We start from the raw sequence: 144179 nt of genomic DNA on the forward strand, positions 1-144179 counted from the left end.
CTCAAGGAATCCAGTGATTCCTGAAGAGTTTGAAGTCCTGCACCAGTCTCATTAACAATGTTTGATGTCCATGAGTCAATTGCCAATTGTGGTGGGCACAATCAGGGATGGAACCACCTGATGTTTCTTGAGTCTTCTCCTTCGTTTCAAGAGTTTACTCAGTCTCTCTCCAATGGACAAGGCAAATACAACTCATTGGCACCCATCTTATTCCTTCTCCATCTGTAGAGATACAAGCAAACCTTCTCCCCCAAGCAGTTAACCTATCTGGTCCCTTTCATTCACCACTTTCTGGATGTCTCCACATCACCCAGTGATTGTATAAAGAGCTCCCTCTTTTTTTTTGTTTTTGGAGGAGTGTCTTGATGTCTTTGTTTCTCCTCTCTACTATTGCCTGTCCTTGAGGATTAAAGGGTATGCCAATGGTGTTAAAATCTTATACTGTGCACAAAAGTGTACAAAATGTTTAGAAGTATATGCAGGTCCATTATCTGTTTTATTGCTTGTGGCATTCTCATAATTGCAAATGCTTGTATAAGGAATTCAGTAATCACTCAGACTGTCTCTTTTGCTGCTGGTATTGCAAAAGTAAATCCTGAAAAGGTGTCTACTACAACATGAATAAAAACAGATGACCAAAAGATTTATAATGAGTCACATCCAGTTGCCAAATATTATTGGGTCTCAAACCACGAGTGTTCTTCCCTGGAGGGACCGTAGGAGTGTGAAAAGAAAGGCAAGCTGTACAGGCTTTTACTATGCTCCTAGCTTCCTCTCTTGTTATTCCAAATTGCAAATGTAAAGCTCTAGCAGCCTGATGATATTTAGAATGAGATTCTTGGGCTTCTTGAAATAAAGGAGTATTGGCCAACATAATTAGAAGGCTATATGCCTTTGAATTGAAAAATAGGACCTGGAAATCCACTATGAGAGTGGACATGCAAGATATAAATCTTACCTGGATGCTTTCTCACTTGCTCTTGAAGTTCCTTAAAGAGTTGATATATATTGGAAGCTACAAATTTTATTTGGGCTATAGCAATTCTTTGTACCACACCCACTTAATAGGCTGAATCAGATATCATATTTATGTCTCCTGGATAACAAGTAAGAGCTAGAATGATTTATGCAATTCATTCTGCTGAGTGGACTGAAAAGGAGTTCTGACTACTCTATAGTTAATTCACCAGAGTATACAGCACAAATGTTATGTTTGGATGCATCTGTAAAGATAGTTGGTCCTTTAAGAGGAACTTTAGAAACCTTTTCTTCAAGAATCCATTGACAATAATATAATAGCCGGGTTATCTTTAGTGGAGACCCATGTGTAAAATTTGGAGCCGTGGCCAGTAAAATTGCCACTCTGAGATGGTTTCACAGCATACATTAATTTGTGCATTGATATAAAAGGTGTATATCTTGTCAGGTCTTATCCCAGATAATTGTGCTGCTTGCTTAATGACCTTTAATAAAATTCTAGCCACAAGCGCTGGATAAGGAGTAAAGCTTTGTTATGGTTGTGCTGGGAGGTTCACCCACTCTATCACATGACAGTCCTTGATGAAGGACTGCTGTGGGTGCTTCTTTTGCAGCAAAAACTGATATTTCCAAGGGTTTTTGAGTGACTCTTTCAACCACATTGGATAAAACCAGTTCAACTTATTTTGGCTGCTCTGTTTTTCTCTCACCTGGGCATTTCAAAAGGAAAAGATGAGGGCAGGGGACAGGTGAGTGAACCAAACCACACACAGGTTACCACAATAATAAAAAACTTGACAAATGTCTAATGCTTTAGTAAATGCCAAGTATTTTCTTCACAATTATCCAGTGAGACAGGAAGCACCATTGTATGAATAAGGGGAAGGGAAGAGAAGGAAATAAATATTTATATAGTTTGTACTATGTGCTAAGCATGCTAAGAGCTTTAATTCAATTATTGTCTCCTTTGATCCTTATTAAAAAACCTGTGAGATAGGTGTTATTTTATCCCCATTTTCCAGCTGAAGAAACAGGGTCAAACAAAGGTTAAATAACTTGCCCAGTGTCTCAGTTTAGATTTGAACTCAGGTCTTCTAGTTGCCTTTATGAATAAGAAAAATAAGACTCAAAGAGGCTAAGTAATTTTTCCAGTGTCACACAGCAAGCATTAGGGCCAGAATTCTAAAATAGATCTCTCCTGAAATAAGGTTAAATGCTTTAAAAAAATATATGTGTATATATGTATATATATGGGGAGGAACCAAGATGGCAGAGTCTACACACATTTCTCTCTGACCTTCTTTACAACCCTCATAAGAACTTCGAAATCCAGCCTCTGAATTAGTTCTGGATGGCCAGAACCCACAAATATTGGGAGTGCAACAAATTATCAGCAGAAGATAATTTCAAAAATCATCAAAAAAGGTCTGCTTCAATTGGAAATGGGAGGGAGATAGCCAGGGCAACCAGTACAAACACCAGTACAGATAATTCAGTGTTCTGGGGCTAAGAATTTGCGGAAGGAAACAGACCAGAAACGATCTGTTTCAATCAGAAACAGGGAGAGAGGCACCGAAGTACAAACAGCATCATAAACCCCAAGGCACACAGAGCAGGGTCCCAGGGCAAAACAGTCTCGGTGTGGTGGTGCGACTTCTACCAGGCAGAAGCAGACCAGAGAATCAGAAGTGGGAGAGAGACAGCGAGGCCTAGGCAGCTAACCACAAAGGCCAGAGCAGATAGTTCAGTGTCCCAGAGAAGTGCAGTCTCAGGGTGCCTGAACAGACTCCAACCACAAACACTAGGCAGATAAGACAGAGCCCTGGGCATTGCTAACAACTCCACTTGGCAAAGCCAGCACCAGGAGTGAATCACAGCTGCAGTTGCTTGGAAAATCTCTCCCCCCTTAAAGGCAGACCTTAACTTAACTTTAAAAAAAAAAAAAAAAAAAAGGAGTAAAAAAATAAAAAGAACTCTAACAATTGACAGTTTTTATGGTGAAAGAGAAGAACAGATTTCAAACCCTCAGGAGAATAAAGATAGATTGTCTCTAAATGAAGCTCCAAGGGGTAAAATAACCTGGTTCCCATCACACAAGGCTCTCCTAGAAGAACTTAGAAACAATTAAAAGAGAGCTAGAGGAAAAATGGGAAAAGGTAATGAAAGCCTTGCAAGAGAGTCTGGAAAAGGTAACACAAAATAGACATAGTGATATGGAAAAAGCGTATAACTCATTAAAAGATAGATTTGATAAACTGGAAAAAACAAACCCAATTCACAGAAAAACTGAATTTGTGAAACAGCAAAAGAAAATAACTTCTTAAAAAATGAAATTTGTGAAATGCAAAAAGAAAATAACTCCCTAAAAAACAGAATTTGTGAAATGGAAAAAAAAATTCCATATAAGTCTCCTTCTTTCTTCTTCTCTCCTTTCCTTCTTTCCCTCCCTCCTCCTTTTTTCCTTCCCTCTCTCCCTCTCTTTCCTAATTCTCCTTAATCTCAATGCTTTTCTTCTGAGATTATCTTCAATTTATCCTGTATTTATTTAAGGTGTTTACACCTTGCATTTCCCATTAGACTGGAATTTCCTTGTGTTGTTGTTGTTGGGGTTTTTTTTTCCTTTCTATCTCTAGTACTTGACACAATGTCTGGCATGTGGTAAGTGCTTAATAAATGCTTGTTGACTTGACTTAAGCCCACCTTAAAAAGTTTGTTTAGCAGTGCCCTAGACAAGTCTCCAAAACATAAATTACAGAACAGCTGTTTTTTAAGTCCTCAAAAGAAACTTTTCTGAAATATTTGTTTGGGGACTAAGAACACAACCATATTTCCCAAAAGAAAGAAATATATTAAAATGGAAATCAAGCAATGTTATTGTGCTCTTGTTCTGCAAGTGTTTCTATAGAGACATATGAATTAGGAACTAACTGAGCAGTTTCTATTCGATTCACCAATTTGATATGGGAATTTTTTTGTTTGTTAGACTTCTATGAAGAAAATAGAGTAAGATTTTCTGTTTTTCAACACCACATGAGATAGGTCTTCCTACTCTTTGGTCTCCTGTACAATAGGACTTTTGTAGTTGATACTTTGGATATCAGAAAATGTGTGCTAAGAGTGGCAGCAATTGAAATAGCTAGTTGTATGTTGGTATAATCAGTCTCTTACATGAAGCCTCTGAGACCTTCCTACTCCATCCCTAGCCAGGGATTGTACTCTGTTAACTATCTAAGCTACTGATTCCTGGTCAACCCAAAGAGAGGGTGAAGTTAAGGGGGGAAAAAACTAATTTTGTTACTTGACTCAGACAGCTTAAGCAGATTTCCTTATTTTTTCCAATAGTTTTATTTTCAGGTCCAAAATCTCTCTCTTGACTTCCTTTCTTTCATTCAGAAAGCAAGAAAAAGAAACCTTTACAAAAACATATATTCAAGCAAAACAAATTCTGGTATTGAACAATATTCCCCAAACTCAAAAGCAAAAGCAAAAACTTAAAAATCTGCATTCTGAATCTGTCATCTTTCTATTTAGAGATAGGTAATTCATTATGAGTCCTTTGTACTTAGGTTGATCATTGTGTTCATCAGAGTTTCTATGTCTTTTAAAAAATTTATTTTGAACTTAAAAAAATAAAACAAGCATTTTTTAACAAGATAGAAAAAAGAGAATTACATATGAAACTGCACATTTATTAAGTACAACTTGCTATTCATTATAAATATATAATAAAGTTACTGTGTAACTTTATTTTCCCCCTCTCCCCACATCCCCTTGAGATGGCTACCATTAGGCACAAATATGTAGATGATAGATGTGACTCCAGACTACATTTACTTCTATTTGTCAGTTCTTTCTTTGGATATAAATAGCATTTTCCTTCATATGTCCTGTGTAGTTAATTTGGGTATTTATAATAGTCAAAATAACATGGTTGCTGAAAGTTGTTCTTAAAACAACATTGCTGTTATTGAAAATACAATGTTCTTTTACTTTGGCTCAATTCACTCTTTGTTTTTTCATGTAAGCCTTTCCATGTTTTTCTAAAATCAACCTGCTCATTATTTCTTATAGCACAATAGTGTTCCATCACAATCAAATAGCACAACTTGTTCAGACATTCCTCAATTGGTGGGCATCCTTTCATTTTCCAGTTATTTGCCACCACAAAGAGAGCAACTATAAATATTTTAGAAAATATAGGTTTTTTTTCTCTTGATTGCCTTGGGAAACAGATCTAATAGTGCTATTGTAGGGTCAAAGGATATAAGGCAATTTTATAAATCTTTGGTTTAATTTAAAATGGTTGAATCATAGTTCCATCATTTTAGTGTCCCAGTTTTTCCATATCCCTTCTAACATTTGTCACTTGTCTTCAATCTGATAATTGTAATATAATATTTCAAGGTTCTTCTAATTTGCATTTTTCTAATCAATAATGATTCAGTGCACTTTTTCACATGACAATAAATTGTTTTGATTTCTCCACTAGAAAACTGCTTGTTCATATCCTTTGACCATTATCAATTGTGGAATGACTCATATTCTTATACATTTGACAAAGCTCTTTATATATTTGAGATACGAAACTTTCATCTGACAAATTGTTTATAAATTTTTCTTCAATTTTCTGCTTTCCTTCTGATCTTGGCTAAATTGGTTTTATTTGTATAAAACTGTTTTGATCTAATGTAATTGAAATTATCCATTTTATAAATCAAACTGCTCTCTTTCTTATTTATTCATAGAGTTCATAGAGTTCATGTTATTCAAATTTTCTAGTAATATTTCCCTTTATATCTAGACCACGTATCCATTTTGACCTTATTTTGGTAAATGGTGTAAGAAATTGGTGTATTCCCAATTTCTGCTATATTGTTTTTCTGTTTTCCCAACAATTTCCCAACAATTTTTACCAAGTAATGAATTTTTAACCCCAAAACTTAAGGTTTTAAAACACAAGATTATTATAATCATTTGCTGTTATAGATTGTATGTCAATTTTAATTCACTCAGACCTCATCAAACATTGCCTGTGGTTAGAGATAAATGTATGCTGTTATAATCAGAACATATTTTATATACTCTGGATTTTTTCTATATATCTTGCCATATCAAGTCACTAGTGTTATGCCACAGTTTCCTTTAATTGTTCTGCCTCAGTTTCCCCAAATTGTGCTGCCTCAGTTTCCTTAAATTGCTCTACTTCAGTTTCCCTCAATTGTTCTGCCTCAGTCCCCCTGGCTACAACCCTTCCTTCCTGACCATTAGGACTGATATAACTCAGGGCTGGCTACTCTAGGGTCATAAACTATAAATGTTTAATTTCAGATAAGGGGGAGATCTTCTATTACAGACATCCTGGCTTCTAGGTCCTCCTAAGTTATCAGAAATTTATGGTCCTTTTCCCCAATCTGGCAGAAATAAATTAATGGTCCTCTCACCAGTGCTTTACCACCACCCCCCTCTGCCCTTGTCTCTCCTGATTGCTGGAGCTCTATAAAAAATTCCTGGAATTCTTCACTCGCTGCTGAATGCTTTGAGATTAGAATCCAATTCAGCCCTGGAGTCAACATGGACCCTGTTTTGACCCCAGACAATCTCTCCCTCTCAAATAAAATAATTAAAAATATTAAATTAAAATATTAAAAACTCTCTAATCTCTATCTTGCCTCAGTTTATCTGGCATTACACTTTTTCTTTCCTATATGGACATATAATTAAGACCCATCTCTAAGCATCTACTCTATCAGGAGAACAGGATGCAAAGAATAGTGTTTTTTTTTTAATAACTTTTTATTGATAGAACCCATGCCAGGTTAATTTTTTACAGCATTATCCCTTGCACTCACTTCTGTTCCAATTTTTCCCCTCCCTCCTTCCACCCCCTCCCCCAGATGGCAAGCAGTCCTTTACATGTTGAATAGGTTACAGTATATCCTAGATACAATATATGTGTGCAGAACCGAACAGTTCTCTTGTTGCAAAGGGAGAATTGGATTCAGAAAGTAAAAATAACCTGGGAAGAAAAAACAAAAATGCAAGCAGTTTATATTCATTTCCCAGTGTTCTTTCTTTGGGTGTAGCTACTACTGTCCATCCTTGAGCAATTGAAACTGAATTAGCACTCTTTATCGAAGAGATCCACTTCCATCAGAATACATCTTCAAACAGTATCGTTGTTGAGGTATATAATGATCTCCTGGTTCTGCTCATTTCACTTAGTATCAGTTCATGTAAGTCTTACCAGTCTTCTCTGTATTCATCCTGCTGGTCATTCCTTACAGAACAATAATAAAGAATAGCATTTTAAGACAAGGGTTGTGAACCTGGAATCTAGATGGCATGGGGAAAAAAAACTATGGAAAAGAAAAAACAAAACAAAAAAAGTGAAAATATTATGCCTCAGTCCATATTCAGTCTGGATATGAATGGCATTTTCCATTCCAAATCTATTGGGGTTGCCTTCAATCACACATTATTGAGAAGAGCCAAATCTATCAAATTTGATCATCACATAATCTTGTTACTGTGTACAATAATTTCTTGGTTCTACTCACTTCACAGCATCAGTTCATAAAGTCTTTCCAGGCTTTTCTAAAATCAGCCTGTTCATCATTTCTTATAGAAAAAGAATGTTTCACTACATTCATATACCATAATTTATTTAACCATTCCTCAACTGATGGGCATCCATCAGTTCCAATTCTTTTCCAGCTCAAAAAGGGCTTCTATATACATGGGTCTTTTCCCCTCTATTATGATCTCTTTGGGATACAGAACCAAATAGTGACACTGCTGGATTAAAGGGTGTCCACAGTTTGATAGGCATAGGGACATTTTTCTCTACTCCAGATCCTTTGGCAATCTGGTGAAGTCCATTGACCCCTTTTCACACACACACACACACACACACACACACACACACACATCTACATATACATACATGTGTTTGTTTATTTATTATTTTTGCTGAGGAAATTGGGGTTAAGTGACTTGCCCAGGGTCACACAGCTAGGAAGTGTAAAGGGTTATTCTAAAACTGCAATTTTTAAAACAGTTGTTTCATTTCAGAATGCTATATGCCAATATCCAAGAAGAGTCACAAAATGATTATGTTCTTTAGCTCGGTGATTGTACTGATAGGATTTTAGTCTAAATATATCATTTTTAAAAAGAAGGAACATTAAGGATCTCTCTATACAGTAAAAATAACAATACATATCAGTAATAGTGTTAAAATGCTTATAAAGCATTTTATTTATATCAACACTGCAAGCATTGTTATCTTTATTCTGTAAATGATGAAACTGAAGCTTTGAGAAATTAGGTGACTTGTACAAAAACACATCTAAGGTGAGTTTCAAATCCAGCTCTCCTTTTTCCGATTCTAACATTCTTTCCACTTTACCAGGATCTCCCTAAAATATTAATAATTATTTTATTTATAATAAACAACTACAGGAAACAACTTAAAGGTCAAACTAGTTGAAAATGGCTAAATAAATTGCATCATTAATGTAATGAAATATTGTTGTGCTATAGTAGGAGGAATAGAAGAGAAAAATGCAAGGACTTAGTTGATTCTAAAAGGTAATTGTATATATAAAATAAAACAAAATCAAAAGCAATGGAAATTCAGAGAAATTGGGAGGTAACACACACACAAATGCGATTTTTTGATTGCTTTCTATCAGGGCACTGAGTTGGAATCAAAAGATCTGAGTTTGAATTCTACCTCAGATACCTAAATTAGTAACCCCAGGAAACTAATTTGATCTCAGCCTCAGTTTGTTTACCTATAAAATAGAGCTAAACACTGAATAGGCAAAGAGAAACGAGTTCATAGCCAAGAGTCTCTCGAGGACCTTTAGGTTAGAAGAGACAAAAAAAGCAAGTTTGATGTCAATGAAAAACACCCTAAGTCTACAAAGTTTTAGGGAGGATCAAATGAAATAGCATTTTTAAACACATTATAAACTTTAGAGTGCTATATAAGAAATAGCAACATCATCATTAAATGCAAAGAATTCGGGTCAATCTTTAGCTTTTATTTTGTATATTTTTATGGTTGTTGAATTAAATAATAAATTTATAATAATTTGTTTAAAAGTCACTTTATTGGTAAAATCTTAGATATCTTTAATTTACCTTTCAAACCTAATATTCTTTGATTGCACATACTTGTAATATTAAAAAAAGGCTTGAAATACAGCAAACAATATTCTCTTCTTTAGGAATATTTGAACCATTTAAGGGAATAAGTTGAAGCAGCCTGAATTTCTAGTGAATTTGGGTTATACATGTTATACTTGCTCTGCAAAGGAGCTTGGTGTATAAATCTGGTTCCAAATCTGTAATGGGCTGAGGCTTGAGTTGATGCACTGAGGTCCCAAGCATGTGAGGCTAAATAGTAATTGGACCATACTCTACTAATATATATATGCTTGGAGAAAGAATGGCCCCTGCCCACTCTTTGTGCAAGTCCTGATGTGTTGTATAGGAAATGACATTTTTGGTGGATGGAGGCAAGGGAGTGGGAAGGGAAGCAGAAGGAGAGACTGCTGGCTGGTGTCTTGACACAGCTGCTCACATTGCCATTGCAATGGCCCTTCATCTCCAATCCCCCTCTGCTAGCTGGCTTCCTGTCACAGCTGCCCATATTGCTATCGCAATCTTTCTTGCCCATATTGCTATCGCAATCCTTTTTCACTTCTTCACTTCAATAAAGATTGAAGGTTTTTCTCTTAACCTGAATTCCTGACGTGGTCATCACACAAATCTGGGGTATTTGCATAATACTTTCCTTGAAAAGACATGTAATGTTGAGTCAACATTCTTCACCAATGGGTAGGAAAAATGTGAAGGAATGTAACCCTGTTTACATTTAAGCCTAAGACTCTTCATCGATGAAGAGAATAATGACACAATATTGCATGATTACATTAAGGAGAATCCCATTCAGGGACTCCAAGTTTCAATCCCATGTTATTATAGGATATAGAAAGTTAGTGGATGGCTGAAAAAGAAGTAATTTAATTGAAAAAGGAGTATACACAGGGCATCTATATCTGATCAAGACACTAGTAAAAACATCCAAATAAATATGATATCTAGTCAAATGGTCCCTAGAGAGTCTTAATTATTCAATTAATCAAGAAGCATATATAATGCCAATATTAAATCAAAATGCTATCCTTGAACAAAAGATGATGAAATCTATCAAAAGACAGCATTAGCCAAATAACTCTCTAGAGAATATACTTCAGATACTTTTAAACAGGCCAAAGAAAAACTAGTTCATAGCAAGGAGAGTGTCTCTAGAATCTTTAAGTTAGAATCTTCTAGAAATGACAAAAAAGCCAAGTTGAAAGGAAATAAAGTCAATAAAAGACAATAAAGTATTGTTAGTTTGTATTCTAAAAACTGGACTATCTTTGGTTAATATTAAGACAATGAAAAATCTGTGTTCAACGAAGCTTTTCTGGTTTGTGGCTCTATTTCCTCTTGTTCTATTTTTTAAAAATTATTTTACCTTAGTTTCTTAGGAAAATGATCTTTTCTTTAGTTCAAGTTTGTCAGGGGGAAGGAGTAGGGGATTTCTGATTTAGATTTTTCAATATAGAGACTTGATCAGAGTGCCCCCAGAGCCCAGGATGATGATAGTACTGACCAATTAGAGATCTTGGGAACAAAGGATGAGTGAGAATGTAAGGAGATGGAACAACCAGTCATGGAGATATGCCCTTCCAAAGAACAGGAATCACCTTAATAGAATTAATGATGCTAAAAATTTGCTTTATATTTCCAGAGGAAATGCCTGAATGTTTGAATTCCATCCTGGGCCTTGAATTCTACCCAAAGAACATTCAAGTAAGTTATCAATTTACCTCTTCCTTGGGAAGGAAGGAAAAACAAAACTAAGAGATGAAAGAATTGTTTCATCTTGTAGGTCAATTATAAAACTATGGTTCATCTGGACATGAGCAGCTTCAGATGACCTGCCAATAACATCCACTTCCCATCTAGAACAAATAGCCACAGTAAAGCATTTTCTCCAATCTCAGAAGATTTTATTTGTATCAAATGTCATTTCTTTTCTTTTTTAAAGACAATCCAATTCTTAATAGCAAGTGGGGAAAAACATAATCATATGAGGCACATTCTTCTGTAAAAGGCCATAGGAAAAAGCTCTTAAGTGTTGTTTAATCAAATGATTGTTTTCATTGATTATATTTTACTAGAAGTTGGAACTATTATTTTTTGTGGTTAAATGTCTATTTTCTTTTTCTATTATTATAGCTTTTTATTTACAAAACATATGCATAGGTAATTTTTCAACACAGATCCTTGTTCCAACTTTTCTGTTCCAACTTTTTCCCTCCTTCCCCTACCTCCTCCCTTAGATGGCAGGCAGTCTAATATATGTTAAATACTTTGAAGTATATGAAACTATTCTTAATAGCTTAAAGTCAATGTCACTTTTCCCCCTCCTATTCCTGACCAAAGGCTACTTAGATCCTTGATTCAAAGTATTGTACCAGGCCATCCATGTACACTATTCTAGACTGCCAGGACCATACATACCAGCCTTCGGAATACCCTCGGATATACATGAAGACGAGCCAATCTTAAGGTGCAAAACAGTCTTTCTTCATTAGTAATCTCCGCAGGGTTTAGCAGGAAGCAAGAGCAAGAGAGTGCAAGAGCAAGTGTATGTGTGTATGCCTATGTTTCTCTTTCTCTCTGCATCTCCCTTTATGGACTCAAAGCTAGTTATTTATATTTATTCTTCTCTGAGATTACCCCATGCCTAGCCCACTGCATAGGTGGATCTACAAGGGAGACACCTGGAGTTAGTGTTGTGTCCTAGGTGGAGATAGAGCAAGAGGGCACACCCCCATAACCTCAAGGAATCTATTAGTGGTTCATTTACCTGCAAGACACAACTTCCTGCCGGAGAGACCAAACCCCTTTCTGCCTTCTGGGCCCACCCTATCAGCTGACATGCCATACATGGCAATTCTCAGAGAAGGAAAAACATCCCTAACAAGGTACCAGTTCAGTGCTCTATTTCATAGAAAAATCCCTCTTCAGTAGAGTAGTAGGTAAATAGAATATGTTAGAATCACAAGACAAAATAGTCAATAACTATTAAGTAATCTCGTATTTGACAAACCCAAAGACTCCAGCTTTGATAAGATAAGAATTCACAATTTATCAAAAACTTCCAGGAAAATTAGAAACTAGTATGGAAGAAATTAGGAATTGACTCACATAAGCAAGTTAGAAGACCGTAGGATTGTTTATCTCTCAGATCTCTGGAGAAGGAAAGAATTTGTGTCCAGAAAAGAAGTGGAACTCATAATTGAATACCAGATATATAATTTTGATTATATTAAAAAGGTTTTATACAAACAAAACTAATGCAGTAAAGATCAGAAAGGAAGCAATAAATTGGGAAATCATTTTTACATTTAAGGGTTCTAACAAAGGCCTCATTTCTAAAATATAAAGAGAATTTACTCAAATTTATAAGAATTCAAACTATTCTCCAATTGATAAATGGTCAAAGTATATGAATAATTTTCAGATGAAGAAATTAAAACCATTTCTAATCAGATGAGAAGGTGCTCTAAATCACTATTGATCAGAGAAATGCAAATTAAGATAATCTGAGATATCACTACATACTTTTCAGATTGGCTAAAATGACAGGAAAAGATATGACAAATGTTGGATGGGATGTGGGAAAACTGGGACACTAATACATTGTTGGTGAAACTGTGAGAGGATCCAGCCTTTTTGGAGAGCAATTTGGAACTATATCCAAAAAGTTGATCCAACTGTGCATACCCTTTGACCCAGCAGTGTTTCTACTGGGCTTGTATACCAAAGAGATCTTAAAGGAAGGAAAGGGATCCACATGTGCAAAAATGTTTGTGGTAACTCTTTTTGTATTGGCAAGAAACTGGAAACAGAGTGGATGCCCTTCAGCTAGAGAATGGCTAAATAAGTTATGGTATAGGAATGTTATGGAATATTATTATTCTGTAAGAATGATCAATAGGATGATTTTAGAGAGGCCTGGAGAGACTTATATGAACTTATGCTAAGTGAAATGAGCAGAACCAGGAGATCATTATACATGGCAACAACAAGACTATATGATGATCAATTCTGATAGGCTTAGCCCTTTTCAACAATGAGATGATTCAAAACAGTTCCAATTGTTCAGTGATGAAGAGAGCCTTGTACACCCAGAGAAAGGACTGTGGGAACTGAATGTGGATCACAACATAACATTCTCACTCTTTTTGTTGTTGTTCGTTTGCATTTTGTTTTCTTCTTTACTTTCTTTTTTTGATCTGATTTTTCTTGTGCAGCAAGAAAATTATATAAATATGTTTATACATATTGGATTTAACATATACTTTAACATGTTTGACATATATTAGATTGCTTGCCATCTAGGGGAGGGGATAGGGGAAAAGAGGAGAAAATCTGAAATACAAGGCCTTGTAAAGGTCAATTTTGTCAAATTGTCTGTGCATATGTTTTGAAAATAAAAAGCTTTAAAAAAAAAAAAAAAAACCTCTTCTTGGATTCAGCTATTTAACAACTCATTAGATATCCCATTTACAAATTAAAGAAAAAATAGTTAAATTAAAATAACTAATTACCAAGCAATCTTGAGAAGAATCAAACAACAAATAATAGAACTCAGAATCATTCACTTTATTTCAATTCCAAAACACTTCTCTAACTCAATCCTTAACAAAATGCATCTCTCCAATCCTCCATCCTTAGGTTATAGGCTAATCTATTTCATCATGCTGCTTACATAACGAGAAAGGGAAAATGTGATAATCACACATATGAGTGGTTTTGACAATTTAATGTTGGGTTTTAAGATGTGTTGATCGTCATTCTACAAGTAATTTGATCAACAAGATGGTATTTTCCTGATCCTAACGGTACTTGAAACTTATAAAAAAAAAAAAAAAAAAAAAAGATAAAGCTATCTCCATGGTTTAGGACACTAAGAACCTTGAAGGAACCTTCAATAATGAAGGGTATTGGGATGAATACCCAAGACAAGTACACCTCAGATAGAGCTGTACTAACTAATCCACAATAAGAGGAAACAGGATTCTGTAACAGAACTCAACTTTCATACACACACACACACACACACACACACACACACACACACACACAAAATGTCCTCCTCCCACTACCAAGGGAAACCAAAAAGCAAAAGCTTATCTTGACTGAAAAAGCAGCTTGCATGTACTCTGTACTACAAGAAAACTTAGCCAGAGAACTGAAGAATAAAGAGAAATAAGGCAGGTCATATGGATGTGGCTGTATGGCACTAAAAATGAAGAAGCTGCCTATCCACTTGAGGCCCGTTCTGTCCACTCAAAAGTCACATGGGGCAGAAGCTAAGACTGATAAAACATGAATTTGCACATCATGGAAGGAAATTGAGGCAGTTTTAAGGTCTAACTCCTAGGAACTACTATCAAAGAAAGGGGCAGAAAGTGAACAATAGAGGAACATAAAGAATTATATATATATATATATATTTAAGCTTTTTATTTACAAAACATATACATGTGTAATTTTTCAACATTGACCTCTTGCAAAGCCTTCTGTTCTAAATTATCCCCTCCTTCCCCTCCTCTTCCCTTGATGGCAATACATGTTAAATATGTTAAAATATGTGTTAAATCGAATATGTGTACACATATTTATACAATTATCTTGCTGCACACACAAAAAAAAAAAATCAGATCAAGAAGGAAAAAAGAAAAAAAAACTGGAAAAGGAAACAAAATGCAAGCAAACAACAACAAAAAGAGTGAGAATGCTTGCATTCCTCAGTGTGCAGACTATGCTGTGGGGGGAAAATAACAGTAAAAAACAAAAAACAGAGAATTGTTAAGGGACAGATCAAATCTCCAAGAGCCTCCACAGCTGTGGATCATAGCATCTAAAGGAGTTGCAAGGCAGCCTTTGGTGACACAGGTATTGTGCACTGGGAATGAGATAAATTGAAGGAAGAGGGAAAAGGAGAGAAGTCAGAAACACAATGGCCTCTCAGTCAGAGAGGTCTGAGAATAGCAACTACCTCTTAGTCTCCTTGTAGAATTCTCTCACAAAAGGAGATCCATTCTGAGTTGGATCTCCAGCAGCCACTGTCAGTTGGCTCCCATGTATTCCAACAATGGGGGGGGAAAGTTGAAAAAAAAAAAAAACTATACTGGAAATTTACCACTTATAGCAACCACTTGAAAGTACCACCCAGATAAATCCAGGGCTTCATTCATCTGGGTCTTTTCAGCCAAGAGAGCTGTTTTAGCTTTAGCAAATTTATACTAGCCATATAAGAAGAAGAGATAACAAGCTTTATTACAATGAGAACTTATGGAAAGCAGGGACTGTTTTTGCCTTTCTTAATTTCCCCAGACCTTGGCTCAGTGCCTGGTATATAGTAAATTCTTTTTTTGTTTGTTTTGTTTTAATTTTCTTTTTTTGCTTCTTTTAAAAATAGTATTATAGGTACAGCTAGATGGCACAGTGAATAGAGCACCACCCCTAAGTCAGGAGGACCTAAGTTCAAATCTGTCTCAGACACTTAACAATTCCTGGCTGTGTAACCCTGGGCAAGTCACTTAACCCCAATTGTCCTAGCCAAAAAAAAAAATAAATAAAATAAAAAGTATTACATATTTTTCAAATGCATGCAAAGACAGTTTTCAACATTCATCATCTTTGCAAAACCTTGTGTTCCAGTTTTTTCTCCCTCTCTCCCTTCCCAACCCTTCCCCAAAACAGCAAGTGATCCAATATAGGTTAAACATATGTAATTCTTCTAAACATATTTCCATATATGTCAGACACCACAAGAAAAATCAGATCAAAAAGGAAAAAAAAAAAAAAAACATGAGAAAGAAAGAAAAAAAAAACAAGCAAACAAAAACAAATAGCAGCAACAAGAAAGGTAAATACTATGTTTTGATCCATATTCAGTCTTCATAGTTCTCTCTCCAGATGCAGATGGCACTTTCCATCATAAGTCTATTGGAATCGCCTTGAATTACCTCATTGCTGGAAAGAGCCAAATCCATCACAGTTTATCATCACATAGTCTTGTTACTATGTACAATGTTCTCTTGGTTCTGCTCACTTCACTTAGCATCTGTTCATGTGAGTCTTTCCAGGTTTTTCTGAAATAAGCCTGCTCCTCATTTCTTATAGAACTCATGTTATATATATCTATATATACATTATGTGTAATATATATAAGAATATATATATATATATTCTATAACATTCATATACCATAACTTATTGAGCCATTCCTGAACTGATGGGCATACACTCAATTTTCAGTTCCTTGCCACCACAAAAAAGGCTGCTATAAACATTTTTTGTACATGTGGGTCCCTTTCCCTCTTATGTTCTATATAGTAGATTCTTAATAAATTCTTGTTGACTTGATTTTATTTAAAACCTATGCCATCCAGAAAGACCTAGGAATGAAGGAATTACAAGTGAAGAATTTCAATATTTTAACAAAATATTAGTAAGTTACCCATCTTTGTAAATACCTACTGCTTAATCACTCTCACATTCTTCTGACAGCATTTCTTGACCATTTTTGTGTTTTATATCCTTCCTAGAGTGATCCCACACATCTCTCTTCTTTGTAATGATATCACTCAATCCTGACTCATTCCCAGGAAACAGCTGATCTATTCAGTATAGTAGAGGCCTTCTAAATTATCTAGCTTCAGTCTCTGGCTTTACAGAGGTTGGAAGGTGACAGTTATTTATCCAAGCCCAAGGAAAATGTATCCCCTTAAAATATATCTTTTTAAATGCTTTGCTTTTTTAAATGTTTTGTTTTTTGGGTATTTATATACCTGCTTTGGTCATCTGGAGAAGCCTGAGAAGACCCCTTCTCAGAAAAATGTTTTCAAATGCATAAAATAAAATACATTGAATTGCTAAAGAAATCAATTATGTTGAAATACAATTGTAAGAATTATTTTTAAAAAACAGATTCATAGATGAAGAATTTCTGCTATAAAGGGACTTCACAGGATACTTGTTAGACATAGATGAAGCAACTGACACCCAGAAAAGTTAAGGTTCTTTTTTGTTTGGGGCTGGACCTGATTCATTCCATTGAGATGGTTTTGACTTGGAATTATAATGAAATGAGACACTCATTGAACAACTAGTTTTTAACCAAAAAAGAAGTTTATTGATTTAGACAATCACAGCACCCTTATTTTCCTTAAGGAAGCATAGCCAGTCAGGGGGTAGGGCACGTAGGAGATAAGTGATACATGGCACCATAAAGTCTTAGCAGTCCCCATTCATTTTGAGTTGGGCATCTACCCATAGACAATGCAGAAGCTTATATTAAGAGTAAAATTTTAGTTTCCTGGACAGTTAACTCATGGTCATGAATTTTATTTCACTTTGCAAATCATTTTAGTCTCTACCTCAATCTTCCCAATGTTTCATACCCATCCCATTATCCCAGTCTAGAATTTGGTCTCCCTCATTTGCCATGCTATTTATTTACCATAGAAGGGAAAAAGAGAGAAAAAAGGAAGAAAGAAAATAACCTACTCTGGCACTGTCCTAAATAAGCTCTTTACAAATATCTCATTTTATCTTCACAACCTTGCCAGGCAGGTGCTATTATTATTATTATTATTAACATTTTGCTGCTGAAGAAACCAAGGTAGACAGAGGTTAAGTGATTCGCCCAGGATCACACAGCTAAGAATTATTTAAGGCTGGATTTGAATTCAGATCTTCCTAACTCCAATTCCAGTCTATCTGCTGTGCCACATAGCTGTGTCTAGTGAGATAATCACACGAGTTCTTTCTTATTTGTTTTGTGATTTGATTTATCTAAATCTGAGAGTGCAAGATTGAGATCTCCCACTATTATAGTTTTGCTGTTTATTTCTTCTCGCAACTCTCTTAACTTCTCTTTAAGGAAGTTAGATGCTATACCACTTGGTGCATATATGTTTAATACTGATATTGCTTCATTGTCTATAGTACCCTTAAGCAAGATATAGTTTCCTTCCTTATCTCTTTTAATTAGATCAATCTTTGCTTTTGTTTGATCTGAGATAAGGATAGCTACCCCTGCTTTTTTTACTTTATCTGAAGCATAATAGATTCTGCTCCAGCCTTTTACATTTACTCTGTATGTATCTCCCTGTTTTAAATGTGTTTCCTGTAAACAACAGATTGTAGGGTTCTGACTTTTGATCCAGTCTGCTATCTGCCTCCTCTTTATGGGAGAGTTCATCCCATTCACATTTATGGTTTAAATAACCAATTCTGTATTTCCTGCCATCCCAATATCCCCAGATTATATTTTTCTTTTTCTTGCCCTCCTTCCCTTCTTCCCTAGTATTAAACTTATTGGTCCCACTAACGTCACGCAGCTCTCCCTCGTTAGTATCCCTCTCTCCTCCCTTTGAATCCCTTCCCCTTTCTTGTACCCTTCGCTTATTACTCTTTTTGCTTCTCCCTTTTCCTCTCCCACTTTTTAATGAAGTGAGAGAAGAATCTCTGTAAAACAAATATGTCAATTATTTCCTCTTTGAGCCAACTCTGATGAGAGTAGGATTCACACAATGTTCCTCCCCCTCTCTAAGTTTCCTCATACATGATAGGTTTCCTTTGCCTCATCATCGCATGTAGTTTCCCTCTTTTTATCTCCCCTCTTTCCTTTTTCTGACACTATCCCCTTTCCATTTCTACTTCCCTTTTTTATGTTATATCGGTAAAATCAAATTACACATATGGTTTTTATGTATATCCACAACAGAAATACAGTTCTCAAGAGTTCCTTTTACCTTTTTCTACTTCTCTTGATTGCTGTTGTTGGAGATCAAATTTTTTGTTTAAGTCTGTTTTTTTTTCCTTAGAAACAGATAGAATTCTTCTGTTTCATTAAATGTCCATCTTCTTCCATGGAAAAAAATACTCAGCTTAGCTGGGTAGTTTATTCTTTGCTGCATTCCAAGTTCTTTTGCCTTTCGGAATATCTGATTCCAGGCCCTTTGATCCTTTAATGTTGAAGCAGCCAGATCTTGTGTGACCCTTATCGTGGCATCTCGGTATTTGAACTGTTTTTTCCTGGCTGCTTGTAAACTTTTTTCTTTAGTCTGAAAATTCTGAAGTTTGGCCACAATATTCCTCAGAGTCTTTATTTTAGGGTCTTTTTCAGAAGGTGTTCAATGAATTCTTTCAACACCTATTTTCCCTTCCGGTTCTATTACTTCTGGGCAGTTCTCTTTGATGATTTCCTGTCAAATAGTTATCTAGGCTCTTTTTTTCATCATAATTTTCTGGTAGTCCGATGATCCTCAGGTTATCTCTCCTAGATCTATTTTCCAGGTATGTTGTTTTTCCAAGTAAACATTTGACATTTTTTTCCAATCTTTCATTTTTTTGGTTTTGCTTGACTGGTTCTTGATGTCTCAATGAATCAGTCATTTCTATTTGTTCGGTTCTGATTTTTAGTGAGTTATTTTCTTCATTAGCTTTTTTAATTTCTTTTTGTATATGTCCAATTGAGTTGTTTTGCTCTATGGAATTTTTTTCCATTTCACTAAATTTTTTTTTTTTTTAGTGAGTTATTTTCTTTTTCCAATAAACAAATTCTGTTTCCCTGCACTTCTTGGAAGTTTTTTTATCTTTTCCAATTCACATTTTAGGAAGTTGTTGCTCTCTTGCATAGTTTCTCTTTCTTTTCCCCATTTCTCTTCTAGTTCTCTTTTAAGGTTTTTAATAGTCTCTTCTAGGAGAACCTTTTGTATTGGAGACCAACGATTGTCTGGAGACTGTCTGCTATTAGTCTCTTCAGGGTTGAAAAGCTGTTCTCTTTCTCTATAGAAACTATCAATCGTTCTTTTGATTATTTTACTCATTTTGTTAAAGCCTATAGGGTCTGCCTTCAGAGCCAGCAGGTTACCAGCTTCCTCTGCAGAGCAGTGAAAGGTATGTGGATGGGTAGCTGTCCTGCCAGCCGGCTACAAAAAGCAGGGAGGTACTGGAGTGCTCTGGGAAAGAGTTCCCCACCTGAAAGTAACTCAGGTCTGCAGGGCAGGGCTGGGAAAGTGCCCTTCAAAGAACCCCAGCTGTGTGAGATAACGACTGCCCTGGAGCTAGACGCTGAGCTGTAGGTGTTTCACTACTCCAAGCCAAAGACTGCCCTGGGGCTGTGGGTATTAGCAGCTGAGCAGTGAATGGATTTGCAGGGACTGGAAGTATCTGCCAGGGAAGCACAGTCAGCTGGGGAGGTTCTATTGCCCCAGGCCGAGCACCCCACTGTGCTGATTAGAGGCTGCCTAGGCTGTGCCCCCCTGCCATGCAGATTAGTAACTGCCCCTGCAAAAGCCCCGAACTGCGGGATGTGGCTGCAGGGCTGCGGTAAAGTCTGCCTGAGTCACTTCCGGGTTCAAGTGGTTACAGCCAGATCTCATTAGGTTCTGGCATTTTTTAGAGTATCTTCTGTTCTAGACTCTAATTTCTCTGCCAGTTTACTGCTTTGTAATCAAGGCAGAGCAGTTAGCCTGTAGCAGAGTGGTCCCTATAACTTCTCTAGCCACAGAGATCACCCCCGCCCCTGGTCTGCTCAGGACGCTAGCCTCTCGCTGCCTGTGCTGGTCTGTTCCTGGCCCCTCAAGACAAACCTTTCCGGGCGATCTTCCGGATTGACTTTGGCTGGTAAATTGTAGTGCTTCTAATCTTCATGAATTTAGGCAGTGAAAAGTTATTTTTGAGACTGGATTAAATAGTTGGTTATGAGGGTAATGAGAGGAGCTTAGAGAGTCGTGTGTGCCTGCTCCACCATCTTGGCTCCGCCCCCACATGAGTTCTTGAAGACTGTTTCATTGTTGTGTTGAAGTCTAGCTTATATGACATGAATTTTCTAGTCTGAATAGATGTTGTAAAACTCATCTTGCTTCTATAGAGCGGGCTCTTAGAAAATTTTGCTGCTATCATGATGTACAATGCCAGTGAGTGGAACTCCTTTTTTCCTGATTCTTATTCCAGTGAATATTCCATTCCACAATGTTGCATCTACATTTACATGAATTTCTTTCAGATTGAAAGCCCACAGAAGGACCTCACTAATCTGGTGGCTAAACTTATCTTCAATTTTGTCAGCAATATTACTTTGTTCTGGGTATTTCTCATTCAAAAAAATCTGCTTTCTTGGCAAGCAGGCTTTAATTAGTGCTTCCTACATTCCTTTGCAGCAGGTGGTTGATATTTTTTAAACCAAAACATAGAGTAAGTTCCCTATGGTCACATTGCCAGTCAGCAGAGCTATGCATAGTTGTAACTGGGATGAATTCAAATGATTGCAGAGAGGGATGGCACAGAGAACAGTCCCAACATAGGTGCAGTGCAGTTTGACAAAAAGAGGGAGGGCTTTGTCTCCTAGAGAGTAGAGCTTTCATCCTCACAGCTATTTTAGGGAAATATGGCTCTAGAAGAGGGGTATCATAAGACCTGGATAAGCTAATGTTCAAGGATTGTATTAATAATACAATTTATACATGTATCAATTGTGTATATGTATGTGTGTATATGGGTGTGTATACAATGAAAGGTGTTGATTAAAGGTGTAAAACAAAAAATATGGGGGCCACTATTTTGTAAAAAGGATCCCTGTGAGTCATATGTTGACTTAGAAAACCATATGTGTATGTATGTATACATTTGTTTTTATAAGCATTTATCTCTCTGTTCCATTGTCTTCCCCCAACTGAATTATAAAAATGAATAAATAAAACCTTTATAATAAGAATGCATGTCTCAGTAAAACAAATTCCTGCATTGGCTATGTTCCAAAATGTATATTTTATCCTGTACTTTTAAGTCCATCACCTCTTTGGCAAGAAAAGTTTCTATTTCCTCTAGACTCATGGTTTATTGCATTGATCAGGATTTGAAAGAGATTTCATTTCTTTAAAATTGAGACTGATAATCAGTCATTCATTTCTCAGATTGGCTGACTTTATTTTTCCTTTGACACCCAGGGCTTGCAAATTATGTGGCTCTCCATCTCAGGAAAGCTTGCCTCCAGGAGTCCCTCTCCCCAAGAATCTTCGGTCTGCTTTATTTTTTAGCTCTCTCACCAAGGATATTGTATAACTCATCAGAGCAGCTGCAACTAGGCAGCTGTGTGTTACTTATAGGTGGGATGAATAGCAAGGAAAAGCTGCTAGGCATCTTGAGGAGTGTAGCTCCAGGAAACAAGAAGGCATCATTCTCTCCATCCTCATGGTAAGTCTTTTCCCATCACAGTCATTTAGAGTTTTCTTGGAAAAGATACTGGATTAGTTTGCCCAGCCCTCTCGAGCAAGAATGAAAATCTCTCTTGGAAAGAAGAGACTCTAGAGGTATCATTAGTTATCTCTAAGTGAGGAGGTAAAATATACTTTCTTGCAAGTCATATCTGCACAGACCCATATAGAGACACATACATAATCTACATGGAAAAAGCAAGTTATTAGCCCTGTGGTTAAGCTTTTATTGAAATAAAATTAAATCACTTAAGTGTTAGAAAACAACATAGTGTTAATGCAACAGAATTAGAGTAGGAGAAAAGAAGCCTTAACTTTGATCCAATCTCTGCCACAAGCTGGAGTTAATGACTTTGAACAAGGTTCATCATCCATCTAAGTTTTAGTTTTCTCAGCAATAAAATGAGAGGTTTGAATGAAGAGATTTGTAAAGGTTCTTCCAGGTCTAAAATTCTTTTATTCTATGGTTCATGTCTGTTAAGTCCAAGCTAACTCCCTGGAGGCCTCAGGATCAGCCAGAGTCAGGATAACTAAATGTCCTTGGTCTTTAGGGGAACAGGCAAATGCCAGTTTTGCCAAAAATCTCTTCTCAATTCTGGAGTCCAGAATCTCCAGCTTTTTCTTCCTCATCCTGCCACCAAGTGAGGTCTGCCTTGTCTCACTCCATGCTCTAATCCTTGCTTATGATTATCTTTATACACCAAATAGTGAGTAAGCACCAAACAGTGAGAAGAGCCATTTTTCCAAACATATGCTAATGGAGTCACTGTCTTATAGCAAATAGATAATTAGCCTTAAGTGCTCAGTTGTCTGATTCTAGCACACCTTTTCATAGTTTCAGCCCTTCACACATTTCTATAAGCTGTTATTTTCCTTTTCTGCAATGTGAGCCAATTTGATAGATGTGAGATTGTACCTCAGTTGTTTTAATGTGTATTTCTCTAATCAATAGTGATTTAGGACATTTTTATATGATTATAGAAAACTTTAATCTCTTCATCTGAAAATTGCCTTTTTTTCCTTTGACCATTGTCCAATTGGAGAATAATGCATATTCTTAAACATTTGATTCAATTCTCTATACATTTTTAGCAATCGGGCCTTTACCAGAAATACTGGAAGTAAAAATTGTTTTCCAACTTTCTGCTTTACTTTTAATCTTGGTTGTATTGGCTCTATTTGTGAAAAACTTTTTTAATTTAATGTAATAAAAAATTCTCATTTTGCATTTTATAATGCCCTCTATCTCTTGTTTGATTATAAATTCTTTCCTTTTCCATAAATCTGACAAGTAAACTATTCCTTGTTTTCCTAATGTGCTTATGGTATCATTCTTTTTTGTCTAAATCATTTACCCATTTTTGATCTTTATCTTGGTGAAGGTTATAAGATGTTGGTTTATGCCTAGTTTCTGCCATGCTATTTATTTTCCAGTTTTCCAGAAGTTTTTGGTCAAATAATGAATTCTTATCCCAGAGGCTGGTGTCTTTGCTTTTATCAAACAGTAGATTATTATAGTCATTGAGTACTGTTTCTTGTGTACCTAACTTATTCCATTGATCTACCTTTCTATTTCTTAGCCAGTACTAAAAAGGTTTGATGATTTCTATTTTAAAATATAGCTTAGATTGGATATGGCTAGGCAGTCTTTTTTTGCTTTTTTTCTAATCATTTCCTTTGATATTCTTGGATGTTTTTTTAGATGAGTTTTGTTATTGTATTTTCTAGCTTTCTATGATGTTTTGATTGTCATGGCACTATTAATTTAGGTGGAATTGTCATTTTATTATATTAATTTTGCCTATCCAAGAGCAATTGATATTTTTCCAATTATTTATTTGTGTGAAAAGTGTTTTGTAATTATGTTTACATAGTTCCTGGGTTTGTCTTGGCAGAGAGACTCCCAAATATTTTATACTGTCTACAATTATGTTTAATAGAATTTCTCTATCTTTTATTGCTGGGTTTTGTTAGTAATATATAGAAATGCTGACAATTTATGATAGTTTATCCTGCAACATTGCTGAAGTTAATTATTTCAAGTAATTTTTAGGATTCTCTAAGTATACCATCATATCATTTGCAAAGAGTGATAATTATATCCTCATTGATTATTCTAATTCTTTCAATTTCTTTTTCTTTTCTTATTGCTAATGCTAACATTTTTGGTACTGTTTTGAACAATAGTGATGATGATGAGCACCCTTGCTTCACCTCTGATCTTATTAGGAAGGGTTCTAGCTTATCTCCATTACATATAATGCTTGCTGATGGTTTTAGATAGATACTACTTATCATTTCAAGGAAAACTCTATTCGAATGCTTTCTAGTGTTTTTTTTTTTTTTTTTAAACAGTAATGGATTTCTATTTTGTTGAAAGCTTTTTTCTGTCTCTATTGAAATAATCACCTTATTTCTGTTAGTTTTATCATTGGTATAGTCAATTATCCTGATGAATTTCCTAATATTAAATCAGCCCTGCATTCCTAGTATAAATTCTACCTGATCATAGTATTTTATCCTAGTGATAAATTATTGTAATCACTTAGCTAATGTTTTAATTTTCTTGCATCAATATTAATTAGGGAGAATGGTTTGTATTTTTTCTTTCTATTGGCTCTTTCTAATTTAGGTAATAGTAGCCTATTTGTGTCATAAAAAGCATTTAATAGAACTTCACCTTTTTTTTCAAATAGTTTATATAGTATCAAAATTAATTGTTCTTTAAATGTTTGGTAAAATTTTGTAGAAAAATATTTTATTTACTCTTTGGTAAATCTGGACAATTTATATTTTTAGTAGATATTTATCCATTTCACCTAGATTATCAGATTTATTGACATACAGTTGGGCAAAATAGCTTCTAATTATTGTTTTAATTTCCTCTTCAATTGTGGTGAATTCTTTTTTGATGCTGGTAATTTGTTTTTTTCTCTCTTTCTCTCTCTCTCTCTCTCTCTCTCTCTCTCTTTTGAAAATCAAATTAACTAAAGGTTTATCTACTTTAGTGGGGTTTTTTTTTTTTCATAAAACTAGCTCTTAGTTTTATTTATTAGTTAATAGTTTTATTATGTACAATTTTATTAAACTCTCCTTTGGTTTTCAAAATTTCTAATTTGGTACTTAATTGGGGATTTTTAATTTGTTCTTTTTCTAGCTTTTTTACTTACATGCCCAATTCTTTGAATCCCTCTATCTCTCTTTTTTTTATAGAAGCACTTGGAGATATAAAATTTCTCCTATGAATAGTTTTAGCTGCATCTCGTAAGTTTTGGTATGTTATCTCATTATTGTCATTCTCTGATAAAATTGTTTCTAAGCTGTTGACTCTCTTGCATACTTTTTGAGCCTTTTCCTAATTTTTTTCTATCTCTTTTATTTGACTTTTAAAATCCTTTTTGAGCTCTTCTAAGAAAGTTTTTGGGGTATAAGACCAATTTATGTGCCCCTTTGAGTTTTTGCATGTGTATATTTTGATAATGTTGTCTTCTGGATTTGTATTTTGATCTTTCCTATCACCATACTACCTTTCTGTGGTCAAAATTGTTTTTTTGTTTCTTGCTCAACATTTTGCCTATTTTATGGCTTTTTAAAGTTGAGCTTTGTTTCTGGGGCACAGAAGACACTATCCCAAGCTTTATGTGATGGAGTCATCTCCCTGATGCACTGAGGTTTAAGGTATTGGAAGTTTGCTTCCTACATTGCAGTGTCCCAACCTAGTCCCACCTATTATTGCCTTATTTTTTGGAGCTGGCAATTTGCCAGTTGCTCTGGGCCTGGCGGGCTCATAGCTGGCCTGTTGAATCACTGGCTTGTTGAGCCAAGACTAAGGGTTCTCAGTTGTTGATCTGTGCTATTACTAAGAGTCTCCTACTGGCTTGTCTCTGTGGGTCTTCACTGAGGTACGCTCTCCTTTTATTCAAGTGAAACAGAGATTTCCTGAAGCTTGTAAGTTATCTTAAGCTATAAATTGCTTTACTCTATTTTTTTGTAGATTCTGTAGATTTTGTAGATTATTTTGTAGATACAAAATCACTCCAGAAACTTGATAAGCATCTCTTAAATTTCAACTAGGGAGAGCTCAAACAACTTCCTAACTTCTCTCTACCATATTGGCTCTGCCCCTGGCAAATACCTTTAATAAAAAAAAAAAAATTCTCTATTTTATGCTTCATCTACTTTCAGATGGTCACTGAACATGGCTTTCTTGTTGTTGTTACATCTTCCAAAGAATCTGAAATGATCTTAATGTGTGAATGGGAAACACTTCATTGTAAGAGTCTATGAAGCAAAGTCTTGTTCTTTGAATAAATGTTTTATCTTGATAATCAATAAATAATAATCACCATGAGATCTTAATATTCTCTTTATCTTTTAGTTAACTGCAAATTGGGAAAAATATGTTGGATTTTACTTGTGAAAGTCCAAGTATTTCCTCTTTTACAGCAAACATTCTCTATCCATACATCAGAGTGTGTTCAATTCATGTACAGATATATTTCAGAGATATTGCAGGTTTGGTTCCAGACCACTGTAATGAAGTAAATATTGTAAGAGTTATGTGAATTTTTTGATTTCTCAGTGCGTATAAAAATTATGTTTAAATTTTGTCTATTATGTATGTAATTGTATTATATCTAAAAAACCAAACATACCTATCTTAATTAAAAAATATTTCATCACTAAATATTACTAATCATCATCTGAGCCTTCTGTGACTCATTATATCCTTGCTAGTGAAGGGTCTTTTCCTTTTTTTTTTTTTAAAGCTTTTAATTTTCAAAACATGCACAGAGTTTTTAACATTAACCCTTGTAAAATCTTGTGTTGCAATTTTTTTCTCCCTCCCTTCCCCCTTTCCCTTTCCTAGATGGCAAGTAATCCAGTATGTGATAAGCATGTGCAGTTTTTATATATGTATTTCCACAATTATCATACTGCACAAAAAAATCAGATCAAAAAGGAAAAAAATGAGAAAGAAAACAAAATACAAGCAACCAACAACAAAAAAGTGAAAATACTATGTTGTGATACACACTAAGTTCCCACAGTCCTCTCTCTGGGTGCAGATAGCACTCTCCATCACAAGATCATTGGAATTGACCTGAATCACCTCATTGTTGAAAAGAGCCAAGTCCATCAGAATTGATCATCACATAATCTTGTTATTTCTGTATACAATGTTCTCTTGGTTCTACTTCAATTATTTTGCATCAGTTCATGTTAAGTCTCTCCAGGCCTTTCTGAAATCATCCTGCTGATTATTACAGAGCAATAATATTCCATAACATTCATATATTATGTCTTATTCAGCTATTCTCTAGCTGATGGGCATCCACTCAGTCTCCATTTCCTTGCCACTACACAAAGGGCTGCCTCAAACATTTCTGCACATGTGGGTCTCTTTCCCGCCTTTATGATCTCTTTAAGATACAAGGGCAGTGGAAACACTGCTGTGTCAAAGGGTATGCCCAGTTTGATAGCCCTTTGGACATAGTTTCAAATTGCTCTCCAGAATAGTTGGATCAATTCACAACTCCACAAATAATGGATTAGTGTCTCAGTTTTCCCATCCCTTCCAACATTCATCATTATTTTTTCCTATCATCTTAATCAATTTAAGAGGTGTCTTAATTTGCATTTCTCTGATTAATAATGATTTCGAGGATTTTTTCATATGACTAAAAATGGTTTTAATTTCTTCATCTGAAGATTATCTATTCATATCCTTTAACCATTTATCAATTGAAGAATGGCTTGTATTCTTGTAAATTTGAGTCAATTCTTTATATATTTTAGAAATGAGGCCTTTGTCAGAACCTTTGAATGTAAAAATGTTTTCCCAGTTTACTGCTTCCTGAAGGGTCTTTTTCAATGTTCATAACCACTAACAAGGTAGAGTGGTGGTTACTGAAGGCTGAGGTGGCAAGTTCTTAAAATAAGACAAAAATGAAGTTTGATACATTCTTCCTTCAACTTGAAAACTTAGAGGCCATTGTACAGTTGCTAAGTAGTCTGATTTTAATATTGTTGTATCTTAGGGAATAAAGAGGCCTGAGCAGAGGAATGGCTAGTCTGTGGATTAGTCAGAACACATATAATATTTATCAATTAAATTCACCATTTTATATAGGTTATGGTTCATGGCTCCCCCAAACAATTACAATTTCAAATATAAAAGATCACTAATCATAGATCATCATATCAGACATAATGATAATAAGTTTGAAATATTAGGAAAATTATCAAAATATTATGCCGGGACATAGGCTATTGGGAAAAAATCATACCAATAGACTTATTCAGTGCAGGATAAGAATATCTGTGAGATACAATAATATGAGGTGTGTGTTATATAGATGACTCTTACAAAAAATATTATAAAGAGAATAAGTATATTGGTCAATAGTTATTGATATTCTTTCAGTAACATTTTTTATTTTAATAAGATTCAAGATTTTTTATATGCTGTTGGGGGCCATTCCTTCCCTCAGATACCTTCTATATTGCTCTTTCCATGACTTCACAATTGTATCACTTTAAGCATTTATCTTCCCTCTGTGTTTTCTTTGTACAATTCACCTACTTTTTTCAACTTCATTTATTCTGTAGTTCCAGTCATACCTCCTTTATGAACACATTTGCAGCTGTGATGGTAATGTCCAAGTCTGATGTTTTTACCATTCTTGGTGGGGGAGGGGAAAAGGAAAGCTCATTAGAATATTTTTTTGAGGGTGGAGAAGGCACATATGACTTTCTGAGCTTCTTTCATATCCTCATTACTAATTATTAAAATTAGCTTCAAAAATAGCCCTTGAATGGTAAAATTTATGAACATTGGAAGTACCGTGTTTCCCCGATAATAAGACCTATCCCAAAAATAAGCCCTCCCCTTACTGTGTAAGATTCCTCTAAAATAGCCCTCCCCCAAAAATAAGCCCTATTGAGATTGCTACTGTAGTGAAGGTGATCCCCTGAGAAACACGCTACATTACGGTACCCTCTGTATGCACCATCTTCCCCCTCCCCCTCCCCGGGTGAAATGCACACCGCACTCCAAGATGCATTCAATCAGAGCTGCAGCAGTGAGCGCGTCATCCTGTTCTTCCCCAGTGATTTGCTTGCTGGCACCATTGAGAGCAGTGCCGCAGAGGAGAGTTGAGGCAGGACAACATAAAAACCCAGTATGTAAGTGGGAGTGAGAGGGCATGATGGAGGATAAAAGAAGAACTCAGGGGCATGATGGAGGATAAAAGAAGAACTCAGCCAGCACTCACCGCCTATCTCTAGACCCTTGATATTGCAATAAACAAGCCATTCAAGGACCATTTGCGCATGGAAGTCAATGACTACATTGAAAATAGAATGGAAAGAAATCAGCGTGGAAACTTTGTGAAGCCCTGTCTGCAAGAAGTCGGGACTTGGGTGAAAAAGTCATAGGATAAAATTACTGACAGCTGTGTCGCCAAGGCACTACAAGCAGGTTACCTGGACAAGACATGTTCATTTAAAGAGAGCTATATTGCTGGACATGACAGATTGGGTCCACTTCTTCTGAAGGAAATAGAGGCGCGAGAGATCCAGGACGGAATTCAGGGTATGGACACTTATGACGATGTTGTTGAAGAAGATGACATGATCATTATTGAATAAAGGTACTTTTTTTTGTTCACATTTACCTGTTTATTAAAATTGCTGTCAATGTTCATTAAAATAAGCCCTCCCCTGAAAATAAGCCCTCTGGAGTTTTTCTGTCCAAAAAAATTAATAAGACAGTGTCTTATTATTGGGGAAATACGGTACAACAACTTACCAGCTGAAGATAATCTAGAAGATTGCGAGAAAAGGTTTGTCCTGAGCGGGTGGGAGCAGATCAGTGCAAGCTGGGATAGAACCAGAGGCTAGCATCTGGAGTGGACCAGGGGCAAGGGTGGCTCCATGGTTGGAAAATTTACAAAGAGCACTCTATCATAAATTGGGCTGTTCTGCTTTGATTACAAAGCAGTAGACCAGCAGAAAAATTAAAGCCTAAGGTAGAGGGTACTCTAAAAAATTCCAGAACCTAACAGGGTCTGGCTATACCCACCCATAACCGAAAGTGAATGAACTAGCACAGGCCACAACACAGCTGTGCAGCGGCATTCTGCAACAGGGGCTTTCGAGGGGCAGTCACAAATTCGCATGGCAGGAGGGCACAGCCCAGGGCAGCCTCTAATCTGCACAGTGAGGGGCTCAGCCTGGGGCAATAGAATTTCCGCTGCATGACTGTGCTCCCCAGGCAGAGACACTTCCAGTGCTGTGTGGGGTAGGGCAACTGCTAATACCCAAAGCAGGCTTTTTTTTTTTTTTTGGGGGGGGGGTGAGGGGGAAAGTGACACTTTCACTGCTCAGCCTTTAGCCCCAAGGCAATCACTAATCCTCACAGTAGGGCTCCTTGCAGGGCATTTCCACAGCTCAGCCCATGGGACCCAGGCCTGAGTCACTTCTGGTGTAGAGCTTTTCCCAGAGCACTCCTGCAGCTCGGCCGCTCTTTGCAGCCCATTGGCAGGATAGCTACTGTCCATCTACCTATCCCTGCTCTGTAGAGAAAGCTGGTAACCTCCTTGCCCTGAAGGCAAGACCCTACAGGCTTTAAAGAAAATGAGTAAAAAAATCAAAAGGATGATCGATAGCTTCTATACAGAAAGACAGCAGGTTTTCAATCTTGAGGAGACTAACAGCAGACAGTCTCCAAACAATACCCTAAAGGGGAACGTAATCTAGTCCCCATCACACAAGACTCTCCTAGAAGAAACTATAAAAAATCTTAAAAGAAAGCTAGAAGAAAAATGGGGAAAGGAAAGAGAAGCTATGCAAGAGAATAATAATTTCCTGAAATGTGAATTGGAAAAGGTAAAGAACTCCCAGGAAGTGCAGGGAAACAGAATTTGTGAATTGGAAAAGGTAAAGAACTACCAGGAAAGTAGGATTTCTGAATTGGAAAAGATAAAGAACTCCCAAGAAAATAGGATTTGTGAATTGGAACAGATAAAGAACTCCCAAGAAAGTAAGATTTGTGAAATGGAAAAGATAAAGAACTCCCAAGAAAGTAGGACTTTTGAATTGAAAAAAGAAAATAACTCAGTAAAAAAATAAAATAAAATAAAATAAAATTAGTGGAATGGGAAAATAAAGTCCATACAGCAAAACAACTCATTTAAAAATTCAATTGGACATATACAAAAAGAAGTAAAAAAAGCTAATGAAGAAAATCACTCATTAAAAATCAGAACTGAACAAATAAAAGTGAATGATTCATTGAGACATCAAGGATCAGTCAAGTAAAACCAAAAAAAAAGAAAAATTAGGAAAAGATGTTAAATATCTACTTGGAAAAAACAACAGACTTGGAAAATAAATCTAGGAGAGATAATCTGAGGATTATTGGGCTTCCCAAAAATTATGATGAAAAAAAGAGCCTAGATATTATTTTACAGGAAATCATCAAAGAAAATTCCCCAGTTATAATAGAATCAGAAGGTAAAATAGGCATTGAAAAAATTCATCAAACACCTTCTGAAAAAGACCCTAAAATAAAAACTCCACGGAATATTGTAGCTAAATTTCGGAACTATCAGACTAAGGAAAAAATATTACAAGCAGCCACAAAAAAAAAAAAAAAAAAAGACAAAACCAATTCAAATATTGAGGTGCCACAATAAGAATCACTCGAGATCTAGTTGCTTCCACATTAAAAGATTGAAGGGCCTGGATTCTGATAATTTTGAAAGGCAAAAGAATTTGGAATGCAGCCAAGAATAAACTACCCAGCTAAACTGAGCATTTTCTTCCATGGAAAAAGATGGACATTTAATGAAACAGATGAATTCCATTTGTTTCTAAGGAAAAAACCAGAACTAAACAAAAAATTTGATCTCCAACCATAGGACTCAAGAGAAGCAGAAAAAAGTAAAAAGAATTCTTGAGAATTGTATTTCTGTTGTGGATATACATAAAGCATACATGTATAATTTGATTTTACTGATATAACATAAAAAAAGGAAAATAGAAATAGAAAGAGGATAATGTCAGAAAAAGGGAAAAGGGGAGATAAAAAGAGGGAAACTACATCCCACAAAAAGGCAAAGGAAACCTATCATATCTGAAGGAATTTAGAGAGGGGGAGGAACATTGTGTGAATCTTACTCTCATCAGAATTGGCTCAAAGAGAAAATAATTGATATATTTGGTTTACAGAGAAACTTCTCTCACCTCAGTAAAAAGTAGGAGAGGAAAAGGGAAAAGGGAAAGAGTAATAAGAGAAGGGTACAAGAAAGGGGACGGGATTCAAAGGGGGTGGGAGTGATCCTAAAGAGGGAGAACTGCATGACGCAAGTGATGCCCATAAGTTTAATACTATGAAAGAGGATAAGGGGAGGGGAGAGGGGGAGAAAGAAAAAGAACAGCATAATCTGGGGATAATAAGATGACAGAAAATACAGAATTGGTCATTTTAACCATAAATGTGAATGGGATGAACTCTCCCATAAAGCAAAGGCAGATAGCAGACTGGATCAAAAGTCAGATGCCTACAATTTATTGTTTACAGGAAACTCATTTAAAAGAGGGAGATATATACAGAGTAAAGATAAAAGGCTGGAGCAGAATCAATTATGCTTCAGGTGAAGTAAAAAAAAGCAGGGATAGCCATCCTTATCTCAGATCAAGCAAAAGCAAAAACTGATCTAATTAAAAGAGATAAGAAAGAAAACTATATCTTGCTAAAGGGTAGCATAGACAATGAAGCAATAACAATACTAAACATATATGCACCAAGTGGTATAGCATCCACATTCCTAAAGGAGAAGTTAAGAGAGTTGCAAGAAGAAATAGACAGCAAAAATATAATAGTGAGAGATCTCAATCTTGCACTCTCAGAATCAAACCACAAAACAAATAAAAAAGAAATTAAAGAGGTAAATAGAATATTAGAAAATTAGGTATGATAAATCTTTGGAGAAAATTGAATGGTGACAGAAAGGAGTATACTTTCTTTTCAGCAGTTCATGGAACCTAATAAAATTGACCATATATTAGGACATAAAGACTTCAAAATTAAATGCAGGAAGTCAGAAATAGTAAATGTTTTCTTTTCAGACCACAATACAATAAAAACTACATTCAATAAAAAGTTAGGGGTAAATAAACCAAAAAGTAATTGGAAATTAAGCAATCTCATCTTAAAGAATGATTGGGTGAAACAGCAAATTATAGACACAATAATTTCAACTCAAGATAATGACAACAATGAGTCATCATAACAAAATTTGTGGGATGTAGCCAAAACGGTAATCAGGGGAAATTTTATATCTTTAGAGGCTTACTTGAATAAAATAGAGAAAGAGAAGATCAATGAATTGGGCTTGCAACTTAAAAAGCTAGAAAAAGACCAAATTAAAAAACCCCAATCAAATACTAAACTTGAAATTCTAAAATTAAAAGAAATTAATAATATTGAAAGTAAAAAAAAAAAAAACTATTGAATTAATAAATACAACTAAGAGTTGGTGTTATGAAAAAAACAATAAAATAGATAAACCTTTGGTAAATCTGATTAGAAAAAGGAAAAACGAAAATCAAATTGTTTTAAAAATGAAAAGGGAGAACTTTCCACCAATGAAGAGGAAATTAAAGCAATAATAAGGTGTGGTATTCGCTTCTTTTGTAGAATATATGATGGTTCTCTGGGAGCAGGTTTCTTGGGAAGGTTTTCTGAAGGCAGCCTTAGTTTCGGTTCAAAGTAATAATCACTTCAAATTCAGCCAAATGATAAAATCCAAACGTTGATTTTCTCCTTCCAAGTCTTATCCCTTTCCTTGGGCCTGGTTAGCTTTCTTAGAGGCCTCTCTTCTTCCTTGGTTCCAAGAGCTCTTGCAGCTTGTCTTTTAGCTCTTCCACTTTCTACCTCTAGCTCAACTCCAACTCATGGCTTTTCAATCTCCAACTGACACTCTTCCATTCTGAATCTTTTCACTGAAGCTCTAAGAGCTTCTTTATATATGATCTCTTAAAGGTGTGAACCCAAAGGTTACTCCTCCTTTGAGAGAGTGGAATTGTGGGTTTCTGACTTATGAATCTCCCAAACTTATGAACTCTAATGTGTGAGCTAATGTGTGAACTCTCAAAGGTGTTAACTTAAGCATTGTTTCTATCAATACTAGTGACTTTTTACTAGTGACCTTGTAAGGATTTGCTCTAATGTGTGAACCAATAAGCATTGTATCAATTCCACTGAGTTCACACTAGTATTCTAACAAAAAGGAGTTACTTTGCCCAACTTTATGCCAATAAATTTAATAACCTAAGTGAAATGGAGGAATACCTACAAAAATATAGGCTTCCCAGATTAACAGAGGAGGAGGTTAATTGCTTAAATAGTCCCATTTCAGAAAAAGAAATACAACAAGCTATTAATCAACTCCCTTAAAAAAAAATCCCCAGGACTAGATGGATTTACATGTGAATTCTACCAAACATTTAAACAATAATTAGCCTCAAAGCTATATGAACTATTTGAAAAAAATAGGGAATGAAGGAGTCCTACCAAATTCCTTTTATGACACAGACATGGTACTGATACCTAAACCAGGTAGGTTGAAAACAGAGAAAGAAAAGTATAGACCAATATCCCTAATGAATATTGATGCTAAAATCTTAAATAAGATATTAGCAAAAAGACTACAGAAAAGCATCCCCAGGATAATTCACCATGATCAAATAGGATTTATACCAGGAATGCAGGGCTGGTTCAATATTAGGAAAACTATTAATATAATTGACCATATTAATAACCAAAATAACAAAAACCATATAATCATCTCAATAGATGCAGAAAAAGCATCTGATAAAATTCAACATCCATTCCTATTAAAAACACTTGAGAGTATAGAAATAAATGGACTTTTCCTTAAAATAATCAGTAGCATCTATTTAAAACCATCAGTAAGCATAATATGTAATAGGGATAAACTGGAACTATTCCCAATAACATCAGAGTGAAACAAGGTTGCCCACTATCACCATTACTATTCAATATTGTGTTAGAAATGCTAGCTTTGGCGATAAGAGTTGAGAAAGAGATTAAAGGAATTAGAGTAGGTAATGAGGAAACCAAATTATCACTCTTTGCTGATGATATGATGGTATACTTAGAGAACCCCAGAGATTCTACTATATAAAGTTATATAAATAATCCACACCTTTAGCAAAGTTGCAAGACACAAAATAAACCTACATAAGTCATCGGCATTCTTATATATCATATCACTAACAAAATCCAACAGTTAGAGTTACAAAGAGAAATTTTATTTAAAGTAACTACCCATAGTATAAAATATTTAGGAATCAATCTGCCAAGGGAAAATCAGGAACTATATGAGCAAAACTACAAAACACTTTCCACACAAATAAAGTCAGATCTAACTGACTGGGAAAATATTAAATGCTCTTGGATAGGGTGAGCAAATAAAATAAAGATGACAATACTACCTAAACTAATCTATTTGTATAGCGTTATAGCAATTAGACTCCCAAAAAACTATTTTAATGACCTAGAAAAATAACAAAGCTCATATGGAAAAACAAAAGGTCAAGAATTTCAAGGGAACTAATGGAAAAAAAAAATCAAATGAAGAGGGCCTAGCTGTACCAGATCTAAAAGTATATTATAAAGCACCAGTTACCAAAACCATTTGGTATTGGCTAAGAAATAGACTAGTTAATCAGTAGAATAGGTTAGGTTCAAAGGACAAAACAGTCAATAATTTTAATAATCTAGTGTTGGAATCTTTACAAATTGTTATGTCATTAGAGTTGATAGAGATGATAATTATCTAATTTAGCATGGTTCAGTATCACTGATCTGATCTTACAAGGAGATGTTTTGGGCCAGAACCTGAAACAAGGTATTAAATAGAACTAATTGATACAATGCTTGTGTTCACACCAGTACTCATTGGAGTTCACAAGTGTGGGAGATTCACAAAGCAAACTTTGTAACTTTGTGAATTCACACCTCCCTTAGGTGTGCCTCCAGAAGGAGGAGTCAACCTTTGGAAAATGATATATAAGAAGCGGACTCAGTCGAGAGTTCAGCTGAATTATATTGGAGAGGAGCACTCTGGGACAGACTCAGAGCACTCTGGGAGATTTTGAGAGCCAGAGACAAGAGAGATCCATTTCATTTTCCACTTGGCTGGCTAGAGGCTGAAGGACAAACCTTTGGATCTGGAGACATTCGGAGGGAGCTCTTGGAACCAAGCAGAGAGATAGGCCTCAACTAACCGGGCTATTTTGGAAGGAGAAAATAAACATTTGCTTTTTTACCAGCTGGCTGCATTTTGGGTGATTATTACTCTTAACTGAAACTAAGGCTGCCTCCAGAAAACCTCCCCGAGAAACCTTCTCCCAGAGAGAACCTTTCTATTATTTTAAAAGAAGAAAATCACCACAATCTAGTGTTTGACAAACCCAAAGACCCTAGATTTTGGGATAAGAACTCATTGTTTGACAAAAACTGCTGGGAAAATTGGAAATTAGTACAGCAGAAATTAGGCATTGATTCATACTTAACAATGTACACCAAGATAAGGTCAAAATGGGTTCATGACCTAGGCATAAAGAATGAGATTATAAATAAATGAGAAGAACCTAGGATACTTTAATTCTCAGACCTGTGGAAGAGGAAGGAATTTATGACCAAAGAAGAACTAGAGATCATTATTGATCACAAAATAGAAAATTTCGATTATATCAAATTGAAAAGTTTTTGTACAAACGAAACTAATGCAGACAAGATTAGAAGGGAAGCAATAAACTGGGAAAACATTTTTTTACAGTCAAAGGTTCTGATCAAGGCCTCATTTCCAAAATATATAGAGAATTGACTCTAATTTATAAGAAATAAAGCCATTCTCCAATTGATAAACTTCTAGCCATATGAAAAGGTGCTCCAAGTCATTATTTCTTAGAGAAATGCAAATTAAGACAACTCTGAGATGTTACTACACACCTGTCAGATTGGCTAGAATGACAGGGAAAGAATGATGAATGTTGGAGGGGATGTGGGAAAACTGGGACACTGATGCATTGTTGGTGGAATTGTGAATATATCCAGCCATTCTGGAGAGCAATTTGGAACTATGCTCAAAAAGTTAGCAAACTGTGCATACCCTTTGATCCAGCAGTGTTATTACTGGGCTTATATCCCAAGGAAATATTAAAAAAGGGAAAGGGACCTGTATGCGCAAGAATGTTTGTGGCAGCCCTCTTTGTAGTGGTCAGAAACTGGAAACTGAGTGGATGCCCATCAATTGGAGAATGGCTGAATAAATTGTGGTATATGAATATTATGGAATATTATTGTTCTGTAAGAAATGACCAACAGGATGATTTCAGAAAGGCCTGGAAAGAATTACATGAACTGAAGCTGAGTGAAATGAGTAAGACCAGGAAATCATTATATATTTCAACAACAGTACTATATGATGATCAATTCTGATGGATGTGGCTCTCTTCAACAATGTGATGAACCAAATCAGTTCCAATAGAGCAGTAATGAATTGAACCAGCTATACCCAGTGAAAGAACTCTGGGAGATGACTATGAACCACTACATAGAATTCCCAATCCCTCTATTTTTGTCCACATGAATTTTTGATTTCCTTCGCAGGTTAATTGTACGCTATTTAAAAGTAAAATTCTTTTTGTACAGCAAATAACTGTATGGACATGTATACATATATTGTATTTAACTTATACTTTAACATATTTTACATGTATTGGTCAACCTGCCATCTGGGGGAGGGGTGGGGAGAAGGAGGGGAAAAATTGGAGCAAAAGGTTTTGCAGTTATCAATGAAAATTTTACTGAAAAATTACTCATGCATATATCTTATAAATAAAAAGCTATAAAAAAGAATAGTTTTTTGCAATTATTTCTCTTTTTTTTTTTTCTATTTGTTATCCTCTTCCATCTTCATTCTTGAATGTCCTTGGGATGTCTTTACTTATATCTTTCCAAGCTTTATAAAAACTGGTTTTAATTCTCATTGTTAATACTAAACTAATATTGCTCATAATCATTCATCATCTTTCTCTATTTGTTACCAAATAATTAAACATTTATTAAATGCTTACTATGCCAGACACTGTCCTAAATCCTGGGGATACCAAGAAAGGCAGAAAATGTTCCTGCCTTTAACAAATTCACAATAAGGGAACCGACTTGAAAATAGCAATGTACAGACAAAATATATACAGGATAACTTGGATGTAATCTTAGAGGGTGGGCACCAACATTGAGGGGGATTAGAAACAAGAAGGGAGATTATTTCAGGCCTGAGGGAGAGCAGGTGAAAATGAACAGCAAACTAATGTCCCTGGATCAAAGGATTCATGGAGGGAAATAAAGTGCAAGAAGCCCAAAAAGTTTGAAAGGGATCAGTGATAAAGATCTATAAAGTCTTTAAAAAAAAAAAAATTATGCTTGATTTTGATCCTGGAGTTAATTTTTAAAAAATAGTATCTTTTTGATTGGGGTGGGGTGAAGGGTTAATGGGGGGAACCCTGAAACTCTGCTCTCTGACTTTAATGGGGAAGCCATGGGTGTGAACTCTTGAGAAACTCTTCTTGAACTCTTGAGAAACTCTCCTCTGGGAGAGGCCTGCCTTAGGTAATCAAAATAAAGTGGCTTCATTCTGTTATCTTGGTGAGACTAGGTACAACTCCTTTGAGTAGTTTCCTTTGTGTCCATATTTTTCCACTTGGCAAATTTGGCAAATGTTGACATTTTCAGGATTCTTTGACCTCCTTGTTGCAATAATTAATTTATATTGGTTAAACTTTTGGATGAAATTCTTCTTGGTGCTGTCAGTGTCCTTTATGACATTGGATACCAAAGAGAGCACAAGTTCAGTCCCATTTTGTGTCCCATTTTCAAAAAGCACTTTAATTTTAGCAGAGTGCTTTGTATACATTATGAATAAGACTGGGAGATTCCAACACAATAATTGTCAGAAAGGGGAATCAAACCCAGGCTCCTTGCTTACAAGTCCAGAACCCTTTTTACTATATTATTCATTATATTAATGATTCATAGTTGACATCAACATTATTATTTTACTGCCAGCTTTTATATGTGACTTGATGCAATAGAACTTCAAATATCACAGCCTTGGACCAGATGCCTCTGAAAAGCCAAAGATTTGATTTTTCTATTGATGTAATTCAGGGAATGACAAGACTTGGATGGTGGAACACTGAATGAATAATCATATGTGTAGTGTCTCTGCTTTTCTGAGTGTTGTTCATTATAACTGATGCAGGTGTGGTCCCTTTAAGAATTGATTCCCAACTCCTCCTACTTGATGCATTATCAATCCAGCACTTTTTGATTCACAAATCCTGGTCCCTTTGAATTACAATGGAAGATCCTGGCCTGTCCCAGCCCCACCTGGATCCGAACCAACTTGGGACTCCACCCACAGGCCCCTTTAGCTAAATCTCTCCTTATAAAAGAATCAAGCTGGAATCCTCTCTTTGCAGAGGTTCCAAACATGCCAGCCTTATACCTGGCATGCCAGCGATCTCTGTCCACTGGCATCCTGTTTCCAGTGCCCTTCTTATCTCTACCTTCATCTATTTCCTTAACCATACTTTAACCTTATTTCCAAACCCATAAACCTCTTTTATCAATCTAGTTTTTCAGGCCTATAAATTCTTTTATAGGGAACTCTCACGTGGCTTCTAGACCTCATTTAACTCCATATCCTTGAGCCGAATCCCAAGGGGTTGCAGGGGAACTTTATCTGACTCCCTGTACCCCAAACCTGCCACTAGACCTCAATTAAACCCAAATTTCATTTAGATACCCCATATCTAGACCTCATCATAACCACTTTACATCAGAAGATCTACTGAAAACTGCAAAGATCTGGTGTCACATCCCACACAGACTGGATCACTAAGATCTAGGTTTCAGTTTTTTCCAAAGTGGGGAATTGAAAACAGATATTTTTGTTCTTTAATCTCCATATTTAGTTACTTCTTCTAAAGCCTGCCATGTTGCTTGTTGATTTTTTGAAGGGAGTGTTTTCTTTTTGTTTTTCTTTTACTTGCAAGAAGCTACTCCTTCAGTGCTCCCTTTTCTTATCCCAAAGATCAGAGTTACTTACTAGGATATTTAATATCTTGCCATAAAGGACTGGAATGTGGTAAAACTACTAAGGTCAACTAAAGACCTTGTTAGGCAGAGTAGGCTAGATTGTTTGATTTTTTTCCTAAAAGAAAAATAAAAACAAAAACCATTCTCAAGACTTAACTGGTCCAGATGATTTAGGTTTAAACTGTTGATCTTGTAACCTATTTAACATGTAAAGGACTGCTTGCCATCTGGGGGAGGGGGTGGAAGGAGGGAGAGGAAAAATCGGAACAGAAGTGAGTGCAAGGGATAATGTTGTAAAAAATTACCCTGGCATAGGTTCTGTCAATAAAAAGTTATTTAAAAAAAAAAAAAAAAAACCTGTTGACCTTGTTTTTTGATCATCTAAGTACAAAAGGCCTGATAAGGACCAGATTGCCATAATGTCAAATTCAGAGACAATTAACTGAATCGGGGACTTCCGGGGGCGGAGCCAAGATGGTGGAGCAGGCACACACGACTCTCTAAGCTCCTCTCATTACCCTCATAACCAACTATTTAATCCAGCCTCAAAAATAGCTCTTCACTGCTTAAATTCATAAAGATGAGAAGCACTACAACTTACCAGCTGAAGTCAATCCGGAAGCTCGCCAGGAAAGGTTTGTCCTGAGGGGCCAGGAACAGACTAGCACAGGCTGGGAGAAGCTAGTGTCCTGAGCATACCAGGGGCGGGGGTGATCTCTGTGGCTAGAGAAGTTATAGGGACCACTCTGCTATAGGCTAACTGCTCTGCCTTGATTACAAAGCAGTAAACTGGCAGAGAAATTAAAGCCTAAAACAGAAGGTCCTCTAAAAAACGCCAGAACCTAATGAGATCTGGCTGTAACCCCTCAAACCCAGAAGTGACTCAGGCAGACTGTAAGGCAGCCCTGCAGCCGTCCTGCAGTTCGGGGCTTTTGCGGGGGCAGTTACTAATCTGCACGGCAGTGGGGCACAGCCTGGGCAGCCTCTAATCGGCAGAGTGGGGGGTTCAACCTGGGGCAATAGAACCTCCCCAGCTGACTGTGCTTCCCGGGCAGACACTTCCAATCCCTGCAAATCCATTCACTGCTCTGCTACTAACACCCACAGCCCCAGGGCGGGATTTGGCTTGGGGAAGTGAAACTCTCACTGCTAAGTGTCTAGCCCCAGGGCAGTCGTTATCTCACACAGCGGGGGTTCTTTGAAGGGCACTTTCCCAGCCCGGCCCTGCAGACCTGAGTTACTTTCAGGTGGGGAACTCTTTCCCAGAGCACTCCAGTACCTCCATGCTTTTTGTAGCCGGCTGGCAGGACAGCTACCCATCCATATACCTTTCAGTGCTCTGCAGAGGAAGCTAGTAACCTCCTGGCCCTGAAGGCAGTCTTTAACAAAATGAGTAAAAAAATCAAAAGAACGATTGATAGTTTCTATAGAGAAAGAGAACAGCTTTTCAACCCTGAAGACACTAATAGCAGACAGTCTCCAGACAATTGTTGGTCTCCAATACAAAAGGCTCTCCTAGAAGAGACTATTAAAAACCTTAAAAGAGAGCTAGAAGAGAAATGGGGAAAGGAAAGAGAAGCCATGCAAGAGAGCAACAACTTCCTAAAATGTGAATTGGAAAAGATAAAAAAAAACTCCCAAGAAGTTCAGGGAAACAGAATTTGCAAATTGGAAAAAGAAAATAACTCACTAAAAAAAAAAATTATGAAATGGAAAAAAATTCCATAGAGCAAAACAACTCAATTGGACATATACAAAAAGAAATAAAAAAAAGCTAATGAAGAAAATAACTCACTAAAAATCAGACCTGAACAAACAGAAATGACTGATTCATTGAGACATCAAGAATCAGTCCAGCAAAACCAAAAAAAATGAAAGATTGGAAAAAATGTCAAATGTTTACTTGGAAAAACAACAGACCTGGAAAATAGATCTAGGAGAGATAACCTGAGGATCATCGGACTACCAGAAAATTATGATGAAAAAAAGAGCCTAGATACTATTTTACAGGAAATCATCAAAGAGAACTGCCCAGAAGTAATAGAACCAGAAGGGAAAATAGGTATTGAAAGAATTCATCGTACACCTTCTGAAAAAGACAATTAACTGAATCAAAGCTGTATCTTTGTAAAATATCTCCTCTCTCTTCTTCTCCTTAATGTCTCTTTATTTGCATTGTTCTTATTCTCTCTTTCCAAGTCTTAGGACATGGCTGACAGAAAACAAGGTGAGGAAAGAACAACAGAACGTCAAGTCATTCATAGTTGGCAACCTTATTTATTCCAAGCAGCTGCATGACCCATCTTCTCTAGTTTTGAATAATAGTTTTCTTATACTTAAGAGTAAGAGAAAGTCATCACCAAGGCAACTTTTATTCATTCCCTTAGACTCCTAATAATCAGTGGGTGATAAATGCTTTGATTGTTGTTTGCAAGACTATCTATTTACCTTTTCATCCTCCCTAATCCCCTCCTCAACTCCCTGCCTCTTTCCTTAGGGATGCAGAATTTATCTAAATCATAATTTTATTATTTCTCAACTGTCACAGTATGAAAAATCTTTTATATTAACCAGTGTAAGTAAGTCAATGGAGGCTAACAGGAGTGGTCTATTTTTAGTTTCCTTTCCTTATAATAAGGAAGAATAAAATTGAATTAATAATTATTTTCCTCCCCTTATATCTCCAACTCCCTTGTTCCCTCCTAGTTCCCAGCTTCTCACAATCAACAGGTTCCACAGTCTGTGAGTTTTCTGACATTGTGCTTGATTTCCAAAGTTTACTTTGCTTTCATTCATTATCATGTACACTCATTCAACCAACACAGGAATCCTTTTGTGCTTTAGTAAATGGTTATCCATGAATTATTCTAGCCCAAAAAACCCCAAACAAACAAACAAAACAAAACATGGTTATAGTCATCCTTTGGGGGGATAAACGTCTAAACACTTCTCTAGACTGGTTCTCAGAAGACATATGCCACCTGTTGTATGAACCCCACTTGGAGCTTTTCTAAATTGGTAGGGAGGCTGTACTCTTCAGGCATAGCCCCTGAGAACTCAGGTTCTTCTCCATGCTGACATAATCATAAAGGAACTTAAGTGGAAGCTCTTGAGTAGAAAGGTTTTGTTTAAAAAAATCAATAAACAAGCATCTTTTACATGCCCAGTAAGTGCCTAGCACTGTATTATATGCTGGAAATAACAAGACAAAAATAAAATGGTCTTTTTCCTCAAGAACCTTATGTTGAGGGAGACAAAGAGGAACATTTTATTGGTGCTTTGTTTTTATGTCAATAATAATAACAGGTAACATTTATATAGTGTTTACTGTATGCCAGGCACTGGAGTAAGCACGTTACAATTATTATCTCATTTGATTTTCACAGTAACCCTGAGAGTGAGATGCTATTTTTATTCCATTTTACACATGGGGAAACCAAGGCAAACAGGAATTAAGTGGCTTACTTGCCCAGGGTCACACATCTAATAAATATCTGAAACTTGATTTGAACTCTGAGCCTAGTGTTCTATCTATTGTACCACCTAGCCACCATATTTCCTGAAGAGAGGAGAAAATCTATCTTCCTATCTTTTGTATAGAGGTGAGGGACTGTGGATGTAGGACATTGCAAACCCTGTCAGACTTGATTGATGGATTTTGCTGAATCTTTTTTTTTTTGTCCAGTTCCTTTATTATTTTATTTTTGTCCAGTCCTTTAAAAATTATTTTTTGTTATAAAAGATGGCCCCATGGGCAGGGAAGGGAGAGAAAGGATATTAAAAAGTAGGTGATTTTAAAAGAAAAGATAGCAACTCAACTTCTAAGAAAAATAGAAATATTTTCTTTCCCTGGAAGTAGCAAATGCTGTATCAAGTTCCAATGCTTTAGAAGAGGTGAACAGAGAGTTTCAGAGAGCCTGAATTCTACAGAAGATTGCTCAGGCCTCAGTTCCCTTTGAATTTGCTGATCTATCCACATGGACTGAACTAAGCCATGTTTCCTAGAAGAAAGTTTATAGAAAAGAATTATATCATCAGAATTTTAGACATGAAAGGATCTTTATAAATCCCTTCATTAAAATCTTTCATCTTATAGCTGAAAAAACTAAAGCCTAAATGGATTATGAGTCACATTCAAGGTTCTTAACTCCAACTCATTGTGGCAGATCTTGAACCAAAGTACTAACACATTGTTGTTTTCTAACACTTACATGGTTTAGTTTTATTTCAATGAAAGCTCATTCATATGACCAATAATGTTTTTTTTTTCCCCAATGTGGGTTATGTGTGTGTGTGTGTGTGTGTGTGTGTGTCCATATGGATTTGTGTATATTTGACTTGCAAAGAGGTATGAATAAATAACTCTGGAGTATTTTCTGCCCACCTGTTTCAAGGGAGACTTTTATTCCTTCCAAAGGAGAGGAGATTAGGTCCAAGAGGCTGGGCATACCATTCCAGTCTTTTGCCAAGAAAATCCCAAATGGGTCACAAGGAGTCAGATAACAACTATTTATGTGTGTATAAAATTGTTATATACACCTATATATTTAAATCTATAAATCTAAATCTATAGTTGTATATAGTAATTTAACTATTGCTATAAACAACTATATATGATGATATATTATCATATATATAATGATTGAACAACTATATATATAATTGCTACATATAACTACATATATAAAAATAACTGAACTATGTTTAATGTATATAACTGAACAACATGAATGAACATGACTGAACAACTAAACTCACAAAATAATTGCTATCCTTTTAATAGCAAAACAATGTTCCAAGCTATATATGAAGCTTTGATTCCACCAAATATTCTTTTAACAAAGAAGATTACAAACAGTGAATAGTGAATTAAATACATTTTTCCAACCTGATAGCAAATAGAAATCAGAGAAGCTATACAGATTAGAATATAGATGTCTACACAAAATGAATAATCTTTCCCAGTGGGAGGAAGATATCTCAGTTCAATCAAATCAGAGAGTGTCCAGATTTCATCCAAGAAGAAATTCCTCAAAATTTCTAGTTTGGTAGGTATCCTAAGAATAAGGATGTAACTTGAGATGCCAATTTTTTTACTTGTCAGCTTCTTTCTGGCATTTTTCTCTCTATTCAGATTTCTTTTTTCTTGAAGATAGCCTGGGACCATCTGTGACCTTTCTCAAAGCCAGAAGACAGAACACCAAATCTATCTCCTCTCCAAGCTCTCACCAATGCTGCTCCTTTATGGAGCATCAAGTAACCATTCTCTCCACCAATGAGGATAGTGTTATACAAATGCTAAAAACAATTCTTGGATTACAGTAAGGGCATCGAGTGAAAAGTTAGTGTATCTAATCTGAAAAATAATAAAGAGAACGCTGACCTTAGTGACAAGAAGCTCTAAATTCAAAGTCTAGCTCTGATGCATAAACTGGCTGAATATAAGCAAGTTATTTCTTATCTATTTATGTCAGTTTTCTTATCTATGAAACAATAAGGCTTCAATAGATAATTTCTAAGATCTCTTACAGCTCTAAATCTGTGATTCCCAATGTTTTCAATACTCTTTTCACTTCCATTTCCCAGAATGCTTGTTTTCCTTCAGTTTTCAGCTCAAATGCCATTTTCTTATAGAACCTGTCTTAGTCCTCTCACTTACAAGAGCTTTCCTCTTAAAGTTTACTTTGCATTTATTCTTGGTGACACTTTTATATATGAATTGTTGCAAGTATACTCCTAGAAGACACTGTTTTTGACTTTTTAACCTCAGTGCTTAAGCATAGTACTATGGTTAGTATGCTAAGCACATAGTATATGCTTAATAAATACTTATTGCTTGATTATTTGATCCTCTGATCCTGGGACATTACTCTAGCTCACCACTGCCTTTGTATCTTTGACTGTCAATTCTAGCATACTGTGATCTATAACATTATTTTGTTCAGGCTGTTTCTGGAAAAATCTCACTTTCTACAGGAAGCTTTCCCCAATTCCTCTTAATTCTGGTGTCTTCCCTCTGTAAATTATTTCTGATTTATCCTGCACATAGTTTACTTTGTATGTATTTGTTTGAACATTGTCCCTCTATTAAATAGTGAATTTCTTGAGGGCAGGGACTGTCTTTTGTCTTTTTTTTTTTTTTTTTTTTTTTGATTCTTGGTGTTCAGCTCAGTGCCTGGAACTCAGTAGGTACTTAATAAATGTTTATTGATTATTATAAGTAATATTATCTAAAACTATTAGCAAGCATTATCTATAATGGGGAGAAGGATAAGCCTTCTTATTAAAATTAGGGGTAAAGCAAGGATGATTATTATTATCTTTATTTTTTTATAATAGCTTTTTATTTTTCAAAATACATACAAAGATAATCTTCAGTAGTCACCTCTTCTTAAAACCCTGTATTCCAAATTTTTCTCCCTTCCTTTCCCTCCTCCTCTCTCCCCTAGATAGCAAGCAATCCAATATAGGCAAAACACGTGCAGCTTTCAAACATGTTTCCACATTTATCATTCTGTACAAGAAAATCATATTAAAAGGGATAAAAATGAGAAAGAAAAAAAAAGCAAGCAAACAGCAACAACAACAAAAGGTGAAAATACTATGTTATGATCCACATTCAGTTTGCATAGCCCTCTCTGGATGCAGATGGCTCTCTACATCACAAATCTATTGGGATGGCCTTGAATCTCCTCATTATTGAAAAGAGCCAAGTCCATCACAGTTGATCATCACATAATCTTGTAGTTGCTGGGTATAATGTTCTCTTGGTTCTACTCACTTCATTTAGCATCAGTTCATATAAGTCTTTCCAGGTTTTTCTGAAATCAGCCTGCTTGTCACATGTTATAGAACAATAATATTCCATAACATTCATACCATAACTTATTCAGCCACTCCCCAACTGATAGGCATCCATTCAGTTTCTAGTTCCTTGCTACTACACAAAGGGCTACTACAAACATTTTTGCACATGTGGGTTCTTTTCCTTTTTTTGTGATCTCTTTGGGATATTGACCCAGTAGAGACACTGTTAGATCAAAGGATATGCACAATTTGATAACCCTTTGGGCATAATTCCAAATTGCTCTCCAAAATAATTGGATCAGTTCACAATTCCACAATGTATTAGTGACCCAGTTTTTTCACATCCCCGCCAACATTTATTATTATCTTTTCCTGTCATCTTAGCCTATCTGAAAGGTGTGACTATCACCTTATCAATCTTGACCTAGAAATTTTAACTTGTAATAAGAGAAGAAAAAGAAACTGAAGGAACTAGAATAAGCATTGAAAAAACAGAATGCTCACTCTTTGCAGATGATATAATGGTATAGTTAGATAATCATAGAGAATCAACCAAAAAAACTATTTGAGATAAATGTTGACTGATTGATTGAGTGATTACTTAGGCCAGCACAAACTTCCTCCTCAGCTCTGCCCCTTAGAATTCTTTAGTCTCTTCAAGATTTGGGTCAAATGTCATTCTGGAGCTTATCCTGATTTTCTTTCAGATATTAGTTTCTTCATCACCACCAAAATTATTTCTTATATATGTTTTGTTTGCTTATCTTTAAGCATGCTATTTCTCATGCTATTACATTGTAATAGAATATAAGAGCCTTGAGGGCAAAGATTGTTTAATTTAACAGTTTTCATTTAGCAAAATATTGAATTATATTCACACAACATAATTTATTCAGTCATTCCTTCAATTGATAAACATCTAATTTGTTTTCAAGTCTTTCCTATTACAAAAAGTATTTCTATAAGGAATTTGGTATATAATGAACCTTTATTTCTATCTTTGACCTCTTTCACGAATATATTTAGCTGACAGTTGCTTGGATCTAAGGCTATAAATATTTTAGTCATTTTCTTTGCATAATCATAAATTGTTTTCCAGAAGGTTGCATCAATAGGAAGTTGCATCAAGTGTATTACTATGCCCATCTTTCCTCAACCATTCCAGCATTGTTTATTCCCATTTTTTTTGTCATCTTTGTCACTTTGCTAGGTGTGAAATGAAATTTCTGAGTTGTTTTTGTTTTCATTTCTCTTTATTATTAGTGATTTGAAGAATAATTTGTAATTCTTTTTAAAACTTTGTTCACATTTTTTGACCATTTATCCATTGGGTAATGATTTTTGGTGTTACTTCCTATGTATTCTTAGTGTCCTTTTGAACAGTAGACAAATATGAACAACAAAAATTTAAGTTGGCTTCAAGAAGTTCTGCTTTCCATTCTGGAGCTATTTCTAAATGCAGCAGGATGTTCTCCCACCACCTAATTAAAATGCCTCTTTGGAACAGCTGAAAGGCTAGGGAAGATGAATAGCTTCCAATTTGTTCTTTTTCCTTTCCTGATCTTATCAATAATCAACCTTCTTCTAATAGGAACTGACATATTATGCAAAATCAGAGCGATAGAGCAAAGGGTGCCAATATTGATTAAGATTGGTCCTGCTGCTGTGGATTTTAAATAATGCTGATTATGGTGAGGTCACTCTACAATTTACCCTTCAGTAAACTGGGCAACTCTATCTACAAACACTAATCACAAGAGGGAGTTCATCCATTTAGAAAACATTGTCACAGTATCAATAATGGTTCAAGCAAAAAATTCAGTTTAAGAAGATCATATGATTGTAATTAGGAACCAGAGGATTCTTAGAAGTTAGCTAATTTGTTATATTCATATTATAGATGAGGAAACTGAGATTGTTATATTCAAGTTCACACAGCTGATAAGTTAAAAAATTAATGACCTTTAAAAAACTTCTCTTGAATGTTTATGCCTCATGACATTTAAAAATTTTACAGCGAAATTAAAGAAGCATAGTGTTTCAAATAGTTAAAAGCATAGTCTGGTTAGGATCTTCTTTCTTGGATTTCCTTAGATTGGAACCCAGATCATCTTTTGCTGTATTTGGCATTCTTTGTACTATACAATTCAGTGATCAAGTGGAATAAAAAAATCATCAATGGAATATTTCAGATATTTCATTTGGTTCCTGGCATTGGGTGCCAATTAAACCTAATTATCAAGAGGTGTGTGATAGGATAATAAACAGGCTAGAAACCATAGGATCCAAGAAACAATTGAAGGAACTGAGGATGTTTATTCTGGAGCAGAGAAAATTTAGGGATGATAAAATAGCTAGATTGCTAATCTAGCCAGCCTAATTGGAGAGAGTAAAATGGATCAGTGTCATTCTCTCAGGAATACCAGTACTATAGTGGATCTGAGATTTTGTCAATGGAGGTACCCTATCCATTAGATAGAGCACCTATCAAGGCCAGCACTTCCCAGGGTAACATGTATTAAATCTTATACTGTCAATAAGTCAGATTTAAAGTGTTGTTTGCAGGCACAGCTTGAAGGGGGGAATAAAAGAAAGTATAGCTTCCATATCAAATATTCTCCTCCTTCAAAGGTGGTTTTTATCATTGAGCACCAATCTAAAAGGTGTCAAAGCCCTTTGGGAGAATACTTTCAGATAATATTCTCTGTCCCTGCTATCTGACTGATTTTTCCCTATTCACATTCCACATTTATCATTCTGTACAAGAAAATCATATTAAAAGGGATAAAAATGAGAAAGAAAAAAAAAGCAAGCAAACAGCAACAACAACAAAAGGTGAAAATACTATGTTATGATCCACATTCAGTCTCCATAGCCCTCTCTGGATGCAGATGGCTCTCTACATCACAAATCTATTGGGATAGAGCACAAAGCCCTGGATCTGAAGTCAGTAAGACTCATCTTCCTGAGTTCAAATGTGACCTCAGACAGATCACTATCTGTGTGATCCTTGCCAAATAGATCAGAACAAGGATATCCACTATAATTGCTCCCCTCTAAATGACACCTTACAATTGATAGTCTTTTTCTTAGAATACTTGTAGGACTGTAAATCCAGAACTAGAAGGAAATTGAGAGGACTCTACTCCAACCCCTTCATCTTACAGATGAGGAAATGGAGGTTCAGAGTTTTATACATTTGCTCAAGGTCACACACCTAGCAAGGGGCAGAGCTAATATTCAGATTCAGGTTCTTTGATTCTAAGCTCAGGATTCTTTCTACTAAACCATGTTAGTAGCCTGTAAAAGTTCTCTGTAAAAGTATTATCATTTCTATTTTATAAGTAAGGAAACCAAGGTTCACCCATGATCCCAAAATAAATAGGAGGTAGAACTTGAGAGCTAAATTTGGAACCTAAATATAAATCTTGCCTCAGATACTTATTAGACATGTGAGTCTGGACAAGTCACTTAACCCTTCTAATACTCAGTTACCTCCTCTATAAAATAAAAGGGAGTAGAGTAAGATAATCTCTGAAACATTTTCCATCTTTAAAACTGTGATTCTGTAAGGTCACCTGAGCCAGTTAGCATGCCTTAAAAATGATAATAATCATCCTTATCTCACAGTAATGGTTCTTATTAAGAGAATCAAATGAGATAATATAGGTAAAGTACTCAGCAAATTTTAATGTGCTTAATGGCACTTGTGGTTTTGTTGTTGTTGTTGTAAATTAGTCTTCTGGCTGACTCCAAGTTCACTGCCTTTTTATAGAGTAAGTACTGAATAAGTCCTTGAACAACAAGAGACCAGTCCAGGTATTACTTGAGACCTGCTCTCTGTTAGGGTGAGTGATTCAAACTATTGGCTCACCATCTCCCTAACGAATTATAAAGACATACTTGATAAATTGAGAATAATCTTGATGAAGAATGCATACCACAGGAACAAGACTTTTCAACTATACTATTTACCCCTTAACAATGCATTAAGGACATATGTGAGGTAAATACATTAGTATGATAATTTCTACTATTTACTACTCTGTTTCCACAAGTATTTTGATATTGATAAACAGCACAACTATTTACAATTCTGTTGGTATTGATGAGCATCATAACTGTGCTATTTATAATTCTGTATTGATAAGTACCTTGATATTGATAGTTAAGGTGAATATTGAAAGTCAAAGTATGGAATGTGCATTAACCCTAGAAGGTATATGATGTCACTTGAACTAGTGTAACTAGTAACATTGTTACACAAGCCTAAAAAGTACATATAAACACTGGCACTCAGGTTAATAAATGAAGATGGCAAAACATATCTTCTGCCTGGCCTCTGATATCCATTCACACTCTCGGTATTCACTGGAGCTGGCCTCTGACAGATGGCGCCCAAACAGGGACTTTTAGATGTCCTGGCAGGAGACTTCCCTCATAGTGAGCTCAATGATTAAGATAAGACGGAAAAATAATTTACACAAGAAGTGAGATAAAGTAAGGAAAAGGCAATCATCAAAAGTAATTTGTCACTAGAAGTAATTTATCATCAGGCTGATATGAGGAATAAAATATTATAATAAGATATCATGTAAAAATATAAGATAAAATGTATTATATTAGATATCAGACAAAAATATGAGGTATAGAATATAAGATATCAGATATAAATTATAAGATATAGAAATATAAAATATAAGATAAAATTTATAAGATTGATCCTTGTTCAGCTAATATCCATATAGTACACATATTAGCTGGGAATAGGGTAAAATCAGTCAGGTAGCAGGGACAGAGAATATTAACTAAAAGTATTCTCCCAAAGGGCTTTGACACCTTTTAGATTGGTGCTCAATGATAAAAACCACCTTTGAAGGAGGAGAATATTTGATATGGAAGGCAGCATTTTTTGAGGAATGCCTAGAGCAGCATGGGTAATAGTACCAGGAAAAACTGATGGAGGAACATCTTACACAAAAATCTGGCAAGGACCTAAAGAGACTTTTGTTGACTTTGTCAATCACTTAATAATGGTAATCCAGCCTTCAATCAGCCTGGAGAGGCAGCTTAAATTTTATTGAAACAACTTGCTTTTGAAAATGCTAATGGCAATTGTAAGAAAGCATTAGCTGGGGAAAAACCAAAAATGTCTTTAATAGAAAGGATTCAAAGGTGGTAGTAATGGCTGCTGCATTAAATCAGGAAAATTTATGATCTAAATAATTTTCAGATTCTCATAGATGCTATAATTATGGAAAATTAGCTCATATAAGAAAAAAATTGTATTACTCAAAAGGTTGTATTTTATCACAATTCAGCAGATACACCTTTGACCTTACGTTCAAAATGCAGGAAGGGCAGAAATGAGGCTTCTGAATATCATTCTCAGAATGATAGGGAAGGTAATTTGGTATTGGAAAACCATTCAGTGGGAGCTATACTTTCTCTTATTCCCGCCCCCCCCCCCTTTCAAGCTGTGCCTGCACACAACACTTTAAATCCAACTTATTGACAGTATAAGATTTAATACATGTTATCCTGGGAAGTGCTGGCCTTGATTTGTCCCCCTTGTGTCACACTGAATTATTGATAATATGGAATATGTTCTCTCCCCACTGGAGTCTTGGGTCCACTTTTTTTTGGTATGCTAGATCTCATTTTAGGATGCAGTTCACAGGCATTGCTAGGGTATAAGGTTATTTCTGGAGTATTAGATTCTGATTTTGGGTAGAAAATATGTATTCTTTGCTATGCCATCCTCACCACAATTTCTTTTTTTTTTTCAACGAGGGGGGAGAAGATAGCACAGTTTTATACTATATTTATACTTTACAAACAATAGGAAAAGAATGAAAATTAAAATAAATATAAATACAAATTCAGGTTGGTAAAGATTTTGGAAGTACAGGAAAAGAGGTGTTCTGGATGCAATCTATCACTGATTTTAGGCCAATTTTAAAATAGAAATTAGAAGGGATAATTTAGTTACTCTAGATGATTATCAAAAATTGTTGAGGGATATTCATTGGATAAAGCTGTATTTGAATTTGGGAACACATAAATTGAAAAAATTATTTAAAATTTTAAGAAGAGCTTCTGTTGTGCCACAGTTCTCTTTTAATGTTCTGACCCAGTTTCCCTAATTGTCCTATTCAGTTACTCTGCTTCAGGTTATAACCATTCCCTCTTAATGTTACGATAAAGGTCTTATATCTTAGAGCTTAGGCTATAATCATTCCCTCTTAATGTTTATAGAATAAAAGTCTTTATTTTAGACATCATTAGAATATCAGGAACCTCTCCAGTACCTCCCTCTATTATGTCATCCTAGGTGCCTGTCTCCATTATGTCATCTTCATCCTAGGTTCCTCCCCCCATTAGGTTATCCCCATCCAGGTACCTCCCCCATTATGTCATTGTTCTTGTTACCCTATAAAAGAATCTTGTATCTGACATTCACTGCTGGATTCTTAGAGATAATAGTTCATTCAGCCCTGGGACCAAACCATGGATCCATTTGGTCCCAGTAAATCTCTCCCTTTTAATAAATTATTAAATACTCTCTAATCTCTATCTTGCTCAGTTTCTCTGGCATTATACTTCTAATCCTAATTCAAAAAGAATTCTGAGGATCAGCTGCAAGCAGTAGATGGTATTTACAGATGCTACTAATAAGCAGCCTTTCTCTCTCTCTCTCTCTCTCTCTCTCTTTCTCTCTCTCTCTCTCTCTCTACATATATATATATACATATATATAATATTTCATATATTTACATATAAATATAGAATACATATATTTATATATTTTTATTTAAAATATATTTTATATATATTCCACCTACTATACTAAATATGTTTTTAACACCCTGTTTGAATATTCATAGCAGAATGTTATATGCAATTATTACTGCATGGTAGACTGTTCAAGAACCTCTTAATATTTTTTCAGATAGCAAATATACTGTTTATGTGGTTAACACATAACATAACATAGTAACAGCCCTAGTCCTGGACATCTTGCTGGTTAAATGAGATTTCTTTAATATTAATTATTTCTATTGTTTAAAAGAATGGTTTATGTTTGCATGATGTTTATAACAATAGTTTTTATTTTTCAAGTTTATGACCTTTGGCAAAGCTGGAACACTTCTTCCATGTAATTTTTTTTGTTTGTGTTTGTGTATGTGTCTGTTTTTCTGCCCAGAATATCTGTGTCATATTATTCTGTGAGCTAGATTTTATTACCTGGAAAGATTTCTTAACATCCTTAATTCCCATTTAAAAAAAAAAAAAAAAAAAAAAAAAAAAAGGGAAATAACCTAACTTTTTCCTATGGATCCCAGTTCTGGCCAAACTTAGGACTGCAGAAAATAAGTTAGCTAATCAAAATAATAGAGCTGTGAAAATGACAGTAGATTCTCAAGGTTAAAATAACAACTTAAGAAAATAACTTTTTACTAACCTCTTTTTGACTTCTATCTTGTTTGGAATCACCTTCTCTGCTCTGCTCCCTGGAGTCCTGAATACATAAGGATTGCTAACAAAACCATTATAGCCCAAATTTCTCTGTTTGCTACCTTCTCTCATCTCAGATAAGACTAAGAAAAGAGAAAGTTAAAGTACTATAGGGAAAGCAATAAGAGCAGCGGGACCCCACATAATCTTGTCCAAACACTACCCCAACCCTGCTTGGGGGAATGGGGATAGAGTGGAGGTTAGGCTCTCTATGGTCAATATTCCCTGAGCCCTAGCACCTGAAACTACCATCAAAGAGAAATCCTGGCACCAAAGGAAATCCAACCTTCATCAGGTTCTGCCCAGAACTGCTTGGGAAGACTCAGGATGCCCCTGACAGCACTCAGCATTGGCAGTGTGAAGTGAGAAACCTAGTCAGCCTCTGTTTTTGGTAAACTCCCTATTCTTTGTTTCAGTTACAGAAATCTATTAGCTATGCGATTTATGGCAATTATTTTATCTTTGCCTAGTTTTTTGATTTGTAAAGATAACTAATAATGATTGTTGTGAAGATCACATTAATTGCAAAAATGCTTAGTGTAAAATAAATGCTATATGAATGTTAACTGCTTTATTTGAGATATAATAATAAAAGCAGTTTTAAAGGAGCTCTAATCAAAGCCCACTGAAGGGATATGTAAATTGTTATCTATTTGCATTAAATTTAGAAAAACAGAAAACAGTTTAAAAACTGCTAAAAAAAAAACAGCCTGCTTTTGAGTTAGCTAGAGTCAGACTTCTTAGGGCCCAGTCATAAAAAAATTAACATCTTAACTCTTTCCAGGCTCACAAAAGAGAAATGATTTCTGTGAATTGGAAAATATCCAAATGGCAATTCAGTCTGTCTAAATTTACATTTAATTGAAATTTAGGAAATCATAACTCATGAACTAAAGTTAAGTAAATTTTAAAATCTATTCTATCTCAATTTTTAAACAAGTTGTCTTGTTTTCTCCCTAAAACAAAAATTATTTAAGGGAATGGAAATCTTCCCTGAGAACTTTCCAGCTCAGCAATTTGGAGACAGAATAGAATTGTCAACTAAAAGAAGGTGGAAAGTTTATTTAGCCTTGCTAATCCTATTTTATAATATTTTGTAAATATAATTTAAGGAATTAGGTATTTTTACTGACTGTAAAAAATTAAGAATACATTACAACTAAGACTATTTGCCTATTACTTAGAAAAATTTAAAATTGTTAACTAAGTTATTTGGAGCTGTTGTCATATTAAACTTAAAACTGATAATTACTATGTATGGAACAAAAGGAAGGAAATGAAAACCTAATCAGTTCATCTTCTAGTATGAAAGGTGAAAACTATTAGTTTACCTTCAAGTATGAAGGTATCAAACAACACAGCCCATAAAACCATTAAAAATAGTTGGGATGGGCAACAATAAGCTCAGCCCCTTCCCTCAGGTCTTTGTCAACTCACTTTAATTTGTAAGTTTACCAATTTTCTTGAAACCTTCGGGATAAGCAAGCTCTGAGAAATGAGCCTGTTTAGGAGGCATAGTAATAGGGAAGTGTTTAATAAAAATTTATAAGCTCATTTAATGAGTAATCCTTTGCACCAGGAAGAATATAACCATATAAAACAAGTTAAACAGTCTCTTATGTGTCTAAGTTTTGGTAAATTTTTAAAAAATAATTTATCTAGCCCTAAGCTGTGATTAGTAGAGTTTGCTATTAGAGATAAAATCTCTTGGAACTGTAACTGATAATTCTTTTGAGTTTTGAATTTGATTCCCTGATCATTAAGTCAGTAATCTACCACTTGAGAATATTACCATAAGCTACTCAGAAAAATGTGACTCTGAACAGGTGGAGGTCTGTATCTGGACAGGAGTTAGAAGCTTCTGCTCAATGTGGGATTCTTCTGATTCAATTACCCAGGTGTGTCTTTTTGAATAAGAACCCATCTGATTATTCCTGAGTCTGGGTATAAGGTAGAAGAAGAAGGTATTGTAATTGAATATCAAACTGAATTAAGGATGTTTGTTTTGTCATGTGTATGCTCCCAAGCTGAGGCCTGAAAAACCAGTTCTGATGGTATTATAATCATACCACTGTATTTTCCTCCTATAACAAATTTCTTTTTTTTTTTTAATTTATTTTTTAAATTTTTATTTAATAATTACTTTATATTGACAGAATCCATACCAGGGTAATTTTTTTTTTTTTTACAACATTATCTCTTGCACTCGTTTCTGTTCCAATTTTTTCCCCTCCCTCCCTCCCTCCACCCCCTCCCCTAGATGGCAAGCAGTCCTTTATATGTTGGATATGTTGCAGTATATCCTAGATACAATATATGTTTGCAGAACTGAACAGTTCTCTTGTTGCATAGGGAGAATTGGATTCAGAAGGTATAAATAACCCGGGAAGAAAAACAAAAATGCAGATAGTTCACATTCGTTTCCCAGTGTTCTTTCTTTGGGTGTAGCTGCTTTTGTCCGTCATTTATCAATTGAAACTCAGGTCTCTTTGTCAAAGAAATCCACTTCCATCAAAATATGTCCTCATACAATATCGTTGTCGAAGTGTATAATGATCTCCTGGTTCTGCTATCAGTATAACAAATTTCTATAATTAGAGCAAATTGTCAACATAAGCCATGAACACAATTCAATTGTTGATTTCAATCTAAAAATATGTAATTATTATATCCTAAATAATTTGGTGAATGAGTATTTTACCTAGTCATCTTTTTATTATAGATACATATAGATGTTTGTGTTTGTATGAAATAAACTCCTTAAAGGTTTTCAAAATAACGTAAGAAGAATTAAAATGATTGTCAGTAAAACCTGTTATTTTATTTTATTGTTCATTGTGTGCCCTTTGACACAAATATATTTCATTCTATGAAAAGTTGCTGACCAATCTATATTGACCTCGCTACATTTTATAGTAATCTTTGTGGACTTGTGTTTCTATTTTAGATTATTCTAACCTCTATTTGTTCAATTTGTTTTTTGGTCAGTTATAGCTGAATTGGCCAGCTTCAAAGAACTGAATCAACCATTAGATGATTCTATCAATTCCAGGTTTACCACCCCCCCCCCAACCCTCCATAAAAGACTGAGACCCTGCAGGTGACTCAGCTCCTACACCTATTCTCAGCAGGAAGTAGTTTCAGAAATTGAGATCATCATCCCTGTCCACAGAGGACTTTGGGGAGGAACTGGAACTGATGTGAATTGGACTTCAAATCATCTAACTACAGATACTGTTTTAAGGACTCCAAATCACGAATGCGCGAGGAGGACATTTGTGAAATGTTACAATTATGTTTTATCCTAATGTCTTACTTCTTTCCAAATGTCTTCTCAGTCTCTACCTATGGTTCTTATTATTGAACACCCATCCTATGTGATGATACTTATTAAAATTAATCACCATTGGTACAGGTCAGCAGGTGAACAGATTTGAGATAACATCAAAGGAAAATTAGAAAACAAAAGTAAGAAAAGGAAATTTGTTGGATTACTCATTATTGGCATTCTAGCAACAATATCAATTGTTACATGATTTGCTATTTCAGTTACCACTCTTGACAGAATCTATTCAGACTGCACAATTCACAAATCAATTAGCAAAAAATGTATCACAAGCTCTTAAAGGACAAATTAATTTAGATGATGAGTTAAAACAAGGACCAAAGTTAATGGAACAATCATTAATATGGTTAGGGGATGATGTAAACAATTTGGAAACTCAATCACAACTAAATTCACTCATGTATACATAACTCTGTAGATGGGATAATGATAACCATCAATGACATAGCTTCAAATAAAGAACTGAATAAATGAAGCTATATATAATTCCAACCTCCCTTGGGATAAATCTCGATTAGCTGACTTGACAGAAAACATGGCAAAAAGTAGTGTTCCTGGAATTGATACCAAATAGCATAGCAAACCAAATATTTGAGTAATTAAAAAAGATAAACCCTGTAAATAATCTGACTTCTCTATGCTTTTGCATTTTGTTCCTCTTGCATGTGTTATTCTTTTTTTTTTTTTAATTTTCTGAGGCAATTGGGATTAAGTGAACTTGCTGGGGTCACACAACTAGAAAGTGTTAAGTGTCTGAGGCCAGATTTCAACTAGGGTCCTCCTGATTTCAGAGCTGGTGCTCTATCCACTGTGCCACCTAGCTGCCCCTGCATGTGTTATTTTTATATTCTTTGGCTTAGCCCCTTGTGCTTTCCGGTATATCTTGCAATCATTGTCAACTATGGGAACTGAAGTTTATTGACTTTTATATTATATATATTATATCTTCTGAATAAAAAAGAGGGAGATGTAAAGGGTCAGTATTGACTAAGTCCATGAACAGCAAGAATCCAATCCAAGTATTACTGGAGACTTGCTCTCTTTTAGGGTGAGTGATTCAAACTATTGGCTCACCCTCTTTCTAACAATTAATTATAAAGACATACTCGATATATTGAGGATAATCTTGTTGGAGAATGCATGCTACAGGAACAAGGCATTTCAACTATACTATTTACCCCTTAATAATGAATTAAGGACATACTAACATACTTGAAGTAAATACATTAGTATGATAATTTCTGCTATTTACTACTCTTTTCACAAGTATTTTGATATTGGTAAACATCACAACTATTTACAATTCTTGGTCTCATCATTTGTAAAATGAAGGGAATGTGCTAAATGACCTTTTTTTTCCTTTCCAGATATAGATTTGGAATTTTTCATTTCTTTGCTACTACAAACAATTATCATTTTAAATATTTTAGCATATATGGAATCTTTCCTTTTGTTTCTTTTTTTTCCAGATTTATTGAACAAAATCACAGTTTCCATTAAATAATATATCAGCATAATGATCTTCCTATAGACATTATTGATGTTATCTTCAACAAAGGAAAAGATTTATAGTGAAATATTCTGTGCAACTCCACCTTGAATAGCCCCTTTCAGAGAAACTTTGGATGTTGTCATTCCCTTGAGATGTTGATAAGTTAATTATTATCTTTGAGGAAATATATGTGAGTCAATGAATCACTGAGAGAAAACTGAGTGAACTTCTTTCCTAAGATTTGGAGAATTATTTGTTCTGCAGAGACTATAAGAAATTACAGTTAATTGTAATGATAGAATATGTCTGGGAAAGAGATGAAAGTGTAATCTTTGAGAGAAATTAAAGAGATATTTTGAGAGAGATGAACATAACTGACATTCCAGAGGAAAGTTGAATGAGCTAAACTGTATTTCATTCCCTAGAGCACTGAATTCTTGAACTCTAATTCTAGTTTTTGGAGGAGTCAGCAGTGACAACTGGTTGTGAGAGAATTAGTTGACAAGTTTGTTCTCCTGCTTTCTCATAGCAGATATATTATTGAAGTATTTATCTATGTTTCTACATTACTTAATGTTAATAAATTACATAATCATTAACATATGTTTTGCTAAGCCTATCAAATTGGGATTTTAGACTGAGAATGAAGAGAAAGCTTATGGAAAAGTAAGATTTCTCTATTTTTTATAAACTTGGAGATGAGGGACACAGAATTAACTAAGTAACTAACAAGAAAGATTTTATTTTTTAAGTGCTTTTTGAGATAATTTCCATTCACACCTCTTAAAAATGGAAAGAATAAAAAAGGTACTACGCCAGTAGCAAGCTGAGGTGTTGGGGACTGGTATGTTTTTACTTAAGAATACCTGAGAGATAATACTATCATCTTGCCACATATAACTATACTCTCATCTATGGGAAATTACAAATTCATTAGCATTAAAGCCTGTTACTTCTGAATAACTTTCCATGTAATATTTTATAACTTTAGTAATGCAATATTAGAATGGAGTTCCTATTATATGAGCTAATTCTTCTGCCTCAATACTTATCTTTTTTAGGATGCATAAATTATTTTAGAGTAAACTCTTATTATCTCCACAATAGTCACCATACCGAGTCCATTCTTCTAAATCATTGAAGAGTTCCAGGGATGAAAAAAATTCCAGCTGAAGGCAAAAAAGCTCAGCAGAAAAGGTTTGTGACCCTAGGGTGGGAATCCAGCTGCAGTCCCAGCCCTAACCTCAACCCCAATCCTGGACTGGCTAATCTCTAAATCAGTGGTAGTACTGGTAGGTTCCAGACCTCTCAGCCTAGAGACATCAAAGCGCACCTGGTAGGTCAGCAGAAAAGGACTGTGAAACCAGGGTGGGAGTCCAGAGCACAATCTCAGTGCAGGCCTGACCCCCTCACATCAGTAAGGCTGGAGCTGTGAATCAGCAGCAATTCTGGAGGCATCTGGATCTCTCAGCTGAAGGACACCAGATAGGACTCGAAAGGTCAGTGGAGAGGGTCTGTGACAATGAGATGAGAGTCTACTGTGCAGTTGGATGCCAGCTAGGTCTGAGCCCCAATCCTAGCCAGGACACTAAATCTTAAAGCTACAGTGGGGTAGGGACACAACTAACAGCTCCTCCTAAAAGGATTTCTGAAAACAGCTGCACAAAACCCCTGAAGCTTAGGACAATGCATCCTCCACCCTGGAAACATAGCTCTACTTTAACAAAGAATTAAAAGCAGAGTAATAGGCTAGGAAAATGAGCAGAAAACAAAACAAAAAAAAAAGTTTCTGACATTGAAAGTTATTGTGGTGGTGGGGAATAGATATAAGGTGAAGAACTTACAGGAATGTATGAATTCTTTTTCTGTATTTTATTATTTCTGTGTTTCCCCTATGACCTGTATAATATGTGCAGGCTCATATTTACTTGAGTCTTGGCCAGCTAGAAACATATTTACTTAACCTTAGCTGATGATATTTATTGGTATTTGACATTTATCAATATTTAGTCTATTAGCTGGACCACTATCTGCTTGATTAAGCCTGAAGGCCTGAGTTTCTGTTTCCTAGAAATCAGGAGATTTCAGGGAAACCAGAAACCTTCCATTCCAATCTCCCCAAATAGCAACAACCAATTAGATGCCTCCCCCTCCCCTTCTCAATGTTCTCTTACTTGTGAGGTAATTTCTTGTATAAAAGCTATGTATATTTACTACTTCTTTAGCCCTCCTACTGTGAGCTTTCTCTTTCTTATCTCACGATGGAACGGCTCATCCTCTGGACGTTTTCAAAAAACAACTTTTCTGCCTTCTACTGAGTGATCTCTGAGCAGTCATTTTGGGTAAGGATCTTCCACATCCCTCACATGGTGACAAGGGAGATAAAACACATACTCAGAGGATGATAAAAAAGTCAAAGTTCCTATGTCCAAAGCCTTCAAGAAAAATACAAATTACACTCAGACCACTGAAAAGTTTAAAAGGAACTTTGAAAAGCAAGTAAGAGAGATAGAAGAAAAATTAGGGAAAGAATTGAGAAAGGTGCAAAAGGAAATATAAAAAGCTAATGAGGAGAAGAATGCTTTAAGAAGAAAGCAAAACTGGCCAATTGGGAAAGGAGGTACAAAAGCTTACTGAGGAAAATAATGCCTTAAAAAACAGAATTGAGCACCAGCCCTGAAGTCAGGAGGACCTGAGTTAAAATCTGGTCTCAGGCACTTAATACTTTCTAGCTGTGTGACTCTGAGCAAGCCATTTAATCCAAATGCCTCATTGGAAAAACTGGACATCCTCTTTCAAGAAGTTATTAAGGAAAACTGTCCTGATTTTCTAGAATTGTCTAGATTTCTAGAACTAAAAGGTAAAATAGAAATTGAAAGAATCCACTAATCACCTCCTAAAAGGTCTCAAAATAAAAACTTCTAGGAATATTACTGCCAAATTTCAGAATTTCCAGGTCAAGGATCCAGAAAGAAACAATTCAAGTATAGTGGAGCCATAGTCAGGATGACTCAAGATATGATATTCTAGAGAGCAATGAAGCTAGGATTGTAACCAAGAATGAGTGAACCCAGCAAAACTGAGAATAATCCTTCAGAGGAAAAGTTGATCATTCAATGAAAAAGAGGATTTTCAAGCATGATAAAACCAAAGTTGAATGGAAATTTTTATTTTCAAATACAGGACTCTGGAGAAGCATAAGAATCAGATGGAAATTGATATCATAAGGGATAAATCCTGTTTACATTCCTACATGGGAGGATGATACTTGTGTAACTCATTAGAATGTTTGAAGGAGTATATATGGACAGAGGGCATGTGAGTTGATTATGAAGAAATAATACCTTTTTTTTAAATGATGAAATTAAGGGGTACTTGGAGAAAGGGAGAGGGGAAAGTGGAATGGTGCAAATTATTCTCCATAAAAAAAAAAGCAAGCAAAAGCTCTTATAGTGGAGGGAAAGAGGGGGAAGAGATGGGGAGTGAGTGAACTTTACTCTCATCAGAACTGACTCAAATAGGAACTAACATAGGTATTCAATAGGGGTATAGAAATCTATTTTATCTTATAGGAAAATAGGAGAAGAGTCAGGTATGGGAAAGGGGGAAAGGTGATAAAAGAGAAGTCAGTGTTCAGTAGCAAAACACTCTTGAGGAGGAAGAGGGTAAAAGAAGAGAGAGAATAAATGAGGGGAAATACAATTGGCAATAGTGATTGTAAAAAAAAAATTTCGAAGCAAGTTTCTTGATAAGGCCTTATTTCTCAAACATAGAGGGAACTCAGAAATAAGAGCTATGCCCCAATAGATAAATGACCAAAAGATATGATCTGTACCCAAAGGGCTACAAAATCATACATATTCTTTTACCTAACAACATCACTACTAGGCATGAATACCAAAAGAGTTTTGGAAAAAATAGGGAAAAAAAAAAAAAAAAAGGAAACTGACCTATATGTACAAAAAATATTCATAGCAGCTCTCTTCTCAGGAAAAAAAATAGAAAATGTCTAATTGACAGTCAATTTCTAATCCAATGAGAAGAAAAATGGATTGAAAAACAGAATCAACTAAATGGAAAAAGAAGCCCAAAAATTCATTGAAGAAAAAATTCCTGAAAAAATAGAATTGATCAAATAGAAAAGGGGGCACAAAAGCTTACTGGGGAAAATAATTCCTTAAAAAGTAGAATTGAGCAAATGGAACTTAATGACTTTTTGAGAAATCAAGAAACAATAAAACAAAACTGAAAGAATGAGAAAATAGAAGACAATGTGAACTATCACCCTGGAAAAATAACTGATATGGAAAATAGATCCAAGAGAGAGAATTCAAAAGTCATTGGTCTACCTGAAATCCATGGATTTTGTGGATTTCTGTAGTGTTCTTGTCTGGTTTTCTGGAGGTCTTGGGACAGCCTTTGTTTCAGTAAAGTAATCACCACCAGAATAGCCAGGTGTTAAGTCCAAATCCTTTATTATCTCCTTCACAGTCTAGTTTCCTTGCTTGGGGCCCGGGCTAGCTTTCTTAAAGGCCTTCTGGAGTCTTGGTTTCAGTGGAGTAGTGAAGGAGGAAAGCCTGCCACCATGGAGTGAATGAATCTGGTCTCAGTCCGAGGCTGCTTCAGCCTCCAGCCACCACAAAGGTGGACAATGTAATGAATCTGTCTCTGCGTCCCTTCTAAGTCTGTGTCTGGCCCTTCTGAGTCTCTCTCTGACTGAGTTTGTTACAGCTTTATGTGCTCTATTTTTGAGTATAAACCAATCATTATATCACTAGGAAACCATTATTTGTTGTAAGATTAAATCAATCATACTGAACTTACAGAACTATTAATCACCTTGCTAAACTAGATAACCATTGTCTCATCAATTCCACTGAATTAGCACCTTGTAAGAATCCTTGTTTTAAGTACAGAGTTCTGGCCCATAACAAATTTCATGGATTTCAATTAAAAAAAAAGAGCCTAGATATCATCTTTCAAAAAATTATCAAGAAAAACTGCCCTGATATTCCATAATCAGAGAGGAAACTAGAAATTGAAAGAATTCACTGATCACCTCCTGAAAAAGATCCCAAAATGAAAACTCCCAGGAATATCATAGTCAAATTCCAGAGATTCCAGATAAAAGAAAAATGTTGCAAGCAGCCAGAAAGAAACAATTCAAATACTGTGGGACCACAATCAGAATAACACAAGATTTAGCAGCTTCTCTATTAAAGGATAGGAGAGCTTGGAATATGATATTCTGGAGGTCAAAGGAGCTAGGATTACAACCAAGAATCACCTATCCAGCAAAAGTGAGCATAATCCTTCCGGGGGGAAAATGGATATTTGATGTAATAGAGCATTTAGTCAGTCATTCTGGATGAAAAGACGAGAGCTGAATAGAAAATTTTAATTTAAATTCAAGACTCAAGAGAAATATTCAAAAAGCAAATGAGAAAGGGAAATCATAAGGGATTTAATAAAGATAAACTGTTTACATTTCTACATGGGAAGATGACATCTCATAAGAACTTTCTCATTATTAGAGCAATTAGTAGTATCTGTAGACTAAGAACATAAGGTGTGAGTTGAATATGAAGAAATAGTATCTAAAATAGTATCTAAATAGTATCTAAAAAAAAATAAAATTAAGGGATGAGAGAGGAATGCTCTGTGAGAAACTAAAAGGAAAAAGTAGAATGATGTAAATTATCTCACAAATGAGGGAAAGTGATATGTACTGTATACAAAGTAATAGCAATATTATAACATGATTAGCTAAGAATGACTTAGCTATTCTCAGCAATACAATGGTTCAAGACAACTCTGATAAACTTAGACTATCCATTCCCAGAGAAATAATTAATGGTCTTTGGATACAGATTGAAATATAGATTTTTTCAAGCCATTCTCCAATTGATAAATGGTCAAAGGATATGAACAGACAATTTTCAGATGATGAAATTGAAACTATTACCACTCACATGAAAGAGTGTTCCAAATCACTATTGATCAGAGAAATGCAAATTAAGACAACTCTGAGATATCACTACATACCTGTCAGATTGGCTAAGATGACAGGAAAAAATAATGATGAATGTTGGAGGGGATGCGGGAAAACAGGGACACTGATGCATTGTTGGTGGAGTTGTGAACGAATCCAACCATTCTGGAGAGCAATCTGGAATTATGCCCAAAAAGTTATCAAACTGTGCATACCCTTTGATCCAGCAGTGTTTCTATTGGGCTTATACCCCAAAGAGATACTAAAAAACGGAAAGAGACCTGTATGTGCCAAAATGTTGGTAGCAGCCCTGTTTATAGTGGCTAGAAACTGGAAAATGAATGGATGCCCATCAATTGGAGAATGGCTGGGTAAATTGTAGTATATGAATGTTATGGAATATTATTGTTCTGTAAGAAATGACCAACAGGATGAATACAGGGACGCTTGGAGAGACCTACATGGACTGATGCTAAGTGAGATGAGCAGAACCAGGAGATCATTATACACTTCGACAACGATATTGTATGAGGATGTATTCTGAGGGAAGTGGTTTTCTATGACAAAGAGACCTAACTGAGTTTCAATGGATAAATGATGGACAGAAACAGCTACACCCAAAGAAGGAACACTGGGAAACGAATGTGAACTATTTGCATTTTTGATTTTCTTCCCGAGTTATTTTTACCTTCTGAATCCAATTCTCCCTGTGCAACAGGAGAACTGTTTGGTTCTGCAAATATGTATTATATCTAGGATATACTGCAACATATTTAACATATATAGGACTGCTTGCCATCTTGGGGGGGGGGGTGGAGGGAGGGAGGGAGGGGAAAAAACAAAACATAAGCGAGTGCAAGGGATAATGTTGTAAAAGATTACCCTGGCATGGATTCTGTCAATACAAAGTTATTATTAAATAAAATTAAATTTAAAAAAAAAAAGAAATATAGATTTCTTTTTTACTTTCTTTGTTTTTCTGGAGGTTTCCTTTTTTTTTTTTCTATGTTTTCTTTCACAACATGACAATATCGAAGAAAGAAAGAAAATCACCCACAGGACAAAGGAAAGGCACTAACAGATGTGAATAGGCCATGATACATCATAAAGAAAGAATTATAAAGAACAATTGAAGTCAGTCAATCAATTGAAGTCAGTGAAATCAATAAACATTCACTAAGCACTATTATGGACCAGATACTGTGTTAAACACTGGTTATACAAAGAAAGGCAAAAGACAGTTGCTGCTCTCAAAAATGTCACAGCCTAAAACTGTTAGAATCCTAGTGTTAACTCAATGAAACTGATAGAAACAATGTTTGTGTTTACATCTTTGAGAGTTCACACATTGGCTTACACATGGAGTTCACAAGTGGGGAGATATCTAATTTACACCTCCCATAATCCCATTCTTGGAGGAGGAGTCAACCTTTGAGTTTACACCTCTAAAAGAGCATAAAAAGGAGCTCAGTTAGTGGAGTCAGTCAATTCGGAAGATTGCCAGGAGTTGGAGTTGAGCTAGAGGCAGAAGCTGGCAGAGGCAAAAGACTGGCAACGAGAGTTCTCAGAACCAAAGAATGCTAATTGGGCTATTTTGGAAAAGACAATAATAGATTGGATTTTAACTCCTAGCTGTATTTGAGGTAATTATTACTCTGAACTGAACCTAAGGCTGCCTCCAGAAAATCTCCCCAAATCTCCTACAGAGAACCATCATATTATAGACAAAGAAGAACACCACATAAAACATATAATTAAAAAGTGTCTGAGTAATAAAGAGGCTGATCTGGTCATAAGTTAAGAAGGAGAGATAAATTATATCTAATCCATCTATTCCATTGCTATTGTCACTATGGTAAGAGTAAGTTATCCCATTGGATGAACCTCTTTATGGCAAAGTTATGCAAGACAAGAGTCATTCAGGATGGCAGGCATGTGTGAGTTTCAATCTGCATCACTGGATGGAATGCCCACATTGAAAAAATCACTTTTCCAATTGATTATGCCAATTTTGAACTTAAGAAACTAATTTCCTTAAGGATTCTCACAGCAAGATGACAGACAGAAGTCAGTGCCTGCCAGACCTGTATTTAGAAAGTTGGAAGTTGAAAACTGTTAGGGACATTTCTTTCTCTGAGAATGCCATGTATGCCATGTCAGCTGGTAGGGCACACCCAGGAAGTAAAAAGGGGGTTGGCCTCTGATGCTGGAGATTGTGTCTTGCAGGTGTTGAAGGAACTGCTAATAGTTTCCTTGAGAAGGCAAGGGGTGTGCCCTCTTGCTAGATCTCCATCTAGGATGGAGCACTAACTGCAGGTGTCTTCCTTCTATAGATCCACCTATGCAGTGGGCTAGGCAAGGAGAAATTCCAGAGGAGAATAAGTATAAATAAACTCAGAGAGAGATGCAGGCAGACACATATGCACACTTGCTTTTGCTTTCTGCTACCTGCTGAAATTACAGATAAAGAAAGGTTGTTTTGTACCTCAAGATCAGCTTCTCTTCATGTGTATCCAGGGATATCCCAAAGACTGGTATGTATGGTCCTGGCAGTCTAGAATAGTGTGCATGGATGATCTGGTACAGAGAACAATTTAAATTTGTTTAAGCCAGATTTCAAAAGTATTACCTGCTGAAATGAAACAGGTTCAACCCAACACATTCCTTCAGACATGAAGGAATCTCAGCTGGATGAAAAAGGATAAAAAGTTGGATATATGTTGTGTATGTATTGATGCACTTTCTTTTTCTGGCTACTATATTATCTTCCCCAAAATCTATTTTGTGGAATCTAGCTTTCCAAATGATATGAAAAAACATGGGAACTTTCAATATGATCATAGTGAGGTCTCTAATACCTTTAAGTTTTGTGGGAAAAAATTTTCCAGTGGAAGTTGAGTGAACAAACTCTTTAGGCAAGTGCAAGACCTGGGCAGGGATGCTAACTGCTTGTGTGGACTAGGGAAGTCATTCAATTTGCTTGGATCTTCTCTGTTACATACAGGGGTTAAACTAGATGACCTTGGAGGTATCTTTGAATTCTATATCTAGGATTCTATAATCCTAAAGATTGAGAAATATTTTGTGAATGCTCATTGCTAGAGTTCAAGTTGATCTATTTCTCTTTGCCTTTTGGTTTGCTGGGTTTTTTCCTTATATTTTTTTTTAAACTAAGTTGTACTTCTGGCTAATAGTTTAGGTGCTGAGAGCAATAGGGCAGATGTGGTGGTGGCCTGAGGCCCTGTCCACCATGTTATGAAAACTGCCAGTTGAAGATTGCAGGGAGTGCAGCTGCCAATAACGAATTCCAAAAGGCTGAAATCTGCCATTAACTGGAATATACAAAGAAGGAGACATGAGCAAAATATTGAGAAATGGATAATTCTTCTCTTTAAAATTCAAGATTCCAGACATGCAACCCCCTCTCTTTATCCTTCTCCAATCTTGGAAAGCTAGGAGGGCTCAACGGGAGATGTTTAAGATTGGCGAAATGATTGGACCAAGAGAGGCTATCACTTATTTAATAAATAATAATAGCCAGCATTTTGGAACAGCTAGGTGCATAGTGAATAGAGTGCTGGAGCTGGAGTTAGGAAGATGAACCTTCTTAACTTCAAATCTACTATTATACACTAACTATGGGCTTAACCCTGTTTGCCTCAGTTGTAAAATGAGCTGCAGAAGGAAATAGCAAATCACTTCGGTATCTTTGCCAAAAAACAAAACAAAACAAAACATTTCAGATGAGGTTATAAAGAGTCAGCCACAACTGAAAAATAACTGAACAATGAGATTTAAGATTTGTAAAGCACTTGATAGACATACCATTCAATTCTCACAACAATCCTGTGAATAAGGAATGGATATTATCCTTGTCAGTGATATGCTGAGTCATCTCAATGATTTAAATTGATTGTTAGATTTTTAGTAAGAATATTTACTCCCCCAAATCAGCAAACACAACATACCAGGGCTTGATTATTGTTTTATTGATTGCCTAAACTTTAGAAAGTGATTGAGAAATGTTAATATTGAATATTAAATTTATAAATGTGCCATGTACATTTTGGATGGCTAATTGTTAAATATTTACCTGCACATCCCATCCCTGTTATATAGATAAGAAAACTGAGGATACCACAGATTAAGTGACATTCCTAGAGGTCATAAATATCTGCCTAGAGTTAATAAGTATATGAGGCAGAATTTGAACCCAGGTCTTCCTAACTCCTATATTCTGACTGTGCCAATGCCAAAGTTACATGATATGGCAGTTGTTTAAAAGGGAATAGAAAATTTTCCAGCCAATTGGTCATGAGATCTCCAGAACTACAATTTGCCCTGATTATACATGCCTGAGGAATATCCTAAAATCATTCAGAAAATAGGCCAGTGAGATTTTCTCTTTGTTCATTCTTGGTTATAATTGGGTGATGGGCTCACTGAAAGAGTCCATCTAAAAGAAGCTCTCAGATGACACAGGAAAAATGAATAAATCACACACTTTCTGGCAAAAGACAAACCCATTACTTCATCTTTCTGTAAACCTCCGGAAGGCAGGATATGAACGAGGTGTGGGCTGCTATTTTTACTACGTCACCTTGTGTTACCCAAAAAAAATCACAAGTGCACTTGTGGCCTGAAATTACTTTTAGACTAATGGGCAATGTAGGAGTAACTCAGCAGAGAGAACTTTGGTTCAAAGAAGAATTGAATTATATTGTGGACCTCTGTTCCCTCTCCAATTCTAACTATGTTTTTTGTAGAGCCTCTTAACGCTACCTTAACCTTGTAGCTCCCCTTTAAGTTACTCTTAATGCCCATCCTGCAATGGCACGACTAGGCCACACTTACCTGTCTTCGGGCATTATGGATCCTATAGAGACAGACCACCAGGAGGTAGGTGTGAAGCGAAAGAGAACTTTATTCTTAGATAGCACATATCCCCTCTGAGGATCTGGGAGAAGGAAGAAGTCCTCTAGGAACCTGGCATAATGGGATTGGCCCAAGAAGAGGGAGAGAGACATGCTAGGCTTTGAGAGTACTAAGGAGGGAGATGGTACTTGGGGTCAGACATTGCCTCCTAGGGCTATGCCCTACCTCCACGTAGGATTCGTCTGCACCTCAGTACCTCTCATCCCTCAGGTACTCCCACATGCCTTGAACTGCATTCCTTGCTTCCTTGCATTCCTTGCTATGGCTTTTTACCCCATACAGTTTTTGTTCTAAGGTTTCACAGAACTGTGTTTTAGAGGGAAGGTACAGCAGTCTAGGATATGACATTCCTTATCTGATAGTTGTGGGGAACAATAAATAGAGTGCTGGACTTGGAGTTATGTCAATTACTTAGTACATTTGGGGAGGGAGAGTTTTGTATCTTATAGTTAAAAGGAACAGCAGGTTATATATAAGGAATTTGCAGCTTCATGAGCAATTTATTATACTATGTTATTAAAATGCTCATTTTATTCCATACATTTAAAATGAAATAAATAAATTTAAAAAAAATTAAAATGTTAAGAATATACCAGGTACTGTGTGTTAAGTACTAGAATACAAAGAAAGACCAAAAAAAGTCCTTCTCCTCAAGGAACTCCCAATCTGTTGGGAGAGATAGACAATTGGAAAACAACTATGGACAAACAAAATATATGCAGGATAGCTAGGGAGGTATTTCCAGAAGGAAGATAATAGCATGGAGGGGATTGGAAAGCCTCTTTGAGATTTTGAGTAATACTTCAAGGAAGCCAGGAGTCTGAGAAGAAAAGGAAAGAAAGCATTCTAGGTGTGAATGTCAGCCAATAAAAAGTACATAAATTCTCCAGAATATACAAAAGATGTTATGAAGATAGATTCAGGAAATGGAAGCAGATAAAGGGTGAGAGTGAATAAGGAGACAACCATGGCATCTAAGTTACGAAGAGGATATTTGCCTGAGTTCTTTCTAGCTTTCCTCAGAATCAACATTAAGTCAAGCTTCTGAATAGATTTTGGAGTGACAGAATCCACAAATATTTGGAGTGTAATAAATATCCAGCTGAAGATATCTTGGAAAGACTTCAGGAAAGGTTTGTCTCAATTGGACAGGAGGGGATGAGGTCCAGGACAGGTGCAGCAAGGGAAGCCAAGGTAGAAAATAGAGTGGGAGACTCTTAGCCAAAATACGGCCAGTGGATCACCAAACTAGCTGTGAGACCTCCATGCAATTACAGAAGGTAAATAGTGAGCCGTAAATCCCAGCATAACAGGACTTACTTGACCATGGAGTGGACCAGTACAGTGGGCAAACCAGCAGCATCAGCCCCAGAGCAATGTGAAGTCCCCACCGTCCTATAGAAGAAGCTCAGGACAATCTCCCCTGTGCCTGAGAATCAGACCTCAACCTTTAAAAATAAGCAAAAAGAACTCTGACCGTAGATACCTGTTATGGAGACAGTGAAGAACAGAACTCAAATCCTGAGGACACTAAGGGCAAAATGCCTCCAAATGAAGCCTCAGTGGGAGATAAGGACTGGTCTCCAACTCAAAAGATTCTCTTGGAAGGATTCAAAAGGACCTTAAAAGAGAGTTAGAGGAAAAATGGGGGAAGGAAATGAGAGCTTAGTAGGAGAAATTGACTGAAGAATACAACTCTAAAAAATGCATTTGATGAAATGAAAAAAAAAAGTGTATACACACACATACACACACACACATAGGAAAACAAAATAGATTTTGCAAAATGGAAAAAATGTGAGGAAGAAAACAACTTCTTAAAAATAGATTTTGTAACTTTGAACAAGTCATTTCAGCTTTCTAAGCCTCACTTTCCTAATATGCACAATAGGAATAATAATAGCATATCTCACAGGGTTGTTAAAAATAAGACAACATATATAAAGTATTTTGCAAATTTAAAAGTACTACATAAATGCTAGCTCTTATTATTTGATTAATTCACTTCCCATCTAACATTTCTTCTTCTCTTCCTCCTCTTCCTCCTTCTCCTCCTCCTCCTCCTCTTCCTCATCCTCCTCCTCCTTCTTTTCCTTCTTCTTCTTCTTCTTTCTCTCTCTTTCTCTCTCTCTCTCTCTCTCTCTCTCTCTCTCTCTCTCTCTCTCATACACACACACACACACACACACACACACACACACACACACACACACAGACCCTATCTCTCTGGTATGGTTTCTTTCCACATGGTCCCACTCAAACACACACACAAAAGGGAAGGGGAAAGCTGCCGAAGAAGAAAGAGATGCTACAACCCTAACATCTACCCAATATCTTACCTAGAAATTATTCAAATGAATTCTTATTTGGTTACTTTGTGTGTTTTGAAAGCAAGATCTGAATATTTTGGTTGAGAGTGAAGTTACAACTGGAAGCAGACATGGGAAAGAACGATACTGAAAGATAGGAAGTAGGACCCGTAGCACACTTCTCTCCTAATTTTGCTTAGATTTGTTTTTCTCCTTAAAAAAGTAATGCAGGAATCAAGTTACAGAAAGAGTTAAAGAACAAGATGTCCAAAAAACTGAAACATTAGATGTCTTCTTCATTGTTTTTCTATTCTACTAACTATTTTTTGGCTGCTTTTCAGTGCTGGCAACTTCTGAAACTTTGGAGACTTGCTCGTCCCAAATGGTCACCTTCCATTTTGGTAGCTCATTGAACTTTCCAAGTCGTGGAGACAAATGGTGCAAAGAAAGGGATTTATTATGGAACATCCACATTTCTTGGGTTCTCTCTAACTAATTTTATCAATAATTAATCATATTCTTACCTTTTTACAAGTTTTATAGTAATCTTAATTAACACTTAATTAACAATTATAGTAATTTAATTAAGCCAAGTAATTAACTTCTTATTGAGTTTCTTCTCAAGTATTGTATTATATTGTATTATATTCTCAAGTATTGAAAATAGCCCTATCCAAAAAGGGTAGCTAGGTGGTTTAGTGAATACAGTACTGGGTACAGAGAAACGAATACGAGTCTTCCTAAGTTTTAAATGGGTCTCAGACACTTAATAGCTACATTACACTGGTTAAGCACTCTTGAACACTGTTGTGTTGGTTGATAGAGGTGGAAAAGATAGACCTGAGGAAATTTACATGTGTGATTTTTACATGTGCTTGGCCTCTTAGCCCACATGGGTTTTTTTCCCATTGAAAGAGTACATTGTTCCTATAGAGAGGAGAAGTTTACCTTTAGCAAGTTAATTATGACTCATAAGTGATCCTAGCTCAAAACACTAACTTAGACAATGACTTCAAGAAGAAAACTTGGTAAATGGTGCATTGGGAATGCATTAGATTTGGGATCAAGAAACTTGTGGGTCTAGTCCCAGCTATTCCATTAATTTTCTGTGTTAAATTAATGAAATCACTTCACTGGGCTTCAGTTAATTCATCTAAAAAAAAATGAGGGAGTTAAACTAAATGATCATCAGGTCTTTTACAGCTTGAGCATTCTATTATTTTTTGTGTTCCTTTGATTCTTGGTAAAAACTAGAAACAGTAAAGAGAACTGCTTGTGGAGTATAAATCTAGGCTTTTATTTCAATCACATCTGCAATGGAAACCAGACAGCAGGAGTTGGACTATGAGTCAGGTAGCAGCAGGGTGGAGGAGGTGATACCATCAGCTGGTGCTTTAAAAAAAAAGAAAAAGGAAAAGGAAAAGAAGAAAGAAAGAAAAAAGGAAAAATATGAAGCTTGATGATACACAGTCAGCTCCTTACCTCCCCTACCTTCCTTCTACTATCACCAATGCAATGAGGCTAGGATTAGGCTGACTGGCTACCTGACAACAACAGCAATGGGAAAGGAATTCTTTTTCTTCTCAAGTCCTGTAATGACTTTTGTCCTTACCACTCATTTTGTATTTTTTGTTTATTGCATTTTAGTATGTGATTTCCCTCCATATCTATGTAATTCATTTCTCCAACTAGACTACAAATTCCTGGAGGTCAAGGATGGGATCTTATCCTAATAATAGAGGATTAGGACCTGTAGTGAATAACATAGGGAGGTAGAAAGATAGATGACAGACAGATTGATGGATAGATGAACAGATGGATGGATGGATGGTTAAGTGAATGGATGGAAGGATAGATAGAAGTTATTTATTAAGTATTTAGTATGTATTAGGCAGGCGCTGCCTAATTGATGCACTGATTATATGAATCATAACATCTTAGATTTACCAGTATAAAGAACCTTATGAATGATGATGAGACAGCTGGATACAATGGATAGAGCATAATTCAAACCAGCCTTATTTTCTCATTAACTATCTGGTTCTGAGCAAGTCTCTTAATTTTTGCCTCACTGTAAAATGAAGATAATAATAGCACCTATCTTCTGGTATTGTTATAATGATCAAGTGAAATAATATTTGAAAAATGCTTAGCACAGTCTCTTTGTAGTGGCCAGAAACTAGAAACTGAGTAGAAGCCCATCAATTGGAGAATGGCTGAATAAATTGTGGTATATGAATATTATAGAATATTATTGTTCTATAAGAAATGACTAGCAGGATGATTTCAGAAAAGCCTGGAGAGACTTAGATGAACTGATACTGAATGAAATGAGCAGGACCAGGGATCATTATATACTTCAACAACAGTACTATATGATGATTAATTCTGATGGACATGGCCATATCCAGCAATGAGATGAACCAAATCAGTTCCAATAGAGCAGTAATGAATTGAACCAGCTACACCCAGTGAAAGAACTCTGGGAGATGACTATGAACCATTACATAGAATTCCCAATCCCTGTATTTTTGTCCATCTGCATTTTTGATTTCCTTCACAGGTTAATTGTACACTATTTCAAAGTCCAATTCTTTCTGTACAGCAAAATAACTGTTAGGACATATATACTTATATTGTATTTAATTTATACTTTAACATATTTAACATATTGGTCAACCTGCCATCAGAGGGAGGGGAAAAATTGGAACAAAAGATTTGGCAATTGTCAATGCTGTAAAATTGCCCATGCATAAAACTTGTAAATAAAAAGCTATAATAATAATAATTTTTAAAAAACAGATCTGTGGAGGAGGAAGGAATTTGTGACCAAAAAAGAACTGAAGATCATTACTGATCACAAAATAGATAATTTTGATTATACTAAGTTAAAAAGTTTTTGTACAAACAAACTAATACAGACAAGATTAGAAGGGAAGAAATAAATTGAGAAAACATTTTTGATTTCAAAGGTTCTAATAAAGGGCTCATTTCTAAAATAAAATAAAAAAATGTCTGGCATATACAGGCACTTAATAAGTGCTTCCCCTCCCCCCTCCCCCCTTTATTCTGTTTTCCAAATTCTTACACAAATCTTTTTTTTTTTTTTTTTGAGGCAATTGGGGTTAAGTGAATTACCCATGGTCACACAGCTAGGAAGTGTTGTGTGTGAGGCCAGATTTGAACTCAATTTCTCCTGACTCCAGGGCCACTGCTTTATCTACTGCATCATCTAGCTGCCCATTCTTACTTACCCATTCTTTAAGTTTTACTCCTGTCATCTTTGTGAAATGTTCTTCCACTTCCCTAAAGTGGAAGCAATCTCCCTTTTCTCTGAACTGTCACAGATATTTATATCTCTGTTTCACTTTCATAGTCTACCTTGTGTTATAGTTATTTTAAGGTTGATTATTCCAATTATTTTACCAGGCAGATGGAACTAAGCTCTTTGCTTCATTCTTCTACCATAGTGATATGATTAAATTGTGAGAGTTTATGTTCAACCCTAAATGTGAAATGAAAGCACCATCTCCACAACTCCATATTTTATAAATGTATATTAAATTACTGGCAAAAAAAAAATTTCTCCAACAAGAAAAAATGAGCTGCTACAAATAGACAACATGAGTGTTCTAAAGCCCAAGGATACAATTAATCAACCTCTCAAAAATTATTCCATCTGAATAGGGTTTTTTCCCTCTCCTACTTAAAATGACTGAGATGTAGCAGTCTTTACTGTATGGTCTAATTCTATCTTAATTTCATTATTCCATATATTCTTTTGGTTCTTAGATTTTGTAATTCTATTAGAGATAATGATGCGGCACAGCATAGCCTATTAACAAGCTCCTATGTCACAGAGATTTGCTAAGCAAATCAAAGTCTAAAAAAGGAAAATTCATGAAATAAGAGACTTAGGAGCTCATGAGGTTCTTGTGGAAGCCTAGGAGTTCTGCAATTGCTAGTGTCTTTATATTAATCATCCCAGAGGAGTAAGACTGATGTCCCTTTGAGTAAGTCTCAGGTCTGGTGTGTTAATTATTTAAAAACAACAACAACAACAATTCTTTTGTCTCAGAAGAGCCAGGATCCTATTTCAGCGTTGGGGTCTGAGGTGTACTTCAACCCCATGATTTTTTTTATTGGAATAGCAAAATAAGACTGAAGCTAATAGTATTGGCTTATAGAACTTTATTGTGGCTATACATTAGATAGATAAATAAATAGGTAGATGGATGATAAATGGATGACATACAGATAGAAAGATAAATGGATAGATAGATGAATGGATGGATAAACATATAAATGACAGACAGATAGGTAGACAGATATAGAGAGATAGAAGATAGATAGGTAGATAGATAAGCCTCAGTAATCCAGCTGGTCTCAGCTATCTTGAAATCTTGTATTTCATTGAATATATTGAAAAGACTAGCTTGTTAGCTTTTTTGTTTTTGGGGGGGTTTTTTGGGCGGGGAGGCTGTCAAACCTCACTGCCCTCCCTCTGCTGAGGGGAAAGTTCTGACTATCTATCTGGCTTGATAAACATTTTAGCATTATCCCCTCCACTGAAAACTTTGTCAAAGAATCCTTAAGTAGAGACTGAGTCTTCCTAAATTCCATATTGGCCAAGGTCTCTTGGAGATTCCTCCTTTTCTCCTACCTCCACCTTTCCAGTTTTCCAGTTTTTGCTTATCTGGTTTCTGACAGGTTCCACATTCATCAGGAGCAGGGAAGAACAGTTTGGGAACCTTGCCCAAAGTTGTCTCTAACTTTTATAGCAAGCTCTTCATATTCAGAATGGCCTGCTCATTACCTCCCTTACTAAACTCTTAATCTTGTTTTAGCCTGATCTGCTCTAAGAACACTGTTTCTTCCTTTAATCACTATTTCTCTTCCTGGACCCAAGACTATGCTTTAAAAAACAAAACAAAAAAAAAAAAAACAAACAAAAAAAAAACCTATTTTTTGGAAGGCCCCTATGATTTTTTCCAATAGTATTTTATTTTTTCAAATACATGTAAAGATGGTTTTCAACATACAGTTTTGTAAAATTTTGTGCTCCAAATTTTTCTCCCTATCTCCCTTATCTCTTTCCTCTCCAAGATAGCAAGCTAGTTGATATAGGTTAAATATGTGCAATTATTTTAAACATATTTTCATATTTGTCATGTTTTGCAAGAAAACTCAGATCAAAAAGGAGAAAGTTTCCCCCCCCCAAAAAAAAAAAACCCAAGCAAACAACAAAAGATTAAAATGCTATGCTTTGATCCATATTCAGTGTACATAGTTCTCTCTCTGATGGGAAATGGCATTTTCCATCCAAGTCTATTGAAATTGCCTTGAATCACAGCATTATTAAGAAGAGCCAAGTCCATCATCATAATGTTGTTGTTACTGTGTACAATGTTCTCTTGGTTCTGTTCATTTCATACAGCATCAGTTCATGTAAGTTTTTCCAGATTGGAAGGACCATACTGATTGATGGATGGACTCTTGGCTTCCTTCACTTTTCTGTGTCTTCTACCACCTTTATTACCCTTATGTGTATAATACTTTGTCTGCCATTGCGTTAACTTGACTAGGTTAGCATAGCAACCAACTTGTAATGCTCTTTGGTGTCTAATAGCAGCCATTTCTAGGTTATGGAGTGGGAATTAAAAGAAAAATAATTTTTAAAAATTAAAAATGTAAATGAGTCTCTCCTGATGACTGTCTTTAGAATATATTTTTTGACAATCTGTAATAGTGGCAAACAAGATATCCTACCAATTCTTTTGTGTAAGCGTGTGTGTGTGTGTGTGTGTGTGTGTGTGTGTGTGTGTGGTGATATGTATTTCTTTTGACAGTAACAGGGAAGTTCAAAAGAATGGAGGGCTTTAGGGAAAAGACCATTGTTTGATTTTAGACAGTTTGCTTTTAATATGACTATAAGACATCCAATCTGGATCTTTAGGTCGTAATAATATTTTTAGCAGTGTCAGAATTGTTGGAATATATGCATTGCCATTGACTTTAATATTTAATTTCTGGTAATCTGAGATAACAACAACTATCACAAAGTCTCCCTAATTTATAATCATACTGGGTGTAGCTGAGCATTTGTGAAAGTCTGTCTGATGTATGGTCCTCCATTGGATAGGGCACATGAAGATAAGAATAGTAATAACTTGTAAGTACATGCACAGCCTGGGTTGTCTAAAAAATAGCTCCTCTCAGGGGGTTTTACTGTTTCCCTAAGGAAGTGACTGAAAAAAAAGCATAATAATTTTGGGCAGACAAGGTAATACATGTAGTCTCCTTCCATCATTAGACAGTCTGTGTTATTCAAGATTCATTTCTAAATTGATGATCTTGTGATCCTAAGGATGTTTCAACTGTAAATCAATGCATGACATCAATAAAGCAACCATATTTCATGTGCTGACAGATGGTACAATGGATAGAGCACTGGGCCTGAAGTCAGGAAGAGCTGAATTCAAATCCAAACTCAGATACTTACTATCTGTTTGACTCTGAGCAAGTCACTTAGACTTATTTGCATCAGGATTCTCACATGTAAAATGATCTGGAGAAGGAATTGGCAAACCATAAATGGAGTCACAAAGGGTCAAATGTGACAGAAACACCTGAACAATACCAAGAAATCCTAAAGATCCTAAATGATGTCATACTTAGTATATCATTTTGTAGTGTGACATATCTTTGGTCAGAGAGAAAAAAATGTCCATCACCAAAAGTCAATTATAAGAGGTCTATGAACTTGACCTTGCCTTAAAAAGGCATATTCCTGATATAAATGGTTTCCTTTGTACATCTTTATATTTTATTTTATGCATTTAAAAATTTTATTCTGAGAAAATGTTCATAAGCTTCACCACTCTCACAAAGGAATCCATGACTCAAAAACAGGTCAAGATCCCATGCTTTTAACGATTCCATACTTGCATAAAAAATAGAATACATTTTGTTGCTATTCCATTTCAGTTGTGCCTGACTTCATGACTCAGTATCCTCTGCCTTCATGGTCCAGTAGGATCAAGTTGGATCACTAAGGTTGCAGTTCTTGCAGTCTCCTCCATTATATCCTGTCCCTGCCCTCACCCCTGCTCTCTTCTTACAAGCTGTAGACCTCAGAAACATGTGGAAGAGCAAGAAGTGTAAGAAGAATGAACTATCTTCTGCCTTGTCAAAGAAAAAAAGAACAGGAATCTCCAGCAGGGCATTAGTGGGCCAAACTATACCAAGTCTGAAGGAAGGGAGTCTAGCATTCAGCCAATCTTTTCTCCTGAGAAGTAATTTGGGGAAGGAAATGGATGAATAGAACATTTATTTAGGGTTTTGATACATTGTGCTAAACTCTGGGGATAATAAAAAGCTCATATTTTAATTAGAGAGATAACATAAATGGAAGATTTCAGTTGCAGGTCAACTATAGTCAAAATGGCTAAGATGGCTGAGTTAGAAGCAGGTCTGGTAGTTTGAAAGAGACAATGATATTCCTAAACTCTTAAATTCAGAATCCTAGGCTATCTCTATTAGTATCTAAGGAAAGATGGTGGTCAAGATGGTGTGATCATTAAACTTGCATAGTGCATGCAGTAGCATGCACTCTGGGTGGTCTGCTGCCTCAACTAAGCTGGTTTGTTAGCTCTGTGAGTGGCAGTGGCATGGTAAGCCCCTTCTCCACAGGACCTGCGTCCATAAAAGACAGCTATGAGGATTGGGCCAGAAGTAGGACAGGTAATCAGGTATGCATATGGGGGAGGGGAGAACTGTCACTCCAAAAGCTACTGTACTTGTTTATCTATTAGTTGTCATTTAGTCAGAAGTTGAGCCCCTTCTAAACAGTAATTTCTCCTCCATGGTGATTTTGTGGGGCAGGTCCAGTGACTTGAAAAATGAAAGCAAAAGGCATGGAACATTTACACCGCAGGCACACAAACCTCCTAAATAAAAGGGGTAAGGCTGGGAAAAAATGAGTTCATAAGGCTGAGATGGTTTTGAGGTTTAGCCCTAGTAGTAGACCCACAATCAAAGGGTAAGAAGTAAGAAAGTGAGTTAATGTATTCAGGTAACAAATAAAAGGGGAAAATACTAAAACAATTAAAAATGTCAGAGGGAAGAATAGTTAAAATCCTAGAGCTTAAATCAATAGATAAATCAGAAGGAAAGATGGCAACCAAGACATTTACAAGAATGCAAAAAAATTGCAAGTGAGCTAATACCTAATGAAATATAAAATTCTATGGATTCCCAAGAGAGCAGGGTATTCTTGATTGGCACAACAGAAAAATAAGAATCTTGAGAGAAGTTAAAAGAGAATAAGTGGCAGAATTTGTAATAAATATTTTTCTTTATCTTAATAATATTTTTTCAATTACATGAAAACATTTTCAACATTCATTTTTGTAAGATTTTGAGCTTAAATTTTTTCTTCTCTTCCCTATCTCCCCTCTCTTCAAGACAGCAAGCAATCTGATATAGTTCTTTTTTAAAAACATTTGTTATAAGGAATGAATCACTAGGTGGATGAATATGTTAAAAATGAGGATGATGTAAAAACAAAAGACATAATGGGGTTTTTTTAGTGATAGCTCTAAAATTCTATAGCAATGGCTTACCCAAGAGAGTTGGGAAGTCCTCAAGATTAAAATTCTAACACAACAGAAGTAAAATGATTACAATGAAGAAGAAAAGGAGGAGCTATCTGGAGAGATCAGCACAAGGAATTATTCAATTAATATTATATTCATATGTATATACATAGAGACAGAGCAAAGAAAGAAAGACAAAAAAGAGACAAAACAGAAGTGAGAGAGAGAAAGAGAATAGAAGAGGGAGAGAAATGGGAGAGAAAATACAAGAATTAGGACAGTAACTGAAAATAAATTTAAAAGAGACAGGTTCCTAAATTACAATCTGGAGCTCAAAATACTCAAAATCAACTGAGATTTGTGGTAAATATGAAACCAAATACAGCTAAAGGACTTTATTCTAGCTGTCTTGAGAGGAAAAAGAATGAAAAAGGATACTGGCAGGCAACTCAGAGTGGATAGGATTGAAATTAGAAATAATCATGAGAAACAGTATCCAATTTCTGTTTTGCTCTTTTCTTCTTTAAGAAACTGCATTGAGAGCAAAAATGTAAGAAAAAAATTTTTTAATGATTCACAAGTAATGGAAGTCCAAGATAAGTGAGGAGAGAGTAAAACAAATACATAACTGCCCTGATTTTCCAAATCAATATATTTGGATAGATAACTTAATAGCCCTTCTCCTTCCTGTATATATAGATGGAGATGCTGAGCTCCAGTCAATGAATTGCATGAATATAGGATGGAGGAGATAAGTTACCCATTAACACATTAATTTATCTGAAAAAGATCTCAATATAAGCCAGTAACACTATATGATAGCTAAAAAAACTAATATGGGGTAGGTGGAATTTTCTTATTCAAAAGTTTCCTATACCAATGAAATCACATTTTTTATTTCAATAAAAATTTTCAGACTATGTCACAGAGTTGTGAGGAAAACACTTTTAAAAAAAAAATGAATCATGTGGCAAAAGTCAAAAGATGATTTGAAAGGTTGTAGAGGAACTGAATGCTTTTCACTTACAAATATCTAAAAAAGAGTGCTAGATCAAAAATGGATCAATAAATCTATAGTGAACACAAATAAGCTCCTTGCTTATTGCAAAGAAAAAAAAAAAAGACAGCCAGAAGCTCATGGGCTCTAGGTAGGGGATTTTGCCAGGGAAACTAGTACCAGATAATAAATGCCAGTGGTCTGACCAGCAGTGCTTCTGGATGTCTTGAAGTCTGAAGAATACAAATATCCTTTCCATACTGTGGGCACGAAGGGTGTGGCATCCCTATAATTTTTAAAATCCATGTAAATTTTTTTTGGCTTTCCCTTCATACCAGAGAACTCTGTTTTTTTTTTTTCCTTATATAGGGTGTTTATAGAATCTTATTGTAAAATTTGAGTTAAGTATTTGGTCACGGGCTATGTGTCATCTGCTGACCTTCATGTGTTACCTGAGGCTTCTATAAAACTCCCCCAAAATTCCTATTTAATTTCTTATGCCAACCCTCAATATATGGAAACCATATGGAAACCACAATGAAAAAGTTGTGGAAGGAATAATTATGTTCTAACAAGATGTTCAAAGAGTTCTGAAATATGCCTCTCTTGAACAAGAATGCTCCAAAAGGGATGTGAAGCCATCTGGCACTCTAAACAGATACATCAGGAGAGAAGAAGTCAGAAATGGGAAGCTTGGAAAATTAGGACAGAATCAAACAGAATTCTATTGAATTCAAGAAAGGGAGGAACTTGGCTCTGACACAAAGTCTGAAAACAATGGATGAAGTTAGCGAAATGAGAAAATAGAAGAAAACCCTCAACACAATGAATAAATGCTTTGGATTAAGAGAAGTCCAAGAGATAAATCCATAAGAAAGAAGTAATTTTGCCACATGTACAACAGAGCCTCAGAAAAAGAAAGCAGAATTCCAAGAAGTCCAAAAAGAGATGAAACAAGAGATTTTTTTTAAAAAATGAAATTATTGGTGAAATTAGAGCTATGAAGTTTAAAACTAAAGATGAAAAATTTTATCAAAGTAATAAACTCCATGAAAAATAGGCTAGAACAGATCTCAAATCTACAGGAGACAATATTAGAACAACATCAAAAGATTATAAAATAAAAGGAAATATATACCATCAGCCCTGTTTGTAGTGGCTAGAAACTGGAAATTGAATGGATGCCCATCAATTGGAGAATGGCTGGGTAAATTGTGGTATATGAATGTTATGGAATATTATTGTTCTGTAAGAAATGACCAGAAGGATGAATACAGAGAGGCTTGGCGAGACTTACATGAACTGATGCTAAGTGAAATGAGCAGAACCAGGAGATCATTATACACTTCGACAACGATATTGTATGAGGATGTATTCTGATGGAAGTGGATTTCTTTGACAAAGAGACCTGAGTTTCAATTGATAAATGATGGACAGAAGCAGCTACATCCAAAGAAAGAACACTGGGAAACGAATGTGAACTATCTGCATTTTTGTTTTTCTTCCCGGGTTATTTATACCTTCTGAATCCAATTCTCCCTGTGCAACAAGAGAACTGTTTGGTTCTGCAAACATATATTGTATCTAGGATATACTGCAACATATCTAACATATATAGGACTGCTTGCCATCTAGGGGAGGGGGTGGAGGGAGGGAGGGGAAAAATCGGAACAGTAACTAGTGCAAGGGATAATGTTGTAAAAAAAATTACCCTGGCATGGATTCTGTCAATATAAAGTTATTATTAAATAAAATAAAATATTTTTAAAAATGCTTCGGAAATATATAGCATCAACTATCAAAAACAACTGACCTAAAAAAACAAATCAAGGAAACGTAATTTGATACTTATCAAGTTGCCTGATAAGAAAACTGCTCAGATCTTTGAAAATGTCCCTTATCTTTTGGATCAAAGAAAAAATATTTCAAATAGCAAGATCCCACCTCCCAAAAGAAAAAAAATGCCAAATATGAAGTAGCCACAGTCTGGATGACATAATATTAATAAGCCCACATAAGTCATCTTTTTGTGTGTTACCAACAAAACATATGATGGGGAAAGATATAAAGAGAAATTTCATTCAAAGTTACAATAGAATATATCAAATATTTGAAAGTCAACCTACCAAGACATTCACAGGATTTACATAAATATACCCACAAAATGTTATTTATGGTAATAAAAACAGAAAAAGAATTAGAGAAGTATTAATTTTTCATGATTAAGTCATATCAATATGTTAAAAGTAAAAAAATTGACTAAATTAATTTAAGAAATTTTGTGACCATATCAATGAAATGACAGAAGGATTATTTTCTATAAGTAAAAAAAAATAACAAAATTCATCTGGAATAATAAAGAGTCAAGAATCTCAAGAGAATTTTTTTTGATGAGAGGGAAGAGAGCTTAACAGTATAAGTATTCAAAATATATTAAAAAATCATCAAAATGTTTTTAGTACTTATTAAAATATGTAAAGTTGATTGGTAGAACAGGTTGCATTATATAAGATAAAGAAACAAATGAAAACAGTAGTGCAGTATTCAATAAACCCAAAGATTTCAATTATACTCCAACATATAACAATAACTTCTGGGAAACCATATATCAGGCTGGCAGAAATTATATTTAGATGAACGTGCAAAATTTAGACAATATATCAAATTTGATATTAAAGTTCACTTCATAACCTAAAAGATATTGCAGATAGCAGAAGAATTCTTAAACAAAGGATGCAGAATATCACAAAAAATAAAAGAAATACTTGATTATATAAAATTGAGAAGTTTTTTACACAAATGAAAAAAAAATGCTATTTAAAATGAAAATAGTTAACTAGGAGGGAAATCTTTTCAGCAAACTTATCTCATAAAAGACCTCATATCAAAAACATGTGAAGAATTGATTTGCATGTGTAAGAAAAGCCATTTCTAAAAGAAAAATGATCAAAAGATATACACAAGCAATTCTCAAAAGAAGAAAGTCTATCAACAACCATATGGAAAAAATACTTCAAATCAATAATAATAAGAGAATTGCAAATTAAAGGAATTCATAAATTGGCAAAGATTACAAAAATGAATAATGGCAATTGTTGGATGGGCAATGGGAAAACAAGCACATTTATGCACTGCTCTTTAGGACTGTGAATCAGGATAATCATACTGGAAAGCAATTTGGAATTATACCCCTGCCTCTGCCCCTCAAAAAAATGAACGATTGTGATTCACCCCTCCAAAAGAAAAAAAGAGAAAAAGAAAGGAAAAAAAAAAAAAAGAAAAGAAAAGAATGCGAATTAAACATTTTAAATTACCAAAAAGGGAGGAGAAGGAAGTTTAGACTGTGACATGGACAAATAGAACTACCATGTTACATTTATTATATACTTTTAATGGTTTCATAAATAATTCTCTTTTCCCATTCTTTGTATTTAAAAATATTTGTTGATACTTGTTAAGTTCATAATAAAAAGAAAAAAATTAAATAAATGGTCTCATACTATATTGGGAGAGAATGTCAAGAATGAGGAGATTGATAGCACCTATGTACTCTGTCCTAGTAACATTGTGCTCTGTTCTGAGTGTCACATTTCAGGAAAGATAATTACAGGTTCAAGTATATCCCTAGTCAGAGCTGAAGATTTCAGGCCTCCCTGAGCATCCCTGCTCAGAACATTGCAAATTTCATGATCTGCTTCCCTAGTAGTATTCCTCACCCAGTACCTGCAAACTTTAACTATCTTTTTGATGCAGTCTTGGATTGGATGGATGACCTCATTGTTGTATCTCTTTGGATTTCTTTATCTTATTTTGCCTTTTATGCCTTTTATAGAGTTTATTCATCCAACTTCTGCTTCAAGACTTATAAGGACAGGGATTCACTGAGATAGCCCATTCCATTCTTATGTATTACTTGCAGTTTATTAATTTGAAAGGCTTTATTCCTGATATTCTGCAAAAATGTGAAATACTGATATCTGAAGCCTTTTAAGTTGTAATTTGCCTGATTTCTCAGTAAATCACTTTCTGAAATATATATCTATAGTTTACAAAATGGAAATACTCTTCCATACCAGGCATAGTGAATAGCCAAATAAAAATAATAATATCAAGTGCTAAGGTATCAAGATGAAAGACCCAAAATAAAATTCCATTTTTATTACATTCTTTTTAACAGAAATGCCATTTTTTACGAAATGAAAGCATCTGGTAAACATTTGAGTAATATGAGCCTTATGTAATGTTTATAGATTTCTTCAATATATTGATTCATTAATAAATGAATAAGAGAGAAACATGGTCATAGTTTTTTTCTGCTATTCTTATCCAAATAGAATATGTTTTTCAATAAAATTCTTAAGGTAAATTACCAATTTACTTTGAAAATACATTGTGTAAATTCCTCTTTGCTCTTCATATGTTCCCTTAAACAATTCTTTACTAGGGAGCAGATACAAAGTGTAAAACATTCTTTAAGACTAATAATTGCAAATTGCTGTTAGGAAAAACAGGAAAATTATCCCCCTACATACAATTTAAAATAATTCTGTTTATTCCATACCCAAATTGCAGCCTCAGATAAAACTTGAACTTGAAGTCTCTTTTCTTTGTTTCATTCAAGTGAGGCCTTTTGTAACAATTTTCTTTTTTCTTTCCTTTTTTTTTCCCTGAGGCAATTGGAGTTAAGTGACTTGCCCAGGGTCACACAGCTAGGCAGTGTTAAATGTCTGAGATCAGAATAATTTTCAAAGCTATTTTAAATTTAAATTCTGGCTATTGGGGCAGCTAGATGGCATAGGATAGAGCACCAGCCCTGAAGTCAGGAGAACCTGAGTTCAAATCTGGCCTCAGACACTTTACACTTCCTAGCTGTGTGGTCCTAGGCAAGTCACTTAACCCCAATTGCTTCAGCAAAAGAAAAAAAATATATTCTGGCTATTTCACTTGTCCCTTTATGACTTTGGGCAAAACAACTTATCTTTTTTTCTAATCTGTAAAAAGGAACGAATTGTTTTTGTCTTTAGAGTCCTCTAGCCTCCAGTCCTCTGTCTTCTGTGTCTCTCTCTGAGTCTCCCTTCCTTCCCAGATGTCTTTGTATATTATCATAGGTGTCAATCTTGTAGAATAGTTGTCAACTTGTAGAACTATGCTAAGTACTAAGTACATGTAAACTAGAGAATCATTATATTAATTCTATTGAGTTAACACCTTGTAAAATTACTTGTTTGAAGTATGCTTGGCCCTCTATACTCCACCTTCCTAGGGGAAATTCCCAGATAAGGAATCTCATTCAATTGGAAATCTTGGCCTGGGGCATGGTCAACTCATCTATTGTGTTGAAGATTAGTCTCCAGAACTGTTCCCCAGGTCAAGGCCAGGGCAAACCCTATAAAACTGAAGGCCTATCAATCCATTTCTGCTCATTCCTAATGAGGAATGCCCATTGAGTTGCTTCTCAGTGTAAACCCATTTTAGCAAAAATTCTAAGAGGAGTTTTCCCACTAAGAAAGCTGTCTTCTTTGTGTATTAAACCCATTCTTGCCACAAAACTTTTGTCTGTATTCATTGGGGTTTGTGAATTCTTTTGAAAAGCTGTAGACTGGCCAGAGGATTCCATTGCTGTCAGGGGATCTCTCACCCTCATTTCTCACCCCTCAACAACATTACAGACAATGACATCAATAAAGAGATTTATTTTTCACTAACTGATTCTACCCTTCTTTGGTCAAATCTTAATCACCATCTAAGTAAGCTGTACATTTAAAGTAATAACCAGAAATTAATGTATCTATATGATCAAGAATGTGTCAAGTAACAGAAGATGTAGGCTTAGACTCAGGCACTGTCACTTAATAGCTATGTGACACTTCTGTGATTCATTTAAGTGTTCTAACCTTAGTTTGATCATCTGTAAAATAGGGATAATACACTTGCTTTTAGGATTACTGTGGTATGTGGAAGAATTAACCTCTTTTACTTAAACTGGGTTATTTCCTTTGAAAGAATCTAGGAGGTCATTTTTGGAAAACATTTGTTCCTAAGGACTTGGGGTCAAATCATTGATATTGATGAGATTTGGCACAGGGCAGAGAGTTGTGCAAACCCCCTTCTGGTTGGTGCAGGTCCTTTGTAAATGAATTTACAAACCTAAAAAGTTAGACTGGCAAAAGAAGTTTATTGGCACTAGGAAGTCAGCTTTTTGCTAGGAGGCTGACTTCCTTAATGGCAAGGTCCTGACAGAAAAATAAAGGTCTAGTAGAGATATCCCAAAGAAAGATAAAGTTCCTAGGAAAGAAATCCCCTAGCAGAGAAATTTCCTAGCAGAGAAATCCCGACAGAGAAATAAAGAGGGGTTTAGTCCTATTAGGGAAATGTGTGAGAGAGACAAAAAGAGGTTAATGCTGAAAAGAGAATGTCTTTTAAGCAGGCAGAGAGTCCCTCACAGGCAGCTATGTCAAGGGAGGTCCCTTGGCCTGGCATGATTCCTGCTTTGGTCTCTCTGCAAGAAGTTGAGCTCAGTTGCCTCTTTTTATAATTGAAACTTTGGCTAGAGGCTGGGGGCAGTATGAGTTGAAATCAAAATAGAGAATTTTCTAATTCAATGAGTAGCTTGAGACTAATCTTCAACTTAATAGCAAAATAATCAGTAGTGAGTGTTATCAATAGGGGTATACAGTCTAACAGAATGATATTACTTGTCTTGATTCCCTGGGGCAGGTCTTTTGCAAAGGGAAGGGATTGAAAATGGGAAAAGTTTAAGAAGCCCTGTCCTAGAGATGTCTTTAAAACATTGCTGGATAAAATTTGGATACCAGAGGGGACTTGCTTCCATTTGAACTAATTAATTTGCAATTTTATACTTTTTGTAAGTACATTTACTTTTATGGTCTATATAATTTGTTTCATTTCAAACCTGAGCCTATATATACCTCTAGCCTAACTTAAGCTAGATTGGGCCAGCCTAGAACAGGATGTGCAAGTGCTTTAAAAAAAAAAAAAAAAAAAAAAAAAAAAGCTGATCACATAGTCAGTAAAGGTTTGAAACTGGATTTGAATTCAGGATTGATTTTCTGACTCCAAATCCAAAGCTCCAGCTATATGCCTCTTAGCTGTAGTAACCAGACAAGTCTCTATAAATATAAACTACTATTCTTCATTCTTCTAATAGACTTACCCTTTAGGGGAAATTTTGTAGCATGGAAGTTTTACTTGTTTCTTTTAGGTCTGATATACGATTTCATTATTGCAGGGTACTTGCAGTGAAGAAAGCTCCCCATCAAGAGAGTTAGCAGTTAATCTACAATTTCTGGAGTCGAGTGAGGCTTTGAGAAGTCAAGTGATTTGCCTAGAGTTATATAGCCAGTATATGAGGGGTTGGCCTTGACCCCCTTGTCCTCCTGATTCCAAGGATTCCTCTCTTTCAAATGTTCTATGTCTTTCATGCTTGGATTCCAGAAGATTGTGCCAAAGACAAGCAAGAATCAGCTTTACCAAGCTGCAAAAGTTTCAGATGTAAGGGGTACAGAATCTTAGAACTGAAAGGGATTTCAACTGCCATCTTGTCCAACTGATACTAACTTATACCTCCTCCATCCCACCATTAATAGCAGAGAAACATTTGGACTCCATTGAAGACTTTCACTTTCTCTTTAGGCATCCCATTCCATTTTTGGACACCTCTAATTCTTCAGAATTTCTTCCTGATAGCCTAAAGATGGAGGACACACTTAGTTAATAATAGACAGGCTCATTATCACTGCTTTGGCACCAGATGATGATACTTACTAATTCTATGACCCTGGACAAATCATTTAATCCTGTTTTTTTCAGTTCTTTATCTGTAAAATGAACTGGAGAAAGAAATGGCAAACCATTCCAGGATTTCCGCAAGGAAAACCCCAAATGATCATGAAGAGTCAGACATGATTAAAATCACTTAACAACAGTAATACTTTTTTGGCCACAAAAAATGAATGAAACCATCTATTAAAATGTGTGTGTGTATATGGGGGGGTGCAATTAATTTTGGTAGAAAGAATATATGCACAGTATGAAATTGCAGTGCTAAGCTTATGCTTGCTTAGTCATCTTTAGCAATAAAAAAAAATTTATCAAATTATCTTATCACTATTTGGATTGAGCATAAAGATTAGGGATGAAAAAGCTCATCTTTCCATCATAACTCTTAACAAATCAGGGTAGAGGGATAGAGTACAGGGGAAGTCAGAGCTAAAGTCAAGTTCTGAAATAATCAAGTTGAAGAATTGCAATTAAGAAATATTTGAAATTTAGATTAGGATCAATTACCAGATAAATCAGGAAAATTTGTAGAAGCATCTTTGAATGAACTGAGGGCACCACCATTGATAACTAGAGATAATTAACTTTGTGACTACCTGAGAAGTCCTGATGATCACTCCCCTTAACCTGATTTATTCTGAAGATGTTTTAAAAATCACATGATGTTTTAAAAATAAGGATGCTAATCAAGCTTGGAAACAAAATCAACTTAATTTGAACGGTGATTGGTATCATTGCTTTAGGATTATTGAGTCAGGTAGCTAATTTTTCTTAGATATGGTTAGTTTCATGAAAAACCATACTTTTCAGGAAGAATGAAAGGAAGGAACAAAGAAAGGAAAGAAGTAAGGAAGAAAGGAAGGAGGAAAGGAAAGGAAAATGAAAAGAAGGAAGGGAAGGAGGGAGGAAGAAGAAAAGGAAGAGAGGAAGGAAGGAAGAGCATTGTAGTAGATACAGTGTTTTACCCTAGAGTTGGAAGGACCTAAGTTTGAATAACATCTCAGAATCTAGCTTTTTGGCCCTAAACAAGTCACTTGAAATGAGTCTTAGTTTTGTCATCTGTAATATGAAAATAATCCTCCTATAAGTTATCATAAGGCTCAAAGAGATATATATTTAAAGTGCCACAAAAACCTGAAAGCATTATAGAAATGCATTTATTATACACAGGAATAAATTTAAATCATCTTGTCATTCTCTCAAACAATCAATACTTAAATGCTTCTATTAGCTCATCATTTGAGGATTCTTTATGGTGATGAAAATGGAAATCCATTCATGCTTTCCTTCCCTGGGTAACTTCTGTGTCCTAAGATAAAGTCCTTAATTAACCTAAACCATGAACTTGTTTTTTAAAAATATTTTGCTAGTTGTATTTCAATGTAATTGGTTTCCTTTGTAATCCTATGTATTTTATTTTATGCATTTAAGAAAATTCTTCTGAAGAGTCCATAATCTTTACCAGGTTGTCAAAGAAATCCACAACATAAAAAAGGTTAACAACCCCTAGACTAAATGACCTCCAAGGTTAACCCTGAGCTGCAATTCCTATGATATTATGACTAGATAATCTTGCTAAGAAAGAAGTCCTACAGTTCAAAATTTCTGATTTCTCTTTTATATTCCCAAAGTAGTTCAAGGATCCCTATAAGCTTTCCCCATTTGGCTACCTTCTTACTAACGCCTCATCCCCTGCTTGTCTTTCTCAACCTCCAATCATTGCCGGGATATTACTTTAGAACTCTAGCAATGACATTACACTATATCTCTATGACTCCCAAACTGGTGATCACTGCCCTGTTTCACCTTCTTCAGTGCTCTCCGTTATCAGATCCTGAAATATAATGTCAGGTGTTGTTATTTAATGAGTGGGAACAAGTCTGAACTACCCAGACATCCTTTTTCCAAGCTTATTATGAAGCCAAACCAGAACAATTACAAAGAGGATCAATAAGAGTCAGCCTGGCAGGGAAATAGCCACTTCTCAGAAAGATGTCTCCATGCAAGAATCTAATGGGTTGTTTATTCTTCCTCTCCTTGACAAATTGGAGGGCATTCAGAAGTCAAAATTAAAAGTAGAAAAGGCTTTGAGATCATTCCATTTAAGGGCTGGTATCTTGAAGCTGAAAGGAGAGAACATTTGAAAAATATCTTGCAAATATTAAAGCTTAATGCAAATACTAATGTCATCTTCCCTGAGCCCTCTTTCTGGAAGAGCTTCCAAAATCAGATGGACCAGGTTCAATCCCCAGGGCTGATTCTAAAACATAAAATTTTCTCTCTCAGACTGTCTCGGCCCCATAATAAAATTTCAGAGAATATTTTAAACTACAACTGGATATGGCTTGTCCTTAAATCTCCTCCAATATAGATAACACAGTCCCCAATTGCCACCTGGGCCCCCAGTATTTTACTTCTTCCATCAGTCAATTAATACATATTTATTGAGCAACTATTGTATGTCAGGGGCAACTAGGTGATACAGTGTGCTGGGCCTGGATCCAGGGAGACTTATCTTATTTACTTACTTTACTAACTTATACATTTGGCCTTAGACACTCACTGATGGTGTGACCCTGGGTAAGTCATTTAATCCCATTTTGCCTTAGTTTTGTCATCTGTAAAATGAGCTGGAGAAGGAACTGAAAAAGGACTACAGTATCTCTGCCAAGAAAACCCAAATGGGGTTATGAAGAGTCAGACATGATTAGAAAACAACACTGTTAGATTCAGAACTAAACAGTGAAATGCAAAGGAAAAAAATAACACAGTCCCTGTCCTCAAGACTACTTTACAATCTACAGGGGAACATATCTCCATATAAACATATACAAACAAATATAAGGCAGTTAAAGATAAGTCATTGACATTTTGAGTATTTAGGAAAGGCTTTTTCTAAAAGGAAGCACTTGAGTTAAACTTTGAAGAAAGTAGAGAATTATGAGGCTAAAAGGAATAAGGAGAACATTCTAAGCATGGGAGGACAATTTGTACAAAGGTACAAGACAAGAGATGGAATTTCCTGATAAGTAATTGAGAAGAATGAAGAGACAGAATATTTGGGTAATTGATAATTAATTTATTAATTAGGATAGCAAATAATCAATGAATTGATGATCAGTGGTTTCTCTTGGTAACCAAAGACAAAAACCTTTGGAAAAGATGTTCCTGGCAGGTGAAAATCAATTCCGGTTGTTGAATAATTAATGAGAAGATGGACATATTAATGAGAAAGTAAGCTAAAAAAAAGTCCTCAATTCCTCTTGTTGAGAACTTGGCTTGATTATGAGACTCAGCCAACTCTGGCAATAATAAGATAGGTTGGAATAAGGTTTAAATCACAGAACTTATATTTGATTTTAGAGGCAAAAGAGAGCCACTAGACTTCTTTGAACTAAGAAAATATTAAAAATCCTCTATTTCCTCATTTATAAAATGAAGCAATTGGACTAGATCAGGAACTCTTAAGAGGATTACACAAAAACACATGAATCCTGATTTAGGCATAAAGAATGAGATTATAAATAAATTAGAAGAACATAAAATAGTTTACCTCTCAGACTTGTAGAGGAGGAAGGAATTTGGTTTTTGTTTTGTTTTGGGTTTGTTTTTAATTATAGCTTTTTATTGACAGAACATATGCATGGGTAATTTTTACAACACTGTCCCTTGCACTCACTTCTGTTCCAATTTTTCCCTTCCCTCCTCACCTTTCCTCCTTTCTTCTTCTCCTCCCTCTCTTTTTTCTTTCTTCTCTCCTTCCCATCTATCTTCTTTTATTCTCTCCTTCCTCCCCATCTTTCCTCTTTTCTCTCTCCTTCCTTCTTTCCTTTTTTCCCCTCCCTTCCTCACTTCTCCCTCCCTCCCTCCTTCCCTTCCTCCCTTTTCTCTTTGTAATTGGGCCTCAGAATGTAGACAGATTCAGGGAAATGTGATGAGGGGCCCAGCCACAGGGCCCCAGGCAAAAAACATTTGGGGCACGATGGCAGTTAATGGTGCACCCAGAGAGTGTCTAGAAGTCCAGTCCCCAGACATGACCAATCAGCCAGGAAGCCATATGATGGGAAAAAGGGATTATACAATCAATCAGCCAGGAAGCAACCTGATGGGAGAAAGGGATTACAATTGGGGAGAATAGAGTTGTATGCAGCTGGGACAACTGAGATACCCCCTGGAGAGGTGAAATCCGTTCCTCTCCAGCCTATGGATCCCTTGCCTCCAGGCACAGTAGGCTTGACCATTTCACCTCCTTTTTGTACATACAAAACAGTGTCCATCCACACACTGATGTGGGAAACTGGGGAATGTGTAGGTAATATCCCAGTCACTTGAATACAGGTAGGCAATGTATGACTTATCACCCAGGAGAAGTAGTAGCATTAAGTTCACTCATACAGAATTCTAATAAACAACCTGGTGATAGTCACCCAGATTCTGACTCCAGACCATAAAATCCAGGAATATACTGGACAGCAGTTGTAACAGCTGACCGACCTGTGCTCACAATCTATATAAATGGCCTACCCTTAGAAGGATTGGTAGACAAAGGTGCAGATTGTACAGTCATTAGAGGTACCAATTAGCCCAGTCACTGGCCAAAGATTAAAGCAAACACCTACATGTCTGGCATAGGAGGATCAATAGCAGCTGAAGTTAGTGCTGCCCCTATGAGATGGACTTCTGAAGACAAAAGAGGAGTATTTACTCCTTTTATACTTAAAAAATCCCCATCAATCTGTGGGGAAGAGACGTTTCACAGCAATTAGGGTTAAAAATGAGTACTTTCGTTTTTTAAGCAGGGATTCTGTTGAAGGCCTGCCAACACTTTCACCTGTTCCTATCCAATGGAAAACTGATACACCAGTGTGGATAAAACAGTGGCCCTTAGGTAGCGATAAAATTCAGGCCTTATTAGATATAGTACAGGAGCAACATGACCAAGGACACTTACAACCTTCTCTAAGTCCTTGGAATTCCCCAGTGTTTGTTGTAAAAAAGAAATCTGGAAAATGGAGGATGTTGACTCATTTAAGAAAGGTGAATGAACAGATGGAAACTATGGGAATTCTTCAGTCTGGACTTCCATCTCCTACTCAATTGCTTAGAGAATGGCCTCTTTGGGTCATAGATATTAAGGATTGTTTCTATTCTGAATGGACAGTTTTGCCACAGGAAATGAAAAACAGCCCCCCTATGTGTCAAATGTATGTTGCTGCTGCTCTTGCTCCAGTAAGAAAAGCATTTCCAAAAGTTATGCTATTACATTATATGGATGATATATTGGGATGTGCACCTGAGGAACAAATGTTAGAAGCATATTTACAAAAGACCATAGAAACACTAAGGAATTATAAATTGTACGTAGCTGCAGAAAAAATTCAAAGACATGCTCCTTTTCAATACTTATGATATGAAGTTTATCCTTAAGGTGTTTACAGTACAAAAACTGTCCTTAAGAACAGAAAAGCTAAACACCTTAAATGATTTTCAGAAATTGATAGGAGATATCCAATGGATGCGACCAGTGTTAGGCCTGACTACCTATCAGTTGCAACCATTATTTGATATTTTAAGGGGAGACAGTGCTTTAAATTCACCACGCCAGCTTACAAAAGAAGCTCAAGAGGCTTTGAGAAAACTTGAACTGGCTTTATCCAATGTGGTTGAAAGAGTCACTCAAAAACCCTTAGAAATATCCATTTTTGCCATACAAGAGGCACCCAAAGCAGTCCTTCGTCAAGGAGACAGTATGATAGAGTGGGTGAACCTCCCGGCACAACCAGAACAAAGCCTTATTCCTTACCCAGTGCTTGTGGCTAGAATTTTATTAAAGGCCATTAAGCGAGCAGTACAATTATCTGGGACAAGACTTAACAAGATATATACCTTTTATATCCCAATACACAAATTAATGTGTGCTGTGAGATCATTCCAGAGTGGCAAATTTTATTAGCCATGGCTCCAAATTTTACACATGGGTCTCCATTAAAGATAACCAGACTATTACATAATTGGCAATGGATTCTTGAAGAAAAAGTTTCTAAAGTTCCTCTTAAAGGACCAATTATCTTTACCGATGCATCCAAACATAATATTTGTGCTGTATACTCTCGTGATTTAACTATAAAGAGAGTAGTCAGAACTCCTTTTCAGTCCACTCAGCAGAATGAATTGTATGTGATCATTCTAGCTCTTACTTGTTACCCAGGAGACATAAATATAATATCTGATTTGGCCTATTCAGTAGGTGTGGTACAAAGAATTGCCACAGCCCAAATAAAATTTGTATCCTCTAATATATATCAGTTCTTTAAGAAACTTCAAAAGCAAATGAGAAAGCATCCAGGTAAGATTTGTATTTTGCATGTCCACTCTCATAGTGGACTTCCAGATCCCATTTTTGATGGTAATTCAAAGGCAGATAGTCTTCTAACTATGTTGGTCAATACTTCTTTATTCCAAGAAGCCCAGGAATCTCATTCTAAATATCATCAGGCTGCTCAAGCTTTACATTTACAATTTGGAATACCAAGAGAGGAAGCTAGGAGCATAGTAAAAAGCCTGTACGGCTTGCCTTCCTTTCCACGCTCTTACACTGCCTCCAGGGAAGAACACTTGTGGTTTGAGACCCAATGAAATTTGGCAAATGGATGTGATCCATTATAAATCTTTTGGTTGCCTGTCTTTTATCCACGTTGTGGTAGACACCTTTTCAGGATTCACTTTTGCAATACCAGCAGCAAAAGAGACAGCCTGAGTGGTCACTGAATTCTTCACACAAGCATTTGCCATTATGGGTGTGCCACGAGCAATAAAAACAGACAATGGTCCTGCATATACTTCTAAACATTTTGCACACTTGTGCACAGTATAAGATTTTACACACCACTGGCATACCTTTTAATCCTTAAGGACAGGCAATAGTAGAGAGGAGAAGCAGAGACATTAAGACACTCCTCCAAAAACAAAAGAAAGAGGGAGCCACAGATAACCCTAGAGAACTTCTAAATCTAACCCTTTATACTATTAACTTCTTGATTTTTGACAAAGATGCACTGGCTCCAGCAGACAGATTTTATAACCCACCGGAAGGGCAGCGTCCAGTGCGAGCAGCTCCACTATCTTTAGATAATCGCCAGGTGATGTGGAGAGACCCAGAAAGTGGTGAATGGAAGGGACCAAATAGGCTAACTGCTTGGGGGAGAGGGTTTGCTTGTATCTCTACAGGTGGAGAAAGAATCAGATGGGTGCCAACGAGCCGTATTCGCCTTGTCCATCGCAGAGAGATGGAGCAGACCCTTGAAATGAAGGAGAAGACCCAAGAAACATCTGGTGGTTCTGTTGCTGATTGTGCTCACCATTGAAAGAGCGTGGCAGTTATAGCATTTGACTCATGGATGTCGAAAATTGTTGGACTTCAAAACCCTTAGTAATCATTGGATTCTCTGAGACATAAGACTTGAAAGCCCTCAGCAATCATTGGATTTTCTGAGAAATGATAAGACTGTTACAGGACTTCAAAATCTGCTGGAATCATTGGATTCCCTGACACATAAAAAAAGACTTTTGCAGGACTTCAAAACTTGGGGGGAATCATTGGATTCCCTGACATGTGAAGCAATGGACAATAGATTGGTTTTGGACTATCTCTTGGCTGTTGAAGAAGGTGTATGTGTGACTGGTGTTTACATACCCTCCTTCTAGAACTTCTGGCAATCTTTTACAACACTATGTTGATTTATATTGTTTATTATACCACTACTTGGGTGTACAATTCATCTTTGTTACACCACACCGAGCCTGCACTGACTGAGGGGAGGATCATCACTAATAGCCTCTGCATTATTGCTATGTACTTCTGTAATACCTCCCATGCTGATAGATTTGTGCATAATAAGACCCTTCAGCCCAGAAACCCACTAGCAATCCCCACTTCCCTTTGGTGCTTTTCATCTCCCTTCCTGAGATGTCAGGGAGGGTATGATCATCTCCTTTTTAGTGTTTTCACCTCCCTTCCTGAGAAGTCAGGGAAGTCGTGATCACCTCCCTTTGAGGGCTATGACCTCCCTGAGGAGTCAGGGATGGCATGACCACCTATGTTCTAAAATACCTCTTTCCTTCCTTCCTCCCTCCCTTCTTTCCTTTTTCTCTCCTTTTCTTCCTCCCTCCCTCCCTCACTCCCTGCTTCCTTCCTTCTTTCCTTTTCCCCTTCCTCCCTTTTTCCTTTCTTTCTTTCCCTCCTTCCTTCCCACATTTCTTTTCTCTTTTCTTCCCTCCCTTCTCCCCATTTTTTCACCTTTCTTTTTCCTTCTTTTCTTCCTTTCTCCTTCCTTCCTTCCTTCCTTTCTTCCCTCATCTAAAAATGAATGGGTTAAAACATATGACTTCTAAATTCCTTTCCAGCTTTTAGAACCATAAATCTATGTATAATCCTAAAAGAAGATAATCTAATGGGTGGGCAAAAGGAGAAAATATCTTACCACACAAAGGAAGCTTTAATTTCAAGATAGATGAAATATTTAGTTCTCTGAGGTCACTTCTAGCTCTAAGGTTCAAAGATTCCACCATCTAAAATGAAAACTAGTCATTCTACCCACTGAATTTTCTCTCTCCCTCCTCACCTTGTTTTTTATTCTCATCACAATATGTCCTCCTTCTCATCCCACTCCCTCCAGCTCAATTTTCCTAGCAGATTTATGGAAGTAATGAAGGAAACCTCAGTGACTGTTACTCAATTGTGTTGAGCTGTCAGCTGCTATGGTGTGTTCTCAGATTGTGTGGGTGGCATTAAACATTCAAGGATGCAGCCAAAATTTCAAATCCACATTACTTAGTGAGCAGAGAAAACATCAAAAAGAAAAAAAGAAAGAAAGAAAGAAAAAGGCTGTTTTATTTTATGCAGAATTTTTTAAGACCAAGAATAAAAGGAGAGAGGGAGATTCAGGGAACAGAGAAGAGATTTTCTTTTATGTCTTTAATTGGTTAGTGTGATGGGATTAGAGGATACATACAGTATGATAGAAATGGATACTCAGCTTGCCAAGAAAGAAAAGAATTTAAAAATAGTAATTTAAAAAGTGATTATTCAATCAGTTGGGTTTCAGAGTAGAAGGTATATGGGGGTGAGAAAAAAAAATTTAGGTGAATTCAGATTTACTTGGATTTGAAAATAGAAAGGAAACTATCATGAGACAAATCTGATAAAAATAGATTATAATTATAAAAAAATCCTAGAAAATGCATAAGAAAGTTTTGCTTTTTAGTGGGATAAATTTCAGTTACATATAAATATAATGAAAGAAGGATTGGTAATAATACCCAGCTTCTTTAACTGTTGGTCATGATCAATCTTGTAACTGAATGTAGGGATCACAAAATTATGATTTATTACCAATAAATGCTTGATTTGTACACCTATTTTATATGCCTATATATCCTGGGTCATGTAAAAGTTTCTCAAACAAAAAGGGATCATAAGTGGAAAAAGTTTAAGAAGCCCTGATATATAATATGGCAGGAGAGTTAAATTGGGTCAAGATTGTGAAGGGCTTTAAAAGATAAATAAAGGATCTTAGGGAACCTGAAGTTTACTGAGAAAGAGAGTGTCTAGTGTTTCTAATATTTCTTCTCTTTTCCAGTCCCATATCCCTAACTTTCTGTTGAATTTTTCAAAGTGGATGTCCTATAGGTATTTTAAACTCAACCCATGCTAAAACAAATTTGTTATCCTTTTCCTAAATTCTTCTCTCTTCTCAAAGATTATTATCAAGGATAGAATCACTTTCCTAGTGATTCAGGCTCACAATCTTGATGTCATCCTTAACTTCTCATGCACATTCACCTCCTGTAAACTCTTTCATTTTTATATTCATGACTCTTGTCCCTTCTCAGCACTCACCCTTATATAGGTCCTCGGCTTCTTATGCTTGGATTATGACAATAGGTTTTAGGTTGATTTCCTTGCTTCAAGTCTCTCATTACTCAATTCATCATCCACAACTGCCAAAATGATTTTCCTAAAACTCAGGTCTGACTGAGCCGCTCGCCTTCTCAATAAACTCCATTGGCTCCCTAATAGCAAATATAAATTCCTTTGTTAGGTTTTTAAAGTCCTTTATAATCTGGTCCTAACTTCTCTTTCTTACTGTATTATCCTCTCCAGATCTGCTTAGTCCAGACAATCTGGCTTTTTCACAACTTCCCATACATAGCACTCACTTTCAGGCTTTTGTACTGACTGGCTCACATGAGTGGGAACAATTTACTTTAGAAGTCTTAATTTCCTTTAGAGTTCATCTCAGGTACTTTCTTCTCCATGCAGGTTTTCTTGATATCCTCAACTGCTAGTGCCTTACCCTTCAAATTATTTTATATCTGTCTATCCATCTGTCTATCCATCCAGTCATTCATTAATTTCTCTCATATATCTTTCTCCTTATATCTATCTATGGATCTAGCTATCCATCTATCATCTTTTTCTTTCCCCATCTATCCAACAGCTATCTAGCATCTCTCCCTACCTATCCATCCATATATCAATTTCCTTCATCCATCCTTTACCTATGTAGCTATCTCTCTCTTAATCTTTTTTATGTTTCTATCATATATTATTTTTTCTCTCTCCTTCTCTATTCATTTTTCTATCCATCTATCATCTATTTTATCTTTTTCCTTATATCTACCCATATATCTATCATCTTTCTCTCTTGTCATATCACCTATCATATCTTTTTATCTATTATCTATCATGCATCTATCCATCATCTTTCTTTCCATCCATCCATCCATTTAGCACCTCTTTCTCCCTTCTTCCCTTTCTTCCTCTCTCCATTTCTCTCTCTCTGTCTCTTTGTCTCTCTGTTTCTCTCTTATTCTCTCTCTCTCTCTCTCTCTCTTTCTCTCTCTCTCTCTCTCATCTTCCCCTAAATTTATTTGGCATCTCTAATATCTCTTTCTCTGTTTCTCCATGTTATCTTTCCCAGATTGACTCTAAATTTTTCAAGGAGAAAAACTATTTCATGTTTGTCTTTGCATCTTTGTGTGTTTAGCACAATGTTCAATATGTGTTCAGTGTTTGTTGATTGGAAAGTTTATTATACTGTCAAATCTTTAACTCCTAGATTATTGCACCAATTGTACCCATACATATCCCTACATATCTTCTCATAGTTTAGGTCTTGGCTTAGCTGACATTCAGTATCTCTAAAGTTCCTTCTAGCTCTGAAATTGTATGATTCTCAGATCGGGCCTATGATTTTTGTCTATTTTGAGAAATAATTATTGTTTTGTAAGGTGGCAGGCAGTGCCTTCATGAATGTATCAGCATCCCAAGTTGGTCTTGACCCACTAAGACAGTGGTTCTCAAACTTTTGTTTTCAGTATCTTTATCCTATTAAAAATTATTGAAGATCTCTCCAAAGCATTTTTGTTTATCTGGGTTATATTTATAGACAATTACCATATTGGAAATAAAAATTATTTTTGAATTTGTAGACCCTCTAAAAAGGGTTTTAGAGATCCCCAGGATTCTCTAGACCATACTTTGAGAACCACTGCACTAAGATATATATTTAGGAATGTGATCCTTTCTTTCTCCAACTAAGGATGACTCCACAATAAATTAAGAGTGATTTACTGACTTTCGGCCAAGATGGTGGAGAGGACACACACATCTGCTTAAGCTCCGTGTTTTCTCTCAAAATAATTTATTTCATGTTAAGCCTTGGAATTAATGTTTGACTGAAAAAAAAAAAACATAAATAATTACCAAGAGAAGATATCCTCGAAAATTAACCAGAAAAGGTCTGTTTTTGTTTGAGGGTGGGGATGGTTAGATTGGGCACAGATTGAAGGCAGACAGTGGCAGCACAGCAGACAGAGTAAGGCAGGCAGCTCACAGCTGAGCAAACTAGAGGGAGGTGGAGTGTGATCTCAGCCATTTCTGTGGAGAGAGTTTTAACACAGTGTTGGCTACTTTGCCCTGGCAGCAAGCCAGTAACAGAGAAGCTAAAAACACAGAGAGTGAAGAATATAAACCCCAAAAGCTAGGGTCTCTTGGGACCTGGTCACACTCACCCACAGTATCTCAGCATGCTCTCAGAGTCTTAGAGCACAGACACAGCGCAGCCATTGCTGTCCTACTAGTGCCTTACTGCTGCCCCCTGCAATCTATAGAGGAAGCTCGGTAATACCATCCAGCCCCCACCCCACCCCAGTCCAAAAAAAGCAGACCATTTATGTTTCCAGTTAGTTTGTTTTCTTTGATTCTTCTTTGACAAAATGAGCAAAAAATTAAAGCGCACTCTAACTATTGATAGTTTCTATATGAATAGAGAGCAGACTTTAAACCCTGAGGAGACTAAAAACAGACTGTCTCCAGATGACTCCACAAAAGGAGATATGATCTGGTCCTCAACACAGAAGACTCTCATAGAAGAAATTTAAAAAGCTCTCACAAGAAAGCTAGAAGAAAAATGGGAAAGAGAAGCTTGGCAAGGGAGTCTGGATAAGTCATCCCACTCATTTAAAGATAGAGTGGATAAAGAAATCAAATCCTTGAAAAACAGAATTAGTGAGTTGGAAAAAGAAAACGGTTTTCTAAAAAATAAAATTGGTGAAATGGAAAAGAATTCCATAGTACAAAACAACTCACTTAAAAATTCAATTGGACAATTAGAAAAAGATATTTAAAAAGTGAGTGAAGAAAATACTTCATTGAACATCAGAATCGAACAAATGTAATTCATTGACTCAAGGAGACACCAAGAATCAGTCAAGCAAAACCAAAAATATGAAACAATGGGAAAAAATCTCAAATACCTTCTTAGAAAAACAACAGACGTGGAAAATAGATCTAGGAGAGACAATCTAAGAATTATTGGACTCCCAGAAAAGCATGATGAAAAAAAGAACCTGGACACTATTTTCCAGGAAATCATCAAAGAGAACTGCCCAGAATTTATAGAAACAGAGGGTAAAATAGAAATCAAAAGAATTCATCGATCACCTACTGAAAGGGACCCTAAAATCAAAACACCAAGAAATATAGTGGTCAAATTCCAGAACTATTAGATGAAGGAAAAAATACTGCAAGCAGCTAGAAAAACCCAATTCAAGTATCGAGGAGCCACAATAAGGATAACTCAGGATCTAACAGTGTCCATATTAAAGGATCGGAGGGCCTGGAATATGATATTCCAAAAGGCTGAGGAACTTGGTATGCAGCCAAAAATAACTTATCCAGCCAAAATGAGCATCTTTTTTCCAAGGAAGAAGATGGGCATTCAACAAAATAAGTGAATTTCATCTATTTCTGATGAAAAAACTGGAACTAAACAAAAAATTTGATTTACAAATATAAAACTCAAGAGAAACCTAAAAAGGTAAGAAGAAATCTTGGGAACTATATTTCTGCTATGAAGATATATAAAGAATACATGTATACTTTGTTCTAGAAACTAGAAATGGAAAGGAAATTGTATCTGGAAAAGGGTAAAGTGGGGGTACTACATCTCACGAAGAGGCAAAGGAAACCTATTATATCTGAGAGAAAGAATGGAGAGGGATGAACATAATGTGTATCTTACTGCCATCAGAATTGGCTTAAAGAGAAAAATAATAGACATATTCAATTTATGGTGAAACTTCTCCCACCTCATTGAAAAGTGGGAGGGAAAAAGTGAAAAAGGAAGGAGTAAGCTAAGCATAAGGGAATACAAAAATTGTGAGAAAAAAGGGTAAGATAGGAGGAGGAACTCTAAGGTGAGGGGAGGGATACTAAAAAGGAAGGGCTGTGAGAAGCAAGTGGTGCTCACAAGTTTATACTAGGGAGCAGGACAAGGGGGAAGGAAAGGAGAAAATCATAAGCAAGGGTTAACAAGATGGCAAATAATACAGAATTGGTAAGTTTAACCATAAATGTGAATGGGGTAAACTCCCCCATAAAGAGGAAGCGGTTAGCAGAATGGATTAAAAGCCAGAATCCTACAATATGTTGTTTATAGGAAACATACCAGAAGCAGGGCGATACATGCAGAGTAAAAGTAAAAGGTTGGAGGAGAATCTACTATGCTTCAGGTGAAGTCAAAAAAGCAGGGGTAGCCATCCTCATCTCTGATCAAGCAAAAGCAAAAATTGATGTAATTAAAAGAGATAAGGAAGGGCATTATATTTTGCTAAAGGGTAGCATAGATAATGAAGCAATGTCAATATTAAACATATATGCACCAAGTGGTGTAGCATCTAAATTCTTAAAAGAGAAATTAAGAGAGCTGCAAGAAGAAATACACAGCAAAACTATAATAGTGGGAGATCTCAACCTTGCACTCTCAGAATTAGATAAATCAAACCACAAAATAAATAAGAAAGAAGTCAAAGAGATAAATAGAATACTAGAAAAGTTAGATATGATAGATCTCTGGAGAAAACGAAATGGAGACAGAAAGGAGTACACTTTCTTTTCAGCATTTCATGGAACCTATACAAAAATTGACCATATATTAGGACATAAGGAGCTCAAACTCAAATGCAGTAAGGCAGAAATAGTAAATACATCCTTTTCAGACCACAATGCAATGAAAATTACATTCAACAAAAAGCCAGGGGAAATTAGACCAAAAAATACTTGGAAACTAAATAATCTCATACTAAAAAATGATTGAGTGAAACAGCAAATCATAGATGTAATTAATAACTTTACTGAAGAAAATGACAATAATGAGATGTCATACCAAAATTTGTGGGATGTAGCCAAAATGGTAATAAGGGAAAATTTCATATCTCTAGAGGCCTACTTGCATAAAATAGAGAAAGAGAAGATTAATGAATTGGGCTTACAACTAAAAATGCTGGAAAAGGAACAAATTTAAAAACCCCAGTCAAACACTGAACTTGAAATTCTAAAAATAGAAAGAGAGATCAATAAAATTGAAAGTAAAAAAACTATTGAATTAATCAATAAATCTAAGAGTTGGTTCTATGAAAAAATCAACAAAATAGACCAGTCCTTAGTAAATGTGATTTAAAAAAGGAAAGAAGAAAATCAAATTGTTAGTCTTAAAAATGAAAAGGGAGAACTCGCCACTAATGAAGACAAAATTAGAGCAATAACTAGGAGTAACTTTGCCCAACTTTATGCCAAGAAATTCGATAACTTAAGTGAAATGAAAGAATACCTTCAAAAATATAGATTGCCCAGATTAACAGAAGAAGAAGTAAATAGTCTAAACAGTCACATTCTAGAAAAAGAAATAGAACAAGCTATTAACCAACTCCCTAAGAAAAAATCTCCAAGACCAGATGGATTTACACGTGAATTCTACCAAACATTTAAAGAACAATTAACTCCAATGCTATATAAACTATTTGAAAAAAGTAGGGATTGAAGGAATCCTACCAAATTCTTTTTATGACACAGACATGGTACTGATACCTAAAACAGGTAGGTTGAAAACAGAGAAAGAAAATTATAGACCAATCTCCCTAATGAATATTGATGCTAAAATCTTAAACAAAATATTACCAAAAAGATTACAGAAAATCATCTCCAGGATAATACCAAATAGAATTTATACCAGGAATGCAGGGATGGTTCAATATTAGGAAAACTATTAGCATAATTGATTATATCAATATCCAAATTAACAAAAACCATATGATTGTCTTAATAGATGCAGAAAAAGCATTTGATAAAATCCTAATAAAAACACTTGAGAGTATAGGAATAAATGGACTTTTCCATAAAATAATCAGGAGCATATATTTAAAACCGTCAGTAAGCATCATATGTAACAGGGAAAAACTGGAACCTTTCCCAGTAAGATCAGGAGTAAAACAAGGTTGCCCACTATCACCATTATTATTCAATATTGTATTAGAAATGCTAGCCTCAGCAATGAGCGATGAGCAATGAGAAACAGATTAAAGGAATTCGAGTAAGTAATGAGGAAAGCAAACTATCACTCTTTGCAGATGATATGATGATATACTTAGAAAACCCCAGAGATTCTATTAAAAAGCTATTAGAAATAATTCATAACTTTAGCAAAGTTGCAGGATACAAAATAAACCCATATAAATCCTCAGAATTTTTATATATCACCAACAAAATCTAATAGCAAGAGATACAAAGAGAAATTCCATTCAAAATAACTGTCAATAGCATAAAATATTTGGGAATCTATCTACCAAAGGAAAGTCAAGAATTATATGAGCAAAATTAAAAAACACTTTCCACACAAATAAAGTCAGATTTAAATAATTGGAAAAATATTAAGTGCTCTTGGATAGGCCAAGCAAATATAATAAAGATGACAGTACTCCCTAAACTAATATATTTATTTAATGCCATACCAATCAGACTTCCAAGAAATTATTTTAATGACCTAGAAAAAATAACAACAAAATTCATATGGAAGAACAAAAGGTCAAGAATTTCAAGGGAATTAATGAAAAAAAAATCAAATGAAGATGGCCTAGCTGTATCTGATCTAAAACTATATTATAAAGCAGTGGTCACCAAAACCATTTGGTATTGGCTAAGAAATAGATTAGCCAATACCAAATGGTTTTGGTGACCACTGCTTTATAGTTAAGAAATTATAACTAAGAAATAGATTGGTTGATCAGTGGAATAGGTTAGGTTCACAAGACAAAATAGTCAATAACTGTAACAATCTAGTGTTTCACAAACCCAAAGATCCCAGCTTTTGGAATAAAAATTCATTATTTGACAAAAACTGCTGGGAAAACTGGAAATTAGTATGGCAGAAATTAGACATGGACCCACATTTAACACCATATACCAACATAAGATCAAAATGGGCCCATGATTTAGTCAAAAAGAATGAGATCATAAATAAATTAGAGGCACATTGGATAGTTTACCTCTCAGACTTGTGGAGGAGGATGGAATTTGTGACCAAAGAAGAACTAGAGATCATTACTGATCACAAAATAGAAAATTTTGATTACATCAAATTAAAAAGCCTTTGTACAAACAAAACTAATGCAAACAAAATTAGAAGGGAAGCAACAAACTGGGAAAACATTTTTACAGTTAAAGGTTCTGATAAAGGCCTCATTTCCAAAATTTATAATTGACTCTAATTTATAAGGAACCAAGCCATTCTCCAATTGATAAATGGTCAAAGGATATGAACAGACAATTTGAAATTGATGATGATGATTAATGATGACTTTTGAAATTGATGATGAAATTGAAACTCTTTCCACTCATATGAAAGAGTGTTCCAAATCACTATTGATCAGAGAAATGCAAATTAAGACAACTCAGAAATACCAATACACACCTTTCAGATTGGCTAAGATGACAGGAAAAAATAATGATGAATGTTGGAGGGGATGCAGGAAAACTGGGACACTGATGCATTAATGGCTGGTGGAGTTGTGAATGAATCCAACCACTCTGGAGAGCAATCTGGCATTATGCCCAAAAAGTTATCAAACTGTGCATACCCTTTGATCCAGAAGTGCTACTACTGGGCTTATATCCCAAAGAAATACTAAAGAAGGGAAAGGGACCTGTATGTGCAAAGTATTTGTGGCAGCCCTTTTTGTAGTGGCTAAAAACTGGAAAATTAATGCATGCCCATCAATTGGATAATGGTTGGGTAAATTGTGGTATATAAATATTATGGAATATTATTGTTTTGTAAGAAATGACCAGCAGGATGAATACAGTGACTTGGAGAGAATTACATGAACTGATGCTGAATAAATGAGCAGAACCAGGAGATCATTATGTACTTCAACAATGATACTGTATGAGAATGTATTCTGATGGAAGTGGATATCTTCGACAAAGAGAAGATCTAACTCAATTCCAATTGATCAATGATGAACAGAAGCAGCTACACCCAGAGAAGGAACACTGGGAAATGAGTGTAAACTGTTCGCATTTTTGTTTTTCTTTCCAAGTTATTTTTACCTTCTGCATCCAATTCTCCCCATGCAACAAGAAAATTGTTCGGTTCTGCACATATATATTATATCTAGGATATACTATAACATATTTAACATGTATAAGACTGCTTGCCATCTAAGGAAGAGGGTGGAGGGAGGGAAGGGAAAACTCAGAACAGAAGTAAGTGCAAGTGATAATGTTGTAAAAAATTACCTAGGTATATGTTCTGTCAATAAAAAGTTATAATAATAAAAAAAAAAAAGAGTGATTTACCTATTTCTATAGCCCCATAAGCTTTAAAAGGTATTTTCCCTACAACAACCCTGTGAAGTAAGTAGAGACTAGTTTTAGTCTGAACCTTTTCTTGGGGTAGGAAATTTTATGGTGAGGAAAGTCCCTCTATGAATACAAAGCATCATGTATTTTACAGTTTATATCCTAAATTGCCTAGGATACTGAAAGGTTAAAATGACTTCCCAGTGACACACAAACAATATATCAGTTGGGTCATGAATCTGAGTATTTCTGATTTTGAAATCAGATAGCTATGCATGTCACATGTTTGCTTTATCTTGCCAGAAGAGTTTGATCCAGAGGACTGTCGCACTTATTTAGAAAGTGCAGAGCCAAGATAAGATGTAACTATTTATTTATTTATCATTGATATAAATTACTTTAAGGCTGCTTGGTATTGGTCTCCCAATATTTACAGGAATTCTTGTCACTTGTTGGGTTATTAAGGTTTTCTGTCAATGAACATTTGTGAAAATCTTTTGAATTTATTTTATTTGTGTAACAAATACCTATACAATGCCTGATTTATATTATAGATTAAGGACTCTTCTATTGCCAATATTTTAGGGAAATCTGAGATATGAATTATTAACATAAAAAATCCACCTTTTAAAAAAATAGATGATCAGCTTTTCCCAGGCTTAATTTCAGTCTGATGCATGGATGTTTTATTTTGTTTTGTTTTGTTTTGCTGAGGCATTTGGGGTTAAGTGACTTGCTCAGGGTCACACAGCTAGGAAGTCTTAAGTATCTGAAGTCAAATTTGAATTCAGGTCCTCCTGACTTCAGGCTGGTACTCTATCTATTGCACCATCTAGCTGCTCCACATACCATGTTCTACTGGTTCTACTCACTTCACTTTGCATTAGTTCATATATATCTTCTAAGGTTTTCTGAAATCATTCCCTTCATCATCTCTTATAGCCATAAATTCCATCATAATATCACAATTTATCTAGTCTCTAATTGATGGACATCCCTTCAATTTCCAATTCTTTGCCTTTCCCAAAAAAAAAGTTGCTATAAATTTTTTTGTATGAATAGATCCTTTTCTACTTTCTTTAATCTCTTTGGGAAATAGATCTAATAGTGCTATTGCTGAGTCAAAGGCTATGCACTATTTTATTGCCCTTTGGACAAAATTCAAATTGTTCTTTGGAATAGTTGAATCAGTTCATCCACCAACGATATATCAATGTCTTGATATATTTTTCCATAGTACCTCCAAAATAGCATTTTCCTTTTCTATTAGCCACTCTGATAAGTGTGAGGTGGTACTTCAGAGTTGTTTTAATTTGCATTTCTCTAATCAATAGTAGTAATTTAGAACATTTTTTTTTCATATGACTATAGGTAGATTTGATTTTTTCTGAATACTGCTTATTCGTATCCTTTGTGATTTATCCATTATGGAATAGTTCTTTTTTTATATACAAATTTGACTCAGTTCTTTGTAGATTTGGGAAATGAGGCAAATTGGGAAATCAGAGAAACTTGATGCAAATCCCTGCTTCTCTACTCCCTTACCTCCAGTTTTCTACTTTTCTTCTAATTTTGGCTATATTGGTTCTGTTTATGCAAAAAAAAATTAATTTTAGTTCAAATTATTTATTTCATTTCTTGTGATCCTCTCTATTTTTTGTTTGGTTATAAATTCTTCCCTTAGCCATAGATTTGATAGTTAAATTTTCTATGTTCCTCTAATTTGCATATGATATTACCCTTTATGTCTAAAACATGTTTGAGATATGAGTTTCTGCCAAGCTGATTTCCAGTTTTCCTACTAATTTTTGTCAAATAATAAATTCTTGACCCACAATATTAAAGGGGGTTCACCAAACACTAGATTACTTTGGTCCTTTACTACTGTATATTGAATATGCAATACTCGAATCTATTCAACTGATCCACTATTCTATTTTCCAAATAATCTTCCTTCTAACTCTAAAGTTGTAAATCTTACAACAATGATGCAAAAAGTCTAATAGGAGATTTACAAATAGTAAATCAATAAACATTTGTAAAGTGCTCATTGTGTGCCAGCCACCGGGCTATGAAGAACGGCAAAAAACATGTTCTCTTTCCTCAAGGAGCTCCCATTCTAGTGGGAGAGACAGCATATAAATGACTGAACTTCCAGAGTTACTTAAGTTTTAATAAGTTAAAGTGACACCCTCTATGCAGTATAAATGAGAAGTTCTCAGAGAAAAAAATTAACATTGGAAAGGAACAGGAAAAACCTGCAGAAATTGAAAAGGGTTAGGGAAGTAAAAAGGTAGAGGTGAGGAGGGAGAACATTCCAATCTTGGGAGGGGCGGGGAGGATAGACAAGCCACTAAAAAGACTGTTGAGTTGAGGTGAAGTGTCACATATGAAAAACTAAAAGAAGATTTGCAGAACTAGCTCACAGAGGATGTGGAGGGGAATAAAATAAAAGACCAGAAAGCCAGAAGGGATCAAGTTGTGAAGGATTTTAAAAGACAAATATGAGAGTTCATAACTGATCCTAGAGATAATAAAGAACAACTAAAGTTTATTTAATAGGGGGAGTGGCAGAGTCAGACCTGAGCTTTAAAAAAAATTCCTTTTGTGTCTGAGCAGAGAATGGACCTGAGAAATAAGCCCTAGATCGTGAAGGTACTATTCTGAAGACTGTTTATCCAGCAGAGAATTAACCAGGACATGTACAGATAAAAGACCTACTCATCAACCATAGGTCCCCCACTGTGGCCCATTAACTTTCATCATGAGTTTGGTGGTATCCATAAATATTCACATATTAGAAGAAATACTTCTTTTTTTTCCCCCCAAGATCCCACCTCTCTCTACTGAAAGAAATCACAACTTATCTATCATTAAGGGAATTTCTTGAAGTAGAGAGGGGCAGTGACCTAAGCTCACACAACAAATGAATGTCAGAGGTAGATAATATTTTTTTTTACTTAATTTTTTTTTTCCTTTCAATTCCAAATTCTCTATCCTTACTCCATCCAATAGGAAGCAAAGGTAGAAAAAACCTATTATGAATATACATAGTTATATAAAATGTCTTTCCACATCAGCCATAGAAAGTAGATCTTAAACCCAATTCTCTTTGATTCCAAGGACTCTTTCCACTCTCCCAGGCAAGCTGTTTCTATGCTTTGATAGCAGAAAAATTCACAGCATTTGCTTCACCATCTGCTCTCGAAAGTCGCTTTGATGAAGCCCCAAATTCAAACATGCAATTAGTCAGAACTGAATCCTGATTTCCCTCCTTACATTTTGAACTTTGTGCCCTATCTCAGATAAATTCAATTCTTTCAAGACAATTGGCCAGGGCCTTGTTCTCTGTCACATCTCTCCTCCACACTCCTAACCCTCTCCCCAGCCACTTCCTTTTGGTTATTTATCTTGACTAGTAGAAATTCTCTAAGGGGGATCATTCCTTTTTCAAATATTTTATGCATTATGATAGCTTTAGTAATTAATCTGTGGCTAAAAAAAATTGATAGACTATGGATTTTGACAGAGCTTAACCAGAAATTATAAAACTTGAAGCAAATTCAGTTCATGGAGTAAAGGATAAGAGTGACAGAGATGTAGAGATAGCATCACTGTTCCTGAACCCACTGCTCATTTCTGGGCATCCCACATGGTTTGTAGGTAGTCTGTCTAGGTGGTTCTATAATTCTAGTTGTATCATCACTATGATTGGAGGTAAACTAAAGGAGAGAAGAGGGAACAACTTGTAGCAAGAAAGGGGGATGTCAAATTAGAACAGTTAGTTCAAGGCCAAGAGATCTGAAGGTTTGTTTGGAAATGAAGCACCCCTTCCTAAACTATTGGTATTTTGAGACAAAGATCTCACAATGCCATGTTAATTATGGCTCTGGTATTTTTTTTTTTCTTTTCTTTTTTTTTTTTATTAAAGCTTTTTTATTTTCAAAACATATGCATAGATAATTTTCAACATTCACTTTGCAACACCTTGTGTTCCAAATTTTTCCCCTCCCTTCCCCCACTTCTTCCCTTAGATGGCATGTAATCCAATATATGTTAAACATGTGCAATTCTTCTATACATATTTCCACAATTATCATACTGCACAAGAAAAGTCAAATAAAAAAGGAAGAAATGAGAAAGAAACCAAAATTCAAGCAAACACAATAAAAAGAGTGAAAATACTATATTATGATCTACACTCAGTCCCCACAATCCTCTCTCTGGGTGCAGATGACTCTCTTCATCATAAGAAGATCGGAATTGGCCTGAACCATCTCATTGTTGAAAAGAGCCATGTCCATTAGAGTTGATCATCACATAATCTTCTTGTTGCTGTGTACAATGATCTCCTGGTTCTTCTGGTTTCACTTAGCATCAGTTCAAGTAAGTCTCTAAAATCATCCTCCTGATCTGTGACGACCACGCTAGCTCCAAGGACACCCCAGAATCAGCCAGAGTCAGGATTAGCAAAAGTCCTTAGTCTTTATTCTTGGTCTTTAGAGGTAGAAGTGAAGGGAATGGAAGAGAATCTCCACAACTGCCTTCTTCCTCATCCACCGCAAACAGTGACCCTGGCTCGTCTTACTCCACCCGTCTAGTCCCTTCTACAATCCTCTGTATACAGCAATCATTGAGCCAGCACAGGATAGTGGGAAGGACCATTTTCCAAGCATATGCCTATAGAGTATTGTCCAATCAGTAGTTAGCCTCAAGTGCTCGGCAGTCCTGACCTCAGTGCATTGACTCAATAGTTTCAGCCCTCTACATCTCCCACTTTCTTTTGTTTTAGAACATAGGTGGTCATGCCATCCCTGACTTCTCAGGATGGTAAGAGCCCCCAAAAGGAGGTGATCACATCCTCCCTGACCTCTCAGGAAAGGAGGCAAAAACACTAAAAATAAGCTGATCATGCCCTCCCCAACATCTCAGGAAGGGAGATGAAAAGCCCCAAAGGAAAGTGGGGAATGCTAGTAGGTTTCTGGGCTGAAGGTTTTTCTTAGAAACAGGTATGCACAAACCCATCAGCATGGGAGGTATTACACGAGCCCATAAAAATAACGCACAGGCTATTAGTGATGACTCTCCCCACAACCAGTGCAAGCTCAATGTGGTGCAACAAACATGAATTGTACATGCAAGTAGGAATATAACAAACAATATAAATCAATATGGTATTGTAAGAGATTTCCAGAAGTTCTAGAAGGAGAGTATGTAAACAACAGTCACACATACGCCTTCTTCAGCAGCCAAGAAATAGTCTAAAACCAAGCTATTGTCCATTGCTTCACGTATCAGGGAATCCAATGATTCCCACAAGTTTTTTTAAGTCCTGCAACAGTCTTTTCATGTGTTAGGGAATCCAATAATGCCAGCAGATTTTGAAGTTCTGCAACAGTCTTATCATTTCTCAGAGAATCCAATGATTCCTAAAGATTTTGAAGTCCTACAACAATCTTATCATGTCTCAGAGAATCTAATGATTCCTAAGGGTTTTGAAGTCCTACAACAATCTTATCATGTCTCAAGAGAATCCAATGATTCCTGAGGGTTTTGAAGTCCTACAACAATCTTAACATGTCTCAGAAAATCCATTGATTTCTGAGGGTTTTGAAGTAGTACAATTTTTGATGTCCATGAGTCAAATGCCATAACTGCCACTCTCTTTCAGTGGTGGGCATAATCAGCAATGGAACCACCCAATGTTTCTTGGGTCTTCTCCTTCATTTCAAGAGTCTGGTCTGTCTCTTTCTGATGGACAAGGTGAATATGGCTTGTTGGCACCCATCTGATTCCTTCTCCATCTGTGGAGATACAAGCAAACCCTCTCCCCCAAGCAGTTAACTATCTGGTCCCTTCCATTCACCACTTTCTGGGTCTCTCCACATCATCTGGCGATTATCTAAAGATAGTGGAGCTGCTCGCACTGGACACTGCCCTTCCGGTGGGTTATAAAACCTGTCTGCTGGAGACAGTGCATCTTTATCAAAAATCAAGAAATTAATAGTATAAAGAGCTAGATTTAGAAGTTCTCTGGGGTTACTTGTGGCTCTCCCTTTCTTTTGTTTTTGGAGGAGTGTCTTAATGTCTCTGCTTCTCCTCTCTACTATTGTCTGTCCTTGAGGATTAAAGGGTATGCCAGTGGTGTGTAAAATTTTATACTGTGCACAAAAGAATGCAAAATGTTTGGAAGTATATGCAGGTCCATTGTCTGTTTTTATGGCTTGTGGCACACCCATAATTACAAATGCTTGTATAAGGAATTCAGTGACCACTCAGGCTGTCTCTTTTGCTGCTGGTATTGCAAAAGTGAATCCTGAAAAAGTACTTGTCTACCACAATATGGATAAAAGATAGACAACCAAAGAATTTATAATGGGCCACATCCATTTGCCAAATTTCATTGGGTCTCAAACCACGAGGGTTTTTCCCTGGAGGCAGTATAGAAGCATAGAAAGGAAGGCAGGTTGTACAGGCTTTTACTAGCTTCCTCTCTTGTTATTCCAAATTGCAAACGTAAAGCTCTAGCAGCTTGATGATATTTAAAATGAGATTCTTGGATTTCTTGAAATAAAGGAGTATTTACCAGCATAGTTAGAAGGCTATCTGCCTTTGAATTACCATAAAAAATTGGACCTGGAAGTCAACTATAAGAGTGGACATGCAAAATATAAATCTTATCTGGATGCTTTCTCACTTGCTCTTGAAGTTCCTTGAAGAGTTGATATATATTAGAGGCTACAAATTTTATTTGGGCTGTGGCAATTCTTTGTATCACACCCACTGAATAGGCCGAATCAGATATTATATTTATATCTCCTGGATAATAAGTAAGAGCTAGAATGATTGCATACAATTCATTCTGTTGAGTGGATTGAAAAGGAGTTCTGACTACTCTCTTTATAATTAAGTCACGAGAGTATACAGTGCAAATATTATGTTTGGATGCATTGGTAAAGATAATTGGTCCTTTAAGAGAAACTTTAGAAACCTTCTCTTCAAGATTCCATCGCCAATTATGTAATAGTTTGGTTATCTTTAATGGAGACCTATGTGCAAAATTTGGAGCCATGGCCAATAAAATTTGCCACTCTTGGATGGTTTCACAGCATACATTAATTTGTGCATTAGATGAAAGGTGTATATCTTGTCAGGTCTTATCCCAGATAATTGTACTGCCTGCTTAATGACCTTTAATAAAATTCTAGCCACAAGCACTTATTTTATTTAGGTTGAATTCTCAAAACTTAGGGCATTAATTGCTTCTGACTAATATAACTGAGCAATGGGTAAGGTTGGAATCAGACAGAGATGACTGAATAAGGAGTAAGGCTTTGTTCTGGTTGTGCCGGGAGGTTCACCCACTCTATCACACTATCTCCTTGATGAAGCACTGCTGTGGGTGCCTCTCGTGTAGCAAAACCCGATATTTCCATGGGTTTTTGAGTGACCTTTCAATCACATTGGAGAAAACCAGTGCAACTTCTCTCAAAGCCTCTTGAGCTTCTTTTGTAAGCTGGCGTGGTGAGTTTAAAGCACTATCTCTCTTTAAAATGTCATATAATGATTGTAATTGATAGGTAGTCAATCCTAACACTGGACACATCCATTGGATATCTCCTATCAATTTCTGAAAGTCATTTAAGGTGTTTAGCTTCTCTGTTCTTAAGGAAAGTTTTTGTACTGTGAGCACCTTAGGATATACTTCATATCCTAAATATTGACAAGGAGCATGTTTTTGAATTTTTTCTGGAGCTATGTGCAATTTGTAGCATCTTAGTGTTTCTATGGTCTTTTGCAGACATGTTTCTAACATTTGTTCCTTAGGTGCATGTCTCAATATATCATCCATGTAATGTAATAACATAACTCTTGGAAATGCTTTTCTTACTGGAGTAAGAGCAGAAGCAACATACATTTGACATACAGTAGGGCTGTTTTTCATTCCCTGTGGCAAAACTGTCCATTCATATCTTTTATAAGGTTCAGCTAAGTTAACGCTGGGCCCTGAAAAGGCAAATCTTTTTATATCCTCCTAATCTAGAGAGATAGAATAGAAACAATCCTTAATGTCTATAACCCAAAGAGGCCATTCTCTAGGCAATTGAGTAGGAGATGGAAGCCCAGGCTGGAGAGTTCCCATAGTTTCCATCTGTTCATTTACCTTTCTTAAATGAGTCAACATCCTCCATTTTCCAGATTTCTTTTTTACAACAAACATTGGGGAATTCCAAGAACTTAGAGAAGGTTGTAAGTGTCCTTGGTCAAGCTGCTCCTGTACTATATCTAATAACGCCTGAGTTTTATTGCTAGCTAAGGGCCACTGTTCTAACCACACTGGTGTATCAGTTTTCCATTGGATAAGAATAGGTGAAAGTGTTGGCAGGCCTTCAACAGCAGCCCTGCCTAAAAAACCAAGGTACTCATTTTTAATCCTAATTGTTGTAAAATGTCTCTTCCCCACAGATTGATGGGGATTTTTTTCAATTATAAAAGGAGTAAAAACTCCTATTTCATCTTCAAATATCCATCTCAAAGGGGTAGCACTAACTTCAGCTGCTATTGATCCCCCTACGCCAGACATGTAGGTGTTGGCCTTAATCTTTGGCCAGTGACTGGGCCAGTTGGCACCTCTAATGATTGTACGATCTGCACCTGTGTATACCTTCTAATTGTATGCCATGTATACAGATAGTGAGCATAGGTTGGTCAGCTGTCAAAGCTGCTGTCTAATATATTCTTGGATTTTGTTGCTTGGAGTCAGAATCTGGGTGACTATCACCAGATTGCTTATTAGGAGCGTATATTAGTAAACCTGATGCTACTACTTCTCCTGATTGATAAGTCACACATTGTCTACCTGTATTAGTGACTGGGATATTATCTACACATTTCCCAGTTTCCCACATCAATGTATGGATGGACACAGCTTTATAAGTATTCTCAAGAGGTGAAATGGTCAAGCCTTCTGTACCTGGAGGCAAAGGATCCATAGGCTGGAGAGGAACAGATTTCACTTCTCCAGGGGGTATCTCAGTTGTCCCAGCTGTATACAGCTCTATTCTCCTCAGTTATAATCCCTTTCTCCCATCAGGTTGCTTTCTGGCTGGTTGATTGTGTAATCCCCTTCTCCTATCATATGGCTTCCTGGCTGATTGGTCATGTCTGGGTATTGGATTTCTAGGCACTTTCTGGGTGCAGCATCAGCTGCCATCATGCCCCAAGTATTTGTTTGTTTTGTTCCCTGGACTGGGCCCCTCATCCCATTTCCCTGAATCCCTCTACAGTCTGAGGCCCAATGGAAGCCTCTGTTACATTTTGGACATGGGGTATTGGGTCTTGTTCTCCTACCCTGTTTTCTCACTCTGTTTCTATGCCAACACTGAGCTTTCAGCTGCCCTACTTTACCACCCTGAAAGCATTGACGAGTCTCTCTGGAAGTCCCTTGCCAAAAGGGACCCTGTCTTCCCATGTTTGGATTTTGGGAAGTCGGTATCATAGCCTGGCTATAAAAGGCATTTGTGCCCACTGTGGCACAGCGTCTTATGATCTCCTATAAAGGAGCATCCTTGCATAGTCCTAGTGTAATTCTTCTACAAACCTCATTAGCATTTTTTTTAGCAAGTTGCCTTATCATAATGTCTATTACTGCATTTTCACCATTAGTTCGTAGACAGCTGTCTGCAAATGTCCTACAAAATCAGCAAAGGTTAATTTGGCCCTTGTGTTATTTTTGTGAAGGCTTCACCCTTGTCATTTTTATTGGGGGAGCGAAGTCCATTCTTTGATAGCAGTAGCAACAATTTGCCCATAAGCGGCTAAGGGGTAATTAATCTGTACTGAAATTTCTGCATAAGAATCTACATCTGTTAGTTGGTCACAGGTGATTGGAGGATTAAGTCCACTATAATTATTTTGTTTGGCTTGTATCCTACAGAGCTCACTATATTCAGAAAGCCACAACAAGTTTTGTCCAGGTTCTAAGCATGTCCTTGCTATAGATTTCCAGTCCCTAGGGGTTAAGACTTCATAAGCCAAATTCAGCAATAACATCTTACCATAAGCTGATGTAGCCCCATAAAGAGTGCAAGCCTTTTTCAGGTCTTTGAGGATTTCTATATCAAAAGGAATGTATCTTCTACTTTCTTGATCAGAAGAATCAAACTGTTGAATCACAGGATACATTTCCAGAGTCAAATCACCTAAATTCTTCCCTTCTTCTGTGGCTTTAAGTACTGCCTTTTGCAATCTTTGCAATAGGAGGGGGTGGTTTCGGGGGGAGGGGGGAGGAGGTGCTGGTAGTGTCACTGCCCCTCCCACTACTCCTCTTCCCTCCATCCAGGAAGGTGAAGTTGATGGGGGCATGTCAAGAACCAGTTCCAGTGTAGGCGGGTTGAAGCTGCTCTTTGAGAGCGAGAATCACCATGCCCTTCACCATGCCCTTCACCCTCACTTATCTCCTGGTGCCCTCTGGAGATATTGCTTTTAATCCCTCCTTTGTCCTCTTCATTTTCCTGATACTTCCTCATCTGGCCATTCTGAAAACTTTTCTTTTTTCTATAACTTGCAGGATTTTTTAAGGCCAATTGTATTATGTTGTGTGTATATATATATAGTGTTTCTTTGGAGAGTGACTTGGAACCATTGTCATTATAATAGTCACATAATTGATCTCCTATAAGTTTCCAATTATTTAGGCTTATCTCTTCTTCTTCAAAGAACCAAGGGGACTTACGTTCTAATGTATCCAGGAATCCATCAATCTGCTCCCAAGTCATAAATAAGCCCTGTCTCTTTATTAGTCTGAATATGCTTCCTGCAGATTTCCTTTGGGATGGGGCTGGGGCTGGGGATGGGGGAGAATCTTTTCCCAATATTTACCCCATTGCAGCTAGAAAAGGTTACTAGTTTAGCCCTTAAGAAAATAAGTTCCCTGTTTGTCTATGTAAATACTCACCCTATTTCCTGGTCACTGGAGATTTCTTCAATGAAGTTAGGGTCCTCGGGCCCCACTCTTGGAAGCCAAATGTGATGACCACACTAGCACCCAGGACACTCCAGAATCAGCGGGAGTCAGGATTAGCAAAAGTCCTTAGTCTTTATTCTTGGTTTTTAGGGGTAGAAGTGAAGGAGATGGAAGAGAATCTCCACAACTGCCTTCTTCCTCATCCACTGCAAAGAGTGACCCTGGCTCATCTTACTCCATCCCTTAGTCTCTCCTACAATCCTCGTATATACCAATCATTGAACCAGCACAGATAGTGGGAAGGACCATTTTCCAATCATATGCCCATAGAGTATTATCCAATTAGTAGTTAGTCTCAAGTGCTCAGCAGTCCTGACCTCTGTGCATCGACTCAATAGTTGCAGCCCTCTACACTGATCAGTTCTTATAGAACGGTAATATTCCCTAACATTCATATACCATTACTTAGTCAACCATTCTCCAAATGACGGGCATCCACTCAGTTTCCAGTTTCTTGCTACTACAAAAAGAGCTGCCACAAATATTTTTGCACATGTGGGTCCCTTTTCCTCCTTTATTTTGGGAATGTTTCTTTGGGAAACAGGTCCAGTAGAGACACTGCTATATCAAAAAGTATGCACAATTTGATAGCACTTTAAGCGTAGTTCCAAACTGGTCTCTGGAGCAATTAAACATCCCACCAATGATATATTAGGATCCCAGTTTTCCCACATTCTCTCCAAAGTTAGTAATTATCTTTTTCTGTCATCTTAACCAATCTGAGAGGTGTATAGTGGTACCTCAAAGTTGTCTTAATTTGTGTTTCTCTGATCAATAATGATTTCTTTTCATTATTTCTTTTCATATGACTAGAAATGGTTTCAATTTCTTTATCTGAAAATTGTCTGTTCATATCCTTTGACCATTTATTAATTGGAGAATGGCTTAAATTCTTATAAATTTGAATCAATAATTCAAATTTTTTTTGTTTGTACTAAACTATTTGTTTGTACTAAAACTATTTAACTTAATATAATCAAAATTATCCATTTTGCATTCCATAATATACTTTGGCCACTTGCTGTATCTTCAATCTCCTATCTCCTAACTCATATACAAGGTCATGTATCTATGCCAAGAGTCTATGGCAACATTCATGACCTAAACTTGGCAGCGCTATTGTATTTAACCTTCCTGTGAGAGGTTTTCCCATTAAGTTCCAGATGTCATCCCACAAGCTCAGCTCATCATTATGACATGATGTCTTTTTTCAAATTTCACAGTTTTTCAATTGGATCAACAACTTTCTCCACTGACTTTTCATATTAACTGCTAATATATTAACTTTTGTGAAGCACTAAATGGATTGCAAAACATAATGCAATTCTTATAACTACCCTGTAAGGTAAACAAGGCAAGGATTATTATAATTTTTAGCATTCATTTCTCCAAATTCTCTCCCTCCTTCTAGGCTCTTTTCTGCCCATTGAGAAGACAAGAAAAATGATATCTATCACACATATGAAGTCATGCAAAATATATTTGCACATTTGGGAGAGAAAGCAATAAAAATAAAGAAATTGGAAAAGATCTTTTAATCAAGGCAGGAATTATTGATCCCATTTTATAGATAAGATGTTTGTAATTCACAGAGCTTCTTACTTGCTCCTTCTAGCTTTCCTTGATTCCTTTAAGAGTCAGTTTAAATCATACTTTTTGTGTATGTTCTCTTCTTTTCTAATATATAATCGTTCTCTGTGGGAGCAGGTTTCTTGGGGAGGTTTTCTGGAGGCAGCCTTAGTTTCAGTTCAAAGTAATAATCACCTCAAATGCAGCCAGGGATTAAAGTACAGTCTTTTATTGTCTCTTCCAAAATAGCCCAGTTAATTTTCTTAGAGGCCTATTTCCCTCCTTGGTTCCAAGAGTTCTTACAGCTTGTCTTTTAGCTCTTCCAGCTTCTGCCTCTAGCTCAACTCCAACTTCTGGCTTCTCAGTCTCCTCCACTAACTTCTCACTTCTCAATCTCTTCAAGTCTCTGACTTCTGGCTTTCAACCTCTTCAACTCACTGACTTCTGGCTTTCAATCTCTTCAACCGAATCTTCACCAACCCCTGCCTCTCAATACCTCCAATTGACTTGTGCTGAGACTGAGAGCTTCTTATATATGATCTCTTAAAGATGTGAACAAAGGTTGACTCCTCCTCAGAGCGAGTGGGACTGTGGGAGGTGTAAACTTTATGAATCTCATACTGAATACTGACTTGTGAATCTCCCAAACTTGTGAACTAATGTGTGAGCTAATGTGTAAACTCTCAAAGGTGTAAACATAAACATTGTTTCTATCAATTCTATTGACTTAACACCTTGTTTCAAGTTCTGGCTCATAACATTTTTGTATGAGTTTTCTCCCAGTTGCTCCCACTGCTAGTGCTTTCCCTCTGAAATTAACTTCCATTTACACGGTTTATATTGTTTAATTTGGGGCATCTAGGGGGAACAGTGAATATAGTGCTAGGCCTGGAGTCAGGAAGACTTATCTCCCTGAGTTCAAACCTCGCTAAAGACACTTTGTTGTATGACCTTGGGCGTCATTTTACCCTGTTTGCCTCAGTTTCCACATCTGTAAAATAAGCTGGAGAAGGAAATGGCAAACTATTTTAGTATTGTGTCAGGCACAATTAAAAAATATTTTTTAATCATAACTTTTTTTTTTTTTTTTTTTTTTTTTTTTGCTGAGGCAGTTGGGGTTAAGTGACTTGCCCAGGGTCACACAGGTAGGAAGTGTTAAGTGTCTGGGATCAGATTTGAACTCAGATCCTCCTGACTTTAGGGCTAGTGCTCTATCCACTGCACCACCTAGTTGCCCTTTTGCCTTTCTTTGTATCACCAATGCTTGGTACATAATAAATCTTTAATAAATGTTTATTGACTGACTGTTAAGTGACTCGTCAATTTCACATGTTTAGTAAGTGGCAGAGTAGTGATTTGAAATCATAGTCTCTGACTTCAAATCTATTGCCCTTTCCATTCCTGCTCAGTCCCTGAAGAAGCTTCCTATGCCAGTTAATTCAACCTAATTCTCTAAATCATGTATAAAGAATGAGTTGAAGAGTTATTTTCTCAGTAGGGAAAAAGTGACATTTATGGGGTAGAATTTCATGGGGGAGGACAACATTCCCAAATGGTATTTTTGCATGGCTATTGTTTTGTTTTTCTAGGCTGGTTATGTTAGAGAGATCATGCTCTGGGATAGAGCAATATAATGAATGACTTTCTCCAAATATTTTTTCCTTGTCTTTGAGACAAATGAAACAAAATGGAAAAAATTCTGCCTGCAAATCAGAGCACTTGGAGTCTAATCATGCCAATAATAGGTTCTGTGACTTTTGGCAAGCCATCTCCTCTTCTATGAAAAGTAGAAGGTTGGACCAGATGATCTTTAAGGTCCTCTATTTGTGAAATGTCTTGGTTAGCAGCCATGTAGACAGCTGGTTATAGAAGAGTGATTCTTCCAAAAGCTAATCATAGGCTTGCATCTGGGACAGAATTCAAGAATCAATTCAAGTAGATCTCTTTTTCCTTTGCATTCAGGGAAAAATATACATAGTATAATATATTATACAAAATATATTATGTGTATATTCCCTAGAACAATTCATCTGTTCATGGATAATAGAGCTGGAAGGAAACTTAGGGGTCATATAGGACAATCCTACCTTTTTACAGATGACACACACAACTGAGGCCAAGAGAAGTGAAATAAATTAAGTGAGGTTACATAGCTAATAAATAAATGGAAGATCTAGGATTTGAACTCAGGTTCTCTAGTTTCAAAATCAGAGCCTTCCTACCACAGATTTTAAGCACATTCAATTCTGGGATCAGAAGACTAGTTAAATGACAAGGATGATATATCTTTTTTGAAAATCTGAGTCTCTCTGAAGCTCTTTATAATCTAAAAAATTTCAGTATATTTTTGAAGCAGCAAGAGATACAAGGGCCTGGATAAATTCAAGAACTAGATAATGAGCCTCTAAGGGAAAAAAAAAAAAAAAACAAACTCACACACAAGATTTTCCAGAATTTTCCTTTTCTACCCTTTAAAATTCCCCAGTCCAATACAATTCAATCTCAAATTCCTCAATCCAATACAAGCATTTATTAAGTACTTCTTTTATGCAAAGCACTGTGGATATAACCCAAACAAAACCATTTCCTGCCCTCAGGAAGCTTAGATCTAAACAGATACCTATATATATGTGATCAAATTTTAAATTAAAATTTCTTTTTTGTAATCATGAACTTGATAAATATAAACAAATATGAACATTTCCATATGTGGAAAAGTATAGTAATAGAGGATGGTATGTGAAATACTTATGGTTTTCTATAGTATACATTACATCAAATATGGTAGTTCTGTGTGTCTTTATCTCATTCTGAATATCTTTCTGCTCCCTAATGTTTCTAAATTTAAACATTCCATTGACACTTTTCTTTCTTCTTTTTGAATTTTAGTCCCCTGCCTCTCCCCCTATTTCTGCCCTCCAAATAACAGCTCTCCTTTATTGTTATAAATAAATAAATAAATAATAATAATAATAATAATAACTGCAGTCAAGCAAAACAAACTCACACATTGTTCATGCCTGAAAATGTATGCATTATTTTGTGCCTGTGTATTATTTTTCTGCCATCAGTTAGTAGGAATGATTCAACACCATTAGTCTTCTGGAATCATGATAACTCATTAACTAAGTCACTGAAATTTTTTTTTCTCATTTATAATATTTGAATCATTTTATAAATTGTTTTTCTGCTCCTCTTCATTTCATTCTGCATCAATAAATATAACTTCTCCCAAATTTCTCTGAATCTATTCTTTTGATCACTTCTTGTGGCATAGCAATATTCCATTACTTTCATATGCTCTATATTCAGCTATTTCCCCAATTAATGGGCATTCTCTCTATTTTGCTACAATCAAAAATATTGCTATAAATATTTTTGCACATATGAATGTGCAATTTTTTGATTTCTGTTTTTTGTTGAGTTCAGGTTTACTAATCTGATGGATTAATCTGTGAAGTGAACCTCACAAATCTTTTAGTTTGCATTTTTCTTATTGTTAATGATTTGGACCAATTTTTTATATGGCTGTTGAAATTTTTCCTTTTTTCTTTTGAAAACTGTCTATTCATATCCTTTGACTACTTTCTTTCCTTTTCATCTTCAATTTATGAATCATGCTCCAGAGCTGATATTTATTTTGCTTGGGATTATTCTCTATTGACATCTAGATAGCACAGTAAATAGAATGCTGAGTCTAGAGTCAGGAATATTCATCTTCCTGAGTTCATATTTGACCTCAGACCCTTACTAGTGATATGACTTGGGCAAGTCACTTAACCCTGTTTGCTTCAGTTTCTACATCTGTTAAATGGACTGGAGAAGGAAATGGCAAACAACTCCAGGATCTTCTTGGTGTGTGTTGCATTTTAAAGGCCAGTAGTAGTGAGCCTTAGTAACCTATCTATTCTTTGGCTGGATGAGATTGAGGCAGGTTGATATTGCGAGAGAGAATATGGTAGAAGATGATTGTATTCTTGAGCAATAGGCTACTCCGAGCTTGTAGGGGGTATTATAGAGTCAAAGATGAGTGTCTCGTATACATGATAATTTGTGGAGGGGAAGAAGCAAGTACTAGCAAAATTACATTCAGAACCTTTGGGAAAGTGAAACTATTAAAAAGTCTTTGCTAGGCCTCATTTCCAAAATATATAGAGAACTGACTCAAATTTATAAGAAATCAAGCCATTCTCCAATTGATAAATGGTCAAAGGATATGAACAGACAATTTTCAGAGAATGAGATTGAAACTATTACCATTCATATGAAAGAGTGTTCCAAATCATTATTGATCAGAGAAATGCAAATTAAGACAACTCTGAGATACCACTACACACCTGTCAGATTGGCTAAGATGACAGGAAAAAATAATGATGAATGTTGGAGGGGATGCGGGAAAACTGGGACACTAATGCATTGTTGGTGGAGTTGTGAACGAATCCAACCATTCTGGAGAGCAATCTGGAATTATGCCCAAAAAATTATCAAATTGTGCATACCCTTTGATCCAGCAGTGTTTCTATTGGGCTTATATCCCAAAGAAATACTAAAGAAGGGAAAGGGACCTGTATGTGCCAAAATGTTTGTAGCAGCCCTGTTTGTAGTGGCTAGAAACTGGAAAATAAATGGATGCCCATCAATTGGAGAATGGCTGGGTAAATTGTGGTATATGAATGTTATGGAATATTATTGTTCTGTAAGAAATGACCAACAGGATGAATACAGAGAGGACTGGCGAGACTTACATGAACTGATGCTAAGTGAAATGAGCAGAACCAGGAGATCATTATACACTTCGACAACGATATTGTATGAGGACATATTTTGATGGAAGTGGATTTCTTTGACAAAGAGACCTGAGTTTCAATTGATAAATGACGGACAAAAGCAGCTACACCCAAAGAAAGAACACTGGGAAACGAATGTGAACTATCTGCATTTTTGTTTTTCTTCCCGGGTTATTTATACCTTCTGAATCCAATTCTCCCTAAGCAACAAGAGAACTGTTTGGTTCTGCAAACATATATTGTATCTAGGATATACTGCAACATATCCAACACATAAAGGACTGCTTGCCATCTAGGGGAGGGGGTAGAGGGAGGGAGGGGAAAAAAAATCGGAATAGAAACGAGTGTCAATATAAAGTAATTATTAAATAAAAAATTAAAAAAAAAAAAAAGTCTTTGCTAAGCTAGAGACTACCAGAAAATAAAAAGATCTCTTTGGTGCACCCAAGCCTTGACTTCCTCATGAATTCATCTTAGATGAACAACTTTTCTGATAAGCTTATGTACACAGAAGGAGACATAATGTGTAAGAATTTATTTTCTATGCCACATTAATCTATTTCAGAAAACTTTTTAAAGGGCATTTAAAATTTTTCTAGTCCAAGAAGAACCATGGCTTTTCTGCTAAAAAAAATTATAATTTAGTTTTTTCTTTTAAATTGAATTTTTCTGTGTTCTTCTATTCTCCCATTTTGATTGTCAATGTCCCCAGGGGCATTTAAGTTTTGCCCTTTTGGGTTTCCACTTTAATTATACAGGAATCATAGTGATTAACTGTATATGTCTTCATCTGGCACATAGAAGATACTCAGTATTTACTAAACGAATCAATAGTTTGCTTTTCTCCATTGTCAAATGCAATAACTTGCTATGTGATCTCTCTCCTCTACTCATAATGTAGCAATATAAATGGGTTAGTCCAAGAAAATTGATTGAACATTTTCTGGGAAGATAGAAATGGAAAAATTCGCTTTAATTGCAATACCAGCTTTCTATAAGTGGAGACTCCAAGCTCAACACCCATCAGATGGGTGATCAATTTGATTCAACAAACATTCATTAGTCACCTATCGTTATAGATGCTGGAGATTAAAAAGAAAATCTTGCTGTAAACTAAAAATAGAAATGATTATAAATAGTCATGATAATATTTCTTTGACAGTGAGGAAACTGGAGCAATTAAGTCCCTTACTTGATAAAAAAAAAAGTTGCCTTATTCTTCAGGATTATAGAGGGCTGAAACTATTGAATTCAATGCACTGAGGTCAGGACTGCTGAGCGCTTGAGGCTAACTACTGATTGGAGGATACTCTATGGGCATATGCTTGGAAAATGGTCCTTCCCACTATCCGTGCTGTCTCAATGATTGGTGTATAGAGGATTGTAGGAGGGATTAGGGGGTGGGGTAAGACTAGCCAGGGACACACTCTCAGCAGTAGACTAGGGGTAAGTCAGTGGCGGAGAATCTGCTTCCATCTGTTCAATTCTGAGTGTAAGACCAAGAGTAAAAAGTACCAAGTTCTGACTTTTGCTTATCCTGACTGATTCTGGAGTGTCCTGGGTGCTAGCACAGTCGTTACAAGGCACTGATGAGATCCTCAACCTTCTCCATTCAATTTGAGTTTTATAATACCCCTCCTTCTACCTATAACTGTTGAATTCTTTCATATCCTTTAGGGACCAACTCCAATGCCACTTCCTCCAGAAAGGCTTTCTTGACCATGTGGTCAGGAATGAACCTTCCTTTTAAACACTTCCCATTATACTTATTTGGACCTCTGTTTTGCACTTTGTTTGCATGTGTGTGTGTGTATATGAAAGACAGAGACAGTGAGAGACAGAGACAAAAAGAGAGCGAGACATAGAGATAGAGAGGAAGGAAAGGGGAGAGAGAGAGAGGAGGGATAAAAGAAGGGAGAGAAAGAGAAAAAACAGAGAGAAAAGAAAAGAGAAGATGGAGGGAAAGAGAAAAAGAAAGAGAAGGAAGGAAAGAAAGGAAAGGAAGGAGGAAAAGAAGGGAAAGGAGGGAGGGACAGACACAGAAACACAGAGAAAGAGACAGAAAGAGACAGAGACAAACAGACAGATAGACAGAAACTGAAAGACAGAGACAGAAACCTCTGTATTAAGAAAATGCAAAATGCAAAAAAATCATGCAGGTTTAGAAGCCAGACTCTGATACACATTGACTATGAGAAACTAAGCAAATCACTATAATCTTTGTGCCCCAACTAACCCAGATCTTTTTTAATTTCAAGGATATCTATTACACCACTTTAAAAAACCTTTAAAAAAACAATTATGTAAATGAGGTTCTCAATTTCATATATATTTTTTGTTCTAGATAGATCATGCTAATAAGGACAAGATAATTAGAAGAAAAATATTAAGCATGAATATTCACAGTTTTATAATCATGAGTCATAGTTGACTACAGCAAATTTCATATGATTAAATGCAGAAGATTTCATTTTAAGAATTGACTGCAATAAAAATGCAATGGATTTAGAGTCAAGACCATAAGAAGTTAAGACAACTCTCCTTCCTTCTTAAATGTGTTCTACTTTCCTTGTAGTCTTATGTAATCATTGAGACTTAGAGTATCACTGTGTGGGCCCTGTTTCTAGGGATTAATAGAATGAATCCTACTTTCCTCAACAAAGGATATAGCTCTCCAGAAGTTATAAGTACACCCTACATGCACCAACACCTATCTTGGACAAAGCATTCAAAATTGTTATAGAATCAGGCTGATAAGCTCTAGTGTCCTCTAGAAATAATACAGAACTACCCTGGGATTCAGTTTGCCTATGTAGTGAAAATAGTTGGAATTATTTGAGGTCCTCTTTTTCTCTCTGCCCCTGTATAGTCTACATAATTCATAATACTAGAAAAGAGCAAAGTCTCAGTTGGTTCTTCCATATTGTGACTCTCTCTTTTGTTGCTTTTCAGTTCTACTTCTCACTTGATCTAAGATCTACTGCATCTACTATTCAGGAAATCAAATAACTGCTACTATTTCTTGTCATGTCCTAATGTCTGATTCCTTCAAGAGATCACAAATCCATGAATTTATTAGATTTTTTCCAGGGAACCAATATTCTAGTTCTACCTGTCCATCTCAGCTCTGATTCTCTTAAAGTCTCTGTCCCCATTGTAGTCATCTCTTTCAGGTCCCACTTTTTTTGGTTTGTCTCTGGGGTCACCTTCTTTTCTGGAGGAATCTTGTAGACAAACAGGATTCCCTTCAGGAAAGTGAAGACAAAGTCTCTATGTATGAACCCTCTTTTATTTCTGCAATTCATTGTCTGTCTCTTCCTAACTCTCTCTGTCTCTATCTTTCCCTGTGTCTCTATCTCTGCCTCTATCTCTGTTTAGCCTTTTCTTTTTTTCTTTTTTAAAAAAATTTAATAATAACTTTTTATTTTCAAAATACACACAAAGATAGTTTTCAATATTCACCCTTGCAAAACCTGTGTTCCAGATTTTTCTCCCTCCCTTCTCCCCACCCCTCTCCCCTAGACAGAAATTAATCCCCTGTTTAGCTTTTTCAAGACTAACACCGGGGTATAGATGAATATACAGTGAACCAACCCTTCAATCAAATAAGCATTTATTAAGCATTTATTACTATGTACTGATAGACCCTGGGTATATACTATGACAAAAGTGAAACAGTATCTACCCTCAAATGACCATTCTTTTCTCTGACATTGCTCCACACCAGACTGGCCTGTCCTCTGCAGTTTCTCTATACCCAGTAGTCATATCTTTCCACTGAAATATTTGCTTCTACTAAATGCTAAGTGTAGTGAGAGGATAACCTCATGGTCCCTACGTGTTTTACAACTATAAGCCCATGGCATTGTCTGTTTTCAAATGCCATTCAATTTCCTAGTCCGTAAAGTGATGATGATGGCACTACTTACACTCTCCCCACTGGTTGCTATGGCAGTGATTAAAATTTTGAAAACCTAAAAGTCCTATGTAAATATGAGTTATTAATTGTTTTCAGCTCCTGGTTCCTCACTGTGGAAAGCTTTCTTAACTGTACCTACCTTAAAAAGCCCCAGGCTCCTCAGGACAAAGAATGATCTCATTGAGAAGGAATAGACCATAGTCTACTCTTGCTAGATTTTAATGGACTGTTACAGGTGAATTCAGATGAATCATATGGACTGGGTCATTATTCTTACACCAAAGAAATATCCTTGGGGTGATGAGAAGCAATTTCACATGAAATGAATAAATGGTAATTGGAATTTTGGATGCTTAAAACATCCTTGGTTTAAAAAATATTCACTTTCCCTTTCCCAGAAAATAAGATTGAGAAAGTTCTAATTATTTTGCTAAATGGAGCACCTCATTTTTTTTCTTCAAAACACCACAAAGCTTTTCATTTATAGCAAGATCTAGAGGAGATAAAAAGCAATCATGAAGAGCTGTTTTGGCAAGAATCTATGAACAGTTGTGCTATTAGGAATTTCCAGCTTGTTTCCTATGGAGAGAAAGATGTTATTTTTTTTTCTTTATATGCACTAACTAAGGAAGAAATGCATCAAATGACTATTTTTAATTTTCTTCTAAAAAGAAGAACCAGAAATTATGCATAAAATGTAAATTAGGCAGAACTTTGACATGCCAAATAGAGGCAACTAGATGATATAACAGATAGAGCTTAGTAGAGTAATGAATTAGAAAGACCAGAGTCCAAATCAAGCCCCAGACATTTATCAGCTGTGTTATCCTGGCAAGTCACGTAACCCTGTTTGTGTCAATTTCTTCATCTGTAAATTGGCAATAATAGCATCTTAATTCCCAGAGTTTTTGTGAGGATCAAATGACATAATAATTAGCTATTATTAAATATTCTTTGCTGTTTTAATGAGGGGAAAAATTCCATTGCTTGGATATACATATATAAACCAAAGATGGCTTTGCTTATACCTGACTTTGCTAGTCTAACTATTGTGTCTTCCCCTTTCTTTTTCTACCTTTCGCTATTCCTTGCTCAATGAATATAACCTTTGTATCAGATACGCTCTTGGCAGAAAAGGTACCTTTACACTTTGACATTTTTTCAGCACTCTTTTTGATTTGTAGCTCCCCCCCCCCCATGCAGGAGACCTGGGAAACTTTATGGTAAGGCCCTAAATTCTAATGTAACAGATTTGTCCTAAGCATGGCCTGATACTTAACATTTGTATTTTGATTGACGGCAGTCTGAACAGGTTCTGACTGAGAATTTGTCTTTATCCTATGAACACATTCTGTCTTCTGGGAGGGTGATGATCACAGTTCACCCATAGCATGGGCACTATTCACCAGACAAGGAAGGGCAGGATACCTCCCCCTGCTCTTCTTTTGCCCCAGTCACAGCCTAGAGAAATGTGTCTGAGTCTTTCATCCTTCTTAGATTCTCCACTAGACCCAGGAGTTTGAGCCATGGTGACTTTGGAGCCAAGATTGCAGAGTTAATGGTATAGTCAGCCACCATGGCAAAGAAGCTCCGAGAAACCACAGAGCAAATTTGGTACTTGAATCCAAGGAACCAAGACTGTGCTTCAGTTGCTCAGCTACAGAGGAGGAAATATCACCACATATCCTAGAACCTAATTTTAAAAACTCAGTACTCACTGTCTTTGCATATAATACAAGAGAGAACTATGGAGACTGAATGTAAATTGAAGCATAATATTTTCACCTTTTTTGGAATTTGTTTGTTTTTATCTTTCTCATATTTTTCTCTTTCATGTTTTTTTTCCCCTTGCACAACATGATAAATATGGGAAAATGTTTAAAAGAATTTCACATGTTTTACCTATATCAAATTGCCTGTTGTCTTAGGGAGAAAGGAGGGGGAAAAAATGGAACACAAAGTCTTACAAAAAATGAATGTTGAAAATTATCTTTACATGTGTTTGGAAAAATAAAATACTTTGAGAGAATAAAAAAAGATATTGAAGTAGTTTGCTATTTCCTTTTTGAGAAGATCAAGACAAATAAAAGTTAAGGGACTTATCTGGGTCACATACTTACTAAGTGTCTGAGGTCAGATTTGAACTCAGATCTTTCTGACTATAAGATCTTCATTTCATAAGTATTATGAATATTCATATTCATAAGTATTAAATTTCATTTTGTGTGCTTCAATCCAGTTGTCAAATTTCTAAATGCAAAATGCATTCCATTATATATTCTAGAAAGCAAAATATTCTTGGTTCTTTTCCATCATTACAGAATTCATCCTAACAAAGGAGGCAACTTGCTTAAGCATCAATGGGATATTTTTGTAGTGGCAAGGAATTTGAAACTGAGTGGATGCCCATCGGCTATGGAATGACTGAATAAATTGTAGTATATGAATATAATAGAATGTTATTATTCTATAAAACATGGTGAGAAGACTGATTTCAGAAAAGCCTGGAATGACTTACATGAACTGATGCTAAGTGAAATGAGCAGAACCAACAGAACATTATATATAGCAACAATAAGATTATGTGATGATCAGTTGTGATGGACTTGGCTCTTTTCAACAATGTGGTGATTCAAGGTAATTCCAATAGACTTGAGATGGAAAATGCATCCACATCCCGAGAGAGAGAACTATGGAGACTGAATGTATCCACATTCAGCATAAAGTATATACTGTACATATAGTATTTAGTATTTTCACCTTTTTGTTGTGATTGTTATAGTATATTGGAGAGGGGGAGAAAAATTTGGAACACAAGGTTGAAAATATGAATGTTGAAACTATCTTTGCATGTATTTGGAAAAATAAAATATTACTTTTTAAAAAATGGCCCTAAAGGAAAAAAGGATCAATGGGATACAAAGATAGAGAGCCAACTTTAATGCTGAAAGCTAAATAGGTGATCAGTGGATAGAGTTGGATCTGGAATCAGGAAGATCTGAGTTCAAATGTGACTTCAGCCATTTACTAGCTTGTATGATCCTGGGAAAGTCACTTAACTTCTGTGACTATAAAATGGAAATAATGATAACATTCGCCTCCCAGGGTTGTTGTAAGAATCAAATAATATAATATTTGTAAAGTGCTCAGCATAGTGTCTAGCATATATAAGACATTTAATAAATGTCTGTTCCCTTTCTTTTTATTTTTAAAATTTAAAATTTAAAAATTTCTTTTTATTTTTTAAATCATTTTTTGAGTGATGCAAATTGTGAATGTATAAATATGTATAAACATATAAGTGGCCTATATTCTAAGGGGTTCATCAATACACTCATCTTTTGGTAATAAATATGCCTTTTGTTAATTAAGATGAGATCAGACTTCTGGGTGAGAGGAAGAAATGCTTTGCTAGTAATTGATGCATCTCTGATATATTTGAGTCAGTGAGTCACTTTCCAATTTTATGGAGAAGGTAGTTTGGGTTATTTCCTTGGAGTAACTTATATCATCATTTATGATGTTGAAAGTACTCAAGCCTCCTGTTTCACATTTGATTGTGATTTCACTCTGTTGGAATTATTGCCAACATATAGCCAATCAGGAATTTCCCACTTCCTTCCTACCTTGGTTTATAAAGTCTCTAATAACGCTAGTGAGTTATTTATTTTATCTATTTTGTCTTTTGACATCGCATATTGATTTAACGTTTTGACTTTTACTTTCAATTATTAATTTAGGGTATTTAGATTTTCTGATATAGCTTTGTTTGGGGGATTTCATTCCATGTGGCTTTTTAAAATTGCCTTTTAAGGCAATTTGGAGATTTTGCATTCTATTCCACCTATAGGCCATCCAGTGCCTTTTCAGGGGTTCATAAATAACTTGCACAAACTTCATGTGCCATGGTGGTACTTTATGTCTGTTCTTTTGACAGACAGTTCTTCCTTTCATTTTCTTACTGACAGCATTTATACTATGTACTATGTACACTGTTGAACTGTACCAGTCCTGAGATGTTTTTGCCTTTCCTGTCAAATACTGCAGCAGAATGCATTCATTTGTCATGGTAATGGCAAATGACAGCTTTCTTGAATCATTCTGCTTTGGTATTATCTGTAAGTTGAGTTTGTCACAAAACTCAGAAAGAGCTTTTTGAAATTCTACCATAAGTATGCCCATCTCTTCTTCAAAATCACCTCTAGCTTCACCACTAATTGGTGTTAAGTGAAATTTTTCAGTGTTAAGTTATTTAGTAACTTCTCAGTTTCAGCTATTGTTTCAAATAAATTGGGTTTAGGGATAAAGCTATTTCTTAAAATTTCCAAACATTGCTATTTGATTTGGAATTGAGAGTATTGTTGACAAAAAGCAATATGGAGTTCTCATCCATAACAGGTAAAATATATTTACAATTTTATTATGGTATAGTTTGCTGCTGCTGCTGCTTTTGATGCTGCTACTGAATCACCTTTTCTCTATAATCTTGAGCAAGTCATTTGACTTCCCAATATCTCAGACAATTCTTAAAGATTATAGCTTGCAGAATGTTTGCTGATCTGTATTAGTAAAGGGAGTGCTCCACACCAATGAAATCACAGATTCTATAAAATTATTATTATAGTTATTATTTTACAAGCTCACAATCAGAACTTGATGCTCCTTTATTACTTATACTGAATCATCTTTATAGTATTAATAGATGAACACCAAGAGACAGACATTGGAAATATTTCTCAAATAGAAAATAAAATTATCCTATCATACTTCCCTATAAATACAAACCAGTTTCACATTTCTAAGTATCAATCCTGAAAAGAGATTTTTCTTTTTTTCAGCAAATCCTTGTCATTTCAGACAAGTAACTTATATCACAAATTATGGGGGTGTTTTGTTGGTATTGTTTTTAGACAGTAACAGCAAATATGTATGGAGAGCCATAGGCCAGATATGTGTTCAATATTTGTTTTGGAGAAATTTAGCACCAAGTTTTTCTTCAGAACACTAATAAATCAAATTAGTAATAGTAATAAAATATGCCAATAATGCTTCTGAACCACTCAAGTGAACAAGTGAAAGGAATGAGCTTTTTCAACATCCAATCAGGAGCTGACTGGTAACTAACATATGTCATTGTTCTTTAGCCTTTATTATTCCAGAAGAATACATGGACTTAGCTTGTGTTTCCAAAAATATGAAGTATTAAATTCAACAAGAAATCCATTAACTTCAAGTTCATTATGCATATATAGGAAAATTTTACTTTCTAATCAATAAAATACTTTTAAGCCCTAAAGCAAATACATTTTTTGTATGTACAATTCAGAGCTTGGGAGAAATTTTTTTTTTTATCTTTCTAGTAGCAGCTGTTTCATGATTTTTTGATTCAATAAAAGAACCAGTAATTAAATCACCCATGTATTTGGAGAAAAGTATACTCATAGCCCGATGGCAGGCAGTACCTAAGGCTGATCATCAATTTAGGTTTCCTTAGTAAGCAGAGGCTACAAGCCTCTGAGCAAAGTCTTAGTGGTTTCTCCTGCTATAAGACATGGAGATATTTTTCTAATTAGAAAGATAGCATGAGTACATTACACATGATGGGTGCGAAGATATTTGGACCTTGTGATAACCAGGTACAGAATCTTGCAACTTCTGATCCAAGGTTGCCTGAGAAAATAAGCAAGAGCTTGTGATAGTGTCAAGATCATTTACTTTGTGACTAAGATCACAATCACTCAGTCTTTTAATGTAGCCTATGCCTAAACTTTCAGGAAGCTTTCAGCTTAATCCAATACATAAAATCTTACTTAGGGACAAACACAACCTGAGGAACATAGACACAGGAAAAGCTACCATGGTGACCTGGCTTCCCTGCATTGCTCTATTTCAAAGAGGCTCTTTTGCTAATGCTATCTTTTTTTTTCCCTTTAATCTCAATCTTTTTCTCTTTGAATCTGTTTCTATTCATTCATTCAGAAATATATTATTGCATTCTCTCTCTGCCTCTGTTTCTCTGTCTATGTCTCTCTCTGCCTACTTGTCTCCCTCTCTATTTGTCCTGGGTCCCTCTCATATCTGTCTCTGCTTCTTTTCTAGGTCTTTTTGTCTCTCACCAGTCCATCACATAACCACTGCACAGTCTAGTATAAAAGCAGAATCCCAAAAACCTGCATTTTCTTTGCTTACATAAGATGCCTTGAGACAATTTCAAAGTGGAAAAGATGCTGATTGCCTCTTAGGATATTATGATCAGGGTTATGATCAGGAACAAATGCTTTCCTGTCTTTATAGCTCAACTCTTCTGCCTCTCTGATTTTAGTAACATAGAAAAGTTAGGATTCCAATTCATGAGTGTGTTATATACATAGGCTGTCTAAATATAGTTTTCAAGGAGATTTGAATAAATATCTCTGGAATCTTGCCTATCCCTTTCCAAGGGAGATGTTGATTTCTTTCTGGAATGAAATAAAAGAAGGAGCTATGAGAATAACTCTGTTATTCTCTGTTCTTCTCAAAATATATAGAGAGAACTTTGCCCTTGGGAGTAAGATATCTCCACTCAAACCCAAAGAGATTCTCTAATCTCACCCAAGAGGAAATTTCCCAAAGTCTCTAGGGAGACCAAAGCTACAAATAAGGGATATATTGAGGAACCAACTTCCCTTTCTATATTTGCTTTCAAAAGTTTTTTTTTTTTCTTTATTTCCCCATAGTTGGTCCCAAAGAGAGGCTAGAATCACTCATGCCTTCTCTCAAAGCAGGAAGAAAAAAAGAATGTCTTTCCTCTCCAAAGTTCTTATGCTAGCATATAGCACTGAGTTATCATTATCACCATCAATGAGAAGAGTCTCTTCCTTTGGTGCAATTGCAAATACTGCAATTCTGAATCTAGTTTCTACAAGATCTAGAAACGGGTTTTCTTAAATTCAAGAAAAAAGATGATTCCTGGACAAAAACAAGCAAACTGAGTATATGAGCTTTTTCTCTTCAAGCCATCTTTGCCTGAACAGTAAAGATGAACAAACCTCTGAAGAGAAAAAGAGGACAAACCTCATTTAGTTGACCCCGAGAATGAAATGGTTCTAAAAAGTAGTACTAGGGATATCCTTCCAAATGAAGAAAATAATAACTCCTTCAGTGAAATCTCTGTCCTTTCCTCTCCCTACTGGGTCTGAATCAGCAAACATAATGAGAAATTGGGAGAAAAGTGGTTCTCATTTAAAAAAAAATGTTTTATTGTCTGAAATGCCTTCAAACCACCTAGCCCAATGATTCTTGCTTTATGGATAGAAAGAAGAAAAAAATACCACCCCCCAGCATTTGTGTAGCAATTTACAAATCATCCATTATAATAACAACTGACATTTAGATAGCACTTCAGAACTTATGTATAATTTTACATTCATTGTCCCATTTGAGCTTCAGAATGAGTTAGGACTATAGTTAATAATCATCCCAGAAGAAGTGGTTCATATATTGTCACACAGCATGAGAAGGAGAAATTCAAATGAGCATTCTTTCCCCATTAAAATGACTCTTTTTGGGGGCTATTATTATGTGAGAAAATTAAGATTGAGAGACTTTAACTGACCTCCTAGTCACCTTCATTTGAATACCCTCCAGGTGATCAGTGTCCTTTTCATGATGTGTTGGTCACATCATAAGAAAATACCTTGAAAAAGTATACTTTGAAAAAATCAGTGAATTTGAAGTTAAAACCTGGATTCAAGTCCCCTCTGTCACTTACCATTTGTCTCACCCCTTTGGGCCTCAGTTTCCTTGTTGATAGAAATAAAAGAGTTGAACTAGATAACCTCTAAATCTATGATCCAAAGGTAGGGTCTGGGCAGCTAAATGGTGCAGTAGATAGAGTGCAGGATCTGGAGTCAAAAAGACCTCTTTCAAAAATACCTTAACAAAGACCTCTTGTTAATTGAAATAAATACCTTAACAAGACCTCTTTTCTTGAATTCAAATCCAGTCTTAGATACTGATTAGCTGTGTAACCTGGTCAAGTCACTTCACTCACTTTCCTCATCTTTAAATGAGCTGGAGAAGGAAATGGCCAACCATTTGGCCAAGAAAACCCCATTGGGGTCATGAAGAATTGGACTTGACTGAAATGATAGAAGAAGGAGGAGAAAGAGAAAGAGAAGAAGGAAGAAGAGGAGGAGGAAGAGAAGAAGGAGAAGGAGGAGGAAGAGGAGAAGAGGAGGAGGAAGAAGAGAAGAAGAGGAAGAGGAGGAAGAAAAGGAGGAGGAGGAGGAGAAGGAAGAGAAGAAGAACAACAACAATGACAATGACGATGATGACAACATACCTTAAGCAGGGATGCTATTGTCATCTTCTTCATTCTTGATATCATATATCTATTAATGGAATCTACCATTCAACTTCTTTTGTCTGCCATATTATATACTGTTTGAACAAGGGTCCCAGGTCACCCATCTTTAATTTCTTTGCCTGCTCTGCTTCTGACTTTCCAGCTTCCTCACTATGCTTGAAATGCCTTTCTCTCTGGAACTTCTCTCATTCTTGCGCTCCCCTCTTCTCCCATTGATGTTTCTTTCAGAACCTCCATTTTGAACAATGGCCTCAGCTGGCCATTGTTGATTTCTCTCCCAGCTCTGCTTTTGCTCTCTTATCAACCTTCTTCCACACTTTTCAGTTACCTTTTATGTGTTGGCTTCCTTCTTTGGAATGTAAATTCTTAGATGGAAAAACTATATTTCTCTTTGCTTGTATTGATCTTCCTGGAGCTTAGCACAATTCTTACAACATAATTTTTGTTATCTTTTTTTTCAGTTGTGCCCTACTCTCTGTAATGCCACTTGAGGTCTTCTTTGAAAAGACACTAGTGTGGTTTGCTAATTCCTTTTCCAGCTCATTTTATAAATGAGAAAACTGAGGTAAACAATGAAATTACTTGCCCAGGGTCACACAGCTAGTAAAAGTCTGAGGTCTGACTTGAACTCAGGATGATGAGTCAGGAAGACTCATTACTCTATCTGAGATCGATAGACCCACAGACTCAGCACTCTATCCACTATACCATCAAGTTGTTCCCTACAACATAGTAAACTTTTAATAAATGCTTGTTAATTGAGTAATTCCTATTAAGCTTATAATCTGCTAAACCTCCATTTTTTTTCACATGAACCACTACCTAGCCATAATTCTTTTTCTTATGTAATTATTATAAAATCAAATCAGCAAGCATTTATTTAACACCAACTATTTTCCAAGAGACCCTGTGCTAAAAAACAGCTGGGGCAGCAAAGTGGATAAAGCATAAGACTTGAAGTCATAAAGACTTGAGTTCACCTTTGACCTCACATACTTACTAGCTAGGTAACCTTGGGGATAATGATATCCTACCTCCCAAGTTTGCTGTGGGGATAAGAGGAGATAGTATTTTTTATAAAGAGCTTTGAAAACCTTAAAGCACTTTATAAATGTGAAGCACTATTATCATTATACATTATGCAAAAGTTATTGTTACAATTGATTTTTGAACCCAAATATAAGAAAAAATATATCCCAATTAAACTTCATCCCATTACATTCAACCTATCATATTAACTTGTTAAGATTTTTCTAAATCCAAATTCTGTCGTCCAGAATGTTAATGATTTCACTTAGCTTTGTATTTGTGTGGAAATAGAGGAGTATCTATCTATGCCTTCATCCATATCACTGATGAAAATGTTGAACAGAACAGGAATGAGGACAGTTGCTCCTGATACATGAGAGGATTCTATCTAGAGACTGTCATAGGTCCATCAATCATTCAAAATAATGAATGTTTGGAAGACAATATCATTTGAGAATCAGTTGGAAGGAACTAGGACTATTTAGCCGGGAGAAGAATAACTGAAGTCTCTGAAATATGCATCTGCAAATATTTGAAGAACAGTTATGAAGAAGGAGAATAAGGCTTGTTTTCTCATCTTTTGAGAACATTTAGGAGCAATGAGTGAAAAGTCAAGAGAATTCTATTTGGACTTAGTCTAAGAAATAATTTCCCTAACAATTGGATGTATCCAAAAGGGAAATGGGGTGCTTCATCACTAGTAATATCCAAGCATGACACTTGGATGGTCAGACCTTGAAGACACCAAGATCATCCACTCTATCCCAGTAGATACTTGTCCTGATTTTTGCTTTGAAACTGGACTTTGATGACTGGAAGAGTTAGTGAAGCTAATGACTTTGTGCAACTCTGCTCACTTAAAAATCTAATTCAGCACAACTCAAGACATCACCACATAATGTTATTGGTCCTTTTTGAAAATAAAGGATAAACAACAGCAAAAATAACAACAGTAGATTTCTATTCAGATACCAAATGCACCAAATAACCTCTGAAATTCAATGTAATTTTAGAGATGCTGTGGGTCTCCATTCTTTGGATTCTGCGATTCAACCATTTTCAAATTCACTTCACTCTACAATTACTCAATCCACCCTGCCTCAGAAATGTTATGAGACTGTTACATATTTTGTTGAGAGCTAGGTAAACAGTATCCTGAATGTTTTACCTAATCTATCATATATTAATTTTGTAGGTGGAGGAGAAGATTAGTCTAGTGTGATTTTCACTAGAAGTTACTTTGAGGTTTTCTTTAATAAAAACAAAACATGGGAAATTTATTTGTTTTCTTTACCCTGTTCTTGATGAACATCTGAGCTGCTCTCTCCATGACTGAGATTTTTGGCAGAAGTATCATGAACAATCTCCATACAATTAGATTTACTGCCCAATGGACCAAAATAATTTTCAAATCCATTCAGTAGTATATGCTTTATCTTATTGTTTCTGTGACTAATTTTGGGCTTTACAATCTAACCTTTGCATTTCTATCTCATCCTATAGTTCACCCTTTTTGGTTTATGGAAATAAGAATGTTGGGCTCATTGTTACTTGAACTTTTTGGTGTAAAGAGGTCTGAAGACAAGCATGTTGCTAATGAAGAGATGGCAGTAGCCTCCATATGACCTGTTTTTGATAAATGTATGCTGTAGCCAACACTGCCCTTTTTAAGTTCAACTAACCATCCTTTTAATAGTGTATTTCAAAGTCCATATTTGCACATGGCTTTTCTAATTCGAAAGACTATGCTTTTCCCACACTTCTCATTCAGAAAACAAGACATAAATGCTAAAATAATATGAGAACAATTACTGAAGAACTTGTCATTAAACACAAAGATAATATAATTCAAACAATGCTGAAGAGCTGAGAAGAAATGACATATAGGAGTGGTCTGAGCAGCAAGGAGATAAAAATAAAAAGCAGGCTTTGGAAAGGAGACAAAATATCAAGAACTATTAGTATGTATGAGAAAGAGGAAGAGACCAGGAATTTTGAATATTTTTTCTTGAGAGAAGTGGCACATTATTGGAGAGATATTAATATAATGGAAGAAATTCAGGATTTAGGTTCAAACAATGTTGGTTCAAAACTTAAATCTCTCCCTTTCAAATAAAATATTAATAACTCTCTAATCTCTATCTTGCCTCAGTTTCTCTGGCATTACAAAGGTATTTTACATTTTCTTCTATTTTTTCATTTTTTTAAAATTTTGTTTGACTGATTCTAGATGTCTCATTGAGTCATTCATTTCTGTTTGTCCAATTCTAATTTTTAGTAAATTATTTTCTTCAATTAGCTTTTTTACCTCCTTTTGCATTTGTAATTTTAAAGGAGTTCTTTTGTTTAGTGATTTTTTTCCCCCATTTCATCAATTCTAGTTTTTCAGGAGTTTTCTTTTTCCATCTTACCAAATTTATTTTTAACAAGTTGTTTTCCTCAGAATATGTTTTCCATTTCACCAAATTTATTTTTTAAGGAATTGTTTTCTTCAGCCAATTTTTGTGCTTCCTTTTCCAAGCTGTTGACTTTTTTCCAAAACTTTCTCTCCTGCATAGCTCTCATTTCTTTTCCCTGATTTTTTTTTCTATCTCTCTTTTAAGATCCTTTTTTAACTCTTCCAAGAGAACCTTTTGATTTAGAGACCAATTCACATCCCACTTTGAGACTTTACCTGAACACATTTTTGCCTTTGCTGTCTTTTGGGTTTAAGTTCCGTTCTTTATCTCCAGAATAGCAATCTATGGACAGGGTTCTTTTTGCTTTTTTTGTTCATTTTGAAAAGTTGAACTCTGCTCCTAGGGCACAGGGGAGACTGTCCTGAGCTTTCTCTGCATGTGCAAACTGTGCTGGGATTGATGGTGCAGCAGGTTTTCTCACTGTGCTGCCCAGTCCTGGCCAAGTCCAACCTATTATGCTGGGGTTCAGGGGCTCACAACACTGCTATATTAATACTAAAAACCTCCTGCTAGATTCTTTGCATCAGGCCTTCCTGCACTGTTCCTGTACTAGGCAACATTCCCCCCTGCCTAATTGAGACAGACCTTTCCTGAAGTCCTTCCAAGATATCTTAAGTTGGAAAATTAATACAGTCCAAACACTGTGGATTCTGTCACTCTAAAAGATGGGGAGGGCTCAGGCAATGTCTTGTCTACTTTCCACCATCTTGGCTAGAGTCTTCTTGACTCTAGGTCTGAGTAGTCCATATACTATTTAATGATCCCCATTTGTGTTTGCAGATACTATGGCTTGACATTAAAGATATTGAAATCAAATAAAAATGAACATCATTAATCCATATATAAGGATCCCCATAGACCACATAGTGACTTAGTTTTTAAAAATAACATCTGTTTTATAGTCTTTTATTATTTTTTTGTTTATTTATTACCTACTATTTGCCAATCACTTAATATATATATATATTAAAACCTTTGATTATAACAACAACCCTGCCAGGTAGAGATTATTATTGTCCTCATTTTATAATTAAGGAAAATAGAGGCTAAAGTGACTTCATCTGTATTACTTAGCCAATTGAGATCACATTTAAATTCAGGTCTTGTGGTCTAGAGGTTCAGCATTCTATCTAAACAAAGTTATTAAGTTATGTGTAAAATGTCACTATTTAGTATTATGCCATCTGATTAGCATTGATTAAACAAATGATAAGTGATCTAGACATGCATGCACAATGTCTACATTATACTTGCCTGCCTGACTTTTTTTTTATTTTTTTTATTAAAACTTTTTTATTTTTCAAAACATATGCTTGGATAATTCTTCAACATTGACCTTTGCAAAATCTTGTGTTCAAATTTCCCACTCCCTCTCCTAGATGGCAAGCAGTCCAATATATGTTAAACATGATAGGAATATCTGCTAGATCCAACATATGCATACAATTACCTTGCTGTACAAGAAAATAAAATGCAAGCAAACACAACAAAAAGACTAAAAATGCTATGTTTTGATCATCATTCAGTTCCCATAGTCCTCTCTCTGGGTGTAGATGGCTCTCTTCATCACAAGATTATTAAAACTTATCTGAATCATCTCATTGTTGGAAAGAGCCACGTCCATCAGAATTGATCATCGTATAATGTTGGAATCTTTACAAACACATATGTCCTTCTCTCTGGAAAAGGAATTAGATCTAAACAAATGGAAATTGGTAGGAGAGGATCTTTGTCAATTCTATAATAAAAATGGGTCTAACTCAATTTCCAAAGACATACTTAATACATATAATTTAATACAACTAGCTTTAGGAAATTTTATAAGTATTAAAATAAGGAAAAAGAAGAAACAGCAGCAGGGAGAGGTGTCAACTATACTAGGTAAAAAGGAGCAAAAATCAGATAACAATGGAGTTAAGTACAATTCTGAGTGTGATATTTTACAGCAGGAGGAATTAGATCATTCCACATCTCATGACCCTCCCCCCTCAATTAACCCTTCATGGGTAGAAAAAGAAGGGGGAGGAAGAGAGGCAGAAACACAGTCAGCTTCTCCTGTAAAGCAGAATTTGACAAGATTAGAAAAAGCATTAATTAAGGCAAAAAATGAAGGAGAAGATATATCTGATTTTATAAATGCATATCCTGTTATTGAAAAGCTTGACTCTTCAGGTCAAAAAGAGAGAAAATACACTCCTTTTAATTTGGAAAAAAATTAAAGATTTGAAAAAGAGTTGCACTCTTTATGGGGCTACATCCTCTTATGTGAAGATGTTATTAGATAATTTGTCTTATGAAATCCTAACCCAAATGACTGGAAATCCATAGCTAAGACATGTCTAGAACCGGGACAAAATTTATTGTGGCTTTCAGAGTATCATGAGTTATGTAGGATTCAAGCCCAATGCAACAGGCAAACAGGAGTTATTGTACAAGTTGCTTTTGACCAACTAGCAGGTGAAGGTCAGTATAGAGAGAGTTCAGAACAGATTTATTATCCCATAAC

Source organism: Antechinus flavipes, chromosome 5, assembly GCF_016432865.1.
Source record: "Antechinus flavipes isolate AdamAnt ecotype Samford, QLD, Australia chromosome 5, AdamAnt_v2, whole genome shotgun sequence".
NCBI classification, from domain to species: Eukaryota; Metazoa; Chordata; class Mammalia; order Dasyuromorphia; family Dasyuridae; genus Antechinus; species Antechinus flavipes.